At 42.7% G+C, this 144,179-nt stretch overlaps 1 protein-coding gene and 1 long non-coding RNA gene across 3 annotated transcripts; one reads left to right on the top strand and one right to left on the bottom strand.

Annotated features, from left to right (window-relative positions):
- The first annotated feature begins 40,396 nt into the window (after window positions 1-40,396).
- LOC123799778 (uncharacterized) lies at window positions 40,397-57,804 on the top strand. Its single transcript, XR_006781696.2, has 5 exons — window positions 40,397-40,562; window positions 43,346-43,413; window positions 50,573-50,863; window positions 52,924-53,063; window positions 57,650-57,804. It is a non-coding gene; the product is annotated as an uncharacterized LOC123799778 (long non-coding RNA).
- Window positions 43,462-130,391, bottom strand: SNAP25 (synaptosome associated protein 25). 2 transcript variants are annotated; one of them, XM_045808963.2, is made up of 8 exons: window positions 130,251-130,391; window positions 73,587-73,722; window positions 71,609-71,650; window positions 64,867-64,915; window positions 57,796-57,913; window positions 53,729-53,854; window positions 50,625-50,769; window positions 43,462-44,755 (listed from the first exon to the last, which is right to left on the bottom strand). In XM_045808963.2, exons 2-8 carry the CDS (start codon window positions 73,656-73,658, stop codon window positions 44,687-44,689), a joined length of 621 nt encoding a protein of 206 aa, XP_045664919.1. In that variant the 5' UTR covers window positions 73,659-73,722; window positions 130,251-130,391; the 3' UTR covers window positions 43,462-44,686. The 2 variants fall into 2 exon arrangements, with proteins under 2 accessions (XP_045664919.1, XP_045664911.1); XM_045808955.2 differs by lacking the exon at window positions 57,796-57,913 and adding an exon at window positions 57,501-57,618 and having other exon boundaries at window positions 130,251-130,390.
- Window positions 130,392-144,179: the final 13,788 nt, after the last annotated feature.

Here is a 144,179-nt window from a genome sequence, read left to right as displayed (position 1 = left end):
ATGCAATTAACTATTTCCTTTAGGGTATGTTTTTTCTCATTAGCAGACGGGTGTGTGGGGGGGAGGGGGGAGGGCAGGTCCTCACCAAGGAAACCCCAAGTGGGTGGGTGTTCAGGCACCTTGGGACTCTCCCATTAGGTTCCATTCCCATTGGCTCAATTCACTTTTGTGATTTCAAGAATATAAAAAATTCACACTTTTCTCATTTTTACTTCTCCACAAAGTCCTGGTGACCTGAATACACCCCCTGAATTCTGACTTCATACATTCCATTTCTTTAACTGACCTCAATAGTCTTCCCTCCTTTGATAAACTCCCTAACAGATCTATACAGGCTCCTCCTAGTGAAAAGTTCATGAATAAACATGAGACCCTTTATATGCCTGATGTGGCTATTGTTAGATTGTGCTGCTTGTTTCCAACCTGAAACACCAGCAAGGGTATGCTAATTGTCCGAACAATAGTTAGGACTACATTTTGTCTTTCTTGTCTCTAGGTTTTTGCTACTGCTCTTTTGCCTCTCTCAATACCCTCCTCTCTTCCCCAAAAAGGTTGAAAATTTACCAGCCCTGGTATTGAAACTTGCGTGTAAACACTTCTTCAATCTCTTAAACCTGGACTCATTATTCACCGGCATTTATTGTTTGTGAATTACATTTATTAATTTGCTCAAGAACTACTCTGCAATATTACTTTGCTTGCTCTTTACCCTGTATCTATCTTTCAGTTTAGTTTCATGTTAATGTCACTTCTCCCCCACGTAGAATTTTAACTCCTTGACTGCAAGCAGGGTTAACTTCTAAGTTATCCCACCCTATTCTATCCGCTGTCTCCATTTAGGAGGCCCAACCAAGAAGGACTGGTTGTATTTGATGCTTTGAACATATGCTTCGTACATTTTGCCAAAGGAAATTAAATTGAGTTGGTCGTTCTTTAACTATTTGCGCCTCTTTTACCCTGGAATTTTTTTTTTAAAGATTTACTTGATTTGAAAAGCTAACAGAGGGGCGCCTGGGTGGCACAGTGGTTAAGCGTCTGCCTTTGGCTCAGGGCGTGATCCCGGCGTTATGGGATCAAGCCCCACATCAGGCTCCTCTGCTAGGAGCCTGCTTCTTCCTCTCCCACTCCCCCTGCTTGTGTTCCCTCTCTCGCTGGCTGTCTCCCTCTGTCACATAAATAAATAAAATCTTTAAAAAAAAATGAAAAGCGAACAGAGGGGCGCCTGGGTGGCTCAGTCATTAAGTGTCTGCCTTCGGCTCAGGGCGTGATCCCGGTGTTCTGGGATCGAGCCCCACATCGGGCTCCTCTGCTGGGAGCCTGCCTCTTCCTCTCCCACTCTCCCTGCTTGTGTTCCCTCTCTTGCTGGCTGTCTCTCTCTCTGTGTCAAATAAATAAATAAAATCTTTAAAAAAAAAAAAAGAAAGAAAGAAAAGCTAACAGAGAAGAGTTTTTACGGGGGATTAGAGAGCTTCAGGGTGAGGGGCTGGTGACCTGAAAAACTAACCATGTGATTGGATGGTTGAAACTTTCAGCCCCACCCCCCAACCACTGAGGTCAGGAGAGGAGCTGGAGACTTTAGTTCAATCCCGTGACCTGCTGATTCAATCAACCATACACACAAAATGAAACCTCCATAAGAACTGAACACTAGGCGCAGGGAGCTTCCTGTCGGGAACACGATGTACTGGCAGAGTAGTGGGACCTGACTCCATGGGAACGGCAGCTCCTATGCTCAGAAGCCTTCCACACCTTCCATCCTATGCATCTCTTCATCTAGCTGTTCTTTTGTGTCCTTTCTCATAAAACGGCATTGTATGTATAGTGTTTTCCTGAGTTCTGTGAATTGTTCTAGAGAATTATCGAACTTGGGGGAGTGTGAGAAGCCCTGGATTTGTCGCTTGCCAGCCAGAAGTGGGTGGCTTGAGTTCACCCAGGACTCGCAGCTGGCATCTGAGGTGAGGGGCAGTCTTGTGGGACTGAGCAGCAGACCCGTGGAGTCAGTGCTAACTCCAGGTAATTAGTGTCAGAATTGAGTTGAACTGAAGGACACCAGGATGGTATCAGAAAGCTAAGCATTTTCTATAGATTATCTCATCTCATCCTCAGTAAACCCTGGAGGTAAGAGTGGCTATCATTATCCTTTATGCAGATTAGAAGGTTGAAGCACACGGAGAATGATTTCTCCAAGATCAGAAGCCTGGTATTTGGATGTCAAAATCCAATGATGTGACTTATTATGCTATACTGCCCCCAAGCCTGCCAAATCTCATAAGCCAAAGATAACACTGTTGGCAGTGCGGGAGTGAGGGTATCCTGGGCACCTCTTTTGCTCATCTTCAGATCTTTCTGGCACCTCCTCTTACTGCACCTACTTACCATGGTGACTGGTTCAGGACATGCCTTGAACAGCTTCGTGGGAATACATCTCATTCAGACTAGCCATGTCCCTTTTGTGCAAACACCCTTGGTTTCGCTCAGCCTCTACAAATGTGCGCCCAGATGAGAGGCAGTGTGGACTCTTGACCAATGGGGAATGGGAGCCAATGGGTGGTAAACACTTCCCTCTTTTGTCTCTGAGACATGTGTTATAAAACTCTTCAAAAAGTGTTTTGGGTTCAAACATCAGTTGCCACAGAGTAGAGGCTCATTCGGCAACATACTCCTGTACTGTTTCTCTCTCTCTCTTTTTTTTTTTATAATAATTTTTTATTATGTTATGATAGTCATATACAGTACATCCCAAGTTTTTGATGTAAAGTTCCATGATTCATTACTTGCATATGACACCCAGTGCACCATGCAATACGTGCCCTCCTTACTACCCATCACTGGCCTATCCCGTTCCCCCACCCCCTCCCCTCTAAAGCCCTCAGTTTGTTTCCCAGAGTCCATAGTCTCTCATGGTTCTGTTTCTCTCTCTTGCACTGATGCCCTCCCCCAGTCTTACATTCCTGCTTCCTGGCATTATCTCCCAAATAAACTACGGACATTTTCACAGGCTTGCTTTCTGTGGAACCAGGTGAAGACAAAATACAGTTAACTTCAGCCAAAGGTATGTTGATGATACCTTAATGACAAAATGACACAGATAAATAGGCTCTCCCTGAATTTAATGCTCCCGCACAACTGATTTGTGGCGAAACAGAATATGTTGAAACTAATCAAAAGTGTTTCACATCATGGAATTTTTTGAAAGGGATGACTTTGAACTAATAACATCTGAAATGGTGACTAGTATGTTAAATGAAAAATTAACATCAATGAAGAGTGTTCATTAGAATTTATGGAAAAATTAACATGAAGAGATTTCAGAGTAGATACCTATTTACATGAGTTTAAAGTTTATTCTATTTTAAATAAAATTTCAATTTTATTTTGAATCTGAGGGATTTAGAATAAAAACCCTGGATAAGTTATTATCTGCCTCAGAAACTGAGTGGTCATAGCATACCGTTCGCATCCTCACTGTTTAGTGTCAGGCACATAATAAAGACTTAGTAAACGTGTGTTGAATGAACAGAATCTGGAAACAGAATCAGAGGTTGTAGTGGGTTGAACTGTGGCCACTAAGAACGTATGTCCTCATTCTAACCCTGGTATCCATAAATGTTAACTTATTTGGAAAAAGGGTCTTTGTGGATGTTATTAAGTGAAGGATCTTGAGATGAGCTCATCCTGGATTGACAGGGTAGGCCCTAAGTCCAGTGATATATGTGCTTAGAAGAAGAGAAGAAGAAACAGACATGGGGGAGGCCATGTGAATACGGAGGCAGAGACTGGAGTGACGCTGCCGCCAACCAAGGAAGACTTGGAGCCATCAGAAACTCAAAGAGGCAAGGAGGCATTCTCTCCCAGAGCCTTTGGAGCGACTGCAGCCCTGCCAACACCTTGATTTCAGAATTCTGGCCTCCAGAACTGTGAGGGGATATATTTCTGCTGTTTTAAGCCACCCAGTTTGTAGTAATTTGTTACAGCAGCCCTAGGACACTATAATGCAGAGGTATTCAAATGAGACATGACAAAAGCTAAGGAACATAAACTGTTCCACAAATACTAACTGGACATTACTACATGCAAGGCATTTCCCCAGGAAAACATCAGTAAGCAAAACAGAGGCTGCTGTGCTCATGCTGCTTACATTCTAGCAATATTCTGATCAGAGATGCCAGTTCATTCAACATTCCTTTACCCTTAACCAAGATGTGTTTGTGCCTGTACCTGTATCAGAACGAATTATTAAACACAGCTAGTGGTAAAGACATCACTCAGAGAATGAAGATTGTATAATGAGGTGGGAAGAACTTACTCTCCCCAGAGAATTCAAGCTCTCAATTTCCAGATAGGAATATTAGGGTTTAACAAGCATAATAGAAGGAACACATTCAAGACTTTTATGACCTTCATATTTCTATTCAGCTAATGGGACAGACTGGGATTGTCTTCTCAGTGGCAATACAACACTGACCTTCTGTGAGCAAGCACAAGGGGTTCTGCTAAAATGGAACAGTATTACAGTTCAGAAAAAATAATAATAAATCAAGGAAATTCTTATCAAATGTGATTGTCTACAATACTTTAAAAACGTGCTTCTTAAACTTTTGACAGGTGCCATTGATTATCTTCCAGGGAGGACTAGCCACTCACCAGACAAACGCGCGTTCAACAAACCAATGTTAAAGAATATGTTTGGGGATATGAGGGCGATCTGACTGTGACATCTGTCACCCCATTGATCGCCAGAGTTGATTTGGTTGATCTGGCTGACTAGGCAGGTGTCCCCATCTTCCCTTACTGTTCCGTGTGCATCCCTCCCAAAGCTGTGTGCTCAGTGGTGGAGGACGACCTTCCCCCATAGAGGAGGACAGAGGAGGACGTTTCTTTGGTCAAGGGTATAAGAGTACCTGAGCTCCCCTGCTAACAAACTCTCAAGATCCATTTGTAGGAGATCTTCCAAGACTCCAGACACATCCAAATGAGGCATGGCATGTGGCCGTCGGCCTCTCTTAAAAAAAGAGAAAGAACAAAAAAAGAAGAACAACAAAAGAATAGGTTTGGCTCATACGTTTGTCTCCGTGTGTCTAGGACTGGATTGGTATCTTGTGATTCTGATAGTATCTTGTGATTCTGATAGAATGGCTTTAATATTGTTTAATTTAATTATCTCAATCAATATAAAAGTAAGATAACCAACATAGAATTTTGTCCTCAAGTATTATTTATATGATTAGAATAAAACACACTAATACTTCATCATATTCTGCAAAATGCACTCGTGAGAGATCCTGAGCTAGAACGCCCCAGCTAAACTACTTCTGGACCAATCTGAGAAAATAAATGTTTGCTGTCCTAAGCTGCTAAATTTCAGGATAATTTGTTATGCAGCAATAGATTACTAATACAATAGGCATCATACACTTGTAGAAGAAAATGCAGAGCCGTTGCTCTTGACTATTTTGGAATTGGAGCAGGTCACTAGTGAGCTAAATGATATCCAGCAGCAAAAATGGGACGTCACATACCAGATCACTAGGGGACTACAGATACTCTAGTAGACCAAGAAGTCTCCGCCCCCAACAAAAAAGTTCCCTCCTTGAAGCCCAAGGCAATGAAAGGAAGAATGGGGGGGCGGGGAGGGAAGCTGACTTTTATCAGTGATGCCCTGTGTACTTTATATAAAGGATCTTATTCAGTCTTCACGCCGATTGTATGAGGTAGGTATACTTTTTTTCATCTTACAGGTGGGCACCTAAGGCCCGGTAAGCGGTGGAGCTGGAACGTGAACACATGGGCTGCTGGCTCTGAAAGCTTATTTTTGTTCTACTGCATCGGACGGTTCTCCCTCACCCCTCAAGTTCTTGTGATGCCCGGGGAATATCAAAGCATAGAAAACCTTTCTTTTTGGCGTATTCCACAGCATTTGGCAACGTTGATCACGAAGGCTAGGCTGAATGTCGGGCTCTCTGGCCTGTAGTAGACGGTGCTCTGAATCTCCTTACTGGCCAACTGCCATCAGACCTCAGAATTTCACACGGTTTGGGCAGATAGTTCAGGAAGCGGGAGAATTAAGCAGTGAGTAAAAGTAACCTAACCTAAGATACATTATCTTCTCCTCAGTTCCCTAACTTTATAGACAAATACTATTTTCTAATCTTTTTAAAAAGATTGTATTTATTTGAGAGAGAGAAAGACAGAGAGAGAGAAGAGTGTGCGTGCATGAGCAAGGTGGGGGAGGCGCAGAGAGAAAAGCAGACCCTGAGATCAAGACCTGAGCTGAAAGCAAACGCTTAACCACCTGAGCCACCCAGGTACCCCACTACTTTCTAATCTTATTTAACTTTCCCAAAATACTTCAAATGGAAATGTTCACCGAATTTCATTTTACCTTGAGAGTTATGACTATGTCTAAATTTTATAGTCTTTTGAGTAATCAAAAATAAGCACGAGACATCTCTCTTCCAAGAAAACCAAACTGACGGCTGAGATTTCTTTAATATAAACTTCAGCATCATTCTTACTGCTAATGATCTATAATCCTAAAATCAGATTTGTAAAACTGAGCTGGAATGAAAATGGTTATTACTAAATGAGGCATGGTTAGAAGTTGACCCAGATAGTTGTCTGGCCAAGTGGAGAGCCATCTACCTCTGTGTCTGGAGAGGTGACGAAAAGGTTACCCTGCCAGCGATTCTTTTATTGTTTTGTTACAACACCTACAATTCCTGTGACTAGCGTCACTCCTTTTGTGTTTCTGCAAAGCTTAATAAATGTGCATGGGTAAGGGTTATAGGATCAGAAAAAAAAAACAAGACCCAGACCCAGGGACCTCCAGTATAAACAAACCTGTATAAATCAGCCTCTCTTCAACTCCTGAAAACTATTCCAAATCTTCAAGGAGAATGAAAAAGCACCTTCCCACGGATTCCATCTATGTGAAAGCAGGAGGCAAATATGATTCATAGACTGTAAAATAAATAAAGCAGCGGAGCGGGGCAGCAGCCTCAAAAAGAAAGGGAAGGAAAAAAGCAAGAGACTCGTGAAAGAACCCGGGAGAAAAACAGATCTCAGAAAGCACTGTAAGAACGCACTTGCTGAAGGTGATGCACTGGCCCTGAAGTGACCATGGACAATATAGAAATGTCACAACTTACACACGGGAGTGAAGAAAGCAGGAGTTAGAAAACATGTTGATGATCTCATCTATAATAACTCTGATTTAAATGACATCATTATAAGCTGACTAATCAAGTAGGAGACATACACATAATCTTAATAGTAAAAAGACAACATTAAGAAAGGTGATATTAACGATCTAAATTGGGTGGTGGAGAAAAAAGGAATGGGGAAGAAAGAGGAAACATTATTTTTATTATTTCTCGCAGGGAAGGACTGTAATGCACGGACTAAATGCATTGATAAGGGTAATCACCAGGATGGAACTACAAAGCTTCCTAAGAGTCAGAGCAAAATATAGAAAGCAAACCAAAGGAAACAGACCACATAGAAAAAGGCCTTAAAGGGCGCCTCGGTAGCACAGTCGTTAAGTGTCTGCCTTCGGCTCAGGGCGTGATCCCAGCGTTCTGGGATCAAGCCCCACATCAGGCTCCTCCGCTGGGAGCCTGCTTCTTCCTCTCCCACTCCCCTGCTGTGTTCCCTCTCTCGCTGGCTATCTCTCTGTCAAATAAATAAATAAAATCTTGAAAAAAAAAGAAAAGAAAAAGAAAAAGGCCTTAAAATACAGACAGAAAATGTGCAACAATATGACAGAACCAAGACCAAACATATATGTCATTTTAGTAAATATAAATGGGTTTAACCTACATATTAAAAGAATTTTAGATTAGACTGGATTATAAAGAAAATGAAAAACTATGCCCTATCTAAGGATCACACCAAAGTGACTGAGGATAGTCAAAAATAGAAAGATGGGCAAAGTCTGCTAGCAAAAAGTACGTTTTGAAAAATATATATATTTTTTAGATTTTTTTTTTAAGTGATCTCTACTTGCAATGTGGGGCTTGAATTGACAATCCTGAGATCAAGAGTCGCATGCCCCACTGACTGAGCCAGCCAGGCTGTGTGGAAAAGGTACATTTCTAAACAACTAGGAATTATTAACATAATAGCCAAAAAGGTATAACTCAGCCTGAAGAGCAGTGGGCACTTTGTGTTTTTTAAGGGTGCAATGCACGCAATAATATATCCTTTATGAATATCTATGCATCAAATTACATAGCAACAACAATCAGAAAGCAGAAACTACAGAGGATAAACAAAACAAAACAAACCAAGCCAAAGAGAAGCCCTCTGGTAACAGAGGACTTCAAATCAACTCTTTTAGTCTGTGATAGTTTGAGTGGATGAAAAGTCAGAAAGCATATGAAAGGTCTAAATGACATAATTTAAAATAGAACTGATCAATATATATCCAACTGCACCCTGAAAATAGAGTATATGCATTCTTTCCAACTGCCCATGAAATGCTCATGAAAATTGACCACATTGAAAAAATCAGGGCACAAAAAAGCCTCAATAAATTTCAAAAAGTAGAACTACTTAAAGGCTTGGATGAGTAAATGGATGTTTCCTGAACACCTATTGTATTTTGCAGGGGTACTCCTAGGAAACAGATCCCGAGACAATGATTTGAGCGTAATTTGGGAGGTGCAGGAAACATACGGGGGGATTATCTAAGTGAGACAGGAGAAGGGAAAGGAGCCAGTGATAATGTGCCTTATTGAGCCGGCTACTGTTATGGATGACTGGAGCCCAATTTTGCTGGAAAACTCTGAAAGCTAGTGTAGAACATGTCAGGCTTATCCTACCTGAGGATCAAAGGAACTGGGACATTTTACACCAGCTAGAGAGGGTGTAAAGCCCATAGGGGGAAAAATGTAGAGGCTGGCTGCTGAAAGTGGGGCCACTGTACACTGAACTATAAAGAGGAATGGAGGGGTGCAGATGGGACACCAGCAGCATCTGATCTTCAGTGTGCAAGCACAGCTTTTAATAATCGGGGAGAGCTAAAACCAGAATGGAGGGGTTTTTCTGGGCACACAAGTTGGACTGAGCAAAAGTATGAAATCAGAGGTTTTTTCTAAAGCTCCCTTTTGTTGTTTTTCTAGTTTCTTTGTTATTTCCCTACAAGATCCTCCTGCCAATGGGTGTGTAAATGCCCCAGTTCTTTCCACTAGGCTAGGCTGTACAGTTCTTCCATACTCAGTCTTGTCTTGATTATGCCTAGAATGGTTTGCACAACCTTTCCTCATTCAGGTAACATTGATGTCCCATTCTAGATTTGTTCCTCCTGTTTTTCCTCATAGTTTTCCCCTGCTGTTTTTAAAGAGATTTGCAGTGATTTTTTGTGGTGGCTGGTGGATGCTGGTAGCAACTGGAAAGGGATTGTGAACAATTTGGTAAGATGGAAAACATTACATGGGGGGGGGGTGTGAAATGTAAAATGTTTAGCATACAATATGGTGAGGACAGCAGCCAACAGTCCTGAACTCTTGACTGAATGTTGGCTCTCTACTCTGTACCAGAGTGAACCCTTCAGTAGCTGGTTTATTCTAGGACTTCAAGGGGGAGAGGCTGGGATGACTGAGATAACCAGCGGATTATCTAAGGGTACTGGCTGAAACTCAGCCCTAAATGCAATCTAGGTAAAACTTTGTCAATATTTACTTTTTTTGAGTTAGATTTAAGATGGCATTTTCCCTCACCTGCTTTGCAGATGGGGACCAGGGAGTCTATAAAATCTCCCAAATGTCTGTAATTCACAATAGTGGTGGTCTAGTGATGTAAGAAGACCTCTGAAGAGGCCACATGAACTTGATTAATCTAGACACACATCTTAAAATCCTTGCTCCAATACCATTTCCAGGCAATAATCTATTATGTGAGTTTATTTATTTTTGTAAATAAGGTTACAAAGGTAAAATCAGAAGCTACTTTTTTTGAAAGTGCAGTCCCCTGATGTGGGCCACATATAGCAAATTTCTGAAGGAAAACCAGGATATGGATGAGCTTAATAGCAAGATCTGGGTTGATTTTTTTAATCAAAGAGAAATGAGTAATTTGAAATGCTGAGGACTTAAATGGGTCATGGCTTTCTTCTTAGAAATAAAGAACTTGGTATTTTTCTGTTCTCAATGTGTGTAATTGATTCTGAAGGAGTTTCTGCGAATCGATACTGCTGTCAAGCAGAATTCGTTGTGCAGTGTAGCTGCAATGCACACAATTTTCAGTCGTATGTACATGATCAGAAGGCACATACTTCTGATGTGACTTTGCCCTGAAGACGTTTTTCTGACTTTACTCTCATGCTTTCTTATTAACACTGTTGCAAAGAAAAATATCATCCAAAACTTAAAAGGGGAAAAAAAGGTTGTGCCCCTCTTGTTTCTGTTGTTAGACAATGCCCTGTTCCTAGTGTTCCCAGATCAAAGTTTGGCAAGTTGTTTTGTTTTGTTTTCTGTAAAGGGCTCGATGGCAAAGATTTTAGGTTGTCCGACCATCTCGTGTCTATTGCAACGGTTCAACTCTGCAGCAAAAGAAACCATTTACAATATGTAAGCAAGTGGCTGTGGCAGTGTTCCTATAAAACTTTATTTACAAAAACAGGTGGTAAGCTAGGCCCAACTATAATTTGTTGACTCCTGCTCTAGAGTCACACGATATACAAATCTGTTTGATTTACCACTACTGTTAGGGCTCATAGAATTTTCAACTCTGTAAAGCCGGATGTTCCTTTATTATAAACTGATGAGATCTAAATTATTTTTACCCAATATTATGCAAGTAATTTTTGTCCAGGAGCAGTGAAAATTATTTTTGTCTGATAGTAACACAATGATTTTTTCTTGTGTCAAAAAGTTAACTCCAAAGGCAATGGTCCCATTACTGATAGAATAATAGAACAATAACCAGTTTTGCATCTAACCTTGTGATTTATTGCTGCATTCTTCCTTTCTTTCACTGACAATGTAACCATTAATTACAGGTATTCTTTCTTGAACTAACTTCCTTCATTGATGAGTTTAATAAACTTTGGTTTCTGCTCATTATGATTTTAGATGAGAATTGCATGATGCTAAACATTTTGAAAATGATACTTTGGATGTCATTCTATTAAGATGTTTACCCAGAGTAGACCCCATGTTCTTGTCCTTTAACTCTATAAACAGGAAGGGAAAGGAAAAAGTGTTTCTTTTGACTTCAAAAACCAACTTGAGACTCTAAAAAAATCAAACCAAGAGCTGAAGATGAGTAAAAACTATCCGAATGTGATTCAGAAGCCATGGTTGCCTTGGACAGAGCAACCATTCAACCTAAATGCCAGGATGTGGCTTCAGGCTTGGCAACAGAAAGTGCAAGAGACCAGAATGTAGCAGCCCAAAATATGATGGTAGGAGACCAGAATATGCCACCCTCAAAAGCCTTTTCGGTATAAGTACTATTTAGAGTTGGTGGTTGTTGTTGTTGTTGTTGTTGTTATTTAGAGCTGATTATTTTAAGAAACAACAGATGCAGGAGAAGTTCTGAAAACAGAACAGAAGTTTCTCTTTTGTAAGATAAGTTTGTATTTATAAAGGAAATCTTCATTTGTAAAGGTGTCTCCCTCTTTGTACCAGAAAGTGAGGTATGACTCTAAATCCCGAGAGTCTCTTATCAGTAGAGAAAGCAGACTAAAATCTGCATAACAAACCGTACCCTTCTTTACTGTACTGTCTGTTCATCTTCCCATCCTTCTTCCTTTGTTTTAGCTGAAGACAGTATTTAGGCTCAAGTTCTAGCCACCTCTTAGAGTTACTCATCCCTGAGTTTCTCCCATGTATATGGAAGATATACATTTTAATAAACTTCTGTTTCTCTTGTTATTCTCTGTTGTTACAGAGGCCCCAGTGGAGAACCTAGAAGAGTAGAAGGAAATGATTTTTTCCTCCCCTACAAAAGTATGGCATGTTCTTCTAATTCTGATAGGATAATGTGCACAGGGTAGACCTCTTGCATCATTTTCTATTTTCTGGCAACACTTATCTGAAGATGGCAGATATTTTACCTACTGGAAGTTGTCAGCATACTTCTCTGATATAACTTTTACTTTCATACATAAAAATGAAGCAAAATTAAAGCAACATTTCAGTGTAATCTAAAACCATTCAGCAAATACATTCTCCCCCACCCACCCAAAAACAATCCTCAGGGGAATCTGAGAATTTTAACTCCTCTTCTCCCTTTGGCTCACAGCAATGACTCAACCTGTGTTCAAGAGGCTGAAACTTTGAAGGGCAGCTGAGTTCATGCCAATCAGCAGGCAGTGGCAAAATGAAACAGATTTTCTTTCACATTAGACTAGATGGTATAGTGGCAAGCTGAAAAATATTCTGTTTCATTTTGGATTCACGTTTTTTTCTTTCCTACTCTGTGATACTTTAAAGTCAAACTGAATGTCAGAGATAAAAATGTCATGCAGATCATGGCTCAGTTCCCCTGGGTTCACTGGAGATGTACGCAATGGAGACTTTTGACTGAGGTATAGAGAGGTCAGTTCAGCTACACTATTCCCCAGCCATCCCCTGCTATTCCTCACTCCAAAAGTGTAATTGAATATTGTGTCCAGTTGAAACTCAGTTAAGACTAATATTCAGCTGGGGTCCTAGAGGCTGAAAGACAGTCAACTTATGAAAGTATCAGAGGGTAATTTTTTAGAAAAGACAAATTCACATCTCTCATACATATATAAAATGGGCACATGTCAAAGATTTTACTTAATTCAGAAAACACATATTAGGAATGTTGCAATGAATTTGAATTTGCTTAATTTGTGCCATAATGGCTTCTTCCACAGAGAGGGAGGGAAATTAATCAAACCTCCTCCCAAATTCATTTGCATATTTTTGGATAAGAATCACTTGTATCGGGGCGCCTGGGTGGCACAGTGGTTAAGCGTCTGCCTTCGGCTCAGGGCGTGATCCCGGCGTTATGGGATTGAGCCCCACATCAGGCTCCTCTGCTGTGAGCCTGCTTCTTCCTCTCCCACTCCCCCTGCTTGTGTTCCCTCTCTCGCTGGCTGTCTCTATCTCTGTCAAATAAATAAGTAAAATCTTAAAAAAAAAAAAAAAAAAAGAATCACTTGTATCTCTTTGAGTTATCCACAACTTACAGATTTGTGAAAAACATCAATATAAGTGAAGTTGTAAAGATACCATAGAACCAGATAACCTGGAGGGGGATATTAGACAATGCCTAGTTTTCCTTTGAAAATGTCCAGTAATTTTTTTTAAATGTATTTCAGTACTTCAAAATTTTTCCCTACAAAAGAAAACCTGACTAACATTATGTTTTTATCTCTAGGGTTATATAAAACAGAAAAAGCAATAGTGTTCTCCTCCTGCATCTGTTTGCCAAAAACAATCAAAATAGGACAACAGATGGGCTGAGTAGCAGATACTTGAAAGCTGGAGAAATCAAATGGAAAGAAAAGTAAACTTTAAAATACTCTTTGCTTAATCATTGTCTTAACACATTACTTTGCATTTCATGTTGAGGAAAAAAAATTTTAAGAGAATCATACTAAACGGATGAGTTCTCTTTTAAGCTACCCTGTTTTCATTTCACAATCTTTTTAACATTTTGGAATGTCAAGAAAAGCACCATGAATTTGGGGGCCTTGAATCAAAAGCCCTGGAGAATAATGTGAAAGTCTTATGACAATTGTTCTTTGAAGAATGAGGAGACACTGCACTGCATTCTAGCCAGACCACCTACCTAAGAATGCTTCTTACACAGCTCTTCTCCCACCCAAAGCTCCTGACTCTCTTTCTCACTTACTCTTCCAGAGTCTCCAGTTGTACTAGGTTTTCTCCCTACCTCCCCTATCTTCTATATTTTGGTTTTTATGAAAAATGATTTCATCATCTCAACTCTTCAGGTCTTCTCTCCTTCCACCTCTCAGCTTAAAGTTCTGATAACCCAAGCACATACTATGTCCTTTATCCCTTGAAGGAAGTGGAGAGAGCTATCACAAAAGCATAATTTGATACATTCTTCCATGCCACAGCTTATTTTAAACTTAAAAGGAAAATATCTTTGCTATATATCTTAGAATATAAATACCTGCCACATCATAATTTTAAGTGTAGGTACACCATAAATGATAATAATTTCATCAGACTTTTGAGAAGAAGTATTTCGAAGCTTTTCTTAAATGTCATTCAGTTTCCTTCCAACACCTCAAATTGAGACAGGCAAAAGGATTATATTAGTTTGCTAGGGCTGCCATAAGAGAGTACTCTAGATTGGATAGCTTAAACAACAGAAACTTATTTTCTCACACTCTGGAGGCTGGAGTCCAAGACCAAGGTGTCAGTAAGGTTGGTTTCTTCTAAAGATTCTTTGACTTGCAGGCGGCCATCTTCTCCCTGTGACTCACATGGTCTTCCCTTTGTGTATGTTTATGTTCTAGTCTCCCCCCACTTTTTTTTTTTTTTTTAAATAAGGACAACAGTCACACTGGATTAGGATCCACTCTAATGACCTCTTTTTAACTTAATTACCTTCTTAAAGACCCTATCTCTAAATACAGTCACATTTTGAGGTACTAGGGGTTAAATTCAAACATATAAATTTGGGGGATGGATATAATTCATCTCATAACAAGGACCATTCTTTTCATTTTAGTAGCATAAAACTGTCAGGTATTCAGGGATTAAGTGATCTCTGAACAATCCATCAAGGAACACAGCCAGCACCTGTAATTGACAGCCTGTACTACTGATTTCTTTAAGTCATTCTTAGCAGAAAGAATTGTTAGAATGCAGATCTTGGGATGCCTGGGTGGCTCAGTCAGTTAAGCGTCTGCCTTTGGCTCAGGCTGTGATCCCAGGGTCCTGGGATCGAGCCCCATGTCAGGCTCCTTGCTCAGTAGGGAGCCTGCATCTCCCTCTGCCTGCTTCTCTCTCTCACACTCTCTCTTTGACCCCCCCCCCCAAAAATGCAGATCTTCTTGGAGTTTCAATCGGCACTATGGAACAGGCTTGAAGATAGTAAAGCTTGCTTGCTTGCTTGCTTTCTCTCTCTCTCTCTCTCTTTTTTTAAGATTTTATTTACTTATTTGAGAGAGAGAGCACAAGAGCGGGCTGAGGGGCAGAAGGAGCAGCAGACCCCCTGCTGAGCAGGGAGCCTGACATGGGGCTTGATCCCAGGACCCTGGGATCATGACCTGAGCTAAAGGCAGACGCCTAACTGAGCCATCCAGGCACTCTAAAAGTAAAGCTTTTGTTTTTGTGTTTAAAGATATAAATGATGGACACATGCCAACCTGATAAATCTTCATCAGGGTATCTAGGTTAACATTTCCATAGTTAAAATAAATATTCATACAAAAGCATCATAAGTGTGTTTTTCCCACATTATTGAGACTTACATACTATGAAGTTCACCAGTCGAAAGTGTACAATTATCAGCAACTCGTTCTGCCCATGGGTCCTGTCCTTGTGCTTTAGTAAAACCACCTTTTTTTTTTTGCACCAAAAATAAATAAAAATTTAAAAAAATAAACTGTACAATTATCATAAGTATCTATGTGTGCAATTATATGGCAAACTACTCTGCACTCTTTACTCAGATTAATTAGAATCTCTATGATAACTCTACAAAGTTGACAACATTGGCACTTATAGATGAAGACATAAGACTTAGAGATGTAAATAACTTTCTCAAATTCACCCAGCCAATAAGTACAAGTGCTAGTAATTCAAACCCAGGTCGATGTGAGTCTAAAACCCAGGCCCTATACACCATACCACCTCACCTCTCCTTCCCCATTTTTCCATAGGTAATCTGTTCTCATTGCACGGAAATTAAAGAGCACAGGTAAATAAAAAGAAAATAAGAATCACTTGTAATCTCATTACTCAAAATATACCACTTATCATTATTTTGGCATTTACTCTTTAGTTGTTTTCCCATTTACATGTATCAAAAATGTGTATGACTTCCTACACATAAACTGTTTTCTAAGAAATGTCACACTTCTCCATTTTCTTCCAATCAAATTAAATCTGTCTCTGACCTTTGTCCCACCAGGTTGTCAGAAGAGCCTTATAAGTACTGGGGCTTCTGATCTTTCTTGGGGTCGAAGAAAAATGGGAGGTTTATGCACTGCTAGGAAAGGGGCAATGCCTTTGATCTTCAACCCAACATGGCAGCCTTTATCACTGTCTAGTGTCTAGTGGTTCAAGAGGGAAAGGACTCCACTGCTTCAGGGCCCAGAGGAGAAGAGTCTTGCCCTGGATCGGAGGCTAAGTAGCAGACTGAGGTTCCCTCTCAGGCCTCCCCACCAGCTATGGGTACAGTGAGGCATGGGGCCTGGGGTCTCCAGCTCCTGTGCCACCCCCTCCTGAGCTTTAAGGAATGCTTTCTTCTCTCTGCCTGTCTGACTCTCCTGCAATTCCTTCTCCCACTGTATAATCCCTTTCGTTCAGTTAAAAAGACTGAGAGCTAAGGGAAATGTTTATAGTTAACAACTCCCTTTCCAAAAAAGGGAGAATAAAAGATGTGACTATTGAGGAATGATTTATTCATTTATTTTGATTATTGTTTACCAAATCAAAATCACATTCTACCTGCTGTTCTTATCTAATTTGACAATCTTTATAGTTTTCTTAGCTCAATTTTCTTATTATTGAGTTTTAAGAATTCTTTGTATATTTTGGGTACAAGTCCTTCATCAGATACATATTTTGCAATTAGTTCCTCCTGTTCTTTCATTTTCTTAAATGTCTTTTGCAGTGCAGAAGTTCGAAATTTTAATAAAACCCAACATATCAATTTTTTCCTTTTACAGATTGTGGTTTTGGTATTGCAAAAATTCATCTCTCAATCCAAGGTTATATAGATTTTCTCCTATATTTTCTTCTACAGCTTTTATAGTTTTGCCCTTTACATTTAGGTCTATAATTCATTTTGGGTCAATTTTTGTGAAAATGTAAGGTACGTATCCAGGGTCCAGCACCATTTATTGAAAAAACCTGTCTTTTCTCCACTGAATTGCCTTTGAGTCTTTGTCAAACTGACTATATTTATGTGGGTCTATTTCTAGGCTCTCTATTCTGTTCCACTGCTCCCCCCACTCCCCAATTCTAAGCTGTCTTGATTACTGCAGCTCTATAATAAATCTTGACATTGGGTAGTATAAGTCCCCCAACTCTGTTCTTCTTTTTAGTATTGTGCTAGGTATTCTAGGTCTTTTGCTCTTTGCTAGACACCTTAGAATCAGTTTGCTGACATCTACAAAATAATCGCTGGTGTTCTGACTGGGATTGCATTGAGTCCATAGAGGTAGTTGGAAAGAATGGACATCTCTCGTCAGGACTGTCAAGCAATGACGGATGGGAGTTGGTTGGTAAATACCCAAGCTTCCCAACCCTCAGGTAGACATGTCTGTGCATGTTCTGCAGTGTATCCCAGAGTTCTCAGCAGGATCAGGCACCAGTTGCCCACAGTGGCAACTTCTCATTAAAACAGATTTTATGGGCTCTTTTCTCTCCTCTGCTCACTTCCCCATCCTCTCACTGTAACCAGCTAGACCCTAAGACCTGACCTTTACTGCCCACCTGCCTGTACTCACTAACCTTTGCTTTACATTTTCTCCTTCAGCTCTTCTTTCCGGGGTATACCTTTTAACTCAGGCCAATGAACCCGAAACTACCCCTCAGGTGGTGGCCACAGCCCTTACAAGACCTCCTACTGGCCCAGACCACCCAGACCAGTTGAGCTAAAAGACTCGCACCTGCACAGATGGACTATGGTGTGATCCCCTGGAATGCCTGGTAATTGCCTTTAGCTCATTAAAATACTAAAATCTCCACCCAAAGAGGAGCCTCAGCCTCATTTACATAACATACAATTTATGTATAGGAGGTTTCCCTAAGGCGCATGCACGACCTTAGGCCCGCCTCCACATATGAAGACATAGCTTCTTCCCTATCTGAATATTCATCATAACCCTAAACAAAAGAAACCCATTTACCCTCTCTGGGGGAGTCATGGCTTCGGAAGCCATTTTCTGCGATCTCCTTGTTTGCTGCAAATAAAGTTTTCTTTGTGCAACTTACCTGGTGCAGATTCCGTGACTCACCAAGGGACAAACTGACGTTGGGTCGGTTACATTACCACTGTTTCCTATAATCACTTACCAAAGGAACTACTTTCCCTCAAAACCTCATGTTAGGGTTTGCTTCTGGGGGATCCAAGCTAACAGCTGGGACAACACAGGAATACTAAAAGGCAGGCTCAAGTAGGACAACTCCCATTTCCTAAATGTACCCAGGTTCCAAAGTGTACCAGGCTTATCCAATCTAGATAGAAAACTCACAGATAGGTAACTTAATACCTAGTCAGGGCACGCAAATTTAGTCTGTAATTTAAGATGCAGAAAGCAAGTGCCTCTTAAGCCTGCTATCTCTCCAGAAGGAAAAAAAGATACAAATGAAACACATTTAATTTCAACAAGCATGCCCGTGCATGAAAATCTACCTCAAAATAGCTAAAATGGTAAAAGATGTGTTGCTATTTTAAAGCCAGATTTGGATTTGCCTCAGGCAGCTTTTAGCTTCTAGAGTTTTATGGCTCACTAGTTTCAGGTTAGAAAATTAGAATTGCAAAGGCATGCTGTGGTTTGTCTCTGCCATTCTTTCATAATTTTGCAGCAGGAGGGTTTTTCCAGGAAGGGAGAGCAGAGTGGGGAGGAAAGGTAGGGAGGAAAGAGTGAAAGGTACCAAGAGAACTGATCCAACTATCTGTCTTTACTTGTAACAGTCTTCAAAGCAAGTCATGCAGGATGAACACTGCAGAAGCACCAGGCATTTGTTGTGGGGGAAAATTCTCTGGGGATGCACTCCCTGAGGGGAGAAAATGGCTTCATAAAGAAAGGATACAAATACTGTGCTCTCTTTATTTGCAACTGCAGAAGGAAAGAGCCACTACACCAGATCCTCTGTCAGCTGCAAAAACAATGTGTTGTAATCGGGTATTTATTTTTGCAGAATGGAGCCTCAGCTCTGCCATTCTAGACCCTGCAGCCTTGCAAAGCGCCCAGAGAGCCTTTGCTGACCTTGAGGGAGTACAGCCTAATGAAACATCCTCACTTTAGCAATTTAATTTTTCTTCAAGAACCCAGCCAGAGTTAGAGGAGTTTCTATCCAGCTTTTGGAGGAAAAAACAAATATGAATTAATTCATATTATCAGACGGCCTTTAGCAAATTAGTATCAGTCCTTTATTATGATACAGTATCAGCCACCACTTGCTTCATTTTTCCTGGGAGGAACTGGACTGGGGCTGCTGATCATGGAAGAGGCACTTCGTCTCAGCCCACACACTCAAGCGATTAAAATCTGGTCTCCAGGAGCCCTGACATCATAAAGGGAAATGGTGTCCAGGCCTTCGAATCTATGAAACATTACCTCAACACTGCTTGATTTCTGTCACTACCCCTGTTTCTCTCCCCGGCTCACCAAACTTCATGGGAGAGAAATTATTGCTCTATTACTTCACCATCTATTATTTCCTTAACTCTAAGATCTGCTACCATAGACTCTTGAATGATGCTGTTCTTGCCAAGGTCACCAAGGACTTGCCCCTCTCCAACCCCCATGAGCGTGTTTCAGTCCTCACGGACTGCACCATCAGACAACGCCTACCCACCCCTCCTTCCACTCCAGGCCTTGTGTTTCCTTGCCTTTTGTTGGCATGGCCCTTCCCTCTTCCCTGTGCCTCCTCCTGGCCCTTCCTTGGGGTCTTTCTCCAAGGTTCTTTCTTCCAGCCTCCTATTCTTTATATTTACTCTCTTAACAAGCACCCATTCCCATACTTTGAGCCATCACCTCTTTGATGGCTGGAACTTCAGCAGCAGTCTTGACTGATGAAGCACCTGGAAGATGGATTCCCCAGGGAGGATGCTCAGGCAGGACATTAGAAGGAGCTTGGCCCCCTGATGATTTTGCTAGAACCACCATATCTATCCTGCCCTGCCTACCTCCTGATTTCTTCTACATGCTAGAATAAACCCTATGTGTTTAAGCCATTGCTACTTTGGATTTTCTATTATATGCAACCGAATCTAATTTAAATAAAAATGGGTATAACAATGCCTTCTCATAAAGGTAGTATAAGCTTTACATGATATAAGTCATTTGCCTAGTTCATGTTCCTAGCAGGCATAACCTCTGTCGTCAAATATTATAGATATTATTATAAACTCCATGCTTGCATTCCCAGCTTCATGGTGCGTCGTATCACAGAATGTCAACTATACTCAAAACAAACCCCTCCCCCAAACCAACTCCTCCTCTGATTGTCTTCTTCTTTGGTTGATGACATGACTAAGCTTAAGCTCCTATTAGTCAAGGTTTTGATTCTCATTTTTTTTTTTTGCGCCAAATATTGCGTCAATTGCTGAATGCTGCTGATCTAGTCCTTCGAATTTACTCCAATTAATTCCCTCATATTTTCCCTGTAAACTCCCTAGTTGAAACTTTCATGATTACGTACCCAAACTATCGCAGTCGTAAACTCGATTGGCTCCCCACTTCCTGTGTATCTTCCTACTTCAAGTTATCCTACTGAAACCCTGAGATAAGTCTTCCTAAAGCACTGATCTAATTTTGTTATTCCTCCGATTAAAAACCTTTGTGGATTGTTACTGCCCACGGAGTGAGACACAACGCTCTTCAACTTGGTGCTTGAGACTTCAGCCTATATCTTCTGATCCTCATCTCGATCTCCTTCCATGCGCATCAATCTGGACTCTGATTTGCCTTCCGCTTTCTTAATTCTGTTGCTTGGCTTGCATTTCAATCCCCCAGAGTGTCCTCTTATTACTCCTCTCCCTACATTTCAGTATTTTAGCTAACTTTCAAAGCTTCATGGAAATACTATCACTCCGAGAAGGAAGTCCAACTTCCAAAACAAAAGTGATTTTCCCTTTACTCGAAGCACTTTGCATCTTTCCCATGGTGCTTGTGCTCAATTGCTTTATAGCAGCGATGCTCAAATTTTAGGGAGCGTCTTAATTATCTGGACGAACTGTGAAAATACAGATTGCTGACTTCCAGAGGTCCTGATTCAGAAGGTCTGTGGAGGGACCTGAGTGAGAGCTGTCTTCCTTCCTTCCTTCCTTCCTTCCTTCCTTCCTTCCTTCTTTCCTCCCTCCCTCCCTTCCTCTCTCTCTCTCTTTCTATCAAGATTTTTATTTATTTATTTGACAGAGAGTGAGAGAGCACAAGCAGGGGCAGTGGCACAGGGAGAGGGAAAAGCAGACTCCCCACTGAGCAGGGAGCCTGATGCGGAACTCAATCCCAGGACCCTGGGATCATGACCTGAGCTTAACTGACTGAGCCACCCAGGAGTCCCTGAGATCTGCATTTCTAAGAAAATACCTTGTGATGCTGATGCTGCTGGTCTGGGGATCACACACTGAAAACTTCTTTTTAGTTATCTGGAATTTATTCTCTCTCTACGCTGTAAACTTGAGATCAGACAACACGGCTTATTCCAATCTTTGTATTTCCTGATGATGCCAGCACCCAGTAGATGCTTAATAAGTATTTATTAAAATGGAACTGAATAGAACAAGAGGCCAAACAAAGTTGGCAAGGACCCTTTGAAGCTATTTTCAGTTGTTGATTTCCATCATACAGAAAGAACACATTTAAGTGCTTTTGCTGAGAACATAACCAAATTCTTCCTAGTCTTAGTAGTTGCTCTCGGTCTGGGGAGGTGAGCTCACAGCATGTGCCTGAAGGAGTGTTAGATATTAAAGGCAAGAACACGACATGCATTCAGGGAAAGCAGGAGTTGAAGGGCTCCCCCAAAGGAGTAGGATGACAAAAGTTCAAATTTGGGAAATTAAGTATGAAGGTTGCCATGGTAAGGTAACAACAGCTTTCAAATCTGTAATTGTACCTGGAGAGAGGAATGTTAGAGTCCCCTCCATATACTTTTGTTTCCTTCTTATGCTTTTAATGCTTCAGAAACAAGGCCCTCTGAATTCAAGTTGTGCTTCTAATTGCCCTTATTATTCTCAGAATGTTCTTTAGAACCAACATGATTTTGGGGAAAGAGAATTCATTGCAGCTTTTCTTGATTTGGAAACGCGGGCCACTGGGTACTCTGGCAGCTTCCTGTCCCGTTGTCCTTCTGTGTGCAGCTAACAGACTGATACTCACCTTCTGCCTGTCTACCCAGTTATCTCACCGGGGCATTTTTTTCAGGGGGTGAGAGGATATTTTGCATATGGGCAGTGTTTTTGAAATGACAAGAAAATGGAGAACAAGTCAGCGAAAGAAATAAAACACGCCACAGTCAGCGCCCAAAGACCTTTGTTCTTAGCTTTTCATATTTCATGTCATACTTCTCATGAAATAAATCCTACAGAAATAACAAAAGATAGATGGAGACCATTACAAGAAAGGATGTATATCAAATACGGATATTTTTTATTTTAAAGAGGCAGTTCAATTATACCCAGATGGAACATTAAAAAAGTCACATCTATGCATCATCATTTTTCAGCAGCAGCACAGATGGTACCTTTTCATTTGCATGGCGTGCCAGCATCGTCCGGGTGTTCAGCTGTCTGCCCCACCCCCATCACGATTCTAAGTTTACATGGAAGAGGACATGTTGCTTGAGTTAACTCAGAGACCCTTGGGAAATTGCTTTGCCTGGAGCCCTGACATTACTATTTTATAATATTTCCTTCTTCAAGGAAGCAGATGGACTTGCCAGACCGTGACTTTTATCTACTGTTCTTGGGTAAGGCGCCCTAAGGCTTCCTGCCCCTTCCCAGAGACAGGCCACAGATCTGCAGTGATGAGGAGAAGCAGGCAACATCTGCAGACCTTCTGTTAAAAGCTCTTATTTGTTTAAACATCCTGTTTCCTTGCTGTTTATGTTTCTAGAAATTTCTGGGAGATGCTTATCCCTTCTTGTCCCAATACGGTTAAAAATTACGACTGATGTCATCAAGGGCCCACAATTTATGTCCTGAGTGAAGAAACAAAACAAAACAAAAAAACCCAGAGAAACAAAAACAGAGTGAAAATACACTACCACCATCACCACTCCCGTCATCACCCCCACCTGACTGCTAGAATGGCTTGCCTGGGGACAGTAGCAGAATTTCTGCTTTCTCTAGGGATTTTACTATGGCCTTCCGGGGGCAACATACCAGCTCAGGTGTTACCGGGAGAAACCCACTCAGGGAAGGTCCTACATCACTAATGGCTGAGAAGAACCTAAGATTAACCTAAAGGAGAATGAAATTGTCTGTCAGTCTATCTCATGCTGTCCTGCAATGTCTGCTTCGCTGTGATAAAACAGAAGAGGCCAGAGAACAGAGAACCCCTCATCTGGGCATACGCAGAGGCCCTAGGGCATTTCGCAGTCTAGCCTTTATTTATCACTTTAATTCTTAGCTTCCTAAGCTCACTGATTTCACAGACGGTGATAGGTCCTTCTCATTTTCAATATTTCACAACTCTGTTAACTTCTGTTGTCTCTTGTCCCTGGCTGGCAATGGAGAGTGGCCAGTCCTTGGCAAAGCCCCATCTTCCCATTCTCCAGACCCTCCTGAATCCATGTCCTTTGCCACGTGGCCTTAGGGCGTCCCCCATAAGAGGTTGAGCCTATTTCCCCGCCTTTTGATTCTGATTTCATCCATGTGATTTGCTTGAGCCAGTGGCATATTAACACATGTGACTCAAGCAGAGGCCTGAGAAAAAGCTTCCTCACTTCCATTGCGGTTTGTGTCTCTGCTGTCTCCATGAGTGGGTGCCAGGGCTATCCTACTAGAGAATGAGAGACACGTGGAGCAAAGCCGAGCTGTTCCATTTGTCCCAGGTAAAGACAGTCTGGATCAACCAACGGCCAACTGACTCCTGTACCAATCTTCTACCTTCCAATCCACTGATGAATTCTGGTTTTGCCTCCAGGGTAATCGTCAAGTTTGCTCATCTCTCTCCACCTCCAGTGTCACTGGCCTAGTCGGCGTACGCCTACACCATATTTCACCTCGGTTCTGTAACAGCCGCTTAGGTGGGGCCCCGGCGTTCCCTCACGCTTCCCTGCAAGCCTGTTCCCACTCGACAGCCAAGGGACCTTTTAAAAACATAAATCAGATGGTATAAGTCTTCTGGATAAAGCCTGTGATGGGTTCTCCTTGCTCTTGGACTGCAATCCGGTATGTGGACATGGTTCTCAAGAGTTGCACACTGCGCTTCCTCACTGAAGCTTACGCAACTCTTCCCAGTCTCCTATTGTCCCATCTGCTCTTTCCTGTCCTCGAATAAGCCACGCCCATTCGCATCTTAGAGCCTTTGTCCCGGCTGCTCCCTCTGCCTGGGGTGCCCTTTCCCTAGCAATGCGAATCATCAGCTCTCTGTCCTCCGTCAGCTGCTGCTTCAGGACACCTCCTCCCGGAGCTCCTCTCTGTCCTCTCACTAATAGGCCTCTTCCAAGTTGCAATCCGAGCGTCTAGATGTTTCTTCCATAACATTAACCACAATCTATAATTATCCTATTTATTTATTTGCTTCTTTTGTTGGCTGCCTTCTTAGTTAGAATGTAAGTTTCTCATAGACAAGATCTTATTTTCTTATTTTCATTGATATTTCCAGTACCTCAGCTATAGTCGGTACTCTGTGCACGTGGATGAGAGAATAAAACTGGAGAATTCTTGCACAAACACACATTTTACATATGTATATATATAAAATATATATACACATATTTGTTTCCTATGGGAAACTCATACATTACACATATATATGTAATGAGTATTTGTGTATATATGTTAATGGGTCCTTTATCTTTAAGTTCACAGACATACTAATGCATATGTGGAACACACGTTTGCAAACTATTGTTTATGTATAAGGTACATATATATGTAATGAGTCCTTTATTTATTTATTTTTTTAAATATTTTATTTATTTATGTGACAGAGAGACAGCCAGCGAGAGAGGGAACACAGCAGGGGGAGTGGGAGAGGAAGAAGCAGGCTCCCAGCGGAGGAGCCCGATGTGGGACTCGATCCCGGAACGCCAGGATCATGCCCTGAGCCGAAGGCAGATGCTTAACGACTGCGCTACCCAGGCGCCCTCGAGTCCTTTATTTTTAACCTGACACACACATATGCAATTTACTCTTTGAATCCTGTATTAGATAAAGATATAACTTGAACATCTTTTTATAACAGCAGATACAAGCCTACCTCATTAAGTTTTCAGAGTATTCCTTTGTACGAATGTACCATAATTTACTTAGTCAAGATGAGCCAGTGCTAAGACTGTTCCCATTCTACAGATGAGGAAACAAAGGCTGAGGGAGAGAAATCCTTTGCGCAAGCCAGCCAGGGTTGGAGCTGGTGGTGGGATGGGGCAGTATGGGCCTGACCTGGCACTTGCAAGGCACACGCATGGATGGAGACAAGTCTGTGGGGGCTCAGTTCCTGTTGTTGTTGAATCTCTTTTTCTATGGCTTTCTGTTGACCATTCTCCCCCCAGTGAATCCATCTTTCAACAAGTTGAATGAGATGACATATGTTAGCGGTTTTCAAATGTTAGTGCCCATAAAATCACCCAGAGATCTTGTTAAAACACAAATTTCTGGGCCCTACCCCAGAGATTCTCACTCTGCAGATCTGGGCCGGGGGCTGAAATTCTGCATTTCTTTCTTTTCTTTTTTCTTTTCTTTTCTTTTCTTTTCTTTTCTTTTCTTTTCTTTTTCTTTTTCTCTTTCTTTCTTTCTTTGACAGAGAGAGAGAGGCAGTGAGAGAGGGAACATAAGCAGGGGGAGTGGGAGAGGAAGAAGCAGGCTCCCAGCAGAGGAGCCTGATGTGAGGCTTGATCCCAGAACTCCGGGATCATGTCCTGAGCTGAAGGCAGAGGCTTAATGACTGAGCCACCCAGGCACCCCTGAAATTCTGCATTTCTAACAAATTCTGAGATGATGCTGATGCACCCAGTCCGGGGAGCACACTGTGGATATGCAAAGTGCTCCATCAGCATTAAAGCCCCTGCAAACTCAGGCGAGTGTGAACTTGCCATTTCTATCAAGTCCCTACTGAATGCCAGCTATAGTGACAAGCATTTGGCGAAAAACCCCTGTAATGCGGGGCGCCATCCATGAAGATTTAAGAATTCAGTTGGTGAAAACAAAATATGTATCACAAAAACATACGTTTTCAGTGCCGTGGAGAGTGTGGTAAGTGACAAAGGAATAGTCTTTAATTAGAAACCAGTTCTGGGGGTACAAAGCACTCAGTGCAGACCACTGGGTTTGGGGCACGTACTTACTAAGTAGCTATTCTGTTGATGAACCTTCTTCCCTGATTTTAGTTGTGTGCCGAATTAGCTTCGTCCCAGAACTCATCAACGACTGCTTTGAACCTCTGCTTGCTGCCCCTTGCTTAGCTAGGACGGTCCTAAGAGCTGCAGCACCAGAAAGGGAGACTGAGTTAGGCTGCGTTCCCTGGAGCAAAGCCTGAGATGAGGGTTCTTGTGCGCACGATTTATTGAGGGAGGACTCTGGGGAAGACCCTGTGACTGGATGAAGCAGGGCAGGGCAGAACAAGGATGTGGTCTCATCTGCAGCCTCACCTCACTCCACACGGCACCCGACTCCAAGGCACTGAGAACTGTCTCACCTTCAGGGGCTGGCCTTTGTACCCCAATATTAGTCATTGCCAGTGGGCTGCCCTGGGGAGCTGTGACATCCTCTCCCATGTGAGGTCCCTCCCATCAGCCCTGGCACGTTCAGTAGGCCCTTGCAGGCCAAACGGTCCTTCTACTCTAGTTCACGGAACTCCTGCCTTTCCCCCATTTCCACACCGATGCCCATAATCCTTATAAAAATTCACTTTTCTTATTTTATTTAGCAAGCATGCATTCCCGCATATTCTAGGCACTAGGTATTTGTAAGGTCAGGGCCTTAACTGGCAGGGCCTGAACTTCTCTGTCTCGAAGCCCATAGGGATGTCATCTGATTCTGAAATCTGACCTCGTGGCTGTGGAGAGAGCTCGGGCACTCTCTCTCCAGGCTGCACCCAGGGAACTCACCCGGCATAAAAGGTAATGGCCTGCATCTAATCTAGCCCTCTTCCACCCTGCTTCATTCGGCAGCCCGGGGAGCCTCCAGTAAAGCTAGTCTATCTACTGCCCTCTCACAGAAAATCTTTAACGGGTGCCCTATTGCCCTCAGAGTAAAGTCCAAACTCCCTGTTCTGGTCCGTAGGATCCTTCATGCTCTCATGACGGCCTACGCCTCATCTCTCACCTCCCGTTAAACCTGAGGAATGCTGAAGTATCTGCTTACCAGGATCTCCACATGTCCAGGCCTTAGGTTGCTGTAGTACCCTGAGTAGTGGGATCCCGAAGATACTAGTTCCTAATCCCTGGAAACAAATCATCTTACTTTATATGGAGGGGCGCCTGGGTGGCTCAGTTGGTTAAGCGTCTGCCTTTGCCTCAGGTCATGGTCCCAGGGTCCTGGGATGGAGCCCCGCGTCGGGCTCCCTGCTCAGTGGGGAGTCCACTTCTCCATCTCCTCCCCACTCATGCTCTCTCTCTCTCAAATAAATAAATAAAATCTTTGAAAAAAAATCTTACTTTACATGGAAAAAGAGTCTTTATAGATACGATTGTTAAGAATCTTGAGAAGGAGAGATTACTCTAGATTAGCTAAATGGACCTTACATAAAATCAGAAGTATCTTTATAAGACAGAAGCAGAGGGAAATTTGACAGGGGAGAAGGTTCGTGAAGACAGAGGCAGAGACTGGAGTGATGTGGCCACACCAAAGCATGCCGGCAGCCGCCGAGGCTGGAAGTGGCAAGAAGACTCTCCCCTACAGCCTCCATAGGGAGAATGGCTCTGTCAGCGCCTCGATTTCATACTTCTAACTTCCAGAGCACTGACAGAACAAAACTCTGCTGTTTTAAGCCAAGTCACCTGGGGTACTTTGGGGTAGCAGCCCCAGGAAACGAGTACAATTACGATATCACCTGTTTCTGGAGTTACTTGGGCCCTACTCTCTCCCACAGCACGTACTGCATCTCGATGGTGCCTGTTTCTGCAGCTCACGCGCTGCCTCCCCACGCAGCCTCCTAGATCTTTCCTCCCACCACCTGCAGGCTCTGGTCTGCGTAGCCACCCCTCCGCTGTCTCCCACAGTTCTTGAACAATCCTGTCTCATTGCTTTTGCCTCTTTCTTTTATATGACCTTCCTACGTCGATCTCCCTGCGCAATCCTAAATCCCTCGGGCCTTACTCATTTTTATAATCCCCAGGCCCGGCACAGCGCTGGGTGCCAAGTGGCTTCTTGGTATTTGTTTCTTGACGCGAAGAGGGGGTGGATGCTGCTGTCCAGGGGCTGAAGGGGGAGACTCGGGGGTCCTCGAGGGCTCACATCACGGGCCGAAACTTGCTGCACGTGGGTGGGTCGTAGCTCCCCTGGTTGAGACGCCACGGACGGGCCTGTCCCCCGGGAACCTGCCAGCCCAGCCTGCTCTGCAGCTTTCTGAGGCCTCGGGCCTGGGTGCTCCCTTCGGCTTCGCGTCTGCAGAGCTCCAGCTTCTTTCCTTCTAACGGTCTCCTCGCCCTGCTCTCACTCTCCTGGCTCCCAGTCAGCCGTGACTCACAACCTCACACGCGGCTCCCTTTTGTCATGATTTTGAGGAGTCGCATGATTTCCCTCATTATCGCCTTCGGGCTAGAATGGGCGCCGGCCTGCAGCGTTTCATTTCTCAGGGCCAAGCTGGGGGGGCGTAAAGCAACGGACAAGTTCAGGAAGCTGGGGGGCACGTTAGCGTTCTAGTAACCCAGCTGCTCTGAGGGGGTGGCACCTAGACACGGAATTGGAATATTAGGGATTGGGCTTCAGTCACGGGGATGATGTTAGAGTCTTTTTAATTCTTCGTCTACAAATTTGCTTTCCAACTCAGACTTCCCGGATGACATTTACAGTCAAATGTAACGGTCTCTCCTAAAACCTGACAGTTTCCTATGAGCCTCCAAGGAAGGCAGATAATGATTTCGTCTTTTTTTTTTTTTTTTTTTAACATTACGTAGGGGGACTCCCAGGTGGGTGGGGGCTGTGGTTTTTTTTCTCTCCTTTATGCTGTTGAGAAGCCACTGGAATGTTGTAAGTAGGAGACCTGCGCTCTGGGGGAGGTTTCGATCATTTATGCACCAAGAGGCTGAGTGAGTGATTTACTGCGGCCTAACGAACTATCCCAAAACTCAGCGGCGCCACACAACCAGCATGTGGTAACTCACACAGCTTCTGCGAGCTAGGGTAAAGCCGCAGCCTGTTCTGGCTCAGGGTGGCTCATGGAGTTGCAGTCAAAACGTTGGTTGAGGCTCCTACAACGTTCAGAAGGGCCTGGAGTAGCTGCTTCCAGAAAGGCTTATTCATACGCCAGTTGGCTAGAAGCCTCCATTCCTTAGCATGCAGACCTCTCTGCAGGCCTGCTTGAGTGCCTTTATGACACCGTAGCTGGCTTCTCCGGGAGCAAGTGATCCAGGAGAAAGAAAGGCAGAAGCCACAAGGCCTTTGATTACCTAGTCTCAGAAGTTACACACTGTCATTTCTACCTTATTCTATTCCTTAGAAATGAGTCACTAGGCCCACACTTAAGAGGAAGAGAATTAGGCTTCACCTGCTGAAGGAAGTGTTGAAGGATCTGCAGATATATTTCAAACCACCGGAGTGCCTTTCCTTCTAACAGCTCCAGAGAATGCAAACAAATCATTGTTACCACCTGGTATTTGAATGTTTTGCTGGGAGGTTGCAAGAAACATAGGAGTCTTATAATCATTAGACTAGTGAAAAAATAATAGTATATGAAAAAATAATACTTCTGAGGATAGGTGAGAGGACACTGTACTGTCTTATCTTAGGTCTAGATAGGTGGGAGGATTTGGGAAGAGTAGAAGATACCACTGGCTTCGATCTCATACTTTCTGTTTAACATATACAATATTAACTAGCTATCTCATTGTGCTCTTTGATTCAACAATTCAACACGAGGTACCATGATAAATGAGACAAAAGCCCTGCTTTCAAGGCTGAGAGATAGATGGAAGAGAGCTATCCTAGAAAAAGCCAAGCCCAGCCCCGATATAGAACCCCACCTGACCATAGATGAGTGAGCCCAGCAGACACCGGGAGAACCCCCCAGGTCAGAAATGTTGAACCCTGCAGAGATGTGAGACATGAATATTTCTTGTGGTATACCTCTGAGCTCGTGTGATTGTTTGTTATACAGCAGTAGAAACTGATACAAATTTACAGTGTAGTGGAAAAGACAAAGAGAAAGGCAGATTTTGCAATGTAATATGATACATATCATACTCGAAGACCGAATAGGGTGCTTGGACAAGAGTGAGAGGGGAGGGCCTAAATCTACCTCAGGGTAGATCAGGGAAGCAGAAGACTTCTCATATGCCTGAATGAAGTCCTAAGGATGAGTGCCAGAGTGGGTTGGAAGTCTGAGGCTGGGGTGTGGGAAGCACATCCTTTTCAGGTAACTGCAAGGTCTTAGTAAGCTAGAAAGCAGTTGTAATGGATGGGTCCTAACTGCTGGCAGCCACTGGATCATGAATCACTTCATATGTCCTGCTAAAGAGTTTGCTCTTTGTCCTGGCGGTAACCACTCAAGGATTAAAGAGGCATAACATAATCAGACTGATGGCTTATTAAGCCCACCCTGGGAGTGGTGTGGCCCCAGGCATTGGGGTGGCTGGTCTTGAATCTGTGCTCCTCCAGATATGGCCATGGGAAAGAAGGGGGCAGAAGAGGGAAAGAGTAGGAGGTGGTTCAGACAAGGCTTGGCAACCGATATCATGAGGGGGTGGTACTCGGCTTCAGCTCCAAGGCAGGAAAGTTTGGAAGGGGGCGGTGGTAAGCTTTTCAATGTGGGTCATGATGAGTTTGAAGCGCCTGTGGGCGAGCTGAAAGGAGGTGTTTAGTCGGCGGGGGAAAGCAGTCCAGGCCTCAGAAGAGGAGCCTGCAGTAGGCATATACTCTGGGGCATCATCCACTGGAGGAGGTAGCCGAAGCTATCACAGGCGAGGCTGGGTTTATGTGGAATGAGAAGCAAACCAAATTTAGTACCTTAGGGAAACACCGACACCTAAATGATGGGCAGAGGAAGAGAAACCACAGGAAACTGAGAAAGAGAAGCCAGGGAGTGAGAGAAGACACAGAAGAAAGTGGTTTCACATAAAACAAAGGGTTTTGAAGTTGGAGGTTAACAGTACCACATATCACAGGGAGGTAGGAGCATGGAGGATTGAAAAGTGTTTTGTTTGTTTGTTTGTTTTGTACCCAGAAACTACGATGAGTTTCATGGTGACTTGAGCAAGGATTGAATCAAAGGTCAAGAGGGATGAGAGATGTATTGCAAAGAGTAGACAGGGACACGCAGGCAACAATGGATATTAACTACCGCTCAGTAGAAGAACCATCCGTGGTCTCTTGGCTACAGCTCTAACTTCGGCCATGGATAGGGAGAGAGTTCTGTGCAGGCTTTGACTCACTTCGAGCAGACAGCATCTTGCCTCTGGTATGTACTTTAATTTTCCTTTCTGTCCAGGGATTTTCCAATACCATGGGCACTAGTGAGAACTTGCACAGCCCTGTACATGTGAGCTTGGAAGTATGGGGAAATTAACACCTCTGGGGGAGAATTAATCATCCACACATGGGGATGCAAGCTAGTGAATAAATGCTTCTGCCCTGCATTTATTGACAACAGTCAAGATATGGAAATAACCTAAATGTCCCCTGACAGAGGAATGGATAAAGAAAATGTGGTATATATCTATATCTCTCTCTATATATATATGCAATGAAATATTATTCAGCCACAAAGAAGGAAATTCTGCCAATTGTGACAACACACAAGGAGCTTCAGAACATTATGTTAAGTGAAATAAATCAGAGGAAAGTAAATACTGTATGATCTCATTTATACGTGGAATCTGAAAAAAGCCGAACTCAGGGAGTAGAATGATGATTGCCAGGGTGTAGGGGAAATGGGGAGATTTGGTCAAATGTACGAATTTCCAGTTACAAAATGAGTAAGTTCTGGGGGACTAATACTCAGTATGGTACCTATAGTTAACCTCAATTCTGTATTTTATACTTGAAGGTTGCTAAAGAAAGAAATCTTAAACGTTCTAACTTTAACAGCACTCCAACCGGTCTCAAGGGTTAACTTGATTTAAGCTATGGACTCCTTGCACCAAGCCCCGAAGACCAAAATCTCTTGATCTATAGCAGAACTGGCCTTCTTTCCTCGAAGTTGGCCTAGAAGAGTGAAGAATCAAACTTACCCAGAAGATAAGGCCTGACCACATTCGAAAACTGCTGCCCCAGATGCCAGCAAGTCTGTTGAGGTTCCGATCAACGTACGACTAACCGCCTGGGCACCTGCTTCTCCTGCACTTAGCTCCCCTCCCTTTTCCTGTGCCTTCCCCTTTAAAACCCTCGGTTTTTGAGACGTTAGTCCACCGTGTTCCCAGGTGGCCGCCTTCCTGACTAAAGCAACCTCTCCTTTCCCACCCTTACTGATTTTTAAGCAGTGAGCAGCTGAACCTGAGTTTGGAACCGGTTCTCTGGTAACATTACCACACACACAAAAACCGTAATTATGTGACGGGACAATGTTAACTAACCTATTGTAATCATTTGACAATATAAATATGTACCAAATCATCCCCTTGTACACTTTAACACAATGTTATGTCAATTATAACTCAATAAAGCTGGGGGAGAATGCCTGCTTCTCATCTTTAGAGTGGGCAATTCTGAGAGGGCTTCTGAAACTTCTCACAGGTCACATGGAATTGAGCCCCATTACCCTGAGTGGTGCTATCGACAGCACACGCTCAGATTGGCCTTTTCTTCTTCAGCTCCCTCACTCGGGCTCCCTGGGATCACCGACCAAATAAACGACTTGGATCTAACTCCATAGCTCAGACTCTGTTTGGGGGAGAATCTAGATTAAAAAGAAAATGGTTTATACTAAAGATTTAAGATAAATAGATAGGTATCAACAGGTACTCACCCACTGCACTCCCTCTCCTTCGCTGCTTAGGTGGCCATGTTTTGCATCACATGACCTTACTCGCCTACAATAACTAATCAGACCAAGAGGGAGCACGTGACTGAGCTCAGCCAATCGAAACACGCTCTGGTCAGCAACCTATGATGCGGCTGCTGTGAACGTAGGGGAGGAGCTAATTGGATGTCCTTTTTTGGGAATTTGACTAAAAAAATATGGCCAGCATGAAGAAGTAAGCAATGAAAGCAGAAGCTGAAAGGTGGAGATGGATAGAGGGAGTGGAGAAAACATGGTAGTAACACTATGAGAGAACAAAAGCAGTGAGCTAGGGGCGCCTGGGTGGCTCAGTTGGTTAAGTGTCCAACTCTTGATTTTGACTCAGGTCAGGATCTCAGGGTACTGAGGTCAACCCTGCTCTGTGGGGAGTCTGCTTCTCTCCCTCTGCCCCTCCTCCACCTCTCTCTTGCGCTCCAGCACTGCACTCTCTCCCTCTATCTAAAATAAATAAATCTTAAAAAAAAAAAAAAAAAAACTACCTATCTATCTATATATAAAGAGACAGAAGTGAAGTTTCCACGGGGCTCATAAGAGAAAGAGAGGAGTCTTGTATTCTTGACTTCTTTTAAAAAAAGATTTATTTATGTATTTATTGAGACAGTGGTAGAGAAAGCATGCCCAAGTGGGGTGGAGGGGCAGAGGGAGAGGGAGAAACAGACTCTGCTGAGCAGACACAGGGCTTGATCCCAGGACCCCGAGACCATGACCTGAGCCAAGGCAGACGCTTAACTGACTGAGTCACCCCGGAACCCCTTGCTTCTTGACTTTTTAATTACAATTCCAGTCTTGTGACTCTTCGCTGTGAACCCCTTCCCCCCTCCTTTTGTCTGCACGACTGTTGATGAAACTGTTCCCTGCAGCCACAACAGCCTCTGTAGTCAGAGTGACCCGAGGGGAGGAATGTGCTGGTGCCTTCATTCACCCCTCCAAACCAATGCCCTTCCCTGCTCCGCCCTGTCTGCATCTGGCTGGCCAACTTGTGTTTTGTGGGTTTTTTTGGTACAAGGTGGTTTTATTAAAGCACAGGGACATGACCTGTGGGCAGAAAGAGCTGCCTGGCAGGCCAACTTGTGTGAATGCCACCATCACCTCTCCCCCCCACCCCCCTCTCCTGGTGGGGTTCAGCAGGTGGGAAGCATCAGAAAGGCCAGAGATCACAAGGGGGGAAGGGAGGGAAACTGCGATGTTCTATCGCCAGCTTCCTTCTACCATGTTGCTGTAAGTTAGCTCCATCTCTCTAGGTAAGGCCACGGCTTCAGCCAGGCCGTCCTCTCCATGAAATCCAGCCACCCTTTCCAGGTTCAGGGAACTGGTCCCTTCCCTCATGTCTTCAGAACTACGGATGGGAAGAGCCCCTCACTGATGCTAGTCCCAGGGGGCTGCACTCTCCCTCCTGGTTTCCCTAAACCTGCCCACACCTTCATAAATAGTCCCTATTACTAATAGTTCCTCTAGGAGCCTGACTGATGTGGGAAGACAGTACAATAGAGGAGGAGAGGGACAATCTTGAAACTGGAGGGACAGGAAATGCAAACAATTTGTGCCTGATAATTACAGCCTGCCACGCTGCACTGCTCCAGGAAGCCTTTCTCACATTGGGATGGAATTGTGTGAACTATGCTCCCCCTGACAACTGCACTTTTGCCTTAAAATATAAGGTAAAGTCATGCTAAGAGAGAGGGAGGTAAAAGGGTGGTGCAGGAGGGGTTCCTTTATATCTGAAAGACCCCAGCAGCTGAAGGGAGAGCCAGATGAAGTTGGGGACTGTAGCTTGTTGGTTTTACAACCGTTTCAAAACTTCTTGTTGAGGCGTGACGTATCTCCCATGAAGTGCACGCAACCCCTATTACATAGTTCAGTGCATTTTTGAAAACCGAGCACACTCGTGTAATCAGTACCCGTGTCAAGAAGCAGGACATTACCAATGCCCCAGAAACTTCCCTCGTGTCCTGGTTAACTCACTAACCCTTTACCCCACGGGTAACCACCATCCTGACTTTGAGCACTATGGATTAATTTATCCTGTCCTTAAATGTTATATACGCGGAATGAAATGTATTCTTTGTATTTGGTTTCTTTCATTCTACGTTGGATGTCTAAGGTTTATGCACGTCGCTGATGCAAGAGCACGTAGCTGTAGTTGGCTCACTCTTGTCGGTGTACGTACCACGCATGTCAACAACCATGCTAGATTTCTCCATTCTATCGTTAACAGGCATTTAGGTAAATTCCAGTTTGGAGCTATTATGAATATTTCTACTATGAACATCCTAGTATGTGTGCGTCTTTTGGTGAACAAAAGTACACATTTCTGTTAGGTAGATACCTAGGACTGGGATTGCTCAATCGTAGTGTATGTATACATTTAGCCTTTGTAGATACTGCCAGAGGGTTTTCCGGAGTGGTGCTACCAATTTATGCTGCCACCTGCTCGGCGTGAATGGTCCAGTGGGTCCATACATTTTTCTTGGCGTCAGTCCAGGTAATTGTGTGATTTTTTTAACCTGTGTTCCCAAGAATCCCAGGCACGGAGGTAATCAGGCAGAGGCTTACATTGGTCCAGAGTTTGAGGTTTGTAGTCCAAGGTTGAAGGGCAGAAAATTGAAGCTGCCAACATGAGAGCAGAAAGTGTCATGCCCCAGGGCTCCTGCCAACATTGGAAGCTAGAGTTATCGATAGATAGCTTAGAAGAAGGAACTAGAAGTTTAGATGAGTTTGAAGGGCATGAGGAGAGATGTAAGAACATGACAGAAGAGAGGTGTGAAATATTTTGTTCAGAGAACCAGTTTGGAGAAATGTTGGATGAATTGAGACTGAAGATGAGAACAGCTTGAATGAGAGTAGCTTCAAGCTGGAGAAACTTGTAATCAAGGTCACCTTGATGCTGGCCGTGAGAGAAGAGAGGAGGGCCAAGGAACACAGGTGGGGTTATTTAGAGATGAAAGAGAAGTGGTCTGCAAGTGGCTCGCCCCACGTCCTCTAGTCTTTCAGTCGCTATTTCTATTTAAAAGTTCCTTTTTATATTTCTTTCTTGTTCCCTTTTAACTAGTTATGTCACTCCCACCCCCATTTTCTTCTGTTATCACTTAGCCTGAATTGCTCAACCTTATCTTCTTTGGTGTCCTTTTTTCCTTTTCTTCCTTCTCATGCTGAATTTTCTGGCCCTCTGCCTCTGGGTCTTCAGGATTCAAAACGACAGCAGCAACAAAAAACGAGAACAAGTCTTCCTTATCACTTTTCTGCTATCATCTGAAACTTGGCTCCACCACCAATATTTAGAACTTTATTTTTGCCAGCTACTCTACAGTTTGCCTTTTCTATTTGTCCTCCAAGTTATTCTGGAACAGCTGCTTTTAAAGGTTTTATTTTATTTTTGTTTTGTTTTTGCATTTTCTTTTTTATCACTGGAAGCTCTTTCAAACAAAATCTCAGTTGAAACCCTATAGATGGAGCAGGGAAATGTGCAGCTGTTGTTATGATGTGAATGATGCCCCCTAGGGTTGAGCAGTATGCAACCTGCGCAACTGTATGCAGTGCATTTCAGGCGTTTCTTAAACATACCTTCAGATTCTCTTGTCCGTGTCTCTTAATCCAGTCACAGCAGTGGTAACCAGTTTTATACAGACTTCAACCAGCCTCATGCAAGTATGAACTGACAGTGCCTACCTCAGCCCCACCTCTCACTTCTGCCCTAGAATTTCTTCTTTCTCCTTGAGAAGAACCCTTTGACATACTCGTGCACAGCCCAGAGGTGCAGGGGAGTTAAGGCGCTGTCCCACGACTGCACTTGACCAAAGGGAGATGGAAGCAGCTGGGTAAATCTCCCTTTCTTGCCCCGGGAGGATGGTCCTGATATGCATTTCTTGAGATTTCTCAGCTGCCTCATGGGAATTAAACACCCAGGTGCCTATAGGGTCGGCTAATTCTATCATGCATTCCTGCATTAGCTTTCTCTCTTTCAGCATTTCCCTCTCCCACCACTCATTCCTGCTCCCTGCAGTCACACTCCCAGATTAACTACTTAGACTTTTGCATCTCTCTCAGGCTTGGTTTTCTGAGGAACCAGCTGGTAACACCTCCCAACTCAACCCCCTGGGGGTGGGGAAAAGCACTTCCAAGGCACTCCAGTGATTCTTCTTCGTTTGAAATGATTGTTCTGGAATAAAGTTATGTTGAGACAGTTAATAGGGATATCTTGCCTGAAGAACTGCTCATTATCCTTGGAGCTGAACATGTTATTTGCATTTCAGGTGCATACATGAAAGTTCACCGGGCAGAAATTGAAATGGGCCATTGTCATGGTCAAATCAATAGATGTGGAAAACAAAGTGGATTTTTAGTGGAGAGGTATAAAAGCTCTAGCCCCTTAGAGAATCTACTTGGCTTAGTTTGGAGTTTTGCCTTAATAACAGATGAGAATATGGGTTTAGGTCTCTAGGGCTTTCTATCGGCACAGCCTCTGAAAGTTTAAAAACACACACCATTAGCACTTGCCTCATCTTTCCCAAACTGGCGGTTGTCACAGTTCCTTTAAAGAAGTAAGACAGTGCCTTGGAAGACAGCAGTCACCTCCCACACCCCCACTCCCCCAGACACCCAGGATACATCTTGTGTATACTTAAGCTGTCTCTGACACAGATAATTTCTTTTTCATCCCTGAGTAATCAGTCTTTTTTATCCTCTTAGCAAAGAGAACAGTATATTTTTGTACAGAAAAGATTGGGAGGAAAAGAAAATAAAAGAAAGCCCTCTCCCCCAAGAAATATCAGTGTAAGTTCCCACAAAATAGCAACAAATAAAAGAAGGCAAGGAAAAGCCACAGAAGCTTCTAGAATGAAGGTATTTGTCAAGTGCTGGTTGAGGATCCAGTTCTATTTTGAACATTTTGAAAAAAAATTTTTTTTTTTCAAATTCTGTTGTTTAGGGGTTAATGACGGTGCTGAAACCCTATGGCTTTGAATAGGAGGGATTAGTTTCTCTATTTCAGGATTAAGGTCAGTCTTATCATCGACAGGCTGCCACATCCTCTCAGCAGTCCTCAGTCCTACAGTCATTCTGCTTACAGTTCTCAAATCCTCCTTTGGGCTGCTGGCCTCCTGAGCCCTACACTTTTTCTTTTGAATATTTGAATTCTTTTGAATATTACTAAAAGGGAAGATTATAGTATTACTCATTAGCATGAGTCCACTCTAAAACACATGGAGGGTTCACCCTAACCTTTTGTTTCCATGTGATTCTTTTTTTTTTTTTTTAAGATTTATTTATTATTTTATAGAGAGAGAGAAAAAAAGAGCACATGAGCGGGAGGGGTGGAGGGAGAGGGAGAGAGAATCTCAAGCCGACTCTGCACTGAATGCAGAAGCTGATGTGAGGCTCGATCTCACAACCTTGAGATCACAACTTGAGAGGAAACCAAGAGTCAGATGCTTAACCGACAGCCCCACTCAGGCGCCCCATTTCCACGAGATTCTAAAGACACAGAGGAGAGAAGGAGAACTCCACAGGCTTCTTTGAGGTTGTGGTAGGTTGATTGTAAAGAGAGCCATATTATTCACCCTTCTTTTTGCAGTATGACTTTGAAACTTTTCCCAGTAAGAAGTGGAGTATATTTCCCTATAACTTGAATTTGAGCTGGTCCTGTCACCAGCTTTGGCCAATAGAATATGGTAGAAGCAGTGAACCTGGAAGAGGTTTTGCATGCTTCCACTGTTCCTGACTTTGCCATGAGAAAAAGTCCTGGCTGAACTGGGGAATGCGATACTACACTGTCTGCCAACTCCCAGAGGCTAAGCTGCCCAGCTGACCTGTACTCGACCATAGTCTTGTGAGGAACCCAGCCAAGACCGGAAGAACTCCCAGCCAACCTAGCTCAAAATGCCAAACTGCAGAACTGTAAGCTAAATAAATATTTATTGCTTCAAGTCACCATGTTTTGGGGGCAGTTGTTTACAACGCAGTAGAAAACTATTATAGAGGTTCACAGCCTCCACCATACTCTTTGGAACTTTTGTCTAGTTTGCCTTATTATCATTAATAGTATTGGCAGCTGTGAAAACAATGTGTAATATTAGGAGTAGAACTGTAAAGTATACAACTCATTTGGGAATGATTCCTATTTTGGACAGGAGCAACGGCAAAAGCAGTATTAACGCTCTTGACTTTAACGACCTTCGGATAGATGTCAGAAAGACGGATTGAACCTCAGTGGTGAAAAATTTAGAGCACATTTCTCTACAGCAGCATTTTGGGGGAGATGCTCAGAAGCTGGCATGTATCTCATGAGAATGTATTCCCCAGAAGCAGACCCTGAGACAAGGATTTCAGGGCAAGTAGTTTATTGGAGAAGAGATTCCAGGAAACACAAATGGTGAGGTGGGAAAGAGACAGAGAAGAAAAGACAGCCAATAAATAGAGATAGTACCCGGCAAGGTATCATGTGAGGAACTGGAGACTGATTCTACTGTGGGAAGTCTGGCAGACGGTGTAGAACACATAGCTCGGGGCTACCCCAACCTGGGGCCAAGGGAACTGGGCATCTATCGACTCCCCAATCCCCATCCACCCTTGGTGAAGGACTGCCTCCCAGGGCGTTAAAACTTGAGCAGTTCTGGTGTTCTCTGTCCCAAGACAGAGAATTGCAATGTCCTTCACTGTGAACAGCCTTTTGTGAGTAGAGGTGAGTGCTCAAGAGGATACGGTCAGGGCACCAGCAGTGTCTAGTAGAAGGATGATGGGCCACATTTTTCTGAGTTGCTTGTGGAGGGAGGATCATGAACTTAAGGCAGGAAGCCCCCTGAACAAAATGGTCTTGAAGCTGTGTTATGGCAAGAGGCTGGAGGAGCTAGGGATGGTGCAATGGTGAGTGGGAAACATCAGCTGGTGGCACATCCCCTGGGATGGGGACTCTGGAATAGTTAGACACCCAGATGCTTTGGCAACTCATCCTGGAAATAGCTGTTGTCATTGGGGTAACTGACTTGTTAATGGTTTGCTTTTCTTTAGTTTCCTTGTTTCCCAAAGTCTCCTACACCCTAGGAGGTGGATTTGAGTTTCCAAATCCTAGATGGGGAACTTGAGATATATGACTAACTTGCTTGAAGGTAAACTAGTATGTTAATGATTGTACGAAGAGCACTCAGAGCAAGAATTCCTAAATCTTGGACCTTGAAGTCAACACTGTCTCCTCTCCTAAGACAATTTGACTTGATGTTCATTCCTTGCACACTGTTTGTTTCGTCCTCTGGACTTGCCTCCTTCCTCTCTGAGCTAAGGATTTTGCAAGTTTCTTCCGGACAATGTGGGAAATAGTTAAGACCAGTGTTGACTGAGTTGCAGAGAAGGAACTCCAGGATTACTAAATGACAAGATACAGGTTGTATGCTTGTTTCCTCACTCCCAACCCGGCTTCTCAAATGAGTTCGATCTGGACATATTACTTTGGTTACTCCAAACCTTGAAGAATTCTCTACTTAAACTTCACTTATCTGTGAGGTTCTCCCCAATCATTTCCATCTTAAAATAATACCCTCTCCACCTTCTACACTCTTTTTCCCCTTCACTGCTTACATTTCTGTGTGACATGTATCATCTGATATACTTCATGTTTGACTTGTTGGTTTATCTATCTCCCCCAGCTTGAATATAAATTCAGTGAATGTGGAGAATTTTCCCTGTTCCCTCTGCTGCCTCTTCTCCTCCCCCAACCCTGTGTACTCCCAATACTCAGAAAAGGGCCTGGCATAGAAGCTCAATAAATATTTCATGAATGAATGAAGGAATGAATCAAAGGTGTTCACTAAGACTTTCGGCTAAGAAATCCAGTACATTTATCTTTGCTGCTCTTTGTGAAGCCAAATATCTCCCAGAGTTTCCTGGCTGGTTGAATTGAGAGAGGCACAATCCTGGATTTATGTTCCAGGTTTCCCTATAGCTTTGGAAGTACACATCTGGTTTGAATTACACCTACATCACTTATTAGCTAAGAGGTCTTGTTCAAATAAAGTATTAGCATCTTCTTCCACACCATGGGCTAATAATCCCTACTTTGTAGCATTTTTAGGAGGGTTTAATTGAGTCAGCATAAATAAGGCACTTAACACAGTACCTGGCATGTAGCAGATGGTCACCAAGTATGAATCTTCTTCCCTTTCTCTTAATTTCAAGTGCAGTCATCAATTGGCAGGCCAATCAGTGACACAAAGATTGGGAATGTTGGTCGAAGAAGACGCTGGGGGAGGATGTGAAAGAAGGAAAACTGAAACTAGAAATGGAGAGGCAGGCAAGAGGAAAGGACTCTGCTCCTAGGACCTGGGACCACCTTTCACCTTCTGGTTGCTTGTAGAAGGGCCATGGATGAGGCAGGCAGAAGATTAAGCCTTTCCCCAATCATTGCATTTCTAATGTACTTCCTGAGTTGGTTCCTACCCTGAGCTGATTCATTCCCAGGGAGTATGTCCTCTTTTAGCCAAAAGGAACCGACTGCATAAGAGTTGAGGCTGGACAAACTCAATTATCCAAGGAAATGGGTTTCAGAATGAATTATGCGATGGGCCTTAGAGCAAAATGCTTGTATCTCCAATTTCACGTATCCAGCATGGGATCTTAATTACTCAAACAATGTGGAAACACACCTGACTGAAAGGAGACGGAATTTGGGACGGAATTTTCTAATATGACCCATACATTGACCCCTTAGCAACTTTGACATATGCAGAATATTTATCCACTTTCTCCATCTTCTAGCATCCTTCCAACTACTTTAACTTGTAAGAAGAAAAGTATTGTTACAGTTGTTCCTCAGAATAACTTCCCTGAGTATCTGGGTATGTCTAGAACTTATTCTGAGGCTTGGGAAGAGGGTGAAGAACTGCAAACAGTTATTGAGAATGATGAGCTTGTCATCCTTCTTTGCACTCCTTAACTTCTCTAGCAAACCTCCATAACTGCTCTCGGGGGTGAAATTGGTGGCCAACCCGGGCAACCTGGACAAATTCATCTGTGTCACTATCATGGGATAGAAGAGGGAGGCACAGGAGGAGGTGAAGGTGGTGATGGTGGTGATGGTGGTGTTGGTGAAGGTGGGGGAGGAGGTGGACGTGAGGGCATTGGAGGTAGTGGCAGGGGATGGAGGTGATGCTGGTGATTGGGAAGATGGCAGTGATAAAGATGGAGATGCTGAAGTTATTAGGTAAGAGGAGGGAGAGGTAGTGGAGGCAGAGGAGAGGGGAAGGTGGTGGGAATCAAGGCAGTAGTGGCAGTGGTGGAGGTAGGGCTGGTGCAGGTGCGTGGAGATGATGGCGGTGGACGTGTTGGCTTCAGTATTGACAAAGGCAGTGATGGCAAAAATGGTGATGTCAAAAGAATTGAAGACATGTCTGCACAAAAACTTGCACATGATGTTCACAGCAGCAAAACTCTTAATAGCCAAAGAGTGGAAAAAATCCAAACGTCCATCAATGGATGAATGAATAAACAAAATGTGGTATCCACACCATGGACATTATTTGGCCATAAAAGGGAATGAAGTTCTGTTACATGCTACAACATGGATGAACCTTGAAAACCTTATGTGAAGTAAAAGAAGCCAGACACAAAGCCAATACGTACTATATAATTCCATTTATATGAAATGTTCAAATAGGCAAATCTATAGAGATAGATGTAAATTAGTGATTGCCTATGGCTGGTGGAAGTAGGCTGGGAGTGACTACTAATTGGTATGGGGTTTCTTTTGGGGGCATTAGAAATATTCTAAAATTTAATTGCACAACTCTGTGAGTATACTAAAAACCACTGAATTACATACTTTAAACGGGTGAATTGTATGGCACGTCAATAAAGCTGTTAAAAAAAGTGGGGGCAGCAGTAGGGTGGTTGTGAAGGGTTCACTTTTGGTGGTGGGACTGGATTTTGGGGAGATGAAGGAAGAGTTGATTGATTCCTGATATACCTAAATCTGTGTAGGGTCAAGTCTGAGTACCACAGATTTTTTTCCATTGACGTTTTCTTCTATCTTCTGCAAAATTATATTTTCTCCCATAGCCATCACTGAATCCACACACAAATATTTTCTGAAACAGATGATAAAAATCAAGCCAAGTGTCACCTGCCATTGGAATCGTGTCTAAAAGGGACATCTTTGTTTTTTCCATACAGTGTTCTCAGCACACAGAACGGGCTTCTGAGGAGCAACGGGATGGAGTGGCCAGGCTTCCTCTTCTCACGTGAGTGCAAAACCAGACGGGATCCGTGAAGAAATGAAAGCAGACATCTGGGGTCTATAATTTTTAATAAGTTTAAACTAGCTACAAAATGTCAATCACTTCACAAACCGACAGAGGAGACAGGAGGAATTTAATATTACATGCTGTAATGATATTTATCTCACAGTTTCTCTATATTTCATTCATTTATATTATTTTTTAAAGATTTCTTTATCAGCTACTAAATATCTCAGCAATTTGGTGTGCATAGCTCTAGATTAAGCAACAGAGAATCGTACTGATAACAAACCACAGGGGGAAATGGTGATTAATAAGAGTCAGCCGTATAAAATTTACATCTCCACATTGTTTCACAGCAAGATTGCTTTCTCCAAAACATAGCCTTCAAAAGCAGCAAACAAATCCTATATTACATTCATTTGACATAGTTCGGCCAAACGTCTATTGTGCTGGAAATGATGAAATGGTGAGTGTGTCAAATCCATCTTTTTTTAAAATTCTTTTTTTTTTAAAAAAGGATGATCGTGATTAATAAGTCTATATATTGACAGAAAGAAAGTGACACTACTTCGGTTTTGCTGGTAGAACTTAATCTTGACAGTGTCTCAATACTGAGCATGCTTTGTTGTTGTTTTGTTGTTTCCGTTGGTGTGTGTGTGTGTGTTTTCTCATCAGTATGCTACTGTCATGGAAAGATTTCGTTTAATAGGAATCTAAAAATCTATTTAGTTCTCATGCATAAATGCATAACTCACATCACTTTTAGTGCAATGCCTGTAATGTAATTCCACATTGTCTAATCATGAAATCATAAAGACAGACGACAGCTATGAGGAACCAAAGACAGCAAATTTTGAGAGTTTCAGAGCCTGACACCCAAAGAAAGGACAGTGGCAGTAGCTCTGTGGAAGGTCACAGTTTTACAAGAACAATACTGTGCATTGAAAGAATCAACAGCACATTGAGCATTCCTAAATTGTTGTCATTCAGCAAACACCACTGAGGAGAGAAAAGGAAAAATGAAACCCAAGACATCTTATGTAGGGAGTTAGAGCCACCAAATGACTACTATATACAACCTTTGGAAAGAAAGAGACTCAGAACAAAAGACACATAATAGTTTGGGGAAGCTGATGAACGACACAAGACAACATTCACAATGGGGGTGGGCTGATGTGTGTATGTGTGCAGACCTACTAGGAAATACGATGAGAAAAGCATGAAGGAGCTATCTTGCCCGACAGCATTTGGAAGAGAACACAGGTGGGCACATTTAACCACTCCCCAGCATCTTTGTTGCACGTTGGTTGGCCTCATCAATTCTGGTTTTGTTGGAATCAGCCTAGAAAAAGGGAAAGAAAAGAGAACCCAGGTTACCTTTGGACATTTTGTTCTTCCCTCTGGGTCTGTTCAAATGCCCCTTTCTTGAGGAATGGCATCTTGAAACTTCTCCTGTCAGAATTGACCCTCTCTTCTTTCATGATCCCGGAACCATTGCTTGTGGTTCTACTTGGACATGATCATAGAAGCTTCATCTTGGTACTCATGACTGTTTCACCCTACCAGAGAGCATCCTTTTGAGGACAAGTTCACATCATTTATCTTTCTATCCTGGAATGACACCCAGTGATGTCTATGGAAGGCATTCATATCTGTTGGATTGAATTGAATTACCACCATTTATATAATTGGGTTGAAATCATGGCTAACTTATTAGTGTCACTTTGGGCCAATTACTTAACATCTTGGGGACTCAGCTTTCTTGTCTATAAGCAGGGACAAGAATGAATCCTGCTAATAAGCATGAGTGTCTATTATATCCCGTTCATTCAACCGTGACATAAAGATTGATATTAACTATGAGGTGTATATTATTATTAACTCCTTTTTCCACATGAGGAAACCAGGCAGTCTGGAGTCAGTGGCCACACTAGTAATCACTATGTTAATCATTATAGTACTTAGGTCTGCTGTGAAAATGAAATGGGTTTGTACCTATAATGTGCTTGGAATAATTTTTTGCAAAGATTAAGTGCTCAATATATTTTACCTTGCAATTATTCTTATTGGGTGAAAACGATTTGTTTTTGGAATGTTTAATAATTTTAAGCTCCATTTCTGAAGACTCACTCCTATGAGTTTGACAATTAGCTTGTTTATTTGTTTATTTATTTAAGTAGGCTCCACACCCAACTGGGGGCTTGAACTCACGACCCCAAGATCAAGAGTCACATGCTCTACTGACCGAGCCAGCCAGCCCCTTATCATTGGCTTGTTCTAACAAGAGCACTTTTACGACAATTGTGTGCCTTGACTGATCTCACTGCTTCAGTTACCTTTTGCTGTATATGCAGCATGAAACTTGGGGTTGCTACCAGGGGAGACTTTTAAACCCCAGAAAATAAACTATTCCCAGCACCACTGAGAAAGGTATGAGTGAGCAAGCAGAGGCAACGATGAAGATTCTGTTTAGGCCGTTGTTGTCTTATCATGATTGGTAATGGTGTCTGCCCCTGTCCATTCTGGAAAGAGGAACACAAAGCTGACAGGCAGTGTAGGGAAACGGAACTGCTTTTTTATAGACCAGTACTTGTTCAATGATTACTGATTTTGCATCTACTACGGTGCTTGGTGCTTTCCAATCTCCACCGAACTGGATCTTCTTTATTTAGTTTAATTGTGAATTCCCAGCACATTTAGAGTTATCTACATTCAACTAGAAATTTGCCAAGTTAAAATAGAAATATTGCTAGATTATTCATAATTCTGAATTATCTGGCAATGGTTTCCTACCATCTGTTTGGATAATCAAAATCTGACTTTCACGACAAGTTAAGAGAGAGCATTCATTTTCCTTGATTGTTTGATCTATAGATTCATATTTTGGACCTTAGGATCCTGATTTGGAAAATAGGCATTCTCTCAAATTTTACTTGGCTCTTAAATCTTCCCTCTTTAGTTACAAATTCTATCAGAAATAATAATACTTTGGTGCACAGGAAAGTTCTAGGCTCAGACCAATGTGAGATGTTTCTACAGATTGAATTATGCGATTTTTCCAGACTGAATACTAAGGAAAGCTCAAATGGGGAAAATCATTAATTTAAAAATGGATGGAATTTCTGGAAGCAAGTATTCTAGAAACTCTTGCATGAAGAATGCACTGGTGAGCATTCACCTGGTGGTGGAAGGGGATATTTTGAAGTAGAGCATGAGATTACTCTCTACACATCTTCAAAGGATCTAAAACAGACCTCTGTTCACTGACGATCTGTGATTTCCACTCTAATTTTCTCTGAAGCATATCAAAATTCAAGCCCATATACCTCATGCAAGAGGTACCACATCTTTATTTTATAAAAGAAATAGCATCTTTTAGGAAAAGATCCTGAGGTAATCTCCTTTTAGATGTCTCCCTGGTATTTGGAGAATGCCTCTGTGTTCATTCTTTTTATATGCTTTAGGACTGTACTTATGGAATTTAGCCCACCCCAGTTTTCATATTTCTATTTAGAGAACCTTAAGCTCACTGGCCTACCCAAGATATGCCACATGATTTGCCCTTGTGAGAAAGCAAGAATGATCCCCACAGAGCCAGTAAGAGAGTGAGAAGGAGATCATTAGCCCACCCTTCTGAACACTCTGGAAATCTCAACTTCAGACCATGGCAGGTAGCTTTTAGGCCCCTGCTCAGAATTCCAGAAGTGGATGCTTATTACCCTACATGGTAGCCCCATTCTCATCTGAGGTTTGAACTGTTCCCTTATTATCTTTCTGATGAAGAAATCAGGTCACGAAGCTGGTGAGCAGGAAATGCCATCGGAACCCAAGGTCTCAGTTTTCAAACAATGTGTTTCCTCATTGATAGGAGAATTCAAGGAACGCTAAAGCTTCAGCCTCACTGTATTTCAACGTGTGTGTGGCATCTGCCACTGACAACTTTCAATTGAAGTTTGAACATTACTACTTCTGAGCAACATAAAGCAGCTAATACAACTTGCCCCATTTTGGTTTTCTGAAAGAATTGTACCATTTCAACCTTAGAAGCTTAATTTAAAGCACTACACACACGCACACACACACACACACACACACACACACACACCTTAAAGCAGAAAGCATATATATACATATATAAAGTATATATATATATACATGTATATATACAAAGTATATGTGTGTATATATATATACATTATAGATGCTATAATGTTATAGATGCATCATAGCATATATATACATATATACATATATAGAGTATATGTGTGTGTGTGTATATATATATATATATATATATATATATATATATATATACCTTAAAGCAGAAAGCAAGATTTTTAAATAGACAAAGTAATTCTTTGACAGTCCATGGGAATGTATTAAAAATTACATTGTTTTGGGCTTTTTAAAACTTTACTGTCAATCCAAGTGGTGAGAGACGATCATGATTGATGGGGTAGGGTGAAGGTTGTTGTTGGGGGCCATGAGAGAATATGGGAGAAACATCAGAAGATTCCCTTTGTGTTGTCTTTTTTAAAGATTTTATTCATTTATTTATTTTAGAAAGAGAGAATGTGAGCAGGGGAAGGGGCAGAGAGGAAGAGAGAGAATCCCAAGCAGCCTCTGCACTGAGTGTGGAGCATGACGCGGGCTCGATCCCATGACCCTGAGCTGAACCCAAGAGTCGGATGCTTAACTGACTGAGCCACGCAGGCGCCCCCAAATTCTCTTTATTCTTAGACTGTGAGTTTAATTTACTCTTAGATATGCAAGAGACCTTTGAACACTGTTTCCAATTATCAGAAGGGAGAACTTAACATGAGAAGGTGGAAATCTATTAAAAAATTGGGCAGCTGATACAACATGTATCATTTGCAGCGATGCTGGGTTGAAATGGATTCTATCTAATCATGTTCAGATTGTGATTTTGGAGGTAAGACAAAGGCTAGTTATTCAAAGGCAACTAGACCCCTCTCTCACTTCTTAAACAATTCAGCACTCAAAGAATGATACAAACCATAACGGCTATTTCCCATCCACTTGCCTGACTTCGAATTACACATCATAGCTGCATATGTCTTTGCCCTTATCGTAAATTGGGCCCCAAGTGAAAGGTTTTCCCTTGAGAAGAGAACTAGAAATGCAAAGTGGCAGAATTAAGATGCCACTTGCCTTTCCAGGAACACTTTCCCGTGCTGCGAGTCCAACTCTATCAATAAAGATTTGACCCCTCTCTCTTAGTAAAAGTACTCCTTCTGGAACTCTAATTGAGTTAGAGGTTCATTATCTTCCTACATCTGTGAGTAAATTGGGTCCATTGACAGAAAATGAGTACTTCTTGTGTTTTCAAATCATTTTCGTGATGGAAGGTGGTTCGGCAATTGTTTCTTAGTTCATTTCTCGGGGCCATAATGGGTTAGGTCAGCATGTGTTGGCTCCGGCGCTTTTTGAAACTCTCAATATTGTTCTAAAATCTATTGATTTGTGCAGCTTTAAAAGCTTTAGCATATCAAAGGCTCTTAACAATGGTAAGTATGTCATGACTTGTAAAAGGAAGCAAAGCACAAGCTTTTTGCCAACCGACACTGACATTTGTGTAACTCAGTATCGATCAGGCAAAATATTATGCGATCAGATATTTTTAATAGGGAACACATAGAGCACAATAGGGCAAAGCGTTCCCTTCACGTCTACTCTTTCCTTTTTCAAGTCAGTGGAGGATGCTTGGGTACCAAGAAACTCAGTGTTTAGCCTGAAGATTCAAAGCATCCTTCTCTGCTCACTAAAGTGGAATGAGTTGTTAAAAAGAAAGTCAGGATTTCAGGCTCAAAACTTCACTATCTCCCAGGGAATAAACTCATACAATGTAAGATTAGCCAACTAGAATTGGTTATAGATGCTACATTATAGATGCTATAATGTTACAGATGCCTCATAGCATCTATAATGTACCATCTATACATTATATACATTATATATGATTATACATTACATTAAAGCTATGATGTATCTATTCCTTCCTGTTGGCATTTTGACATCTTAAGAGATTATAAGCAATATTCAGTACTCTATTGATGGGAGAGGGGGCAGAATACAAGATCATAGATAATATGTCAGATTCGTATATTGTGGGATATCAGGTTCTGGTGCCCCAAATCTTTTTATAAAAGCTGTCCAGGGTTTCTTTCTGTTCCCTTCCAATCTCAAGCCCTTAAACCCATCCCTTCCTATTCCGTTCTCTTCACTTCTCCTTAACGCCTCTTGTTGACACTACGGGGTTTTGTCTTAGAGCCACATCTGGTGTCCTTGTGTGAACTCAACTTCATCAGATTATGTTTTCTATTTTGAGATCTGGACACGTGAACTGTTGAACTGGAAATGGAATCTGGCCCTTTCTGAACTATCCTGAAAGCTTTGGCATTTATAAAATCAAAGCTCATATTCATCTTCTGGTTAAACTGTAATAAGTATTCTTTCCCTTATTTCCCGATTCTATTCCTACATCATCTCTTGACAAGCTCCTAACCAACTTTCAAGACTCAGTTTGACTTTTTTTGGAGATTTTCCCATCCCTTAACTCTTGCAATCTTTCCTCACGTAACCCTACTTAGCATTTTAGGTGTGCCTCTCTTGGCAAATTATATTTTGTGTGGTAGTAAATTCATCTGGAGGCTCACGCCTCCCATAGGCTGTGAGTTTCTTTTTCCTTTTTTTTTTTTTTTTAAAGATTTTATTTATTTATTCGACAGGATAGAGACAGCCAGCGAGAGAGGGAACACAAGCAGGGGGAGTGGGAGAGGAAGAAGCAGGCTCATAGTGGAGGAGCCTGATGTGGGGCTCGATCCCATAATGCCGGGATCACGCCCTGAGCCGAAGGCAGATGCTTAACCGCTGTGCCACCCAGGCGCCCCAGGCTGTGAGTTTCTTAGCAGTGGGGATGATGTCTTTCTCATCTTTATGTCCTTCGGTGCCTAGCACAATTCCTGAAACAGGTGTCCCTGAGGAATATCTGTTAGATTAAATTTTACCCTCTGATTTACTTATATGTTGGTGAATTTTTGTCTTGGAAAATTGAGGGGGAAATTTCCATCTATCAGTATGTGTGAATCCCATGGCACGGTTTGAGGGGCTTATTATACCGTTCATCCTTTCTCAGCAGTATTTCAGAAGAAGTAATGAACAATGGAAGCGTCTGACGGCCATAAGCTCACCTTCTCCATGATCCTGTCAATCTGGCGATTCTGTGTATCGATCTCATTGCCCATATCCAGGGCCATGTGACGGAGGTTTCCAATGATACCGCTCACCTGCTCCAGGTTTTCATCCATTTCATTTTCTCGGGCATCGTTTGTTACCCTGGGAGTCAAGAGGCAATTTTTAGAAGCAAGAAAGTGTGAAAAAACTCAAATACCAAGGACCCAGCGCTCAGGGAAAGTCTGGAGACCCATAGGTATCAATCCCATGCATCTTTAGTCTCTGTTCGATATAAGTACATTTTAGCTTTTATACATTAGAAAATATTTATTTATTTATTTGTTTGTTTGTTTATTTATTTATTTAAAGTAGGCTCCACACACAGCATGGATCCCAACGCGGGGCCCAAGCTGAAATCGAGTCAAACCCTTAACTGACTGAGCGGCCCAGGTGTCCCTAGAAAATAATTTTTAAATTTCATTTTTGAACCCGAGTTTCTTTTTTAAAGAAGGCATATTAAATAGATTACTTCTACTGACTTCTTTCATTTCCACCAGCACGTCATTTCCTCCCTATGTTCATCTGTTTATCCCAATTTTCATTTTTTAAGAATAAAATCATTTTAGTTGAGAGGACTGGGTCAGAGAATGAAGATGGAACTAGTTAGAAACTGTATTTTTCTTTCTGAAATGTCAACCAAAGTCTCCAAGAGTTAAATTGAAAATGAAAGAAAAATCTTATTGTGTTAAGTCAGAGAATTTCTCTGCTCATCTTCTTCCCCATTTGGGACCAAAATCCATGGGAAGAGTAACGATCATTACAGTCTGCTCCTTAATCCTGCTTGCTCCCAAGAACCCCAAAGGGAGCTACTTATTCAAGATGATTTCTATTTGCTCAGATTTCATTGCAATGGGGGTGGGAGTTGGTGGCATTGTGGATGATTTCAGGGGAAAAAATGTGATAAAAGATTATTGTTCCAGTTTGGGAAGGAAGGAGTTGGCTCTCGAAGTGCCTTACCACCTTGCCATTTTTTTTTCACAGCTCAGCTTGAAAGTTAAGAAGGTAGGAACTTGAGGCTCCTGGGTGGCTTTGTCGGTTAAGTGTCTGCCTTCAGCTCAGGTCATGATCCCAGGATCCTGGGATTGAATCCTGCATGGGCTCCCTGCTCAGTGGGGAGTCTGCTTCTCCCTTTCCCTCTGCCCCTCCCCACCGCTTGTGCTCTCTCTCAAATAAATAAATAAATAAAATCTTAAAAAAAAAAAAAAAGAAGAAGGTAGTAACTCTTTATTGCAAACGGTAAGTACTCATTCTAGGATGTTCTGGCTAATTAACATTTTCCCACTGCAGATGGTGATGGGCTAAAAATGTTCAGAGGGATTAAAACCCATCCCCCATGGTAACTCCCAGTGTAGACTGGCCCACAAAGGTTTTTAAAGCAGCCTAGGCTGGGAGAAATTAAAGGGCAACTTCCTAGCTTTCTTACATAAAAAAGAAGCGTATTTAAATGATTATCACCAGCTAAGGCATCCTTCTGATTCCATGATTCTCGATGCTGATTGTATGTTAGAATCACCTGAGAAGCTTTAAGCACCACAGATGCCTGGGTCTCACTTTTTTTTTTTAAGATTTAATTTATTTGAGAGAGAGAGAAAGAGAGCAAGCACGTGAGCAGGAGGAGGAAGAGGGAGAAGCAGACTTCTCACTGAGCAGGAAGCCCAGTGCGGGGCTGCACCCCAGGGCCCCCAGACCCCAGGATCATGACTGAGCCAAAGGTAGACATTTAGCCGACTGAGCCACCCAGTACTCAGTACTGATGTTTTTAAAAAACAGCCTCAGTTCATTCTAACGTGCAGTGAGGATTGAGAACCCCTGGTCTAGTTTCCCTGGGAGCAGATAGAAACAAGAATAGAATTGTCATTCGTGAGGCTTTATGCAGCTATCTACACCTTATACCTAAGTGACAGTGACCTGTCACTTGAATCTGTGTTATTGGTTGGTAACATCAGCTACAACGGGCCGGGAATTGGTGACTATACAGCTGTCTCTACACTACCCTCGTCACTAGGTACCCTAGTCACTGCTGAGTCCTAGTAGTAGCCTGTAAAAAGGGATAGGTTTTTTTGTTTCCTTTTCTTTTTAACAACAGGAATATTTGTCATTATTTACTCTGTTTTCTGGTCTCCTGAGAGCTGATTTCTGGATAGGCAGATCTGTGTAATTTGAGATTTTTAAATAGGTCTTTCAGTTGGCATTTGCTTGGGTCTCAAAGGAAATCCGAAGCCAGGTGTGCTTGTTATTCTCCATTTGTCCCCCCAGATCCATTCTCGGACCTGTTTTGCTCTCTGCTCAGAGGGGCTGACCTCTCTAGGACTGCATCACCCAGATTCTCTGAGCCTCCGGCTTCCAGTAGGCTTTGGCAGACAGCCAGTGAGATACTGAAGGGCAAGAGGAAAGAGGTATGGGGGGGGGGGCATTTATTTCTCTTTCTCATTTCCTGTTAGTTTTGCAACAGCTGCATTTCTCTGTAGCCCCTCCCCCACGGTGGTAACTACTGTCAGGTTCTGGTAACAGAAACTTCAGGACTCTTCCTGCTACTGCCAGCCCACAAATGCTTTACCATTGTCTGTTGTTAACCTGGCCCACACCTCTGTAAACAATCTCTTGAATAAGTTCTGTTCAATTCCATTTATGGAATGAGACACCTGTCTATTGCCCCATGGACACTGGATGCGCTCATGTGACTTGCTTTGTCTGATGAAACTGGCAAACCCGACAAGGCTTGATAAGCGCTTGTGCATTGGAGCCTAACCCCCTTGGAATGCTGCCACCACCATGTAAGAAGCCGGGGCTCTTCGCTGGAGGGACCACACCGGGGAGAGCGGAGGCGCCCTGCCCAACCACGAGATGAGTGACTGAGACCATCTAGGATCATCGTGCACCCGCCTGCATGGAATGACGGAGCCCAGGCGGGGCTCTTGGCAGAACTGCCCAGCCAAAATACACACTCATAAGTAACCGGTAAAATGGTTGTTGCTTTAAGAACTTTAAGAACAAATCAGCTTGGGGTGATTTGTGACTTAACAATGGACAACTGCTACAGGGCTGGCTGCACGTGGCTCACCTCCGAATGAAGCCGCCGCTGATGGCCATCTGCTCCCGTTCGTCTACCACACGAGCAGGCTGGCTGGCCACCACGCCGTCCTGATTATTGCCCCAGGCTTTTTTGTAAGCATCGCTTGATTTAAGCCTATGCAAGAAAGAGGGTGAGTGACAAGGCAAGGGGGCGGAGCATCAAAGTCACAACAATGGTCACCTCTTCAAGCGAAGAACCGAACCAAGCAAATGGGTTTTAATTCGAGGCATTAGAGAATACCGATATATCATGATCTGGACCCAAACAGTTGGCCACCACCATGCCTCAGCTACTCAGCATTTCATTTCCAATCGAGCCAATTGGAATTGTCAAGACTGCAACCTTTGCCCAAAGGTTGTTCTTGTTTTGGTTTGTTTTTGCAGCTTAATTGGATCGAAGACAAGGATTAAGGTAGCTGGAGGACATTCAGTTCTATTTCAGTGACATGGTTATATTCTGAGACACAAAACACACAGAAAAACATACTGGCAGACAGACACATAACAAGACTGCCAAGTAGACTGTGTACATCACACCACAGCAACACACTGTCACCAAGAAAAACACACTCGACCAAGTTTTTACACACCATCATGCAAAGATTCCCTGCTTTAATTCCCCCCCCAACGTATGGGTGGAACTAACTCTTCCAATTCTGCATGAAGGACATAAAGGATCGGCGGTTGGCCAAGGGTGGTGGTCTCTGAGTTGCCTCGAGAGTGATTTGAATTAGATAATATATCGGTACTTCCAAACAGTCACCATACATCTAGTCGATGTACAAACCTTTGTCCACAGAGACAAAAAGTAAAAGAGGCATAGTGAAATGAATGCAGGAAAACAGAAGAGAGAACAAGCCATCTAGCACCAGAAAAGGAAATCCCTCTACGTCTTCTTCATGCACCAGCTACAGGCATGAGTAGAAAGTGAAGCATTCTCATTTAAGCCAAACTACTCCAGAAGTTGACCATTCTCGAAAAAGGCACTAGCAGGACAGTAATAGCCTTCATGAGGATTTGAAACGCAGGTTCAATAGCTTCTTTGTCGGGCTGGGGGGGCAGGGTGGGAGTGATTACAAACTCCTACTTCAAGCTATCCTGGGATGTGGCTGGGGAGAGTGGTCTGGAACTGGTGTGGTCTCCATGGGCCGTATTTCACTGAGCTGCCTTGGAGAGAAACTTAAAATCCAGGCATACCTGTTGTGCCCAATAGAAACACGTGCAGCACAGTTTGGTGGGTGTGTTGTAATTTAAGGCAATCAAAGATGTTTTTAGGTTCTTTGCATAGTAGAAACCACATGCTTTTTAGTCCAAAAACAAGAGAACTTCCTTTGGTCCCATTTTCATATTTTCTCTCATAAGACACCAGAATTTACACCCCCCCCCTTTTTTTTCTTGCACTGGAGAATCGCAGCCATCTATTAAAACTGGCTCTAATACTAATATTTGCAGACTGGGGACCAAGCAACCCTGAACAAGCTGGAAAATTGTACAAATGGGACTGCAGCAACTCCCACAATCTAGTGTATAATGCCACAGCCCTCGGAGCTGTCAGAACTTACTGCACTAGACAGCCATGAGCCCACTCTGTGGGACGAGATCCAAAAACTAATTTAATAGTGCTTAGACTCTGGCTTCGTTTTTTTCCCCGACTCCCCGTTCCCTCCCTCCTCACATTACAAGAAGTTATATGGACCTCGTGAGGTTTTCTGCTATGTAAAATATCTGGTATACCATCTTTGGCAAAGTCAAGGGGGCGGGAAAGGTTGCGTTTCTGCAAGAAGGCGAATCACTGCACCCACAAGGCTGCACATAGACTCACAGAACTGTCGTACATCTACCATCGTCCTTTGAAACATGCCGAGACAGGGCGAAGCCCTCAGAGAGTCCGGGGCACCACCAGCCACTGCGTTGTGACACATGGTTTTTAAAGCATTATTTACACACAACAGGGAACACTTCGCTCAAGCTTTGAAGCTCAGTTAGGGTCTCTTGTGCCGACTACTATGTGGAATTCGTAGGGGCCATCGTTTCATCTGAACGTTAGAATCCATCTGGGGGCGGGGCCTGCCTCCACGCCTTCTCCATACAGGTGATGAATGGGGAAATTGTTATCTGTTGGAATTCGACACAGAACAGGTGGAAATCTCACCTGCGGGGCAAGTGGCCACGGAAAAGGATATACAGTTAAGTCTTGACAAACTGGAATGCGTAGCCATGAGTCATTTTGGTGAATGACACGACTTTCTTAATTAACAGTGGGCCAGGGAGGAAAATTTTGTTTCAGGGGTGATTGCTGAATATCTGTTCGATTCTCAAGACACTCTCCTGCCTTAGAGTCTTAGGGGTGTGAACATGACCGAATTTTTCCTTGGTTATGGTTTCACTTGACGTGCCGGATGGCCTTTCCTCTGAAGATCAACTCTTACTGTTTGGTCCCCTCAGGTGTGGAAATTATAGGACGTAGACTGAGTGATAGAATGTGAACTGCCTAGATTGCCCTTCAAGAAAAACCATTTCAAGTCCCTGATGTGATCACCACCCCTTTGTCCAACTGTCTCTTTTTACTAAAAGTGGAAGGAAGCAAAAGTATAAATACATTTGAGAGTTCCAGTTAGCTAGATTCCAGTTAATCAGGCTTTACTGTAGATCATTCTTTTAAAACGGTTTTAAATTGATTTGTAAATCGAGCCCCTCCCCCTCCTAAACAGGAAGTGGGATATTTTAAATCAGCCTCAAAGTTTAAAGGATGTGAATGGTCGTATAATCAGCTAGAAATGACATCAATTGCTGTTCTAAAAGCTAGGATCAGGAGAGCTTTTAGGAAAAAGGCTTCTGTTCAAAGGGAAGTTGGGAGGGGTGAGGGAGATCGGGTAACGGGTTTAATTTTGCAAATGCATGTTGGACAATCCACTCATGCATTTTTTTTTTCCACTGCTAGTCAAATAAGACTATCTTCCAGAACCCTCATTTTCAGGTTCCTTCTGTTGCAAACCTTTATAACCACATGTCACATTTCTGCTACATTCCAAAAAAGCGTTGCAGAACCTTGAGAACAGTTGAATGTTTTGTGATGTCGTGCATGCAAGACCTACACATTTCAACATTTTGGTCAGTGTACGGGTAGATCTTCCAAGAGGAAGAGGTTCAGAGGGATGGGTCCAATTTGCATGAGGCTTAAGCACCTCCTGCCGAAGGGCTCATGGCCTCTGCGGTGGGTGCAGCTGGGGCTTCTATAGTCTAAGCGCTGGGCAGATTTGGCAACTGGCAGGGCAATCTCTGTCATACTCTCTGTCTTAGGGATGCTTGCTTAGGCCAAATTACCTGTCTCTCTTGCTTCTCGAAAATCAAACCTTGACATACGTGTTTCTCAACTTCCAAACTTACCCCCACCCCCACCCCAAATCTTTTCTAGCTCTGCAAATTTTGGCTTGGGGTTGTGGGGAAAATAAAATTTCCTGGGTGCCTCTTTCTTGAGGCTCGTCTCTGTCTCAAGGTACACTTTCTGGAAAATGTTGAAACGTTCATCAGTAAAAGTGCTGACAGTGAAGCTTTCACTGTAGTATGCCTGATTTTTAATGCATCAACAGTAACTCCCACTAATATCATCTATGCTATGAGATGAATGCGTTGGAGACGGTATTGATCTGTTCTGCATGCCACATGCTCATCCCGCCTTTGTGCTTGGCAGGAATGAGCTTGTCAAGGCTTGGAGATGGGCCTTGGGAAACCAAAGCTTCAGACAGGCAGGCAGCACCTACTTGTTACAGGGACACACACAAAGCCCGCAGAACTTTCCTAGGTCCGTCAAATTCTTTTCTGCTTCTTTCATGTCCTTATTGATTTGGTCCATCCCTTCCTCAATGCGTTCCAGTTGTTCTGATTAAACACAAGTATTTTATCCCCACAGAATGAAGCAGATGGAAAAGGACAAAGAAAAAAAAGACAAAACTTCAGACATTCACTTTGACATTGAAAAAGAAAAAAAAAATCAAAAGAAAGAAGAAAAGAAAGAAAACTGGACGCCACAGATTAGAGCTGGTACCCAGTACCTACTTGTTACAAGGACATATGAAAAGGCCACAGCATTTCCCTAAATCTTTTAAATTTTTCTCGGCCTCCTTCATGTCTTGGTTGATATGGTTCATGCCTTCTTCGACACGATCGAGTTGTTCTGGTTAGGACAAAGGGATGACAGTGTGGAATGAATTTTTTGGGGGTTTCCAACAGAACGTGAGAAATGACTATGTGGAGCGGAATTTGGAAGAGAAAGATACTACAACGCATGGTCCCAGAGGATGCATTGCCGGAGACTGCTGCCGCCCTACACGGGCACAGGTGCAAGGAAATGAACAAAAACGATGCTGGAAATAGTTCGTCACTCAGACACGATGGGGTGGGGTATGTGGGCCTGTTGGATTCTGAGGGTCCGGGAAAACGGCACAGCAGATTCACTTACTTAGACACCAGTGAAACCCGAGAGAAACAAAAACAGGATGTTAATGTTTTCATGCTAATGTTACTGTTTCAGATTTCATGCTACTCGAGGAGGTACCTGCTTCAACTTTAAATAGCTCTATCTTTTGGTTTTAAGCATCCTGGACCAGGTAAGGGGAGCAAATAGAATCAATCTTCTCTGGGGAAAACAACAACAATTAAAGCGATAATTAGCGATGGGTACCAGATCTTTCTTTTCCCCTAGCAGTAGGCTGTTCCTAGCCCAGGGGCAGTTCTTGGTTTTGAATACTTAACTCATAGACACTGTTAAGAAAAAGCAATATCAGCAGACTCATGTTCCAAGCGCTGGGACATTTATAGTCCTCTCTTCATCCTGTGACTTACTTGCTATGAAAGTTCTGGAAGGCGTTTCACTTCTCTGTCCCCTGATTTCCCAGTCTCTACAACAGGGGGCATGTTAGGAAAACAAACAGCTGAGTCTCTTGGGGGGGGGGGCTGGAACATAGACCGGTTACTGAGTCATCTCTGCCCGCAGAGCGGACCTGAGTGCATCTGAGACGTAGATCGATAGCCATAAAACCAGCTTGAGCTTCTAGGTTGCCCGGGTTACATTCACTAACTTGATTAATTTTTCAAAAGTTACGGCACCACATTGAGTAAATTACAAGTTCAATGAATGGGTTTTTAAAACAGCTTTTAAGGCCCTTAAAGGAAAGCAATGTGCTGTCTTGGCTGACGAGTTACAAAACCTAATTACACTTCCATTCCTCTTTTCATCTACATTTCTATGCACACCTGCCTGTGCCTCTGGGAATAAAGGCTTGATTAGAATAACACTGATAAATCCATTTCCAGTGTAAGGGCAGACAGAATCACTTACAAAGAATTTCACGTTAAATCGTCCAGTGGAAAGTATCATTCCAAAAAACTAAGATAGGTTCCTTATTGACCCAAACTGGGGAGACTGTCCATTTGGAAAACAAGAGCTCACTGTCTTCTCTTCAATGGGGCTAAAGAATAGAACCCAGCTTATTAGGAATGTGCTACCTGTGCCGTACTCTTCAAAATGATAGATGAAGGCAAAATTTAAGTGTCTCTCCAGCACTGAATAGCTGGGGAGAAAAACAGTGCTGTGCTGGTGAACTTCTGCTGGGTAAGCATAGGTCTAGTAATGTCTTTAAGAAAATCTTTAAAAGGACTAAAAGAAAAAAAAAAAGATAGCAAGTCTTTACATTCCAGAAGACTTTGTACCTTTATGAAGACTTCTTTCCGTTCCCTTTAAAGCATGTAATAAATTAGCCTGCAGATAAAATTAACTATTGAGTAGGGGGATTGGTAGAGAGAGAAGGAGATCAACATTATCAAAAGGAAGAAGCATGTTAAGTGCAGACAGAAATCCCAATGGAGGGGCGCCTGGGTGGCATAGCGGTTAAGCGTCTGCCTTCGACTCAGGGAGTGATCCCAGCGTTATGGGATCGAGCCCCACATCAGGCTCCTCCGCTAGGAGCCTGCTTCTTCCTCTCTCACTCCCCCTGCTTGTGTTCCCTCTCTCGCTGGCTGTCTCTATCTCTGTCAAATAAATAAATAAAATCTTAAAAAAAAAAAAAAGAAATCCCAATGGAATAACTGCTAATAGCTTCCTGGAGGGCCGGGTTGAGATGGGGTTGAAGGAGCATCTGGACTCAGGGAAAACAAGCCACACTCCACTAACGACAGTGAAATACACACAGATTAGGGCATGGGGATACATATTCAGGCATTTGTCCTTTCTGAGGAGTTTCTCTGACACCACTTCGGGAGCCCCACCCGCTGTGCCCCAGGGATTAGGAGGTTATAAAAATAAAATGTAATAAAATAAAAACGTGAATTGGTCCATGTGTGTTGTGTCTCTGAACCAAGAATTCAAATTAAAATATAAAAACAAACAAGCTGGTCCCAGTCGGTATTCCTGCGAGCGGGGTTCTATCGCGGATCGCCAGCCTGTTAGGCAAAGGTCATGGCTAAGAGAGGGATGCTGAAGCTCTTTCAGAAAAGTTGATTCCGAAAACGATTTTATAGCTACCAATATTGGTTCAATGTATCGTTTCACACAATTATAAGCCAAACCCTTAATTAAAAAAAATACTGTAGAACCATTTTGTCATCGGTATTCTAACTATTCATCTTCAGAGGGAACCGTGTTGGGTTTGTGGGTGTTTGGCATATTGAGACATCATGGCTTTTCGATGGATTTCCATGAGGACATCTCTCAGGAAATGCTTGAAAATAACCAGTATCTTCATTCCATCCTGGGGTGGCCAGCAGCATGTCACCGGCTGATGCAATGTACTGTCCAGAGTTGACTGCTCCTCACCTCCCTAAGCTTGCTATCTGGCTGTCTTCTGTCTATTCTTGGAGATTTGGGAGGACAATAACATTTTGAGTTAGAAGACGTATTCCAGTAGATGACACTATATGTTGGGGCAGGAGATTGTACTTTCTTTTGCCATGTTTGGATGACGGGTTATTTATGATAGATCCGCCAATGGCAGAATACTCAGGGATCTAAGTTTAGACATTGTTTCCGACTAATCTTACTTAAGCAAGGCAACATGAGGCCCTTAGAATTCCCAACCTGGTTAAAAAACAAACCGTAGAAGAATAGCAAGATATCAAAGCTATTGACCCAGGGTACAAGCCTTCGTGAGTCTAGTCAGTTACCAGATGCTGCCTACGTGATTCTCATTATCCTTAGCATTGATGAACACATGGAAATCCATTACTTAAATTTAAACAGTCCCATGTGGCTAGTGGCTATCACACTGGACAGCAGCATTAGTCATTCATAACAGATATTGGTGTGCAGACTTTAGCAAGAGGAATGTTTTCTCAAATGCTACCTTGTAGTGCCACGAACCTTTTAAGAAAGTCAGCAGGCACTCTGGAAGAGGCCTTACTTTGTCCTTCCTCTGTCAGGCAGAGGTCAAAGATGTCACTGTTTAGTTTGGAGTTGATCCCATGGGATTTTCCCAAGGGCTGCATCTTCAGCATTGGAACAAACACAAAACCCAGAAAAGACCAACAGAAGGAACAAGAGATATGGAGATGAAAGGTTAAATCATCCCACATTAGTGATAAGGTGGTTTCATGGGGATTTCACTTCGAGACAAGTGTTCTAGAGGAATAAAAGTCCCAGGACTCAGTACACTTCCAGGGCCGTCTGTCATGTTCAGTGCTCCTTGGTGTCTCCTGATACCTGGGTATAAAACAAGAATCCCGTAAAGAATTTCCGAGGGCAACCATTTAGCTGGACAACCTGGAATGGCTCTTTAGAAGGAGGTCTGTTTCTTGAAACTCCTGTACAGCTGCAGGATAGAAGCAATCAACATTTTTGGTGTTGAGGCATAGACAAAATGAGGAGAGCATAACTGGAGAGAAATTGTAAAGCAGTTACTGATCTAAACAGCTAAACACAGCATATGCAGAATGAAAATGCATTCACCACAGCAACGAAGATAGTCGTTGACTTAAGCTCAGCTGTCATTTTAAAAGGTCCTAATCACCTTAAAGTCTAAATGGAACATGTACCACTTAAGACCAGGCAGAAGCCACTTACTTTGGGGGGTTTTACAGTTGTGTGTTTTTTCTCAATATCCTTGTGATCACCACACATCCGGTAAAACCAAGGCTAGCCTAGGAAATAGGTTTAACCGAGGGATTCAGCATTACTGTGGTGTGGCCACAAATGAAATGTTTTAGCTGAGAACATGAACTATCTTGTGGGGGAAATCTGCTCTTCTGCTTCCTTTCTCAAAGAATAATATTTAGATGTTCCTGGGACTCATTTGTGCTTAGGAAGGATATATTTTTGTATGGAGATTCTAGCAAATTTTATCTCGAGATTTTCTTCCTCAAAGCGCAATGAAATTTGCAAGTCAAGTAGGCACATTATTCACTTTCTCTCATTTTGATTGCAGATTTGTATATGTTATTTTCCAAGTCTTTATGTCAATGCTTTATAGTATCGGGAAGAAAGCATTACCTTGAATCTTTCTCAAAACTTCCTTCCAATTATCATTCTCTCATTTTGTCCCCTTCACATGCAAATTACTAGAGAGGTAATAAGGTGGAACTCCTAATTACTTGAGTGTGTATGTATCAAACGGACTCTGGAAATGAGATACTACTCTTCCACATGGGCACCTGTGGGTTAATTTTTAAAAATGATTTGCTATGTCTAGAGTTTCAAAATCTGGGACGTTGTTACACAGATGAAGCCAGCAACTCTTGCCACGATAGCAAATTTATTTGGGGAGTTCTGAAGACTGCCACAGCGATCGTAATTCCTTCAAAACACAACTATGTCACTAGACTCAGTTATTTGTGTCTAAATTTCTGACAATTCGTATTTTAAAAATTGTGGGGAAGGGTTGGGGGTTGATGTTCAATTGTTTTTTAAAAATTTTTTCTCTTGATTTTTTAATTGGTTGGTACATATTTATTGGCAAAGCTCAATACAAATTAATAATAAAAAATACAAAAGTCTTTATATGACAGCCAGGCAGATGTGCCCCTCAGATCTCCCTTCAAGAGGGAATCTGTAGATAGCTTACATGTCCAGTTGCTATACCTATGGGATCCACCAAAGCATTTCCATGGAGACCACGCTGTCGCTGGGATGCTTCTAGCTCTGGCTGAGCACAGTGGAATCACCAGAGCTGAGGCATTGCTGCCTATAGTGGGGCTGCTCCATTGGGTTTTCTTAGCTCCTGGGCTCCCCATCAGCCTGGCTGACACTTTCTCGGACTCAGCATTGGAGTCTGAGACTCTTCCTCTTCGCTCCTCTTCTCTTAACAAGTGTCAGATCTGCATCAGTTGACAGCTTTCCCTGCCTACTCTTGCTTCTCTTCCCTTGACCCATCACAGGCGTGCATAATAGATTTTGTACACTTCTGACTCTTAGCATTTGCTTCCCAGAGGATCCCAACTGATACCTTTCTCTAGTCCCTCCCTGCCCCTGCCCTAACTCATGAGAAGTTGGTACAGATTTATCTCATTTAGTGTAATGGTTGAAGAAAATTTCTTTTATGGCCAGTCCGTAATGCATTTGGTTAGTCTCCCCACTGACAGATATTTAGGCTGTTTCCAGTTTTACACTATTAAAGATAAGGTATGTATATGTCTCTTCATATAGCTGTCAATGTATTTCTGCAGCATAGAATTCTGGGAGTAGCATGTCTTGGTCAAAGATGGGTGTACTTCATAGTTTGAAAATATTATCAAATTAATCTTCAAACATATATATCAGTCTACAGTGCTTATCTGTATGTTGAAGATCTGTTTTCCCAAAATACTCACAGCACTGGTGATTATCAATTTAAAAAACTTGTCGCAGTCTGCTAAAGAGTGGTATCTCATTATCGTTGTTGGTTGAAGCATGGCTTCATACGTCTATTTATAAACTGATGATTTATATCTTACATCAGTTTGCTGGTGGGTTGTTGCCCTTTTCTATGATTATATGCAAGGTCTCTCTACATTTTAGGAAAATGCCTTATCTCTGTTATCTGTATGGCAATTCCCACCCCCAATCCCATTTGAGGTTTATTTGTTTTTGAAGTTTGTTTGTGGTCTCCCATGTTGTGAATACATTTTACATTTTATCTTAAAAAATTTCTCACGATTCCTAAGAATTTTCTGATGTTTTCAAAAATATAAATAAAAATTTCTCCACAATTTGCTTGTTATGATAAGAATTCAGAGTAGAATCAGGTAGCTAACTTGTGGCTAGAATTATTATTATTATTATTTTTCTCTTTATTTTTTTTAAATTCATTTAATTAATATATAATGCATTATTGATTTCAGAGGTACAGGTCTGTGATTCATCAGTCTTATATAATACCTAGGGCTCATTACATCACATGCCCTCCTTAATGTCCATTACCCAGTCACCCAGTGGCTAGAATTAAATAAGCATTGCCATATGACTAGATGTACTGAGAGAAAAAAAATATCCTTCTAGATTCCACTTTAGAGTACAGAGATGATTTTCATTGATTGTCTGATTTTCACTGCTTCTAGCATTTCCGAAATAATCAAAAAGCAATTTAAATATTTTAAATGGTTCAATTTCCCATTTTCCAATGATCTCCCTCAGCTTACATCCTGTTAAAGACCTAACAGGACCTAGTTACTGAAGGAATCCTCACGATGACTTGGAAATCAAAACTGCCAGATCCTGAATTAGGATGGTCACAAGAAATGGACACGATATACCATTCTCTCATTCTATCTAGGGATTATTACAAGAAAACTAAGTTTATGGGAAAAATTGGGGGATCAGAAAAAAGAGGATCAGAGAATTCTCAAACTGCCCAAAATACTACCATTAAAAGAAAATCCAAAAAAATGACTTTTGCCTTCAAAATTCTGTTACTCCAAATATATATAACAGGGAGACTAGTGACATTCAACCAGTCACGAAGGCCTCAACATTCCCATATATTTACCAATCTTCTCAACAGCGAAAGGGAAAAAAGCAAGATGATGGAAACTCTAGAAACTTCATACTCAAATACGCATATAAATAGGTTGAAAGGACCACCTGTGTATGCACAAATAATTTTTTTGAAAAAATGCACTTTATTCAGATGACGAATTGTTCTTACTTAAGAAATCTCAACTTACCTCCTTGTTCATCCAACATAACCAAAGTCCTGATACCAGCATCTTTACTCTACATTCCAATAATGGTAGCAAAGTTGAAAAAGAGTTAGAGAGAGAAAAGAGAGAAAGAGAAATCAGTAAGGGGACAATTAGCCCTAGAAATGGAAAATGAAGAAGGACCAAAGGAAAAAGAGGGAGGAAATAGGGGAAGAGTACTAAGGGCTGGGGAGGGACTCAGAGGAAGGGGTCACCTGTGGACTTGCTTTATCAGTGAATCTCAGGGTAAATGAGGGGGCTGTAGCTTAGTCTCCATGGGGGTAGGGCTGGGGATGGGGCTTGGCATGGAATTGGAATACACAACTTAATATTATACTGTGGATTTATATTTGCAAAACAAAAATGCCTTATACAACACCAACCATAGGAAGCAAATCTTTCAAAATCTTCTAGACTAAATCTTCTCTGGCACGATACATCAGGAAGTTTCCCTCAGTGAATTGGGAAGGGATGCTCCACTGGAAAGTAAGAAACTTTGGGGCTGAGATTTTCAGGTTTATCTAAAGAGATGACTGCTTCACAAAGGTTGAGAAATGCAGCCCCAAACAGAACTCACCCTCCCATTTTTTTCTCTACATGGAAAAGTTCTGTGGGATTTAGAAAACCAATGGACAGACAAGAAATAAAGGCTCTTTATTCTGAAATCTAAAATTCTGCACAATAATAGAATGTGAGAAAATAACTCATCCACAAGCTTTTCCACAGTTCTTTTGTGCAGAAGTCTGGAAAAGGCACTCCTCATCTCACTCTACATGATCTAAACAAACCGAACGGCCCCTGAACTATTTGGTGCAGGGGAGTGGGAGGTGGTGGGTAGGGGAAAAAGAACACAGGTATTCGTATGGTTTAACCTTAGAAATCATCATTGATGGGAATTCAAACTATTTAAGGAAAGAATTTTCATTTTATAGGGTGATTATTAGTAAGTATAAAATGGCATTATTAATGGTTTGGATTAATTGCTTTTTCAAGGAATGCTCATGGTGGCCCCTAGAATAAACTCAAAAGGAAGACATCTCTCATGGCACCATTTATTTTCCACTGACTTATTTATTTATTTATTTATTTATTTATTTATTTATTTATTTATATAGATTTTATTTATTTATTTGACAGAGAGAGAGGCAGCCAGCGAGAGAAGAAACACAAGCAGGGGGAGTGGGAGAGGAAGAAGCAGGCTCCCAGTGGAGGAGCCCGATGTGGGACTGGATCCCAGGACTCCGGGATCACGCCCTGAGCCGAAGGCAGACGCCTAACGACTGAGCCACCCAGGCACCCCAGCCACTGACTTATTTTAAACTAAGAAAGAGAGAAATGTTAGTGGAGGTCAACAGAGGGTTTTTGGGGTTTTTTTGTTTCGTTTTGAAACAGTATTTTAACAACTCAATAAGGCTTCTAAAAAATAGAGCACTGAAAATGTTTTCTGTGAGTTTTATAAACTCACCATTTCAGAGAATGTGTGTAGTTGGCTCTCGTAGACAGGAAAAGCCAAGTTGCTGCTTTTTTTTTTTTTAAAGATTTTATTTATTTATTTGACAGAGAGAGAGACAGCCAGGGAGAGAGGGAGCACAAGCAGGGGGAATGGGAGAGGAAGAAGCAGGCTCCCAGAGGAGGAGCCTGATGTGGGGCTTGATCCCAGAACGCCGGGATCACGCCCTGAGCCGAAGGCAGACGCTTAAGGACTGCGCCACCCAGGCGCCCCCAGCCAAGTTGCTTCTGAACACATTTTGGTGGGCTTTAGTTGTGAGGTTAGGAATTCGTTTGGAGGAGAGCTTAGGTTGACTTTGGGAGTCATCAACAGAACAGACTGTGGAGACAGACTCTGCCCTGGGGTCCTGGTGATTTCATTTCCCAGCTGTGGAACCTCGGGTAAATGTCTTAATTACTCTGTGCCTCAGTTCCCTCATTTATAAGACAGCAAGAATAATAGTTGACACGTCATTGAGTTGTCATGGGAATTAAATGAATTAGTATGCGGCACATGCTAGAATGGTACTGGCTTAGAGTTAGCATGACATAAGTGTTTGTAAAATAAATTACCTTCAGAAAATGCATCTCTACAGGATATTTGGCAAATGAAAAATACTGTCATTGCCAACTACCATCAGAAGCTTCCAGACCACTACCTCCCAAACGTTAATGTGCATACGAATCCCCTGCATAGGAAACATCTTATTAAAATGCGGATCCTGATTCAGTAGGACTGAGATAGAGCCTGAAATTTTGCATTCTGAATAAGCTCTACCACCTAGTGCTACTGCTCGTGCCAGGATACCTATGGAGCAGCAAGATTCCAGAGCCCAGGACACATTTCAATATCTTTTACGTAAGTGTGTTGTAAATGGACATTTGTCTACACTGGCCTGTGTTTTAACCATTTCTGTGCCCAGATAGGGACAGAAACATCTCCCTCACTTCCCAGAGTACTTTTAAGGATAAAATGAGCTACAGAATGTGAAGGCTTCTAAAAGTTCAACTCTATGGGAGTCTATGGTTCCAAAAAGCAATTAAGATAAAGGATTTAATTTGTATAAAATCTTGATCCGTTTAGAATGGGCTTCTGTGTTTGTCTTCTCAGATCCTTCTGCTTTTTGCAGAATTCTCAAAGGAAAAAGGAAATATGGTAGAAGTTGGTGGTGGAAGGGAAGTGCTATGCATAAGAATTCACACTCTGGGATCAGGTAGACCTGGGTTTTAATTTCATCTCTGCCATTTGTAGCTGGGTGTCTCAAGCAAGTTACTTAATCACTGCGTACTTCAATTTCCTCCTTGGTAAGACAGAGATTGGCATCGTAGTAAAAGGTGGCTACCTAAAGAGTCAAGTTAGATTATATACATTTGATGATGATACCTCTGGGTATAGTACCCAGCACATAGTAGGTTCTCAATAAATGTTAGAACTTACATTTGACGCCACTATTTTGCTGACAGTTTTTATCAAAATAACTGGATTATTCTTTGGGGAAACTAGAAATGCAAGGGAGGAGAAGGGCAGGGATGAAGACAATATTTCAGGGAAGGCAGAATATTACTTTCTCTTATTCTTAACAAGTATTATATTTTAATAGCTAGGAATGAGAGGAGGTGGTTCCATTTTTGTCTTAGCTCGATTGTGGTTTCTGTTTGAGATTGCTGGGAAAATTGTCTACCTAAAAACCATAAAGTTGGAGATATGAGGGATTTTTTTTTCATTTCTTTCTTTTTTCTTTTTATTTCTTTTTATTTTTCCTTTCTTAGATGAACTAAGACCTTTTCTAGAACATTTTTAAGTCTTTCTTTTGTCATTCTGAGATGCTTTCCCCAAAGTCCAACACATCTGAGCTAAAACCAGGACTCTCCAGGCACTTTCTTAACTGCTAGAATTCCAAAAGACCCCATATCTACCTCTGATCCAGAAAAGAACTGCCCCGCCTCAATCTTCCAGTTTTAGTAGAAAGTCTGGCATAACAAAGACATGGCTTTAGAATGCTTATTCTCTTCTCATTGCCAAGATGTCTTGAAAGGTAAGTTGGGATGAAAAGAAAAGATGCTTAAAACATCCATGCAATGTGGAAGAGCCTCAGTACCTACCACTCCGTGAAAGCTCTAGGTGGTACTTCTGAACTGGCCTGTCCTGAGCCAGTGAGGCTTTTCTGGGGTGACTTTTCATAGCCCAAGGTCATTCATGTGTAGACTTCATTTCTGGCACGTAGTGTCAACAAAGTCAACTTTTTTGCCTGGAACCATATATTCTCCTCTTGAAGAGACATTCATGACTCTGTTACCAGAATTAATTCCATGCTCCAAAGGCAGGTAAGGCCTTGACTTTGGAGCTATTTTCATACCTGTTTTCCTGCATGATGCCAATTTATATCTTCCCTCCCGCCCCCAAAGTTAGGCCTTCCATGCATGTTTGTTGGCGTGCAGCCATCAAAAGAGCCAGTTTGCAACTCTAGCCTGGGAACCAAGTGCTATATGATTTCTCATCTTTTTACCTGTGTATGGTATCCAACTTTTCTGAACTTTCCCAACTGACTTCTATGTAACTTTACTTTGTCCTTGAGATGCCAATAATGGCTTCTATTAAAAAGGAAGTTTCTATATCTGGCATTCTGTTACACCCTAAAGTCTGTGAGGGCTGGCAGAAAGTCCTATATTGAACCGAAAGTGGGGTTGTCTGCCTTAGGGAGACTTCACAAGCTTAGTAACCTTTCCCATCTTTGAGACTAAATTGCAATAAGAATTCAGCTCAATTCAAATTACATAGCACTGATGCACTTTGGGATCCTGGGCAAGATCCTGGTATTTCAGTGCTCATTTTTGCCAAATGATTTCTGGCCTTGATGAATATTTAATGCTGATTCTCTTTAAAGAGAATTTCTTTTTTGATTGAAAAGCAGACTACCATCTGAATAGCCAATGCCCTAGACATAAGGGGTATTTGACCATCAATATAAATTAACCCAGGAGGAAGTAAGAGCAATCAATTTACACTAATAATGCCTTACTCATAATTTCCTAAGGATAGAAAGTCTAACAGCCTCCTCTCATTTATGAGAGGTAGGAACTAGCTTCCATCTGTTTCACCCCTAGTTCTAAGATGCAACCTCAAGCCTGATCAAGAAATCATTCAGGTGGGGCGCCTGGGTGGCTCAGTAATTAAGCATCTGCCTTCGGCTCAGGTCATGATACCAGGGTTCTGGGATCGAGCCCCGCATTGGGCTCCCCGCTCAGCGGGAAGCCTGCTTCTCCCTCCCCAACTCTCCTTGCTTGTGTTCCCTCTCTGGCTGTGTCTCTCTCTGTCAAATAAATTAAAAAATCTTTAAAAAAAAAAAAAGAAATCGTTCAGGAGAAACAAAAATGTATGATTCAAGTATCCTACTTCAATCAATAGAACTTTTGAGACTTTCTCCCCCCTAGAATAAATGAGAGCAGACACTCCTTACTCAAGACTGGTCAACACTGCTTGCAATTTAAGAAGAGGCAAAAAAAAAAAAGAAGTATTCATTGGCCCAAAGACTCCGATGGCTGAGGAGCCAGTTCAGGTGATGCATTCTGACGCGTATACTCCACCATGTCCCACGTTCTAGGCAGGCTTTCAACACTGCACGGGTGGACCGATGGGTGATAGTCCTGGTATTTTAGAAATTTACTTCACGTGTGCACACACGTAAATGAAAATGAAAAACGAGCCTGGAGGCTATGGTTGAAGGTCATAAAGAGGTATAACATAATTATGTCAGCTGACATGTCGGTTCCCTTCAGGTCAACATGAGAAGTCACGTGGGACTGTTAAGAAGATTTGTTCCTTTCGCTTGTTCTCCTGATGGATTGAGGGACAATAAGTCAACTCTGAAAGCCTCGCCAGCACTCAGATTTAGAATGCCTGCCTCCTTCTTGGTCCTCGAGTATTTCTGCATGAGTGGTGTTCCCAGGATAGAGCAAAGACAACATTTCTCTTCATTTAGAGAGGGAAAGCTGCCTTCTGTGCTCCTTTGTTGGCCTGCCTTCTGGGGTGGGGAGGTGCAGTTTGTGCCACACTGCAGGCTAAAAAGCTCACTTTTCGTGAGAACAGATTTCATTAAGTGTACCTCCCACCCTTCCCCAGTGCCCTGGGGAGCTCATGGTGCCCCCTTCTCCCCACACCTCCTGTAGCAATTCACGTTTAGCTAATATTTTATTTCTCGGTAAGAAACTCAAGCTGCAGAAATAAAGGAAGATGTTGGCTTCTGGAGTGTGAGAGGCGGCCGAACTTCCTTTTAGCCTTATAACATTGATCTTTCTTTCCTTTCATGTCATCGCATAAGCAATTTACAGTAGCGTGAGGCAAGTAGACTCATTTAATCATTCTGCTCGAGAACACGTGAGATCTCTAAAAATGATAACCACACATGAATTGATAAGCAGTTTCAAAGCATAGCTAAAACAGCATTTCACTGAATAAAAACTATTAGGCTTGTTTTATTCAGTTAAGATAAATATAGCCCATCCCATTCTTTTTCCACTTCATCTCTCCCAATGGGCAAGTTCAATTAATCCACTTATTCTTCCTGGTTGACTGCTGCTCTCCCCAACTGGAGTGAGCAAGGTTTATTGTAAATGCCCTTTTGATTCCATTATTGCTATCTGCCCTATTTTACCCATTTAAAAATAGTTTGGGATTCATTAACCATGCCTCCCAAATGGATGTTCAGTCCAGAGTCGGGAATATAAAAGAGCTTCTATATTTGCATTATGGATTTGAAGTTCCTTTGATCAAAGAATTTTCCTATTACTTCATGACTTTTAGTGCCTGACTCTTCAATATTACAATTTCTGAAAATGTTGTATCTATGGGGATATATATTTTTAAAAGTCATGTGTGGCTAAATCAAAACAGAATATCAAGTTTAGAGGCGACTTAGAGGCATCAAAATCATTACAAGTGAAGTTTTTATGTAGGTAATATCTTTATATTTGCTTAAAGTGTTTCAATCTTCTGTGATTTCTTAGGAGCGTTTACTTGGAAATACCATCCTTCTCTACTTCCTAGACTATAAAGGTAGCCAGGGCTGGGAGGGAAAGGGGATCCTTTGATGGCTACCTGACATCTCCCTCATTAATGTGGATTCCAGGTAGGCTACAAGGGAATCTGCGGGATCATGGCCTAAGAAAAGGCAGTAGGGTCTAGGAAAAGAATATGCCGGCAAAAGGGATTAGTTTATCTTAAAATATGGCCACTCCTTACCTCTTCAACCAGTTGGAGCATACGACGGGTGCTTTCCAGTGACTAAGATAAAAAAAAAAAAATTATGAATGCAGGATCCAGAGGTCTTGGAAAATCTGAACTACTCTCTTCACTTGAGAAACACAAACAGTTACTATCACATATTCTTTCGAGTTTGTAACGGAACACATTTTCAATCTCTCTCCTATCAGTCTTTCTACATAATAAGATTCCCTAAAGCAATTACATTAAAGCTTATCTTCTAAAATCAAAACCATATGAAGCTGATCTTGATATCAAAGACAAAGTAATCTGGAAAAGATAATTTTGCATATGCAGGATGCATGAAAAATTATCTCAAATACTCAGAGGATTAATTTGGCCTCCCTGGACCAGGAATATTGAATTTTAAACACAAACACAATTTCTCATGAATTGAGATGAATCCAACATCAAGTTTCTTATAAAGCTTCTAGAAACACAATAGCAAGTTCTTATCAATACAAATTAAGCTGTCGCCTTGGGGTGAAAAAAAAAATCAAGCATGTTTGAAATAACTAGCCTATAGGAGACAGCTATAATAATTATCTTCATCCTTAGATTAGACAAAGTGAGATGGAAAGTCTGAAGTCAGCACTGGTCCCTCAGGCACATAATTGTCACTTTTTTCTCAGTTCCTTTGAAACTACTAGACTCCAGCAACCAGTGTGATTTCTCAAGGCTTTGCTTTTAAGTGACAAACTTATTTTGGACAAGATTCTGCAGGAGCGGGAAGAACATTAACTTTCTTGGAAGAGCTGTTAGGAGGCTGCTAAGCAGTTGAAATAGAACGGCTGTAAGCAGTGGTATGCTCGTAAATGCTAATAGATATGAATACATGAATATGAATCAGATATGAATATACATATATGTATAGGCGTATTTAAGTTTGTTATTTTCCTGATATAAGGGATAGAGAGCACAGAATTTACAGATAATCAAATATACAAAGCCCTTGATTATAAATTCCATCCACGTAGCCAACTCATTCACACAGAAAGCTTTTGTTAAGTTTTGCTGAACTCTTGGGTCCTTGCTAAGCATGCAATGGACAAGTGTAGTGCTGACATGAATGTTGGTTGATATTTTCATTTGCATTAATGAGTAAGAGGAAAGTGAAACAATGGAGAAATGTTGGGACTTTGCTAGTTTGTCAAGACGCAAGTGACTTCTTTGCTGAAGAGAATAAAAATTCTCAAATACTAGAATATTCTCTCCATGTTTGGGGTGTTATTTAAAGAGTAACGGCTAGAGACATGCACACTTTTAAGTTTAATCTATGTTATTAATATTTTCTCCACTTTCTTAAGTCTAGACAGTCAACAAAACAGTAAGTCAAACCCTGATTCCTGGATATAAATGCCCTTAACCTGTCTGATTTTTAACTACAGCAAGGCATCCCTGAAGGTCAACTTGGGAAGATGTATAGTAACACAGTGTTATATGGTATTCCTACACTATACATTTAACACAAGTCAAGAACTTCAAGAGCATAGGTAATACAGGAAATACAGCAAATAATTAAGGAAATACAGGAAATAATTAAGGAATACAGGAAAATAATTAAGAAGTGATGAGTTTTGAGTATTTATTGTCTTTTATTTTTAATATAATCTATTTAATTATCAATTTATATAATTTAATTTTAATACCAGCTTGCAAGAGTCTGGAAAATGTAACAATCAGCTCTCAGAATTAGGCAGCTCCGGACACCCAAAGACATTGCTTTTCTTAGAGGATCTTGACTTCTCTAGATTGCTAGGAATTGGGTGTTTAGGCTAAGACATTAGTCGTATGTAGGTTTATCAACCCATTCCTGTCTGTAGAGGTGCTAGGTGTAGAGAAAATCAGTCATACTCCTCCATTTTAAAAATGGAGATCTTAGAAGACATTTTCCGCCTGAACCTGAAGAAGACAAACTACTCAGCTCCCCAAGTTTTGCTCAGGTCCCATCCCTCACCTCATCAGCCAGCTGGTCAGCCCTTCGCTGCATCTCTTCCAGCTCATTGCGCATGTCCGCGTCTTCGGCCATGGTAGCGGTGGGGGGGTGGCTGGGTGCTTGGGCTGGGGGTCAGTGATGGCTTTGGACACAGAACCTGGAAAAAGCAGATGGAAACATGTGAGAGTTTACGTAAGTGCATGTAGTATGTGCAAATAGGAGATCTAAATAGCCCACTCTGTTTCCATGACTCAGTCATCTTCTGAAAGAGAGAAGCCATACTCAGACAAGGCTCAACAGAATTTTGCTGTTTCTTCAAAAGGTGCATTATGAATGCATACTTACCAGCTTTACAGTGGAGACAGATACCTGTCTACCTATGAAGCATTTTTAAGACACAAACCACCCAAGAGTTTGGAATGGTGGTGTGGAGGGATGTGGTTCTGGGTTAGTACACTTTTAATTTCACATTTATTTTCTATTTTTATTTTATTTTTAAGAGCTTTATTGAGGTATGATTGACATATAATAAATCCCACATTTTTGAAGTGTATAGTTTGAAAAGTTTTGACATATGTATACACACAGGAAACCATGACTACAATTAGGAAAACATATCCATCACCCCCCAAAGTTTTTTCATGCTCTTTGTAATCCTACACACCCACTCATCCCATCTCACCTACCCCTGTGCTGAGACAACTGCTTATCTGCTTTCTGTTACTATAAAGTAGTTTGCATTTCTTAGACTTATATGTAAATGGATGATACAGTATGTACTATTTTTTGTCTCTTTTTTCACTTAGCATAATGATTTTGAGATTTATTATGTTGTAGCATGTTTTAATAGTTTGTTCCTTTTTGATGTTGAGTTGTATTCCACTGCATTTAGAAGCACTGAGAATGTAGGGGCTCAGAGCAGGCCACCTCAAGACGTGCCCCTTTGGCATGCAGATTATTTCGAGCTGAAAACAATCAAGGCCCAAAAGACTCAGGAAGAAATTTTGACCTTCCCCCTAACTACCTACAAGAATTTAGATAGACCTCCTCCGGGAAAGGAGCAATCACCATTGATAACCACAGTATAACAAGAATCAGGGCTGGCAGACACAGAAGGATTTAGCAAGGTCTGATTATTACAATTCCTCCCTATGTCCCATTGTTTCGGTATGGCCCAGCAAACATTTGTTTACCAAGCATTTACTCTTTCTTATCTTCCTGTGAATTTTTTCCTTTCCTTTGAAGTTCCATCCTTAGTTCAGGATGACATATATGCCTCACTTTGCCTGACTGTCTTTGGAACACATATCTATGTGGAATCCCCATACATATATAATTAAATTTGATTTTCTCCTATTAATGTCTCATGTCAGCTGAATTCTTAGACCAGCTAAAAGAATCTTAAAGGATAGAGGTAAAATTTTCCTCTCCAGCAGGAAGCTAAAGGCAGAAAATCTTTAGTTTCCTTCGGTTGCTTTCAGAGGTTGCCAAGAAGGCTTATTTGAGTATGCACAGCTATTTTTCCTAAAGGGATGGATCCTTGTCCCTGAAATGTGACCGGTCCTTTCATGGTTACACTCTTGAAATCCCATATGATGCAAATTACAGGTAGCCAAACTGAGCTCCCTCCAGAACCAACCAGCCCCATCCCCCCCTTCGATTTTCTTTCTCCCTTTCTTTCTCTCTCTCTCTCTTTCTTTCTTTCTTTCTTTCTTTCTTTCTTTCTTTCTTTTCTTTTCTTTCTTTCTTTCTCCTGATTTCCCTTCCTTCTCAAATATTTATTATTTGTAAGATGCCAGGACAGTGTTAGGCACTAAGGATATAGTGATGAATGAGACAGGTTAAATTCATTGCTGTCACAGAGCGACAGCCTCATTAGGAAGATGGGAGCAAAATAAGGAAATTATTCAGTGTGAAACTAATTATTTGGGGTCATACCATAGCTGCCCACAGGTCACAGCAGGCCTCCCTGAGGAAGTCATGTACCCAGGAAAGGCCATCAAAGGTAGTGGGCTAAAGGGCCCAAGGAAGGGTTTGAGATGATAAATATTTGATATGCTAAAACCTTCTCTGTGAGTAACACAACTGTGGAAGGCATGGGCTCTTGCTTTGTGGCTGAGATGGTCACGTGTGCACTGGAATTTTTCCTCCCTCTTCCACGGTAGAGCACGGTGTTTGGGAAGTGGCTGCTCGGTTGGGAACTACATTGCCTGTTCCCACTGCAAGGAGGTGGTGCGTGTGGTTAGAGATGGCTCATGAGTTACAGTGGAAATGATGTGCCTCCCACCCTAAGGCCATTCAGAAGCAGCCATTCCTTCTATGTCCTCTCTTTCCCTCTCTGCCAAACAAACCCCCAGGGCCCTAGAGGATGGCCAGGCCATGAGACAGCAAGAACTTGGGCCCTTGGGATCCTGCATGGAGGCGAGCTGACAGTTAACTACAAAGACCTGAACCTTCGTATGAAATCACAGTACACTCCAGCTGTACTGCAGTACTGAAAATGTGAGCATTTTGTTTTATTATAGCAGTGGGCATTACAATAACAAAGGCAGGCCTGAAGAAACTTAAAATGGAATGAAAATATTGCATAGGAGCACGATTTCCCAACCGAAACACGTATCTGTGTTTGTCCTTTTATTGAAAATTGAAGATGGGAAAGGAACTTAGATTAATGACCTTGGAGCGATGCTATGTTTAATTATTACTCATTTTTTAAAGACTTTGTTTATTTGAAAGTGAGAGACAGCATGAGAGCGAGCAAGCAGGGGGAGCAACAGAGGGAGAGGGAGAAGCAGATATCTCACTGGGCAGGGAGCCCGACATGGGGCTCGATCCCAGGACACCAGCCAGGATCATGCCCTGAACTGAAGACAGACATTTAACGGACTGAGCCACCCGGGCATCCCCACGTTTAACTATTATTCTAATAATTATTGTTATTGTTACTTGTATGAGAGGCATTTTGTTACAAAAATAAAATGAAAACTCTTCATCAAAAATAATCAGGTTTGGGGCGCCTGGGTAGTGCAGTGGTTAAGCATCTGCCTTCGGCTCAGGGCGTGATCCCGGCATTCCGGGATGGAGTCCCACATCGGGCTCCTCTGCTGGGAGCCTGCTTCTTCCTCTCCCACTCCCCTGCTGTGTTCCCTCTCTCGCTGGCTGTCTCTCTGTCACATAAATAAATAAAATCTTAAAAAAAAACAAAAAAAAAACAAAAATAATCAGGTTCGCAGAGGCAGGCCCTCAATGACCTCATCTCCCAGGCCCACTGCTATACTGCTTTCCCAGCAGCTAAGGTTGAACTCCTCTGGGATTTTAATTTAGCACATATTATTAGACTCTCCCACACGTGTTACTCTTGTGAAGTAACTCAGACTATTCAGGGTTCCTCAATAGGAGGAGTCCGAAAGTGAATCTTCTTTGGAGATAATAGATTTCACAATTCTTTTATACCCAGTGGTTCTTGGGCAAAGTGACAAATGTGGAATCACAGTAAAAAAGAAGGAAGAAAGCTTCAGAACTACTTCCTACTTACCAGCATTTTTTAAAAAGGTAGTAAGCTTAGGTTAGGTTAGTTCTATGCACAGCCATTGAAAATGTCGACAAAGCATCATACCATGAGCCTGCTGATTTTTTAAAAAGATTTATTTATTTGAGAGAGAGAGAGAGAGAGGGTGTGAGTGGGGGGAGGGGGAGTCGGAGGGAGAGAATCTCAAGCAGACCTCCCGCAGAGTGCGGAGCCTGACGCAGGGCTCAATCCCACCACCCTGAGATCATGACCTGAGCTGAAATCAAGAGTTGGACACTTAACCAACTGAGCCACCCAGGCGCCCTGAGCCTGCTAATTTTTGAACACCAGTTCTGGCCACCATAATATGTACTCATGATATAGAGCTTTATATGCTTTGTGTTTTACTTAAATACACATCTCCACCTTGGAAATTAGGGATCTAGCAAGCAGAAACCGGAAGGAATTTACACTAAGCCACTTTCAGTGTTCCAAAATTCTAGTGTTCTTCTGGGTGGCTGGGATCTAACCCTCCAGAATAAAATGGTGCGTCCGTGGAAATGTGGAGTAGACGGTGAGCTCTAGCCTAGTGGAGCGGACAAGAGCTTGCATGAACGGTTGACTCTGGCACTCAGTTGCTGGGCAACCCTGGGCAAGTTTATCACTGTCTCTGAGCCTCAGCTTTTTTTCAACAGGGCACAAAATACCAGTCTCATAGGCTTTCTGAGGGGAATATATTATAGAAAGTTCTGACCAACCTTGTTTCTAACGATGTGGGAGCTTCGTATTCGGAAAGCCTTGCTCATTCAGGATAAGCCTGTACCCTTTGCAAAGAGTGGAACAAATCCAGGATTTGTTCATTAGCTTTCCTTCCTAACGGCTGGGCAGGAGGCCCGCAGCTGTGGCGCTGAGCACCCGCAGAAGCCCGAAACCGGGGAAACCAGCAGAGCGCCCGAGCCCGCAGTCTCGAAGCGGCACCTCTCACAGGACTGCCACGTGGAGACAAATAAGAGCATCTTCTCTCCGTGGTCTCTATCTTTGCATTTTGCGGCTGGGTTCCTGGGGGAACATCTTCCTTCACTCTAAGCAAGCCGCTGAACTTTCCTCCTGGTAGGCTGGTTTATGAGAAGCCAGGTCCTGTTCCAACCTAGACCATGATTGCTAGCTCTCTCTTCCAGGTCTATTTGCTGACGGTGCTCTCTCTCGCTCTCTGTCTCTTTGTCTCTGTCTCTGTCTGTCTCTCTCTCTCTCACACACACACACATACACACACATGCACATTCAGTTCTCATGGGTTTCCTTGGCAATCTCTTCCCAAAGTTGCTATTCTCAGCACCTGAAAAACAGCTGGAGGGCTCCCTCTGGCTTCAAGCTGACGACAGCCGACAAGGATCTGGCTGACGGGCAGTTGGTTTGATGGCAGATAAGCCATGTGGTGGATATCTTTGTTTTCATCACGTCCACGGCCTCCCCAGGAGCTCCCACACCTTAGTCCTGCTCTGAAATGTGGGGGCTGTCTGATTTGGGAGAAGGGCAGATGCATTTAACAGATCTCAAATGCACAGCATTTCCAAGCTGAAAGAGCAATGTCCACTCTCCTAAAAAGACTAAAGGGAGAGCAGGCGTGGCGCATGCCTCCGGATCCTCTGTTGGGATATGTAATGCTAGTAGTGTGTGATAAATTCTCCCCACAAACCCCAAACCCCAGCACACTAACCTTCTAAGAGATAGCACCTGAAGAGACATACTGATGTTGATTGGCAATCTGAGCAGCTGAAAGGATGGTCGGAGTGAAATGGCATCTATTACCCAGGTGGCATTGCACATTCACTCATTAGCACATTGACCCTCCATCCTCTGTCGCTTGAGCTATAGTATGGTCCCGGCCAGCAAAGCCTGCTCAGTTAAGTGAAGAAATCAGGAGCAGAGCCACTCCAAACTACTCCCCGGGGCTCTGCTGTAAGATAATCTCCCATTCTATGAAGGGTCCAACAGTATCCTATTAATTATCTCAAATCACCAGTGTTTAGTAAAGGATCTGGCCCCTAGTAGGTGTTCAATTCATGTTAATTGATTTGTCCAGTGAATGAAAGCACTGTTCTGAGCCCTACCCCCACCCCCCAGGAGCCATTTAATGTTTCCAAGTCAGCAGTTTTCCAAGTGTGGTCTAGGGCACTGCTTCTAAAACTTTGGCGGGCATCACAATCCCCAGGAACCTGGTTAAAACAGATTGCTGGGTCCCACACTCAGAGATTATGAGTCAGTTGGTCCGAGATGGGATCCCAGATTCTGCATTTCCAACAAGCCCCAGGTGCTGCTGCTGCCATTGGCCTACAGACAGCACTTTTGCATAGCTCTGGTATCTAGAACCCTGTCTCCTGGAGTGTTAGTAAGTGCCACCGGGTGGGCAGGGAGAGGGGAGCGGGGAGGTTCTGCGGTTAGCCAGACCATGGAAACGGTAGGCTCAGCCTGGGGCTTCAGGGAATTATGGCCAAATCCAGTTCACTGCCTATTTTTGTATTGGTGGTATGCAAAGGATGATTTTATAGTTCAAATGGTTAAAGAGACTCAAAGAAGAAGCATACCTTATACATGTAAAAAGAGTACGAAATTCAAGTTTCAGAATCTATAAATACAGTTTTACTGGCACACCCCATGGGCATTGGCTTCCCTGTTGTCAATGGTCGTTTCAGGCTACGAAGGCAGGGCTGGGTGGTTGCAAGAGACCACATGACTCTCAACACTGAACATGTTTATTCCCTGGTCCTATACAGAAAACATGTGCCGATCCCTGGGTTAAATCAAGTTAAACAAAAACCCTTACAGCATTCTTTATCGGTCTTTCCTACCCACGAGCACTGTACATTTCCCATAGAAAGACACGCTGTCTATATTGGTCTGAAGAAGCCCCTTCTCATGGAGCCTCCTGCAATGGATTTGTATTTCCTGCACCATTTTTTATTTTTTTATTTCTTTCTTTATTTTTTAAAGATTTATTTATTTATTTGGGAGAGAGAGAGAGAGGGAGACAAAGAGAGTGCGCAGGGGCAGAGGGAGAGGGAGAGAGAATTCCAGGCAGACTCTGCACCAAGTGCAGAACTGGATCCCAAGACCCTGAGAACATGACCTGAGCCGAAACCAAGACTTGGATGCTTAACCGACTGTGCCACCAGGCACCCCTGGACCATTTTTTAATTTAATATGTAATATGAATTTGCTTTTGATTGACGATTTCTATAGAGTTTTAGGACTACAAATCAGATTTAATCCATGTCCTGGGATGCCTGCACAGCCCTCACAGAGGTTCCTAATTTCCACGACCAACTGCAGGCCAAGGTTCCCAGCCCCAGCAGCAGCACTGGACTGCATTAGAGACAGAGATATCGGAGAAGCTGTTGCTGTCGCTGTACGTGGTACAAAGTAGGCAGGCTGCCGCTACTCCCTGATGTCAAGTATGATTTGCAAAGCTCTTCATTTTCTAATGTGGCACCCAAGTCTATGTGAGACTCACGTCAGACATGGGGCAAGTAAGATACAGAGACCACCCTTCCTTCCTTGTCAAGGGGCTTACTTATTTTCACGCATTAGGCTAAGACTGTTCTTTCAATGTAGAGTCTGGACTCAAATATGGGGTTAGGACCCAGGAAAAGAGGTGAGCATGGAAATAAGGGATGTGTGTTTTTAACAGACAATGTCAAGAGACAAGGAGAGCTATTATTCTGGGGACACTGGCCATGAGCCTAAGCACCAAAGGGCAGGAACATCTTGGAACAGATGTAAGGAGAGTATGCCCTGAGCTAACATCTATTTCTCTTCATGCTTTATCTTTTAATTAATAGGACAAATCAACAAACCCACATACATCAACACCTGTCGGCTGAATTATCACAGAGCTGAAACCTACAACTTGGTATCTTCTCAACTGCTGTTCATTCGAACAAAGCCTCTTCAGAGCAATCTCTCTTTTCTCCTACAGAACCTGCCTGCTTTCTGGAGGAAATACACTTTAAAATTCAACAAGTGTATTGAAGACTCACTGTATTCAACCAAGCCCGAAGAAGAACAAAGGGACTCTATAAACCAAGTAAGACAACTCTTCTTAATTATTAATAAAATCGCACTGACACTTACCGAGGTCTTAGTCTTTGCTGGGCCCTGTTTTAAGTGCTTTTCATATAATTTACGTGACCCTTCAATGCCATATGGCGTGCACACTATTACTATCCCCACTTTGCAGATTAGGGAACAGGTTTAGAGGTAATTCTCTATTAACCACACAGGTAAATTTGAGATCAGGAACCTGGGTCATTTTTAAAAGCATAATTTCAGGGGCGCCTGGGTGGCACAGCGGTTAAGCGTCTGCCTTCGGCTCAGGGCGTGATCCCGGCGTTGTGGGATCGAGCCCCACGTCAGGGTCCTCTGCTATGAGCCTGCTTCTTCCTCTCCCACTCCCCCTGCTTGTGTTCCCTCTCTCGCTGGCTGTCTCTATCTCTGTCTAATAAATAAATAAAATCTTAAAAAATAAATAAATAAAAGCATAATTTCAAAGCATATTTATTCTCAAAGTACATTGTGTGGCTATTTTCGTCTTTTAATCAAAAACTGAAAACTATTTTATTTTTAGTTTCATTTACATATTGGAAAATAACATAGAGTGGTTTGACAGTTACATCTCAGGATACCCCAGCTTTTGATATCATTCATCATCTCTACCAATGCTTTTAATCTCTAGTTCTTTTTTGCCCCATTTTTTGCTTATTTTAATTCTCTTTTCCTCCTAGAATGTGATCTCTTTATATCTTCTTAAATTGACAAAAGATTCATTTATGTCTCATTTTTCTTGTTTTTGGTACAGCATACTTATTGCTGTAAAATTGTCCTCTTTGTGTTATTGTGGCTCTATCCTAAAAATGTGGGCATACAGTATAGCCTTTGTTAGTTATTTTTAAATAGCATTAAATTTCAGTTTAATTTCCTCTATTCTCATTTCTTCTGTTTCTTTCTTTTTTTTTTTAAAGATTTTATTTATTTATTTGACAGAGATAGAGACAGCCAGCGAGAGAGGGAACACAAGCAAGGGGAGCGGGAGAGGAAGAAGCAGGCTCATAGCGGAGGAGCCTGATGTAGGGCTCGATCCCATAACACCGGGATCACGCCCTGAGCCGAAGGCAGATGCTTAACCACTGTGCCACCCAGGCGCCCCTCATTTCTTCTGTTTCAATTTTAATTTCAAATTTCAAGAGTTATTTGAAAGTATGGCTTTAAAATGTAAATAATAGAAAAAAATGTTAAATAATAGAGGTTTATTTTGCTTGTCATTTCTTTATTTTTTTTTAAAGATTTTATTTATTTATTTATTTGACAGAGAGAGAGAGAGAGACAGCCAGCGAGAAAGGGAACACAAGTAGGGGGAGTGGGAGAGGAAGAAGCAGGCTCCCAGAGGAGTAGGGAGCCCGATGCGGGGCTGGATCCCAGCACCCTGGGATCACGCCCTGAGCCGAAGGCAGATGCTTAATGTCTGAGCCACCCAGGTGCCCCTTGCTTGTCATTTCTAATTTTATTTTCATCATGGTCAGTGAAGGTGGCCCGTATGATTTGGTTCTTAAAATTAGGTAAGATTTTCTTTGTACCCCAATGCCTGGTCAATTTCTGGGAATGTCTGATTCGTGTTTAAAAAGAAAGTCTAGGGGTGCCTGGGTGGCTCAGTCAGTTAAGCGCCTGCCTTGGGCTCAGATCATGATCCCAGGGTCCTGGGATCGAGCCCCGCATCAGGCTCCCTGCTCAGTGGGAAGCCTGCTTCTCCCTCTTCCACTCCCAGTGCTGCTCCCCCTACTTGTGCTTGCTTCCTCTCTCTTCTCTCTCTCTGTCAAATAAATGGATAAAATCTTTAAAAAAATAAAATAAATAAAAAGAAAGTCTATTCTATATTCTACTCTGTCTTGCTGCCTATCTACATCAAATCAAGCTGAAAAGGAAGATCGGTTATTCAAACGCCCTGAAATCTTCAGTCAACTTGACCTATTGATTTCCATGTGTTCAAGTCCCTGGCAGTACTGTAGCTTTATCTTCTTACATTTCAGCCCATTTCTTGCTTTTTATATTTTGCAGCTGCATTGTCACGTAAGAGTCCCACGATCGCTACTTCTCCATAGTATATTGTAGTTTTTATTGATATTAAGTAATAGAATTGTACCCATTCACCCCATTTCACTGTTTTATTATTTGTTTATTTGTTTATTTATTTACTGCAGTATAGTTGACACATAATGTTACATTAGTTTCAGGTGTACAACATAGTAACTTGGCAAGTCTGTCAGTTATGCTACGCTCACCACAAGTCTAGCTACCATCTGACACCACACAGCACTATAACAATACCATTGACTATACACCCTATGCTGCACCTTTCATCCCCATGACTTACTCATTCCACGACTGAAAGCCTGTGTCTCCTATTCCCCTCCTCTATGTTATTTATGCTGCAGAGCTTTGGTCAGAATGAAGGGTTAGGAATATATGTCGTAGTCCTATTCCTTTCATCTTCTAAAACAAACCCAAACGACAGCAGTAACAAACGAGTTATCACCCATCTAAATGTGGGAGCTCTCATGTGGCTCGTGATTCAGAATCAAACAATGGAGCAGTCACCTGTTTTCTTTGGGTTTTTATTCTCACTCTCGAGAAGGAGCTGGTACTTGGCTGTGTCTGGAGACAGGATCTCTTTCCTCAACATATTTATAAGGCTTGGATCTCTTTCCCCAACTACAATGATACGAGAATGTGACCAAGGATGGGCCTACTGCCGTTATTTTCACTGGATGGAATTTCTCCTTGAAGATAATGCAAGTGTAAGACCCAAAGTGCCCATTCTAAGGGAACAGTGAAGTACAGTTACTGCTGGTACTCTCTGTCCCTCTGCCCCTGCCACCCCTGCCCCCTGCTGGTGCTCTCTCTCTCTCAAATAAATAAAATCTTAAAAAAAAGGAAAGGAAAAAGAAATGCAGAATTGTAGTCTCCACCCTAGACCTCCTGAATGAGGTCACCTACTGAACAAGGTCATCAAGCATCAGAACTTTGAGAAGTGCTGTCCCAAATCATGTTATCTCCATATTAACCAAGAAAAGATGAAGTACAAGTTGACTCAATAAGCAGCCGAGATCAGAAGGTCAGTGGGAGAGGCTGAGAGTCTCCACTGGGGGAGCCAGACTCTGGGCCTGCCTGTGTTTCTACCACGGCACCAAATGCCATGATTCCACTTTGCCCCACTCTACCCAACCTGCAGAGACTTCCAGCAGCATTTGCTTCCCAGCAGACAGAGAAAGCTCCATGGGCCATGGAATCCAAATGTCCCACAACAGTGTCCTGTACTCAAAGGACGGACATAACTGGCTAATTTCCATGAGACAGTCTTTCATTCAGAGAACAAAGGTTAGATGCTTATCAGAAAAAGCACACAGAGACTTTCCTTCTCCAAATAACAGAGTCCGTGAAGGCTAAGACTCATTTAAGATGATTAGAGCTGGACAGTCCTGATAAACGCTTCCTCTGAAAATGATAATAATTAAATTACGTGTCTTTTTTTTTTAAGACTCTTTTTTTTTTTTTAAAGATTTTATTTATTTATTCGACAGAGACAGAGACAGCCAGCGAGAGAGGGAACACAAGCAGGGGGAGTGGGAGAGGAAGAAGCAGGCTCATAGAGGAAGAGCCTGATGTGGGGCTTGATCCCATAATGCCCGGATCACGCCCTGAGCCAAAGGCAGACGCTTAACCGCTGTGCCACCCAGGCGCCCCTAAATTACGTGTCTTAATGCCAAACTAAGGATCAGAGCAAATCATAATTTTTAGCAAAGTAGCAAGGTTCTGTTTATATTTCTGTTGTTAAAAATGGCCAGTTCTTAAATCTGCTGTGTTCGTGGTTGTGTAAGTTGTTCAAAGTGTGGACTGGACTTGGCTCCCTGTTCTATGTTGGATATTCTTGTGCTGGAAATTCAACTTCCCTTTCTTTTCATAGGGTTACCCCTGGTTTTAACAGATTGCTTAGTTGAATAAAAAAATATGTCTTTTTTTTTTTTTTAAGATTTTATTTATTTATTTGACAGGGAGAGAGCGAGTGCGCACAAGCAGGGGGAGCAGCAGAAGAGAGAGAGAAGCAGGCTCTCTGCTGAGCAGGGAGCCCGATACGGGGCTCAAACCCAGGACCCTGGGATCATGACCTGAGCCGAAGGCAGACACTTAACAACTGAACCATCCAGATGCCTCCAAAATACATCTTTCAAATATGAAGAACAAGTGGTTCCTGAATAAATGGATTTACCGCCTTCCTTCCGTTTCATGCCCATATCTGGCTCACTGGTAAGTCACAGTGCTCACGACAGCTCTTCTCCGTAGCACGGTCTAAGGTCTCCTTGCATCTCAACCTTTTTGGTTGCTTGTAAAAATGCAGACTGCCAGTCATACCACCTATGGAAGGAGACTGATGAAGGCAGGGCTAGAATTTGCATTTTCTACAACCACAGGTCCTTCTTATGCCCCTAGAATGGGAGGATTCATGTATAGCTTTGGGTAGTGTGAAGGGCTTTGCAAGTATCCCATGGGAAACTCTGACAATCCTATGATATAACCATCTAGAAACGCAAATAGGTGGCTATTGTGATCTGAGAAAAGGCAGCCTCCTTTTCTCCCCACCAAGTTTTCTCAATATTGGATGCCATAGAATGGGCTACGTTAAACACTAAGAATGCATTCCTTACAGGAAAATTTGCTTTAAGAACCATCTTAAGTGGATAGATATTTCAGCCAGCTCACAGATAGGTCACTGTTTTCCCAGTCTCTCTGGGGGAAGCCACTGACCACCATTATAGCCCAGTGCCTTTCAAGCTCGGTTTCCTTATTTTCCAAACCATTGCACCCCACCCCGTTCCTACACGGGGTTCTGTGTCTGTACATCTCGATATATAAGCAAATACAGTCCAGATCTGGTTTCTTTTGAAAAGAAAGTCTGACCTCCCTGATGAGCTCCTTCCCTGGGCTATTCTGGGCATAATGACAGCATGGCGGATGGATAGACAGCTTCAGCTTGGTTTTTGTTTTTTAGGGTCCTGGTCTGGGACCCTAAAGCAGCCAGCTCCCATGTAGCCAGCTTTGGCATCTCTTACTTGCGACCGGGGCTGCCAGCCACAACCAACACTGATTATGCCTAAATCTTTTTCAAAAGTGCCAATGTTTCCTTTGTTTTGCAAATGCAGCCAAATGGGTATTTAGCACTGAGGTTTGTATTATGCCATGGTTTCTGATTGTTTACTCGGGATCCAAGCACAGAGGGCTCACTGAATGGGTGGGGGGGTGGGCGGGGGGGGGGGGGAAGGAAGGGCTGAAGGGGACTTCATCTCATTTACCCTGATCCTAGTCAAAGCAAACCACAGTAATTGGTTCAGCCATCTAACCAATGTTTACTGAGTGCTACGCAAGTGCCTCATTCCGCATGCAGCTGGAGTGGAATGGCCACCTCTCAGGGTTGGCTCTAGGAGCCCTAGCTAGAAGCCTTTTGCTTCCAGGTCTCTTCCTCCATCTTGCCTAGGAGGGAACTGATGGAGATGTTTGTATTCCAAGGAACCTGGCTGGTTCCTGGGAGAACAGTGATACCCTACGCAGGACTAAACAGATAAAATCCAGGACCAAGTACAAAGACCTTCATTCTAATCAAAACAAACTATGTCTGTGCCCCCAGGACCAAATCCACAGTTGTTAGCCTCTGCGTGTTCCTGGGATCTCCCTCACTTGTTCCATATGGGCATCCCGTAGTTTTGGCATATTTCCCTCCTGGGACCCTTTTTGTAAGACACCCCCCCCCCCCCAGGCTGCTTCACCTGACTCACTGAGAGCTATACGTGCCCGGGTCTCGCCAGGGCAGACCCAGAGCTGGTGACCCACAGGCTCAGCAGAACAGAAGCCCAGCTGTTTTTGCCTTAAAGGGTGACATACCATGAAGTATAAGGGACCATCCAAAGGTTCTCTCGGGGCCCTTCCACATCTAAGACCTCTCCTGCAACTGCTCCAGAGCCTGCTTCCTCTCCATCTCGCTGTCCTGCTTCCCCCTCTCCTTTCTCGTTTCTCCTGTTGGCACTTCCTTAATGAATCACTGCACACACATCCTTGTCTAAGGGTCTGCTTCTGAGGAGCCCAGCCTAAGACAACTTCCATCGGCTTGGGAGTTACATTTCACAAAGTATGGCTGATTGTAGACCAGGTACTGAAAAGAATGAACACATCATTGCATCAGGAAAGGGGAGGGGGCAAGGGGAGAACAGAAACTGTATTCCCAGCCATGCCAAAGAATATGGTAAGTCCCGGCTAGACTGACTTGGATTTGAAGACTCTACAAACAAAACATCACAGAGTGGCTACAACTTGAGGGTTACTGAAGCATCATCGTCACAGGAGGAAGGAAAGCTCAGAGAGGTAGCGTAGTTGGTTGGCGGTCACATCACATCTGGAACCCAAATCTTCTAACTCCCCATCTAGGGCTCATCTTAAGGTACTACTGAAACCGCAACCTTCAGAAAACTTGGAAGGGGGACGCCTGGGTGGCTCAGTTGGTTAAGTGTCTACCTTCACCTCAGGTCATGATCCCAGGGTCCGGGGATCAAGCCCCGCATCAGGCTCCCTACTCGGCAAGGAGCCTGCTTCTCCCTCTGCCTGCCTCTCCCCCTGCGTGTGCTCTCTCTCTCTCCGACAAATAAAAAAAATCTTAAAAAAAAAAGAAAGGAAAGAAAACTTGGAAGGAAGGGACTAGTCTTGTCTGGGCTCATTGAAGATTTTCAGAACGTATAAAAATACCATGACTAATGCCCATGTGGCCTGTGCTCTTTTCCTACTGTGAAGTTGAGGCAATTGCTCTTTTTATCTGCCATCATATCATCTCTCTACTAACAAAACCCAAACTGTGGCTTCTTCTAGCTTAGATCTCTTCTGGGAGGTACTGATCTTGGTATAGAATGTCTTCTCTATCGAATGAAAAGGAGGCATATGAGCTATATGGGATTTATCAAAGAATCAGTAGTATTTGTGTTGCTAAACTAATTGAATTTTAGTATTTTCCTTCTGGAGACATAAACAGCTTGACAGGTGAATGATGTCAATTACCATGATCTGTTTTCCTAGGAAAGGAACTCAGGGTGAAGACATCCAAAGCCACGTCCTCCACATTCTAGATCTGTTATTCATGTGAATAGCTTGTTCAAAACCCTAGGCCTCCTGTGTTTTCTACACAATTAAAGCATAAATGCACATTATTAACTTAATCCTTTTTAAAAATAGGTTTTAATGGACTCATATTTCAAATTTAACCTCATGTTAAGTAATAATACCTATACAACCAGAAGTTTTATGTCTTAATTATGTTCTCCTAATATATACTGAGATAGACACACAACTATTCAAATTTTTAAAAACAAACTTTATCAGACTCTTTTGGAAGCCATCCTGTGTGTGGGGGTGGGGGAGATATTTGGGAGTTCATTGCTCTACAGACGTGGGGAAAGGACACCCACCCATATTCCTGCCTGCATTTGCACCTGTCTGATTCATGTAGAAAGGGCAAAGATAGGCAAAAGAAGCTTGGCAAACAGGGACTCTGAGTTGGAGAAAATCTAGGGTTTGGTGGTCAGGGCATGGTAGGGGAACATTTGTGTGTGTGTGTGTGTGTGTGTGTGTGTAGTTGGTCTGGATCTATGCTTTTGGCTCAAAGTCTAAATTTGGTCCTTTATTCTGTTTTGATTAAGCAATTCTCTTGCTCACTGGCTCTCCCACCTGGAGAGGTTGTTAAAGCTGAAATTGCTGATAAAGTAAGTGATTCGTCATGGTGTCCGATAATTTGCACTTCTAAAAAATTCTCAAGTGATACCACTGTGGATGGTACAGGAAACACACTTTAAGAACCTTCGTTCTTACCTGATCTGACTACGAGGTTACCTGAATCCTGTTACTAGACTATCCTTGCATCTTCCCTGGATAAGCCTTTCATGCAAGGTGCTTACGGGAGTGCCCAAAGGAAAGCTGGGGCACTGTGTTGGTAGAGTAGGTTGTCCAACTAGGATTGTGTCTTCCTTCTAATAAATATATGCATGGAGGGAAGAAATCATCCCAAGGCTTGTTTTCTTTGAACATGTTACCTAGTCTCAAAGTCATGGGAGAGGAGACCTACAAATGTCACCTACTCTAACTACGAAAGGTTGCAGATATCTATTAATTAACTACTGACAAATACCAAATTGGCAGGGATCAATTTTCTACAGACTCTAAGAAACGAAAAACATCAGCACTGGGAAAAAGTTATAGGAGAATAGAGTTTGTCTAATAAAGAATGCTGAAGAGATCCGTCCAAAGTCTAGGTTGGCAGCCTTCAGTGAAGTGAATTCCTGCTTCTTGGAAATATGCGAGGCAAGCTTAGTGGCCCGTGCTGGTGAAGATTCAGTTAAGAGAAGGGACACTGGATTCCCTTGGCAACCTGAGGTCGCTGGCTCTATTAAAGAAGTTCAGGTGTAGTTATGGTGTTGATGCCACAAGCATGGACCCCCATCCCCATAAGAGTGGGTTCTTTTTAGCCAGGGCAATTGGGATTTGCTGATTAGTCAGAGCAAAATCCATTAACATGACTCTTAGTATCTACTTCTTCCACAGGCATTCATGGAGATGAGAACTTAGACGGACCCAATTCTACCCTCTTGTCCCTTTTGGAAAAGGTTTGCCATGCAGGAAGGGACACGATCCACTTCTCGGTATTAAAGGATCCACTGTGGTTGTAAACAAGGAAGACGTTTCCTAAGTGGACAAATCCCAGGGAGGAGCTCGCTCACTTGCAAAGTGGCTTCATGGAGAGGAGAGGACCAAAAAATGCCAACCTAATGATTATTTCCCAGATTAATCTGACAATATCATAACCAAGAATATAGGCATTTGCCCTGGACTTTATCATTTTTACCTTTGATGAAGATAATTATCATCACTTTTTTGCCTTAGGTAATAGTTCTGCTATGTCTTCCCTTGAAGCAACCAGGACCTACAAACACACTCCGACTCCAAAAACACCTCATCATTCACCAACCTACCAAGTGGTTAAGCTAAGAGACTCATGAAAATTATTTGCTCTAAAAATGAATTCACAGCAGAGTTTCTTTAAAATAGCAAAGCTCCTGGCTTGCATTCTAGCATGTTACAGACTGTTAAGTACTTGACAGAAAGAATGGGACCAAAAAAAAAAAAAAAAAAAAGTCCAACCAAAGTGTCAGGAGTCCCAGCTGATGTCAGAAGAGCTCCAATTGATGATAAAGTGTCTCTGAAGTGATTGTGTAAGTCACTGGGAAAAGAAGACTGATTTATAAAATTAGATTTACCCACATCTCCAGTTGCTTAAGATAAGTAACTAATGTGACTGTAACTACCCCGGTATACACATTTGCCTTCTTCAGTTACTCTATTTGGCACTCACTATCATTAATATGGAGTGGATTTAAGAAGCACTTTGGGCGTGCCTGGGTGACGCAGTCCTTAAGCGTCTGCCTTTGGCTCAGGGCGTGATCCCGGCGTTCTGGGTTCGAGCCCCGCATCAGGCTCCTCGGCTGGTAGCCTGCTTCTTCCTCTCCCACTCCCCCTGCTTGTGTTCCCTCTCTCTCTCTGCCAAATAAACAAATAAAATCTTAAAAAAAAAAAATAAGAAGCACTTTGGACAAGACCTTGTGGGCAGAGGGCCTGGGGATTTTTTTTTTTTTTTTCATGAACCAAGGATATCAGAGGGCAGGAAGATTTCTGTGGTCCAATGATAAGACTTTCATGCTGGATAAATCTCTACTCAGTGAGTGTCCCATGTTCACTTCTATCACTGAATGTGTGATTATTGCTAGTTTCAAGATACAATTTCAACAAGCTAAAAACGTGATTCTCATAAAAATATAGAATGAATACATGTCGAAGATTTACTTAACGAATTAATGAGGGAACCAATCGATGGTAAACTGGACTCAAGGATAATCATAAATAATAATGATGGAATGAGGCTGCTAAATTAGATACGAAGCTAGATGACATCTTCTAGGGCAATAAAACTAATTTTTATCTTTTCTACCAGACAGAATTGCTTAAATTCTTTTTTTTTTTTAAAGATTTTATTTATTTATTTGACAGAGACAGCCAGCGAGAGAGGGAACACAAGCAGGGGGAGTGGGAGAGGAAGAAGCAGGCTCCCAGCGGAAGAGCCTGATGTGGGGCTCGATCCCAGAACGCTGGGATCACGCCCTGAGCCGAAGGCAGACGCTTAACGACTGTGCCACCCAGGCGCCCCAGAATCGTTTAAATTCTTAGCACACACAAAAAAGTTGAGGAACATGTAACTTCACTGAGTACGGAGCCTGATCAAAAGTTAATAGTAAATTAAACAAAAAGAGTTACATAATCTGTGAATGGGTCCCTTAGGTCTCCATCCTTTGCCTTATTTCCTAGTTTAGGAAAATTTTTCTTAATAATAGAAATGGGTGAGTCTTCCCTTGGGCACGATGCCATTTTATTTGGTGGCAGCCACCAGATGAACTTTCTGCTTTGGAAGGCTGACTGGTTACTCATGCTCTCTCCCAGTGCACTTAGTGAAGAATCTTAAGTATCTATGGCCAAGGTTCTCAAATCTGGTGGGGGAGGGGTGGGCACATTAAAATCTCTTGAGGAGCTTAAAAAACTACAGATGCCCAGCCAACACCCCAGACCAATTCAGTGAGAATCTCTGAGAATGGGTCACAAGCAGCAGTATATTTTAAAGCTCTTCTGGTGATTCTTTATTATTTTTTTTTATTTTTACTTAACTATTACTTATTTATTTATTTTTTAGTTAACATATAACATATTATTTGTTTCAGGGGTACAGGTCTGCGATTCATTAGTCTTATACAATACCCAGTGCTCATTACAACATAGGCCCTCCCCAATGCTCATCACCCAGTTACCCCATCCCCTCACCCCCCTCCCCTCTAGCAACCCTCAGTTTGTCTCCTAAGATTAAGAGTCTCTTATGGTCTTCTGGTGATTCTAATATACACCAACACTGAGAACCACTGTATTACTTAGAATCAATATGTATGTGTACATGTGTATACATAAATTTATTTCAAAATCAGGATCATACTAACATATAATTTATACTGTTTTTATTTTTTTAAAAGATTTTATTTATTTCCTTGACAGAGAGAGACAGCGAGAGAGGGAACACAAGCAAGGGGAGTTGGAGAGGTAGAAGCAGGCTTCCTGCCAAGCAGGGAGCGCAATGTAGGGCTCGATCCCAGGACCCTGGAATCATGACCTGAGCCGAAGGCAGACGCTTGACTGCTGAGCCACCCAGGCACCCCAATTTATACTGTTTTTAAATCAGTAATTGTATTTTGAAAATTTTCATGAATCATTAAACATTGCTCAAATGTCACTTTATTACTTTATTTTTTCAAATGCCATTTTAAAAGACTGTATTGTGTTTCATTGTATAAGTGTGTTATGATTTATTTGGCTATCTCTTATTCCTGGACATATAATGGAATTTTTTCTTTTCTGTCTCTCTCTTTTCTTTTTTTGCTATTATAAATTAGACTGCCATGAACATATTTATATAAAAACTTTATCTACATCTTGGATTATTTCCTTACAATGGACTTCTGGGAGTGGATTTATAGGTCAAAGACAATAAATGTTTAAAGACTTCTGAGGGGCACCTGGGTGGCTCAGTTGGTTAAGCAGCTGCCTTCGGCTCAGGTCATGATCCCAGGGTCCTGGGATTGAGCCCCACATCGTGCTCCCTACTCAGTGGGGAACCTGCTTCTCCTTCTCCCCCTGCCTGCGATTTCCTGCTCTTTCTCTATCAAATAAATAAAAAAATAATAAAATCTTTAAAAAAAAAATAAAGACATCTGAGACATATCACCAAAATGCTTTCTACAAAGGCTTATTAATGTATACTTTTAAACTGATGATTTCCTCCAATATTTATTTAGAAAATATTTGCATATTCCAAGAAGCGTTAAAAATTCATTTTTTAAAGTATTTCTCAATGGACATTTTTAAAAAAGATTTTATTTATTTATTTGCTAGAGAGAGAGCAAGAGACAGTACAAGCAGGGGGACTGGCAAGCAGAGAGAGAAGCAAGCTCCCTGCTGAGCAAGGTGTCCAATGTGGGACTCAATCCCAGCACCCTGGGACCATGACCTGAGCCGAAGGCAGACACTTAACCGACTGAGACACTCAGGCGGCCCCTCAATGGACATTTTTAAGTTTAATTTAATTCAGCTAAAATTTATTTTAGTGTGTATATGGAAAGAGTTAAAACCATAATTTGATATTTTCTCCAAACAGCTCCTTTTCTCAATGTCATTTGTGGAATAATTCATTCTTTCTCCATTAGTTTATGTAATATAACATATGTATGTTAGTACTCTTAACCACAGAGAACAAACTGATGGTTACCAGAGGGGAGGTAGGTGAGGGGATGGGGGAAATAGGTGAAGGGGATGAAGAGTTCACTTATCATGATTGTTGAATCACTATATTGTACCCCTGAAACTAACACTCTATGTTAACTATACTGGAATTAAAATTTTTAAAACTATGTAGGTTAGTTAACTGTACTTTGTAATAGTGGATAGACTTACAGATGCACGTGAAAAAGACTGACACTAGTAACAAAACTATTTTGAGTATATTCTTGTCTCAATTTTAACCATTAGTATTTCTTGGAGTGATCTAGTTGTGGTTTTAACTCTCACTCCCTTACAGAACTCTTAGGTGTTGAAAAACAACTTGAAAGCTCATCCTCCCTAAGATGGCTTTAATCTGTCTGCAAGCAGCTTGTCGCGTTGCCAATAACAGACCTGCCTAAATCCATCCGTTCTACTTTAAGTATTCTCCCTCTGTAATATTGGTTATACCCTTGCATTGTCTCTGAAGAAAGGTTTTTCTATGTGAGGTCCCAGATCGACAGATTACCAATTCTGAATTGAATGGGATCCATTTTTATGTATTTTTGTTTGTACTTATTTATTTTTAATATTATTTCTATAATCATCATTGTCCTATGCTTAATAGCCCCACTGAAAATCAACAAATGCAGCCCCAAGCCATCAAAGACAGATTACACAGAGGAAAAGGAAGCCAGAATTATGCTCAAGAAAGCAGAAACATTTTCAATCAATTCAGGACACAAATCTCCCTCACCCACAAGATTCCTCTGTTAGATCGTAGGAAAGGTAGACTTGTCTACTAAGCTTTTTAATAAGTGTACTGCATTAGCGATTGCTCTTTTTAAAGACTTGTTGTGTCTGAGAAAACTTGACTGTGCCTCTCCTACTGCCAGGCATTATACAGACCACTACTGATTGCATATTACAAAGAGGAACAGCTGACTTCAGTAAACTTCCACCCACAAGCCTCTGAAGGCAGAGGAAGGGGGTGTGTGTGTTGCTTTTCCAGAAACTGGGAGGAGCTTATGCTGACCCATTCACCCTCACCCACCCAGCCTCTGTCTTGATCAAGAAGTTCTCTGCTCAAGGCAGGTAGCCACTGAAAAGTGAAATAGGAAAGGGAGTGAATTCTTTCTGGAGTGTCTGGAAGGATCACGGTCCTGCAAACCTCTTAATTTTAGCCCAATGAGACGCATTTCAGGCTTGTGATCTTCTGAAAACTTAGGATAAATCATTGTTTTAAGCCTCTCATGTGGTCATTTGTTACAGCAGGAATTGAATACAGACATTTGTTCATAGAGGTGCCTGGGTGGCGCAGTCGTTAAGCATCTGCCTTCGGCTCAGGGCGTGATCCCAGCGTTCTGGGATCGAGTCCCACATCAGGCTCCTCCGCTGGGAGCCTGCTTCTTCCTCTCCTACCCCCCTGCTTGTGTTCCCTCTCTCGCTGGCTGTCTCTATCTCTGTCAAATAAATAAATAAAATCTTAAAAAAAAAAAAAAAGAAAAGAAAAATACTGTTTGTCGGAGTTTGAGCCTTTCAACTCATTTAGTGAACTTCTCTTGGGTAAAGGCATTTGGTATTGAAATCCCACCTTAACTGGAAGGAGAAAATCGGTTTCAGTTTGGAGATACTCTGCCCCATTACCTGGACAGTGATTTCCCACTACAGACATGTAAATGTGGTTTTGACTCTGAGGCTCTTGAAGATTACAGATAAAAAACAATTCCTTATTAAAATTAAGCTCACCCATTGTACTTTAAATGTTTGTGTCAAAATTCTACACTTTTCCTAGTTTATGTTGATTCAAATGTTTATTCTTTGGATTTGTATCCCATCCCTTTCTTAGATTTTCTTTCAACGCAATAGATGAGATTTAAATAATTCTCCACTTGTCAAAAAAAAAAAAAGAAGTTCTCTGCTCATTGGAAGGATACACTGCCAGATGGTGGACAAGAATTAAGGGTGTCATCTGCGGCCAGGGGAGCAGGCATCACTTGCTGAACCTTTATTTATTTATTTATTTTTATAATTTTTATTTATTTTTTTATTATATTAGTCACCATACAGTACATCCCCAGTTTTTGATGCAATGTTCCATGATTCATTAGTTGCGTATAACACCCAGTGCACCATGCAATACGTGCCCTCCTTACTACCCATCACCAGTCTATCCCATTCCCCCACCCTCCTCCCCTCTGAGGCCCTCAGTTTGTTTCCCAGAGTCCATAGTCTCTCATGGTTCATTCCCCCTTCTGTTTACCCCCCCCTTTCTTCTTCCCTTTCTTCTCCTATCGATATTCCTACTTCTTATGTTCCATAAATGAGTGAAACCATATAATTGTCTTTCTCTGCTTGACTTATTTCACTTAGCGTTATCTCCTCCAGTCCCGTCCATGTTGCTGCAAATGTTGTGAAATCCTTCTTTTTGATGGCTGAGTAATATTCCATTGTATATATGGACCACATCTTCTTAATCCAGTCATCTGTTGAAGGGCATCTCGGCTCCTTCCACAATTTAGCTATTATGGACAATGCTGCTATGAACATTGGGGTGCATATGGCCCTTCTCTTCACTATGTCTGTATCTTTGGGGTAAATACCCAGTAGTGCAATTGCTGGATCATAGGGTAGCTCAATTTTTAACTTTTTAAGGGACCTCCCTACGTTTTCCTTTTTTTTTTTTTTGGTGATGGGTATTAAGGAGGGCACGTATTGCATGGTGCACTGGGTGTTATGCGCAAGTAATGACTCATGGAACTTTACATCAAAAACTGGGGATGTACTGTATGGTGACTAACTTGCTGAACCTTTAAGTGGTTAAACTTTGAAGTGCTTTCCAGCACTAGAGTCCATGTCAGACCATCTTGACTTTTGGAAACCTGGCAGGTTGGTGGCTACGGTCATTACACTCACGCCAGGGCCCACTTGGACTCCATAACCGGACCAACTTGAATAGGAAAACCTTCAGATCTTTCTCTTATCGAAGGCCTGGCTATGGCCTGCCCTGACACCTTCTAGGGAAGGGATTCCTCGATGTCACTTCAAGTACCTTTGGCTAGCAGGTAGCTGTGCTGCAGAGTTCCGAGGTGCCTCAGAAACTTTTTTTACCTCAAGTGAAGAGACAGAAGCCTCAGACCCCCTGTTGTGGCTGAGCTGAAGGAGGAAGCTGAGGGAACTTTCCTGAGGTCAGTGAGGCACAGAGCCAGCTGTTCTTTTTCAGGAGAAGTTTCTGAGGTTCTGGGACTGCCCAGAGCATGGGAACATCTTCCAGTAAGGCAGGCCTGACTAGCCCACACCTTGCCTTGGGAACATGAGTTTTTCTTTGGAGGATTCTGAACGGCTGCTTTCCCCCACCCACTGCAAGCCCCATGCCTTCCTTTCCTGCTTCCCCTCCAGCCGTCAGAGCACTTACAGAACAAGTAGCTCAGGATGGGGCCAATGGCTCAAAACAAGCCTTAGCTTCATAGAAACTTCCACAAGTTCTTTCAAAGACACTACTCTACTGACAGTGAGAGTAAGGGGGGAGGTGGTCCTAGTCTGGCTTCTTCCAGGAGTCAACACTGAGCCAAGAATCTGTGTCTAAGAAGTTTTACTAGGGAGGCCCCTGCTGCTGCCCTGGGACCAGGGAGGGAGTAGAGGAAGTAAACCTAGAATGGAATAGAAGCCAAGCAAGACAAGGTCATCCTGTGAGGAGCTCTGATGTGTAAAACGTACCTTAGAGTATGTCCCACCTCAAGGCCAAGGTGCTGGGCTTTTGGAGTTGTTGGTGAAAGTCACTGGACGGGGCAGGGAAACAAATATTCCCAAGCATTTCTGGAACTCTGTGAGGATGAGGCAATGCTCGTGGGGTTATACGCAGGCAATCCCTTGCATGGGGAAAGTCATAGGTTGCCTTTAGCAGCAAAGCCTGCAGAAACTGTGCAGTGGGGTGGTAAGAAGGATCCAAGGTGATCTTATGGGGGGCTACAGTGTCTACTGTAGGAACCCTCTGGGGATAGATCTTGCAGCTCTGGGCTGAGCAGTACCCCGGGACTAGAGAGAAGCTATCTTGCCAAAAGCAGGTGGTAAGCCATCTGTGGGCTCTGTGGGAACATGAGGGCACATCCTGCTTAGGGAACCTTGCCAGCCAGCAGGGCGGAAGGCCTGGCCAGGTCACCCTGAAACCTGCCTGGCCAGCCCCTTCGTGGGTGTCAATACCTTTTTTCCAGTCCCAGGGTGTGAGTGATACCCTGTGAGTGGATCACAGAAGGCTTTTGTGTCATTAAACTGTGTATGCTGCCACCAGACAACCCCAAATATACCTTTGGAGTTATTACTGAATGACAACCCAAAGGGGAATTGCCCTGCATATAAAAATTACATTTTCAACCCTCACCACTTTGAGAAGTTCAACAGCACTCCTCGGTCTTGATTTGTGTCCTGAACCCACGGCTACTCACTGCTCATCCAAAAGCCTTTCTAAAAGGCAATGATCACTGAGGGCTTAGTGTCTGCCAAGCCCTGTTTAGATCCTTGGATGTGAAAACTCAGTGTGCAAGTCCCCGTAACTCTGGGTGAGATGGGTGCCTTTACTGTCTCCACTTTACAGACAGGAAACCAAGGCACAGAGGGGTTAAGTAGGTGAGCTAGGGTTCCACAGCTAGTGAACGGCAGAGTTGGGATTTGAAGCCAGAGAGCCTGAATCCAGAGTCCTTGACATTGACCACTGAGTTATATAGTATGGTGAACGTCCAGCCCTAAGTGCTTATGAATAGATTCTGGATGGGAAGAAGCCAGAATTCCATCGGGATCAGGATTTCATTCAAGGCCTGATGAGTGAATTCCAGTTCAAAAGTTAGATCCCACTTCGACCCTTGTTTACTCTTCTTACATTGTAATTGGTGAGAAATGAGAGATAAGGGAAAGGGAGGGGACTTGGTCAAGGTCATGCAGTTCTTAGTATCCACAGAGCCTCAGTCTTGTCTACGGTCTTTCTATCCACCATATTGCCTCATTCAGATTCTTCATTGAGCGACCTCCTTCCTTGGAAACAATAACTAAGAACAGTTAACGTTTACTAAGTCTTTGATGTAATATATACCAGGTGCTTTGCTAAGTACTCCACATATGTCATTTTATTTAATCCTAGTTATATGCCTATGACATAGGCATGTATTATTATCTTGATTTTTTTCAGATGGAAAAATCTGAGCCTTATGCAGGTTTAAATATTTTGCCCAAGGTTATATATAATTAGCAAGTAACCAAAACCTAAATCATTTTTATTATAAAATCAATTGCTTTAATTAGTGTCATGAAAAATTATCCAAAACTTGGAAATAAAGCAAAAGGATGATAGCATCCTTTTCTATCATTCTGAGACATTGTCTAACAGGCTCACCCAAGGATCACCTATTTTCCTAAGGGAATGTATTTCTGTTTTGCTTACTGTTTTTTTCTCTCTCTCTTAACTGCTTTATTGGGATAGAATTGAAGTACAATAAATGCACATATTTAAAGACTATAATGTGATACATTTTGTCATATGTACATTGCCATGAACCCATCACCATGATCAAGGTAATAAATAAATCCATCACTCCCAAGAGTTTCTACTATTTGCTCTCAATGGGAGAACAGACTACAAGTTAGATGTTACTTTACAGTCTTCTGACTGGGCAAATGACTTTTGTCCAGTAGACATGCAAATGATTTCTCTTTGGTAGAAAAAATAATCCCAAGTGTTACAGTTTTATTGCCCTATAGGACTTCAACCAGTCTCATACCTCGCTGAGAAATTCGTTTTAACATGCCTTTCCTGACCTGTCTATATAAATCTTTGTTTCTCAAACGCTCTGTGAATGAACTTTACAGCCTCCTGGTACACCAATGATATGAATGAACCTTTGCCATGTATTCACTATGTGTTGGTAGGAAAGTCATATTTTAACTCTGAAAACTGTATTTTGCCTCTGAGCTTGCATGTATGCATCTCAAAATCAGTTGATGTATTCTTGTGTCCATGGGCCCTTCCAGACAGCAAATCAGGGCACATGTTCTTATCTACCTAATGATGGTAGAGCTCTAGATGGTTCTAGAAGATGATGGCTGCCATGCTGGAAAGCAAGTTTGCGATTCTCACTCATTCTTATTTGGTATATACTGGTGGAGTGACTTGGCAAACACAGTGTCCACAGAATTTGTGCCTTGAGTCTCTCTGAGTTCCTGTTCTTTCCATTCCACCAGATTTGAGATTTCTTTTTCCGTAGCTACACAAATATCTAAAATTTCCATAAATTTGCTTTCTAGGAGGCAGGTATCACAGACGGACAGGCTTTTCGGGGCCTGCAATCCACGTAGCTAGAACCTCAGAGGGATGGGAAGAAAACAGAAGATTTCATGAATAACAAAATGTGAAGACGAAAGCCTCCAGGAAAGGTTAGTCTGCTTTAATCACAAGTGCAAACACTGCTTCCTTCAAATAGATTCATGTGTTTCTTTTTGGAGCTAGCAGCTGGTTTGTTTAACATTTTCTAAGGAATCGGATCTCAGGCTTATAAATCATTTGCTCCTCAGGGAGCAAACCTGATGAAAATGCTTACCTAGTTAACTTTGACTGTAATCCTCCAAACCTCTGTCATTTTGTTTGCCATAACATCACCCCTTCAACCTTGCCCTGCCTTCTCTATCTGCCTAACTTCCACCGGCCTTCAAAATTCAGCACAAACGGCATCCTCTGGAGGAGGCTGGAGGCCTGGGCCAAGGCCCCTCTGGACTGCCATGCGCTCTCAGGAGTCTTGTCCTGGTATCGTTTACCTTGTGCTACGGCGGTCTCTTCATGTTATCTCCACCTCCCACTACCCTAGGACAGGTTCTCAAAGGGTATCCTTTTAGTGCCAGTGGCTAGCACACAGAAATCATGGAGTAAATATTTTTGAGGACAACACTCATAGCTCACACTTCATAACATTTTTATTTGACACGATGCTGCGTCTCAAAGTTGAGTAGGCACTCACATATACGTTGCTTAGTTATTTCCTGCAACTTCCTGGCACCAATCTTTCTTTGACCATTTAAGGCAATATGTTCTCAACTATTTTGAACGTGTTAATATTTATGAGAGATCCCAATAAGCAACTTAAGAAATTATACATACCTCCCCACACACATTCATTCACCAGCCTCAGTATCATAGAAGGGGAAGTACTGAGGGCTTAGAGGAGAACCAAGTGTTAGAGAAATACATTAAGGTTTCTTTTCCAGAAAATTTAGAGACCACTCTTGGCCATTTGGATGTTATTTTTGTGGGGCCTGATTAATGCACCCAGAAAATGTAGCCTCATGCAATGTTTATCAGTGGCTCTGGGTCCAAGCAGAGGGAAGTTTATCGAAGTCTCCCACACATGAAGTCATGAAGCTATATCTTACCCTCTTCCACTTATTTAGACCCGACCAGCTCCTGTAGAAATGCCCTGGACACCAGACCCGGCACTATTTAAAAAACAGTTTGTGGGCTTTGGTTGAGAAATAAATTTTAGAAGTAAACAGTTTTCTGAAGAAAATGAGTTCCCTAACTAAGAAAATAGCATTTTTATTTTATTTTAAAGATTTTATTTATTTATTTGATGGGGTGGGGGGAAGCACAAGCAGGGGGAGCAGCAGGCAGAGGCAGAGGGAGAAGCAGGCTTCCTGCTGAGCAGGGAGCCCGATGTGGGGCTCAATCCAGGACTCTGGGATCGTGACCTGAGCCGAAGGCAGATACTTAACTGACTGAGTGACCCAGGCACCCCAAGAAAATAGCATTTCTAAATGTAAGTATAGAATCAGAGATCTTAAAAAGGTTTTGAAAGTTAACGTTAGGGGCGCCTGGGTGGCGCAGTCATTAAGCGTCTGCCTTCAGCTCAGGGCGTGATCCCAGCGTTCTGGGATGGAGCCCCACATCAGGCTTCTCTGCTAGGAGCCTGCTTCTTCCTCTCCCACTCCCCCTGCTTGTGTTCCCTCTCTCGCTGGCTGTCTCTCTCTTTAAATAAATAAATAAATAAATAAATAAATAAATAAATAAAATCTTTAAAAAAAAAAAGAAAGTTAAAGTCAGGTTATTTTTTTTTTTCTTTATGAAGAATGTTGGCTGAAGGACTGCTAGCTGGCATATGGCTCAGGACTGGCAGCATCCATCAGTGTCCCTGGGGAACTTGCTAGAAGTTCACTCACAAATTCATGAGCCCCATTCTAGATCTGCTGAATTCGAGTCTGAGGATACTGCCCCAAATTTGTTTTAACAATCTCTCCATGTGATCCTGGTGGTCACTGGTTTGTGACATACAGAATTAAGTTTCCAGAAAAGGTCAGCTGTCCTCCTTGGGAAGCAAAATGATTAGTTCTGCAGGGTTCTCCATAGAGCAGAGCTTCTAAAAATTTAGCAGCATAAAAATCACCAGGAGAGCTTGTTAAAAGACAGATTCTTGGGCTCCTCCTACCTCAGTGATTCTAATCCAGCAGGTCTGGAGCGGGGCTTATGCTTTTGCATTTCTAGCAAGTTGCATAGTGATTCTGCTTGTCCCTGGACCACATTTTGAGTAGTGAGGACGGCCACCCAGAAAGCCATGAGCTCATCCCACACAGCTACAAAAGCTATACTCCATCGAGCTGGAACATCGTGAAGGCTTGGTGATCACAGGGAGGGTTTTTTTTTTTTTTTTTTTTTTCCTTTCTTGTAAGAAACCCGGCAAATATTACCAGGCTCTTTGCTATTTAAAAATAGCACAGAAGCCTTTGGAGCAGGTTTCTTTCTGCAGCTTCAAAAGGCAACATCTTTGTGCATTTTTTTCCCTTTCAGATCTTTTTTGATCAGGATGGTCCGTTAAATATCAGGACGTGGAGGATGCTGGGGGCAGAGCTCATAGCACTACCCATCCCAGGGCTTCCCAGGGGGAGCCCCTCACCAAGGAAATGAATGAACCAAGGCAGAATGACTGCAATGTCTGCATCTCACAGTAATGCCCAGCTGTCACAGAGGCTGCAGCTAAGTTCTGAACCATCTCCTTGAGTCTATCGCCTCAACAGACGAAAAGCAAGGGCCATGCAATGAAGTGAAAATTGCCCATTCGTTGTTTTCCATGAGAGTAAACCGGACATAGGAAATAACATCGAGTTAACCAGCTGTGTGTCCATAGGCTATTTACTGAACCTCTCTGAACTTCTGTCCTTCCAGCTGAAGGACAGTACATACCTAAATGCTGCTGTGAACAGAACTACGCAGTGTGGTTCGTGGACCAGCAGCACCGGCATCACCAGGGAGTCTGTTAGAAATGCAGAATCTGGACACCTGGGTGGCTCAGTCAGTTAAGCACCTGCCTTTGGCTTGGGTCATGATCCCGGGGTCCTGGGATCGAGTCCCACATTGGGCTCCTTGTTCAGTGAGGAGCCTACTTCTGCCTCTGCCTGCCACTCCCCCGGCTTGTGCTGTCTCTCCCTCTCTGACAAATAAATAAATACAATCTTAAAAAAAAAAGAAAAAATGTAGCATCTCAGGCCCCGCCCCAGACCACCTGAGTCAAAACATCTGGGGGCGCGGCTCAGCAATCTGTTTTAACAAGCCCTCTGGGGACTCTGATGCACACTAAGTTTGAGTAACAGTGAATATGGTGACTGACAGTAGATTAAGAATGGTTTAAGGAGTGAGGTTGCAGTGTTTCAAATGCTGACTCCACTACTTACTTGCTGTGTGGTCTCAGGCAAGATGTTTAACCTCTCTGAGCCTTATTTTCCTCATGACAGAAATGATTACTATTGTAAGAATTAAATGAGTTAATACATGTAAAACAGCAGAAAGCCTGAAACATAGGGCTCAACAAATGGTATCACGGATACATAAATACATAACAGAACAAAGCCAGTGTTATACCACATATATAATATAATAATTATGTAAACATATTGCCTCTGAACTACGGGATCATGGTTGAACATTTTTTTCTTTTTTCTTATATTTCTCTTTACACATTTTTTTTCTGAAATTGCCATGAATTGCTTTCATAACCAGAAGAAACACCATAAAAATGATTCGTGTTGAAGGAGGGCAAACGTTAACAACTGAAGTAGATGAGGTGTTGGGTTTGGCTAGGGAATATTTCATGGGTTGTCGTGGGTCTCTGCTCCACCCATGCCCTTATCCGTACAGCCAAGCAGTCCTTTTATTGGCTTCTGAACATACACGTGAGAGTTTGATCATTCCCACACAATCAGTCAGGAAGAGCTCAAGATAGATTAGATTGAGGTGACCTCCATCCCTCCTTGCATGCATGCAACCATTAGGCGAACAAACCAGGCTAGCCTAGTGGATCATGAGACAGACCATCATGTGATAAGTCACCTTCCACTCTAGACCAGCCAGTTCCTAGCTGACCCACCCACTGACCACTGAGTGAGCTCAACCAAGACTAAAAAAAGGGGCCTAATTGAACTCAGCCCAAATTGCTGACTTGTAGAATCATGAGCTAAAGAAATGAATGTGGTTTGAAGCTACTACATTTGGGGGGGTTATTTGTTACCCAGTGAAAGCTAACTGATATACGGGGTATACCTCAAGAGTTTGCTATAGTGTCATCATCCTGTTCTGCCTTCCATACCTGGCAGTCAAACTTCTTTCCGGTCTTTTATGTTAGAAGTTTTACAGACAGCTGAACTATCAGTATGAGTAAGTAGCAGGCAGGAAGTAGAGCAGAAATAAAGCATGCTTGGAAGGCAAGTCAGTAATGGAAGGTGCTGTCTTCATGTCCTTTAATAAAAGAAAATAGGCCAAGAGGAAAAAAAAAGAAGACTGACTTAATATAAATTTTTCATATGGTGTATCAGGAACAACCGGTAATTCTATTCTTAGCCTTTTCCTCTACTGAAGCTGAAATTTATTTTCAGGTTAATGTCTATCTTGGTCTGAAAAGGAATACTGAAGTGGTGGGCCAGGACAGGAAGAATGTAGTTGGTAAAATAAAATGTTGTCATCCCATTTCATCGCAGGAGGCTAAAAAGAAGTCAATGGAGGGCTGGACCCAGATGTCACCACCAACCTGCCCAAGTGACTGCTGGTGGCACATCTTCACTGATCTGATGATGGCTATCAATTAATGAATCATCAGGTGCAGCAACCTGGGCAGAATTAGGGTGTTCTCTGCAGCTTTAAGGAGAAAGAAGTCCTTGCCTTAGCTGTTGAGATATTGCCTATTCTTTTCTAGCTGTTTGGTCATACGGATTAAAATTAGATGAATTAATCCATCTTGAGTACCTGAAAGCACCATAGTTGACACACAGTTGACTCACTGTGTGCCGGGCAGTGTCTACCCTCTTCGGTGTGTGCTAATCTTTACAACCATCCTATTATCATCACCCCTATTTTACACATAAAGAAACAGGAGCAGAAAGATTAAATAGCTTCCCCCTTCATCTGAGGTCAGAGTGCCCACCATCAAGCAGATCAGGACCAGATGCCAGCACAGTGCAGGGACATGGCAGATGTTCAATAAATACTGTGTCTGACTTACCGTAGAAGCCCTAGCAGGGATGCTGTGCCTGGGGGGCTATGAGCACTCCCAGAGAATAAATATTAGTGATGAGTATTGAATAAATCAATACTGATCACTAATATTTATTCTCCTCTTGTATCTCTATCTTTCCACTTAAAGGACCACTCTTAGCACATCTACGCTTTCTGGATTTCCAAGGGACCATGAAATTCTTTATAGTTTAAAAGGTGGCAATGTAGTAGACTTGTCTGGAAAGTGACTTATCCCCACAAGCAAGCAGTTTTCACTTGGGTTCTGTGTGTAGATGACGACAGAAGTACTCCCTACACACACCTGTCATGGTCAAGGTAGCTTGCCTCTATTCTTTCTTCTCCGTAAGATGTTTTAGCCAAACGACAACATTTCTTGGGCTCAGCCTCTTTCAGTCTTTATTGGTAAGAAGAATTTTGCAAGTGCAATTTGCTCTCCCTCTCAATAAATAGGCCAGTTCCTTTTATCTCTTTCCTACCATCTTCTACTCCCAGCCCACGAACCCATACAGAGATGCACAGAACGTGCACGCCTACCATTCTTTCTTTTGCTCCCAACCAGGAAAATTCAATGTGAGACTGCTCTTCAAAATATAATGGCTCGGAATCAGTTCAGAATCAATATGTCTCCAGCAAAACCACTGGAATTCTGAGTATTCCCAGCAGGCTTCAGACAGAAATGGAATCAACATATTCAAGCATAAAATGAATTCCAATGAGCTCTACTAAATAACACCAACGCTTGAGAATACTCTTTCCCTGGGCTGAAGGACATGCTACTTTGAAGTCTCAGATGTCAGTAAAGGTACGTTTAAAATTTCAATCATGATGTGAATGAACGTTCTTTTATTCCTTGCCAATTTTGGAAGCAGAAAGTCGATTTTACATGGGGACAAGATGGGACAAAGGAACGGGCATAGCTTGTGATTTACACGTGCTCCTCAGATTTTAAGTATAGATACAGTTTCAAATATGGAAAAAATAAGCAAGTCACAGCACCCTGTCATGAGTTTAATTATAAATCCATTTAAAGACACATATTGAGGGGCATGTGGGTGGCTCCATCGGTAAAGTGTCTGTCTGACTCTTGACGCTTCAGCTCAGGTCATGATCTCAGGGTCTTGAGTTCAAGCCCCACATGGGGCTCTGTGCTCAGCAGGGAGTCTGCTTGAGATTCTCTCTGTCCCTATCCCTCTGCCTCTCTGCCCCATCTCCCCACTCCGCACTCAAGGGTGCACACTTTTTCTCTCTTAAAAAAAAAAAAAAAAGACCAAAACACTGTGTGGAATTTTTAGTGTGTGTATGTGTAAAAGATTGGTAGGATGGCATCCCTGTCACCATTTTGGGTGCAAGAATATGGATCTGGGTACATACCCAGGGTGAGGATCTAAATGCGATATTTTGAAATTCAGAAAAACAGTATTTTTTTAGACTCACAAATTCAAATGAATACTTGTCTTCCCGAAACACATTTTGATAGCTAATCTAAGTTCTCACGATCAGGAATTTCCTTTGCATTACTAAACTCCTGACATAAAAATGAAGGCGGGCGGGCTGATTTTCTTAAGCGTAGAAGACAAAGCATGAGGATGTGTTTAGAATGGTCCAGATTCTTTTATGCCAACCATCAGTTCCAGGTACTGAAAGAGGTGTCCTATGCACTCTGATCTCCCTAAAATCAAAGACATGCTGAATTTCGCCAAGTGCACATAAAAGAATTAAGAAAGCAAGAGAAGTGAGACAGAGGAAACTTCTCAGGGAAAGGATGCCTCCCGTCAGCTGGCTTTTGGGGGGAACCAGAATGTTCTTTAATCTTTCCAGACACCTCCACTCTCCTTCCCTGACCCTACCCCACACTTGCCTGGAATATCCTGATCAAAGATTTCATAGATAGGGCTCCCTTCCCTAACAGAGCCAAGGCCCCTTATAAACAGCATCACAACACTCCACACGACTTATTGGTAGCCTCTGGCATAGTGTCGTGGGTACCAACATGGACATGAGAGTGGGACTGCCTCGCTTCAAAACCTGGCTCTGCCACTCCCTGGCTGTGTGCCTCAGTTAGCCAAGCTCCTTCACCTCACTGGACCTCAGTTTCCTTATGGGTAAAAGGGGGATAATAATGGTGGCTACCTCATAGGCTTTTTATGAAGACTAAGTGAGGCAATATTTATGAAAATGATTAGAACAGCGCCCGGCATATGGTAAATACTAAAGAAGTGTTCATTTAAGAGGTAAACATTCTAAATGAGTTTTCAATATGTCCCTCCCAAATGTTAGTTCCGACTCCCTGTTTCCTAGACATCTGATACACAAGGTTGGAGTAGGGAAGGCATCACTAGCATTCTTACTGCTGTCAATAGTTAACATTTATGGAATGCTTGCTCTATGTCCGGCACTACAGTCAAAACTATATTCATTGTCTAATTCATCTTTGCAATAACTCTTAGAAATACTCTATTGACACCTGTTTGTCAGATGAGGAAACTGAGGCTCCCCAGGGACTAATTACCTGACCAAAGCAACACGGCCAGGAAGTACTGGTTTATTCGTAGGGGATTGGAGGATTATGTCAGGTCCTAGATCATTAGAGAAAGTCTGCACAGTAATGACTGGGAACCGAGTCAAGAGATCAGGACAGTATGGTGGCTATGAAAATGTGCCCTTCAGATTTTTGCTTGTAGGTCGGGCTTGATTACCACCTACACACACACACGCGTGCGCGTGCACACACACACACACACACACACACACATACACACACACACACCCCTTGATGCTGGACTAGACTCGGTGACAGGTTTCCAAAGATTAGAGTAAGAGAAGGGAAAAACAGCAACTTCACAGAGGAGACACCTGGAAAATGCTATCTCCGAGTAGTGTTGGGCGAGTAGTGAAGTCTAACATCACAGTGATGTCATAGGGATTTGCTAGCCGCCCTGATATGAGGTAATGGGTAGGGCACTTCACTTCTGCCATATTCTTTCCCCAAACCCACAACCCCAGTCTAATGATAAGAACAGACAAATCCAGATTGGATGACATTCTGTAGGTACCTGACCATTGCTCCTCAAGATGATCAAGGTCATGAAAAACAAAAGAAAGATGGAGAAACTATTACAGAAAGGAAACAGAGGAGACACAATGCAATGTGGTACCTGGATTGGACCCCAGAATAGGAAGAGAACATTAACAGAAGAGCTGGTGGAATCCATCTAAAATCTGGAGTTTGATTAATAGCCATGGACTAGTGTCAATTTCCTAGTTGTGACAAAGGTACCATGATAACGTAAGGTGTTAACAGTGGGAGAATTTGGATAAGGAGTATACATTCTTCAGGGGAGAGGTATGCTATCTTCACAACTTTCTTGCAAATCTAAAATTATTCCCAAATAAGGGGTTTATTAAAGCTGCCCCCCCCCCCAGAAATTGTGGTTTGATTGGTTTAGGAGATGGCCTGGGCTTTGGAAATTTTCATAAGATCCTAAGCAATTCTGATGTGCAGACAAGTTTTAGAAACCACTGGTTACGCAGTTGAGCGGTAAAGCCAGTTTTTAAGTCAAGTCACCAGGGGCAGCCGTGTTAAGGTGGTCCTACTCCTGGGCTACAGGCTCCTTCTCTGCGATCATAGTGCAGTGGTTCTTCCTAGAACTATACTCCTTGCGAACAGGCCACATCTACTCTCATATTTACTCTCAGATCTCTCTGGTGGGAGACTCTAAGGCACTGTGTAGGTGGGCCGACCCCTCATCTTCTTTAATGTTAGCTAAATGGATATTCAGATGTAACCTTTGTAGAACCAAACTAAAATGGAGTTACTTATGCCAAGGACAAAATGGAGATGGGTAACACAGGTGCAGTAAGGAAACGTAACCTACCCTTACAGGAATTCATAGTTCTTCTCAGAAATCAGCAGAGGACCCAGCCAATCCCCCAAACTCCAAGTCCATTCATGCCATCTCTGGACTCGTTGTTTCCCTGACTCAGCTACCCTGATTGAGGTAAACTAGACCGCTAGGCAACCTATCAGCTGAAAAAGCCCAACAGCTTCTGTATTTATTCCATAAAAATCCCTTAGTCTGTGGGGAACTTGGAACTCACTGCTCCCACGGTCTTGGGTCTCCTGGCTTGCAGGTCAAAAAGCCTCGCAATGCGCTCATCTCTCTGTTTAGTTTTATTCAGTATGCAGCTTGGTTTCTGACACTTTCCAGCATGCACTGAATTTATTGCTGAGAAGCTGGGTGAGTGGAACACCAGTAAATCAATTCCTATTTTTAAGTGCATAGTGGGAACTGACTGTTTAAAGGTTTTTTGAAGAGAACCTGTGGGTAATGAGAGCTTCCTCCTATAACAGGCCTCCCGTGTTAGTTCATTTCATTTACTTTGAAAATTTAGGGTCTAATGTTTTCTTGCAGCAGAGTGTTTCACAGCCTGGGCATCCCCCCTCCCCCTCCCCGCCCTCCACCAGGAAAGTCATGGCTGCAATCCTGGCTGCTGGGGTGCCCTGCCCAGATCCTTGTTATTCCTTACTGGCAGGGGCACCTGTTCCCCAGACGTGCAAACACACCAGCCTGGCTCCTGCCTCAGGGCTTTGCACCAACCTTCTGGAATACTCTCCCTACCGTGACGGGTCCCTCCTCACCCGGAGCTTAACTGCCATCTCCTTGGAGGGGCCTTCCCTGCCTGTTTTGCTACCTCCTCACCGGATCTGAACCTCCTGCTTAGCACGTGATAGATGCTCCGTAAATATGTGGTGGATGACGGAGGAAGAAGGGAGAATTGACAGGTGCTAATAAGGATCCACAGGGTTCAATCCACCGGCTGCCTTGAGGCTCAGGAGACATTGCCAGGCTGTCTGTAGGTCACTGAACAAAGAGGCCCCCCTTGCCCTGATTGCACCCCCTCTGCCAGCCTGCCCCTTGAGGTCTGTCTCAGTCCCTGTCTTTCTGGTCAAGGCCTCTGCTGCTCTCTCTGGCTCAAAGCAGCCCAGCTTTGGCAGGGTTCAGAATGCCGAGGACCCCACAGCCACACTGACTTCCCATGAATGGGGGGGGGGGCAGCCCCAGACCTCTTGTTTGGCTCTGTGGCAGCTCAGCAAGGCTGCAGGACGTCCCTATTACCCCAGCAGCTGCTTCCCGGCGGCGTTTCCATAGCTCATGCCAGGGACCCCCCCACCCCCCGGCCCCCTGCAAGCCTGCCATGATTGCTGGCTCCACAGAGTGATCCAAGCCATTGGCATCACTCTCCAGGACGCTGACGGCAAACACTGAAAGTCGAATCCTCTAGAGCCCCCCTGCCTGCTTTTCCGGGGCTCTGCGAGCCTCGCCTCTTCTGGAACGATGATTGTGGATTGAGGCAATCAAGGTCAGGAAAACGCACGCAGGCCCCAACTCAGGCCAGCAGGCAGGTCTGCAAACATCAAAATTACCCAGTTCAGAACGAAGCCTGGCCGCTGAGAAACGGTCATTTGGGAGGCCCCTGACCGTGGGATGTGCACCCAGGTGCTCTCTGGAGTAGGAGCGTGCGGCTGGCTGACGGGAGAAGAACGGGGCTTCCCCTGGTGTGGGAGGCAGAATTCTAAGACGGCTGTCACGATTCCCACTCCTGGCTCACAGGCTCTGCGTGGCATCTCCTCCCATCGAGTGGGGGTGGCTTCTCTGAATATGACAGGATACCGCTCTGTAATTAGGTTAGGTAATATGGATTAAGGTAAAGGGATTCTGCATGTGTAATTAAGGTCCCCAATCAGTTGACTTTGAGATCATCGAAAGGGAGATTATCTGGGCCTAGGCCTGGCTTGCTCAGGTGAAGAGCCTTTCCAAGAAGGACCTGGTCCCTCCTGACGAAATCCTGCGGCTGGCCTTGAAGAGGTAACCTGCAATGTGGTGAGAGGGCCTGCGAGCGGCCAGGTGGTGAGGACCCCAGAAGGGTTCCGGCTTGACAGCCGGCCAGGAAACCGGGCCCTCGGTCCTACCGGGCAAGGAATCATCCGCCAACAACCTGAATGAGCTTGGAAGTGGACCTCAGGCTCCAGAAGAGAATGCAGCTCCAGCAGCTTGTGAGACCCTGAGCAGAGAGCCCCGCCACGCCGTGCCCACACTCAGGACCCATGGAAACTGAGATCATAAATGTGTCCTGCTCGAAGCCTCTGGGTCTGCTGTCATATTATTACACAGCAATAAGCAGCAAATGCATCTGGGTTCCAGAAAGGCCTCTGTGCATTCCTGGTGCAGCCTCCTGAAGTCAGAGGGCATCGACCCTCTCCTGTCTCCCTCCGCCCCTCCACTTAGGGAAGCCATGTGGGTACTGTGGTGTTGGGTGGGGGCTCTAGTTAACAGATGCTAATTTAACAAAGTCACAACACTTTCTTTACTTGTGAGTGAGGGTTTTGGGTTGGAGGCTTCCCCACATTTCTTCCAGCTCAGCCTTCCCTGATTCTATGATGTAACCCACACATGGGGGCGCAGGGCTGTCACGGCACGCTGCCTGCTTCCAAAGCGCCTAGAGAGCTGGGGTCCAAGATGGGGTTCAAAACTAGTCTAAATGCCAAAGGCCCTTACTCTTCCTTCTCTGGTGAAACACTTTGGATTTTAAGTCACTGGGTGGCTCAGTCAGTTAAATGTCTGACTCTTGATTTCGGCTCAGGTCATGATCTCAGGGTGGTGAGATCGAGCCCCACATCAGGCTCTGCGCTGAGCATGGAGCCTGCTTGGGATTCTCTCTCTCCCTCTCCCTCTGTCCACCTGTTCACACATACTCTCTTTCTCTAAAAATACATAAAAAAAGAAAAGAAAATGGTCTGTTTGGATCCATGGTATAACATTTGCACTCACTGATCTACAACAAGCCATTTTCCATCACAGACCGCAGCCCCATGCTTTTGCTTCTTGCAGTCCCAACTATCTTCTGGTTTGTTCTGGGAGAGGTGGAGAGAACGGGCTGCTCCCCAGTACTGGCTCCAAAGCACCAGAGTGGCATGGGCGCCGATGCTCTCGGATACTGTCTTTCAGAATGATAGTATGCGTTTCACGACGTCAGACATATGATCGCTAAGACGGTACCGGGCAGCATTGTTTTGCACCCCACCTGCCCCTCTTTAAGTTTCTTTGCCTGGAAGCTGAAGCTCTGTGTTTACTGGGGGGTGTCCTCCCCAAGACGGCGAGAGCTGCCTTCCTCCCACTCGCCTGCTGGCAGCCTGGAATTAATTATTCCCTCTCCTGGTCCTCACCTCATGCCATTTTATTTTAAAATATTAACAACAGTAAATTGGGACTTGCATTTTGGTCCGATGCTCAGCAACAAACCATTTGCTGCCCGTTTGCCTGGGGCCCATGGGTGAAAAGTGCAATCAGCCCTAAAGTCACAAGATGTCGGCAAGAGATGGTTCCCTGATTCCTTCGGCAGGATACCAGAAGCAGCAGGACCCTGCCAAAGTGCCTGACAGATGCTGGTTGGAGGAGCACAGATCACGGGTGGGTGTAAGTCGGAGGGTGTTTCAGGACCTGAAGAGTCAAAGATGTAACGAGGTGGGAGAAAGAGGTCACAGTGCCCGGGGCCAGGGGGCCTGGAGGATGGGAGGGCCAGCCCACTGCCCTGAGAGAGGGTTTGGGACACCAAAGGGACAGGAGGTAATTCCCTGGAGCCAGTTTGAGAACAAGAGATAAAAGAACAGGACAGACAAAGAAGGGAGAGGGGAAAGATTCTGGAAAATGGTGGCACAGGGGCTGGGCGTGGTAGAGGCTTCTCTTGAATGAGCAGAATTGTATCCTGACCTACGTGGGCGGTGGCTGCCATGGATGGAGCTGGCACTTGAAGGTGGACCAGGAGGGGAATCTCAGCTCTGCCATCTTCAGGCCGAGGGACTTGAGGTAATTTATCAACCTCCCTGAACCTCACTTTCCTCATCTGCAAAATGAAACTAACAATACCTCCTTCCAGGTTGTCATAGGAAGAGATGAGATGATGGTCACAAAAACCTTAGCTTACTGCCTAGCGCCTGGGTGCTGAGTAGATGGCACCCAGCAGGAGCCCAGGGAATACGAGCTGAATAAACACAGGACTAAACCATCCGTGCGTCAAAGCTCGAGGCAGGTGTGGTGGTGCTGGGGGTGTCGAGAGGGGACAGTGTGCACAACCGTCGCAGCCATTCTCAATTCCCCACCTGCATCTCCTTGGCACCCACCTTTCCTGTACATTCTGAGGGCCGCTCAAGCTCTGACCACTGCCGTGGGGATTTCTCCTGGTCTCGGGAGTAGGCTTGGCTTCCCAGGGCTGGAGGCAAGTTTATACCCCTGGGAACAGCCTTAGCCAATGAAGGATGGGAGCTGCTTCACAAATACTCCAGATTCCTTGCCTTTCAGATGAAGCCTTCTGGGACGGCGCCCCGGCAGGTGCACTGGCTTCTTCCTCATTCCCTTGCTTCCCTACTCACCCACCAGTGCTCCCTAGGATCACCTGTCAAATATGATATGTGTACTCACATCCCTCCCTCAGGGTCTGCTTCTGGGAGGACCCAACCTAAGAGAGCACTCTGACTAGAGAATTTAGAAACCTTTCAGTTGTGTGTGTGTGTGGTGGGGGAGCTCAGTAAAGACACTGGTGCAGGATCTGAAAGAGTGAACAGTTCCTCTGCTCAGGGTCTGATCGTCAGGCGCCTGCCATCTGATAGCTGAAGTGAGCTGAGAAAATGGAAGGCAGGACTCAGAATGCTCTGTGAAGTGCCGGACTAGACAGCTGGGTGAGTCCGACGTCCCCGCTCCTCTACGGAATAACGAAGACGAAGGCTCTGGTGGGACCTGCTGGGAGGCACCAGGGCAGCCGCCTGGCTCGTTTTCCATGACGCAGCAGTGCAGTTGAAAAGCCTTCAGGGTTTTTTCCACTGCCTCCTCCCTTGGGTTCCCATTTCCAAAGTGCTCATTGGGCAGAGGGCTGGCTGAGAATTGTTTCTGCCATTACAGGGAGCTCTTGAAATTAGAGCAGAAAGAAGGGTTTGCTTAGACAGGGGAGGGCTTCTGGAAGGAAAGAAAAAAAAAAAAAAACTTCAAATACAACTGCCCTCACCAAGGCTAGCCCAGGTGAAATTTCAGATAAAGAAACATCATCATGAAACAATAAGAAGGTGATTTTTTTTTTTTTTTCAGTTTGAATCCAGAAAGGCTTACTCACCCTTAATGTTCGGAGGAGAAAATTTTCCTTTTGCCTACCCCCTGAATTTACCGGACGTCTGGGTCTGTGGTTGTTTAGTTAACTTGGTGAGATGTAGCAAGATGTTCCAGGCCTTCTTACCCAAGGATATCTAAAACTTAAACCAGGGGCTCTAAGTTTGACAGGGTAATAATAAGCCATGCCTAAGTTTCCTGGTTTGTGGAATTTAGTGGGAGTTCTGTAGCCCCAGGGTGGACAGGCAAAGCCTGGTGCCTAGCCCTTGGCAGATGGAAGGGCTTTCTCTGACTGATGCTCCCAAGGTCGGTGGGGGCCACGGTAGATAATTTTGCAAAAGTGGCTGGAGTAATTCCCCTCTCAGTATCCATACTTTTGGGGGGCCCCCTCCCATGCTGCCTCTGTACTTGGCCGTGAGACTTACTTTGGCCAATGGGACTACAGCAAATGGGGCCTAAACAGACTTGAAAAGTGCTCCCACGCTGGTGCTCGCCCTTCCGTGCTGTTTTTGGATGATGAGAGATATGCGGTCTAGTCACCGGCCACCCTAACCCACAGCCAGAACCGGCCACCATTCGTGGAAGCGAGGATGTTACAGACCAACAAGACCTACCAACAAGATCTACCAGCTGACTGAAGAACCATCTAGTTAACCCAGAGGCCCATGAGCAATAAGAAATTGCTGTTTTAAGTTTTGGGGTAGTTTGTTACACAACAAAAAATAACTGCTTCTGGGAACCCCAAGTGCTGCTTGTGCCCACATGACACATAGGTCTACCTTTTCTTTCTCTCCACTGGCTTACTCCCACCCCCACACTGGGAGCACTGGAGGGGGCCCCGAACCCCGATGCAGCACCAGTAGAAATCTGAGCTGTCTTCCATGATCACTTCATGGTTGTTACAGATATCTCAAAATATACATTCTCATCATCGCTTGAAATTGTGGTCGTTGTTAGACTCTCCACCAAATATTGCTACTCCATGCTGTACTTTTTAAAAGCTCATATATTACCAGATCACAGATCGTAAAAAGATTTTGATAACTGTATTTCCATACAATTTGTTTCCTATGAAATCTTATGTATTCTATTTGAGACATTAAAAAATGTCACTCTGCAAAGGGATTCATAGATGTCACCAGACTGCCAGCAGGGTCAGGGGAAAAACAAAAAGCTAATTCTATTCAGATTTTTAAAAAGTAAAAATCGGTTGGTCTATTTAGTACAACTTTTTTGCCCCATCTTGTCTCTCAGAATATTGACGTAATTTATGAAGATACCTCGAGGGAAGAATTGTGGCAAAACAACCCAAGACACTTCTACTTGTATTTGATTCTGGCAGATCACAGACCCACCATGACGCCATAACTTTGGCAGGCAGCAGAAGAACCTGAAATGTCTATAGGGGCCAGGAAGATAATAGAACTGTGTGGGTTGAACCTGGTATTCAAAGACATGTAGCGTTAGACTCTATGGCAAACTGGAGGGGACATACACTGCCTTAAGGTATTCATTCATATTTAAGGTATCTGCAAATCCAGCACTGGCCAAATAAAGTAAGTTTGTGGATAAGATTAAGCCTAGGGGCCACCAGTTTGCTATCCATGAATTAGGAGCAGAACTGGACATCCGGCCACCCTTCATCCTTGAGCTGGCTCTGCCTTTGATTAATTTGACTGCCTTTCTCAGGGCAGTCAAATTCTTAGGCCCCAGTTTTTAGATTTGAAAAAACATTTTATTTTCCTTTTACCAACTTTCCTGCCAGAACTGTTATGAAGTTTTAAAAATTAGGTCATAGCAGGGGAAACAATTTGGAAAAAAGAAACAAGTGTCATTAAACACTTCCAGGGTGAATTAATACAAGTGTGTGGTAAGTGACCTGATAAAAATTATGTCTGTGTATATAGGATACATAATACAGCTTATTACATCTGCCAAGAAACTGGTTCTTCCCCCAGTCACATCATGGGGTTCCAGCCTATAAGTCATACTCTTCCATAACACTTCACATTCACAGCTGATGGGTGTAAGCTGGGCACCTGGCCCAAGCTGGACCGATCCGAGCCTTTCCCTGAGATTTCTGAACACGGGCTACAGACAACAAATGGCAGTACCTTTTCCACAGTGGGTGCGTAGAAAGAACAAATTGGGTGCCATGTTTGTGGTATGTGGAAGGAGGAACTGGCTTTTTCCCAAGAGAAAGTAGAGTCAGTGTATAGAAGGAATCAGGGACAGGAGGCAAAGCGAGAGCCTCCACAGTATTTGAACACTTCTCTGCTCTTCCCGTGGTTTGGCTGTTCAACATTTACTTGCATTCTCTGAGCCAATTAATCTCCATTTTTGCCTAAACACCTTACATATGGGTTTTTGTCATGTGCAAAACCATAAGCCATACAGCCAACCTTTTCAGGAAGTTCTGGTTGGCAGCTGAGAATCATAGGAATGTTCCTACCTTGCTTTTACAGATGTTGGGTCACCATCCGAGGCCAAAGACCTCTGAGGGTAACAACAGACTGAGGGATTTCCGGCCTGCAGTGTGGACCTGTGCTGGAGAGAAAATGCGAAAGAGGTGGAGGCAAGAGTGGCAAGGCAGCCCAGGGCAGTGGGAGCAGCGTTCAACTGTGAGCTGAGAGCCCCGGCTGCAACACTCACCCTGCGACTCTGGTAAGTCATTTATCTCTGGGCCTGGTCATTTGTCATTTTTTAAAACAATTTTAAGGTCTGCCCCAGCAACTCAAATGCGTGATTCTACAGGAGAGGAGGGCAGGAAAGAAGAGCGATGTGAGCCATCAAGATCCTTTCTTTCCCCAAGGGCAGTTGAAATAAGAAATTGCAGGGATGCGTGAAAAGGGGCCAGGTCCCCTCCTTGTACCCATGACAGTTTATGGAGGGGCCCAAAAGAGGAGCAATGGGAATAGCTGTATCGTTTGCACAGTGGGGACATTTTCCTCTCTGGTATCCTTCAGAGGCTGCAGACTGCAGACTGGCACAGCAGAAAGAAGAAAGGGGCTGTCCTGTCATCTGGTGACATTTTACATTTTGATAAGTTCTGGGGGGAAGATTCTAGAAGCCAGAGATTGAGCTACTGTTGCAGGGGAAGAAAAATATAAAAAGGAGCCCTGTGGCCCCCACCCAAGACCCCTGTCCTCACGCCGTGGACACTCATCTTCCTCATCCCTCAAATTCATTCTCATGAGTAACTGCATCTTTATTACTAAGTCAGAGGGCGAGTAGAGACTTCTACCCAGTGGCCCAGGATAGCTCTTCTCTAAGTTCCTAGTCACAGCTTTTGTGACCACAGAGAACAGTGGAAACACCTTGTCCTTGTTAGACCCAGTTTAAGATGACTGTAAACACTTAAAGGAGCTACTAAGATCTCTAGGACATTGGTTCTCAAACTTGAGCCTGCCTCGGAATCACCTGGAAGTGATGAAAACACAGACTCCGCCCCTCCCCACTGCACTGGAGTTTCAGATTCTATAGGTGGGGGGTACAGCCTGAGAACGGCATTTCCAAGAAACTCTCAGGTGATGCTGTTACTGCTGGTCCAAAGACCCTCGCCTAAGAACCGATGTCCTGTAGTAATGGGTCATTGATTGTGGAGGCTCAGTAATATTGCACTTAGGATCTTAAGTTCAAACTCAAGTTTTCTCTCTTATTAGCTGTGTGGAAGAAGGAGGACCTATTTTCTGATGTTCAAAGACTCATCGATTCCTACCTTGTCCCTTGAAATGGGAACCTCCACTCTTTGGAAAGACCAGTAGTGGGAAGATAGCTTCTACGATCCCCTCCAAACCTTTCTTTATTTGCCTCAGCTTAAGTACTCTGTGAGATAGGAAATAGGCAGTGAGCAATCATAGCTCATCAACGCTCCCAACCCCCCCCCCCAACTTGGTTTTTTTTCTCAGCCTGCTCCAAGCTGCAAACTTCCTGAGAAAGATTCTGTGCTTTGGGAGGGATGGGTGGAGGAGGGAGGTAGGACCTTAGTTCTCCAGCTGTTCTGTCTGATTACACATTACCTCTGCAGCCCTTTCTCCCTTGGTGGGTCCCAATGTCTAGACTTGGAGCAGAACTAGTCTGGTTCTGGCTGCTGGTCCTAACCATTTTTACCCCAGTCCGGCTAAAACAAAAAGCCTGATATTTTCATCACTAACCCCTGCTTATGTGTCCACTGGTTCATGGAGGGGAGGGGCAGCACTTAGCACCTTGATAGGACCTTGATCAAACAGTATCTTCTCTAAGTAAAGAAAATAACACCCACCACTTAGAAGGTCGCTATGCAAATTAAGGATAATACTAGTTACAGTAGGGAGCACCTGGGTGGCTCAGTCAGTTAACTGTAAGGCTCTTGATTTCAGCTGGGTTCATGATCTCAGGGTCCTGGGACTGAGCCCCTTGTGGGGCTCCATGCTCAGCGCTGAGTCTGCCTGAGATTCTCTCTCTCCTTCTGCCCCTCCCCCTGCTTGCGCGTGCATTCTCTCTCTCTAAAATAAATAAAATCTAAAAAAAAAAAAAATACTAGCTACAGTAAACCACAACATAATAACTAGTACATAGTAGATGCTCAAAAGATAATGTGAGTTTCAAAAACTTTCCCCAAAGAACTCTCTTATCGTCTAGGCCTAGATTCACAGGACTTCTCCCAAAAGCAGAATCTGAGGTCATGGCCAGAAGCAGGGTTGTTTTGGGGGCCCGTTCCAACTCTGAAGAGGAATCATTCTGTGAATGCAACCTAGGAGCAACCACTCTGCAGCTCAGGTAGTCCCCGCGCGTTTCATATTTACTGGTTTACGAACAAAACTCAGGGTTTTGACAATGAGGCGAGACATGCAGGAATCTTGCACTAAGGCCGGCCGCAAGGAAGCACCTGTGTTTGCACCTCTCTGGCTGCGTATTGTGAGCACGTACAAAACACACACGCACACACACGATATTTAATAAGGAATCCAACCCTCCCCGACAAAAAAACCTACCACAAAGCTGAATACAAAATGAAGCCAACAGATGTAGCTTCAATGATGATTCACTAAATAGCTTACAGCAAATTTCCTTTTCTCAAGCTAAAGAATAGCAGGGAATTTTACATACCATCTCTTTTTAACTCCTTAAGGGCCTTACGTCCCCAGGCACCAAGCAAGAAGGGACCAGCGTTTAAAACAGAACTGAGCCTCTTGGGTCTTCAGACGCTATGCAATCCAGAGACTCAGGAGGGCACCCTAGGCAGAGATGCTATTCAAAGGCTTTTTGTCCCGGGAAACAAGCTGAGGGCTTGGGGCGGGGCTGGGGGATGGGTTGGCCCTGTGGTGGGTATTAAGGAGGGCACGTATTGCATGGAGCACTGGGTGTTATACGCAAATAATGAATCATGGAACACTACCTCAAAAACGAATGAAGTACTGTATGGCGACTAACATAACATAATAAACAAACAAACAAACAGCAACAACAACAACAAAACCAAAGGCATTTTTAAAAATCCTCCCCCAAATAGAAAAACCAAAGACCGTTGACACATTTTCCCATTTTATCATGCATGCTACACAAGCTAAAAAATAATGGGATACCAAGATCTGTGTCTTTAAGCAAACTCAACATTATAAAGACGAAAACAAGCCTATGGCTTTCACATAACCCGCAATAAAGAACACTGGAAATCTGGCATGGCAAACGACAGCTACCGGAACACGGTAACAACAGTTTTTTCCCCGGCTCCCAGAGTGGTGGAGGGAATAGCACTTGACAAGCATTAGCTCCTCTAAGTCTCATGACAACCACGTGACGTATGCAAGGCAGCTACTGCTTGCTTTTTACAGATGTGAAAACTGAGGCTCAGTTCAGGTTACGTCAATGGGTCAGGGTCATATAATTGCAGTCGCAGAAATGGGCCAAGCACGCAGCTACGTCTCTCAATCCAGTGCTCAATGAGCTTGTCTGGATACTTTGTTTCTCCTAGTTCCTCATACCACCATATCTCACCTGCCTTTTTAGCCCAGAGGACTGAGTTCTTTGGATTTTGCTGACTCGAGCATGCTTTCAGTGAGAAGATCTCAATGGATTGTATGCAACTGATGGGAAAACTCATGGGGTGGCAGGAAAAAAACAGACTTCGCAGTCAGAGACCAGAATTTTAAGCTCTTTTACGGCTGCCATAGAGATTCCATGAGATAATGTATGCCAGGGGTCTAGTGCACCATACCACAGTCATTCCATAAGTTAGTTATTTTTTCCTTATGGGCATCAAGTGGTATCCTTGTTCTCAGCTGGAGAAAGTAGGGTGCAGAGTAACTGACCTGTGGTTTTAGACTTGTTTCATGAGAAGGGTTGGGGAAAAAGAAATGCAAAATTCAGTCCTTAGTTGGTAACAGCTTTTTTTTTTTTTTAAAGATAAGTGGGACTGATTTAACACATCATGCCTCAGTTTACTTTTCTCTCCTAGGCAAGAGAACACTGGATGTTTGAAAGCAAAAGTTAGAAGCTGACGTGTTTGACGACATTTTCTGGGAAGCCAACTCAACCATGCCACCCTTCTAACAGAGAAGCAGCAAATATGTGACCCAGAAAATGAGAGTTAGCGGAAGCCACCAAGCTATCCTCCAGTGACTAGGATATGTGTGGACAGCAGCTTCAAAAATATCTTTTTCATCTTCATGAAAAGTAAAGACTTTTAGCCATAAATTATATAGGTCAAATAGCCTGGCTCTGTATGTAAATTGACTTAAATCACTCACAGCCAATGACTTTTCATCTCTGAATATAAACCTGCTTTTGGCAACGCTTTCCTTGAGAATCACCTGACTCTTCATTTGCATTTTAACCCCTGACTCATCGGCGATAAAAGAGCAGGTCAGAAAAAGAAATTATTTGCCAAAGTTTAGCAGCTAGTTGGGGCGAACATATGCGCTTCCTTGGGACAAAACTTCATTCCCACATTTAGGGTAAATCTGCATTCCTGAATTGTTCTGATTGTAACATTTGGTCAATAAAAGGAGGAATTACTTACAGTAATTTACAGTAGTAGAATTCTTTTTTTTTGCAAAGGGGTAGTTGGTATTCCCATTCACTCATTCGTTTCCTGTATACCTGGTGTGTGACAGGCACTGTTACCAAGGATTCAAAGACTGTTAACATATTGCCCTCACTCTCAAAAACTTTTATAGGCTGTTAAGGAAGAAAAATGCATATGTAATTACAGAACAATGTGAGAAATCATATAAGAGAGATGGGAGCATTGCTCATTGGTAGGAAGAGATAAATTTCTAAAGGCAAGAGATAAAGGACTAACACATACTTCTACTTGACCCTGAATCTTTGAACCTTGTTTCACGACATGGAGTCCTCAGAGGAGGGAAGTGGATTGGCTTGGGAAGTCCTATCTTTAAAAAGATGCTGCTCTTTCTCTCAGTCACCCTGTTCTTGCATTGTTCCATGACCTTTATAGTTGGGCTAGGTTTTCTGGCCTAGGAGGTACCACGTTCCTCGAAGCTTGACCTGTTTTCCCCAGGGGTGGTGGGAAGAATCCATATAGGGAGAGGTCCTAATAGACTGGGATACAGAAATGCAGACATGTACTTAAGGGAAATGTTAGTGATATCCTAGTTGATTGCCATGTCCATAGAGATAAATTTACATAAGGGCATATCTTAGACATTTACTGAATTCCTTGGTGGCCGAGGTGTTATTTATATTCTGTTTATGATGTAGCAATCTCTCTATGGATACTGACCACTCAGTAGAAACCTTCAATCAATTGCACATTTTGAACACAGAGCCAAGTTCTTTTCTAAGTTGCGTTAATATCTTAGATTCCAAAAGGGATCCTATGTGAAACATGTGTTCTAAAATAATTATACCTCAAAAGGGGATATGCCCAGAAAAACACCCTGAGGGCAGAAACAGGCATGCTTTATTTACTGCTCTATCTTCAGTAACCAGTACAGTGTTTTCCTGGTACATGACAGATGCTCAATAAATATTTGTTGAATTAATTAATTAACGAAGAGTGCTATAATGACAGTTGATTTATGTTTGAGGAATACAGGGAGAGTCATCTTGGAATAGGAAAAAGTGGGTATATCTGGTGATTTCTCTGGCCTAAATCAGGAATACATCTTGATTTCTAATGTTACAGCGAAGTTACATGAGGCTTTCCAATTAAAATAAAAAATTCAGGGGCGCCTGGGTGGCACAGCGGTTAGGCGTCTGCCTTCGGCTCAGGGCGTGATCCCGGCGTTATGGGATCGAGCCCCACATCAGGCTCCTCTGCTATGAGCCTGCTTCTTCCTCTCCCACTCCCCCTGCTTGTGTTCCCTCTCTCGCTGGCTGTCTCTATCTCTGTCGAATAAATAAATAAAATCTTTAAAAAAAATAAATAAAAAATAAAAAATTCACTCAACAGGACTATTGCATAGGCTTCCTAGCAGACTCACAGGCATGTATGTCCCTCTACTTTCTGTTTATCGATGGAGAAGTCGCAGTGTGAGTTCCTTAGAGCTGTCAGACCGATCTCGGACTAACTGCAGAGAAATTCAAGAAATACACTGCTTTGCAATTTGTCTGTCATTATTTTTTTGAAACTGTACAAAGATGAATATGAGGAAAGGAAATCAGCAATTTGGTCTGAGATTCTCCATAGGAAAGGAATTCTGTCCAACTTGGAGAATTCTCAGAGCTATAGGAAGGGATTTTATCTGAAATAGGAGCGAGGCCAGAGTGCAGGGCGACTCTGGCCTCAGGGGGGCACCTCCGAGGCTTTCATTTTCTCCAGTGCTGCCGTCAGTAAAGAATAGAAGACACTCGCCGAAGCCTGCAGGCATGAAAAGTCATCTCCGGAGTTCACAATCTGTGACTGGTGGTATTTGGATATAGGAAGCGATGGGAAGTGATGAGACCAGATGGTCATTGCGTAGAACCCACCATTTTAGCAGGAATAGAACCTTGCTTTTCAAGTGTAAAATGGACCATTTTGGAGGACGGACGAGGTGAGTCAGCAGAAAGTGCAAACAGTCTCAAGTTAAGACGGGAGAGAATTCGCCATCTCTGGGTAATAGGAACCAAACCAGGTCAACAACAACAACAAAAACCCAAAAGCAGAAGAAAAGATGAGTGAGTTGTTTTAGTTCCCCCTTCACATGAAACAGAATTTGGCTCCCTTTACTAGCTAAGAGGATCCTGTATATTTTTCCATGACCCCAGGAAGCAATCCATAAGGCTAGTGCAGCTGTCATGCAGCGTCAATCCGTGTTGACATTGCCATTCCCTCCGAATTTCTCGAGAGCGATCGTTAAGCGTTTCAAAGGAAACACGAACCCTTCAACAGGATTGTCCCCCATCTCTTTTAGGGGATACAGATTTGTTCTTATCGGTTTCTCACTCCCGAGGCTAACCTCTGAGAGTCAGCAGTAAGAAAATCAGTTAGGATCTCCTCTTGTAATACCATGCGTTACTCTAGTAAAAAGCTGTTCAAATGCTGCAGTAGGAACGGGATTGTAGCAACAAGGAGAACATGGCGTTTCGGGAACACGGGACTTGAATTCACACGTGATACTGAGTTTAATTAATAAACATTGTACTGCCAGCCACTGGCCTCTGAACTGTAAATCTCAGAAGCTCTAAGGCTTCCCCTTCTCCTTGTCCCTTGACCTTAAAGCTTCTTTTGAAATGCTATTTTATCTCCCCACCCCTAGCCCATCCATCAAACTCGATTAGTTTTTGAGCTAGCTACTAACATCATGTGATTCAGATCAGAAGGAACTGTTACATTTTAAGTACTTAAGAGCTCACATATTCTATGGAAGTGTTTTCGTTTTTCCAAGTGGCAGAAGAAGAAACAGGAGAAATGAAGAAATAGTAGCTAATAAATTGCTTTACGCCGGACACAGGAGATCATCAAGAGGGGTCTAGAAAGAATAAAAAACAACCACCAGTTAATAAGGTTGGAAAAAGAAATATAAGAAGTTTAGGCAGGTTGTAGGAAATAGTCTGTGCCAGACAGCAATACATCTGATTGAGAAGGATCCCCAAACCGCTGAGGGCTCAGCTCAGGGCTTTAAGGAACAAGCCAGGATTTCTTAAGTCTGACCATAAAGACTTCAGAAAGATGATGTCAAAGAAATTACTGGGAGGGGGGAAAGGGAAAGAGAGAGAGGGAGAGAGAGACTGAAGAGGAGGGAGGCTGTGTATATAAATTAATCTTATAATAGGGGAGGGAATCAGCTGAGATCAATAGATTACTGAACCCAGACCTATTACCCAGAGTTTTCAGCACCGATTTCATTAACTTCTGAATGGTAGGGATATTGGAAAGTATTAGTCCAGTTCTGTCATTCTACAGATGGACAAACTGAGTTCAGTGGTGGTTGAGAGACTTATTTAAAGATACTGTGATTCCCAAACAGGAAATTACAAGCAGATGCTTCAGGGCTAGACCCAGGTCTCCTGGCTCCTGATCGGCAGCATCCTTGCCGTCATGCCCTGCAGCCCAACTGAGGGAGGAAAGATATTGGAAAATAAATCATGTACATTCCCTGTGCCTGACTTGACCAATACGAAGCATGTGGATGATGCAAGAGGTTGCATAATAGACAGTTAATAGCTTATTCTGTGGACTCAGTGATCAAATTTATTTTTTTAAAGATTTTATTTATTTATTTGACAGAGAGAGAGACAGCCAGTGAGAGAGGGAACACAAGCAGGGGGAGTGGGAGAGGAAGAAGCAGGCTCCCAGTGGAGCAGGGAGCCTGACACGGGGCTCGATCCCAGAACGCCAGGATCACGCCCCAAGCTGAAGGCAGGCACTTAAGGACTGAGCCACCCAGGCACCCCAGAGTGATTGAATTTAAATCCTGGCTCTGCTCTGTGAGCTTAAGCAAGTTGCTTAGCCTTTCCTTGCCTCAGTTTGCTCATCTGTAGAATGGAAATAATAATAGTACCCTAATTATAGGGTTTTTATGAAGATTCAGTGAACTAACACAGGTAAAAGCTTTTACAATTAGTGGCTCACTCTTCTCCCCCCTAGGCCTATTCTGATTAATCATGGCTTTAGGTATCTCTGTTCTTCTACATCAGACCTATGGCTTATGAAATGTTGCCTAATATCATATATGAACTCATCCTATAACTGTGGTTTGCGTTATTCATTTAGAAATCAGAAACTGGTTGTTCTTTTATATTGGGTGAAATGCTTTGAAATCCTTGTGAAGAAAATTATGTAGAAATGAGTAGCTATTACCATTATAGCAGTGACAGTAATTCTGACACTGCAGCTCGAGTTCTCTGGAAATTTCTCTGAAATCTCTTTCCCCTTTTACAACTGTTTTTTAAAACTCTTTCTCCACTCACCATGTCCTGCTACACGTCAGTGCTATGCAGTGTCTCCTCCTTCCTTCTTGATACTTGCAAGGCCCTTTGCAATCAGTTTAAGAACCACCAGTTTGACCTCCTCTGAAACGTCACGATTTCCAAATTTCCCCCAGGGGATCATCTTGGAAATCAACATGTTATCCTAAGGATGTCTCACCTGCCAGTGTTTTGGTGAAGAACAGATGAGGATAGTCCCTTGACACTTCCAAGAGAGAACTGAAATAGCAACAAGATCTATGTCTGGAACTGCCACTTATTCCTCCACATGGAGCCACTGACTATTTCCGTTCAGCAGTTCTGACAGCATTTGGAATTCTGAAGCTCTGCTGAGACAGTAGTAACCACAAGATTAAAAATGAAATAGGTATAGTTCAGACCTCGAGCGAGTCCTGGAGTGAGGGTACTCAGCAAAGTCAGCGAGGGTGGTAGGGAAAGAAATACAATATTCTGTCCACCTCACTTCAGTTTTCCAAAATTTTACTATAGCTTTCCCCCCGCCCCCCCCCCCCCAGTTTTAGCTACTTGGGGCTGGCTGTATGTGTCATGTTGCCTGAAACACGCACAGAAAAGCTGGCCTCTGTTTTCATCCATCCATCCAGTGCATGTGACAAGGCAGACTACTCTGAGGGTGCGAGACAGTGTTCTGCACGTGTATCATGCAAGTGTACCTTCTGGGTACCTCTCATCCCTGGCTTCTTGACCCGCTTTGCAATCTTTCTGGTAGGTGCTCATCTTGAATAATTTGTTCTAGTCAATAATGAAAATTTGAAACTTACAATTAACTTCTGGGCAGGATTCGTAAGTCCGTGTGTATCCTGAGAAGGGATCTTAAAAGATGCCTAAATGAGGACTGATTTTTTTTTCTTCTAATTAATCATCCTTTATACCAATTTACTCCCCTCTCTTTCTGAAAGAAGGCAAATGTAATCCATTCCGGGAACAGGAGTTCTCAGTTGTTAAAAAGGACCTGGTTACTTTATTATATCAGCTTTTACTCTGAAATCAACTGTAGAAAATAATGCATGAAACCATCAACTTGGTATTCAAGGCCTTCCATGGAAGGCTTCAAGTCTCTGTTCTAGCATATTCCCCAGCATAAGCTTCTCACTACCCAAATGGATGGATATTTGCTGTCCATAACCTGGGCTTACTTGTAGTTCTGCCTATGCTGTAACTTTTACTCAGCAGATCTCCCCCATTTCTCCAACCTCCAAAAACTAGCTGATGTACTGCCTCCTTGCTCAGATCATTCTAGTCCAATGCAATAGTGTCCTCCTTAGAGTTTACCTTCCTTATTTCTGGTCACATTCACTGGGCAAATTATTATATATTCCCTTCGTGATTTTTCTTCCACCATTTTATTGTATTTCATTCTGGTATTATTTATTAATTTTTGTTGTTGATTGTTCTTACTAAGATTACTACTTGCTAAACTTATTGAGGTCAAAGACCACATAAGCATGAGACTTTACATCCTCCATGGGGTTCATTTATGTATCTGGTGCTCACCGATTGGTCAATATCTTCCTATCACGTTGGTCCCTGGTGACGAGGGATGACATTGCAGAAATGTATCTACGCTGAGGCTGACAACACCAATTCTCTTACCTTTATAGAATTGAAAAGCAATTCCATAATGTGAGAAAGATTGTTTATTCATAGTATATCATATAAAAAGCAGATTTATCTATTTTTATCCTTCACGTCTCCTGTCTCAATCTCCTTCTCAAGTTATCTCGCATTTCTACTGATCATCAAAACCTACATGTTCTGCTGAAGGCTGGCTGCTATGGGAAGAGGTGCCACTGGCAGAAATATCAGTTATCAGGGTGATAACCATCACTCTGGGGTAAACACTTAGAGTTTAGGAATGTCTTTAGATAAGCTAATTAAGGGGCAGTTTATTGTGTTTATGCACACGTGGTTGTGCATGTTTAACAAAGTAGGAATAAAATTGTAAATTCTTGGGAGATTTTACCATGGAGAGGTTAAGAAGATTATAAATTGTTTCATATTCTGAATGCCAAGGTGATAATGCAGAAAATGCCAATGAACAAACAAGCAGGTACCATCAGAGGGTCTGCATGAATGTTTCCTGGCACATCCTGATGTCCATCTGCTCCGGCTTCTTCTTGCCGTATTGCCCTAGATGTTTAAAATTTGAAATAAAAAATCTCTTCATTTTTTTGCCTGCAGCTTATCAATAATATAAATGTTAAATTCATGCTTCAATTATGTTTTTCTTTAATTTCTCAGTAAGCTGTTTTAGAATTAGCTCCATAATTGTGCACATCGCCACTTTTTTCCAGATCTTTGCCCTTTGCCAGCTTCGCTGCGGTCTTCTACCTCCACCCCCCATTCCCTCCAGTCTTCCACTAGCAAACAAACCCAGCAGTAATTACTAATGTCCAAGCACGTAATTCCGGCAGCGTTAGGCTTTTTCATTTGACGCAACTACGCAGAGCTGTCTGGACATGCAGCATGAAGTCAAAGCATTTTTAAAGACCTACCCATCTCTTCTCCCCTCCTCCCATCACTAAAACACAGTTGTTTATTTCGTTTGCGGATTGCAGAGTTATAAAATTTTTCCATGCAGTTATGTACCCCTGAATATTAATTTTACATCCATATACAGTAACAGATCAATATATACTCATATGGAAACACATGGTTATCCATGAAATTGAAAAAAAATTAGGAAATAAATAAGTGGGAATGAAAGTACCTCCTCTATATGGACAGGGCATTTTAGCAGCTCTAGTATAGAAACGATTGGAGTTATGACTTACAAAAACAATCCAAGATCTTATTGTGAGGATTTTCAAGGATCATGACAGTGTTTCTTTTAATGCGTTGCATAGATTCCTACATATGACGCTGTTACTCTTATTTAACAACTATTCAAATAGTACAGTTTTGCTCCTGGTCATTTTATGCCAATTTTAGTTATATCAAACAGCAGGAAATATCCTTGTGGTAATTTTTGTTCACTCAGAGGCCCCAAGCCTCAGAGTAGAAAATGGTTAAAGTACTTATCACTGTCTCAGCAAAATCCCGCAGTGCCGTAATAGAAATCGCAGCAGATCTTTAGGTCAGAGTCCGGTTTCAGTCTAACACCTGCATTACCCTGAAGGACACAGTTGGATTTTCCTGAGCAAAACCAGTCTTAATGATGTCCAAATCAGAAACTATTCAGCCTGAGATAACTAATGTCTATAGGAAATACGTCCACTCACCCTGAAACCATGGCCAAAGAGATTAAATCTATACCCTGTAGGACCTGTAATATTTCTCAGAGATGTATTTTTGTGAGTGTGTGCTTATGTTCATGCCTAATTACAAGGATGAGGAAGAAGGGAAAAGAAGAGGGATTCATTCTTAAAGTTGATTCTGCTTAGTTCACCTACCCCCATATTTTTTTTTATCAACTAGAAATACATATAGAAATATATTACTCCTGTAAACAGATCATGTTGGTATCTTCATATAGACCTCATTCATGCCCACCCAAGGTCTGCAGACAAATATACTCTGTGTTAAAAACAAAACCAAACAAAACCCTTGATATCCAACTGGAGAATGAATGCAGATTTTTTAAAAAATAAAAATGTGCTTATTTTCTAACTAAAGAAGGGGAAGAGGGTAACATGAAAATTTCCACAAGTAGACTTATTTTTTTGAAGCTATGAAGGAGCTGAGGGCCTGCAAAGGAGTCCTATAGGCAGGATTTATTTTTTTCTTTTTTAAAATTGTTAACCTACTATGCCTTCTCTTTTAGGGAGTCTCTGTGAGACCCGGTTCTCAGAGAGGCAATTTGTCCTCCAGCCCTGAATACCCAGCTCTGGCCAGGCATCTCTGCCTCAGGTAGCTGCGGCGCTGCTGCCGGACCTCTGTCCGCGGTGCTGAAAGGTCGAGAGCGCCCGCGAGGTCCCTCGGTATTGCTGTCCAGGGTGCTGACTGCGGGCCGCCGCAGTCCCCCAGGCGAGCCCACCCCCGCCTGCCCTCCGCAGAGCCCTCCCACACAGCACAGTCCGCCCGCCTCCCGCCAGCCTGCAGTTGACGTGGAGCAGGCGGCATAAATCAAGTCCGCGGGGCATGGAGGCTGCTGTCGCTGCTGCAGCTTGGCTTGCCCGGGGCGGGAACTCCCCCTTCTGCTTTCGCCTCCCCAGCGCCCACAACCTGCCTTCTCCCTAATTCTTCCCTGGATAATAGCGTCTTAAAGACAATAGTCAAAATAACAGGATCAGAACGACAAGGTTTGTTTGTTTTGGTCTACAGAAAAAAAAAAACAAAACAAAACCAAAACAGCAGCCTAAACATCTCTGAAAACTGCATCGCAAAATGGAAGAGAGAGTGCCACTACTGTTTCGAAAGAGTAAGTTATTATTCGGTTCATATCCTTGCGCTTCCACCCCATCGCTCCATCTGCAGTGTCCCCATTCCTCCCTTCCCCAAGCAGCTCACCTCGAAAATACTTTATAAAGCCCCAGACCGGAGCTATCCCAACGCGCACACACGGAATACCGCACCCTAGGTGCACAAATACTTGTATTTGCCCAAGCTCACTTGGTCTTCCTGGCTGTGGTCCCCTCTGGGTATGCAGCCATCCAAAGCCAGAACCACGACCCGAGGTGGAGGCTCCTTACCTTGGCTTCTTCAGAGGGTGGTGTTCGCCCGGCCCCTTGCAGGTTGCAAGTGTGGAGGAGCCGCCAAGCAGGGAGGGAAGGAGAGACAGCGCCTGACCTCCCCGAGGTTTCGTCTTCAATGCAACGTGAGCTCTGCCCTCATCAAAGATGGCCGTCCCTTTTGACGTCAGCAGCTTTTAATAGCCCTCTCCAGGAGGGGCGGGGAGGAAGTGTGTTGAGGGGAGGGCGGAGGGAGGATGGAGGCTGGCGGTGGGAGGGGAGGAGCCGAGTTGTGCGGAGCGCTTGACTCAGCTCCCTGTGCGCTTTACTGCAAACCTTTGTATTTTAGTCTTTTATAAACACCTCAACGGGACGATTCTTATGACTCCATTTTAACACCCGGTGTTAGGCAAATACATTTATCTCGCGACTGGTTTTCTGATATTCTTTATGTGTGTATGTATATGTATATATGTGTGTGTGTGTGTATTGTTATATATGAGACATATATGCGATTATATATAGTCCCCCCCCCCCCCGTTGAGTTGTCTTTGGTTGAGTCATAGAAGGGGAGGGGAAGGAAGAGGAGTAGAAGAGGGGGAGGGAGTCGAGGAGATTTCAGCGGCAATTTGTTTTTTCTAAAGAAGCGGCTCCGAAGGGGCATCCCTGTCAACCCTCACCAGCTCCATATATGGCCAGGCTACGTGGGCTGCTATTTTTATGAGTGATTTCTTCATTTTATCAAAGCAGCATCCAGCGCTTGGAGTTTGCATTAATGTGGTCAGTTGGGGAGACAGACTCGTACACGTTATTTTAAAGTACGTCAGAGCAATTATCTCTGAGAGAGATAAAATGAATTGGGCGAAGGGGGAGGGAAGGGTAGTTAATCCGACCAGCGTGGGTTTCCTGGAATTCAAGGCTTGAAGTTGAGAGTTGTTTGCTGAGGGCAAAATAGATGACGCTGTTTCTGGTTGAATATGCAACCGGAGCCTGGGGTTTTATGTTGGGTTTCTTAGGAATAGTTCACGGAAGCGCGTACACACCTAATAGAACTGTCCAGACTTTCAAGGGGAGAGTGGGGGGCTGAGAATTCAAGGATCCTGGGATCCTTCAAAATTCTGGTGGTTCATTCAGTGCGCAAACCTGGGTACCAGTCGAGGCTTTGGGCGGGGGGGGGGGGGAGGGAGGGGGCGGGACAGGGGGTGATACTTAACACAGCGTGGGCGAGAAAGGCTACTTGTGCTGGTCATATGAGAGATTAAAAATAATAACCATGAAGAAATAATCCTAACTGTCCTCCTTTGTTGTGCATTAAGCGCCGAGGGAGGGCGGGTGGTGGGGTATGCAAATGGTTCCGCGGTGGCAGCCTCTCGGATGATTCACAGGTGTTGGGGAGGCTGTCGCGGGGCTCTCCGCGGGGAGGGCGAGCTGGAGAGCGCGTGGGAGGTGGGGGACCTCAGCTGAGGAACTGTTTGTACTTTTCCGGGAAGGATGCGATTAGAAGTCGTGCCTTGCCGTGCTAAAACTTGATGGCCTCTTTCAGGCGATGGAAAATCCTTGTCTCGAATCCGAAAAAACAACGCACAATAGCCAACCCTGCCACCACATCCACACACCCACACACGCACCCCGAGCTCTGGCCTGAGAGCCAAGCTCAAGTTTTTAACTGCAAACTATTGGAGAGAGAATCCCAGGAAAGGAAAGGAGGAAAGCAGAGTTGTAAAGGGGGCGTTTAGAGCTAGCAGAGCTGTAAGAATTTAATAAAGGATGCTTTTCATTAAAATAAGTAGAAGTCATTGTTTTCTAAAAATTCCCTGACCCAAAGGGTATTTTGAAATATTAATGTTTTTAATAATAATTAACAAATAGTGTTTGAGTTTTTATTAAAGCAGGATTCCTGAAGAAAGGAATGTTGTTGAAATTTGTTTACTTAAATGTTCATTAAACATTTAAGATTCTTATACAATAAAGAAGATCTGTATGGTCCTTAGATCCTTAACTGCCAATAAAACTCCTAGTTATGGTTCTTGCTTTCTTTATAAAGCAAGCTGGAACGGGCTGGAGAAGCGGTGACAAATGCAAAGTCACTACAAAATCCTTTATAGTCAGGATTTTTTCCCCCCAAAATTTGACACTTATTTAGTATGTGGAAGTTTCTTGGAGAAAAGCCTGCAGTGGAGAGAAACGAAATATGTGTACAGCTCTCAGACCGAAAGTCATTCATGCAGAAAGTTTTGTGAAAGCATGGAAGAGGTGGGGGGTCTTCCACATTAATAAAGAAAGGAAGGAAGGAAGGAAGGAAGGAAGGAAGGAAGGAAGGAAGGAAGGAAGTTAGTTTGGCACTGATGTAGGCTCACCCTGCAGCCAAAAGTTATGTGATAGTCACAGGGGAGGATTGGCTGGGTATTTGGAATTTTCAACTGCTGATACCCCACACTGACACCTTTAAATATTACACACTTGAGAGAGTCAGATTGATTTCAGAGCTTCACAGAAAATGCCACAGGCCCACAGGATTCTCTTGCGGTGGTGGCAGCATTTCCCACTCTCCTGTGCTTATGCTGAAAATGGTACTGTTTAGGAGTTTCTTCCTCTTGCTCTGGGAAAGGTAACAGAATCTAATTTGGAAACAAACACTGGATAAATATAAATCTATTAAGGATGACCAGATAGCCCTCAATTTATTTTTAATATGATAATGAGATTTTTCCCCTAGGATTTACTCATTGCTTGATTAAAAAAAAAAAAAAAGTCCATAGTCATCCTTGCCAGTAGGGAGCCAGGAGATTCAAGTTATTCGGGGTCTAAAAGGCCTAAACCACACAGAGAAGGAAGGTGATGGAAAATTTGCTTTGAAATGATTCAGCTGCCTGTGAGTTATTTCCACAAAAAACCAACATGTAGAGTAACTAAGGCTTAGGAACTCATTTGATGAGTAATGAGAAAATTACCTGCTCTGCTTAATGGGTATTTACTCTATGTTAATTCAGTCTCTGAAAGCTTTTTCTGGTACACCATGCCCCGGAGTATTCTAGTTTGTAATACCTCCAGACCTAAGTAGTTAGCTTATAATTCCTAGGTAAGGTGCAAGATGCATGATTGACTAAAAAATGACAACTTCAAAGAGTATAATAATAAAAGTTTCTTTTTAAAGATTTATTTTTATTTACTTAAGGTGGGGAGGGGCAGAGGGAGAGGAAGAGAGAAACCCAAGCAGGCTCTGAACTCCGTGAGGAGCCCCACATGTGGGCTCCATCTCCCGACCCTGAGATCATAACCTGAGCCCAAACCGAGAGTTGGTTGCTTAACCGACTGTACCACCGAGGTGCCCCAATAATAAAAGTTTTTATAAAACTCTCTATCATATGAGCTTTCCAAAGTCAATTTGCTAGTAGGTTAGCTACTTGCTCATCTCAGAAACCCCCTCTCCAAGGTCCACCTTTGGGATATACCTGGCACCCTGTGACAATATTTCAAAACACCATGAGGGCGTAAGACCTGGGCACAGGAATATACAATTTGACAGAGCAACTGTTTTGATTCCTTGGTTTGCTTTCCACATGGCTTGTTTACTGCTTTTTCTTTACATGTTCTTCCAGCCCTTACCCCAGCCCCCATCCCATTTATAGGTGGTGAATGAATAATACCTAGTGAAAGCTTAAATGTTCTCAATCTAAACTCCCCAGGTTTTCCTTGTTCCTGAAGCCACTGAGGTAGGGACATATCTTGTGAGAGGTACAAAAAGAACCAGGAATATTGGTTTCTGTTTCTGGTTTGCCATGTAGAAGAAATAAGGCTGTACACCCAGAGTTTTAAATTGCATTTTGGTTTTTACTAAGAACAACATTGTAGGGAAGGAGGACAGTGCTCATGAGCCAGAGGCTAGGTGCTTCCACACTCCTATTCCTTAATGCATCAAAATTATAGGCACTCTTTTCTACACGAATACATCCTAGAACCCTCTCTAATGCCAACACATGCCTGTGGCCAAGTAGGAAGAAAGAACCCTGTGTCAATTAGGGACAGAAAGAAGGAGAACATAGTAGTCAAAATAATGAAACCTTAAAAAGGCTATTCGAAAGGGATCACTGTATTCCGTCAGTGAATCTTTTAAAAATCTTCTTGTTCTGTCAGCTCTCTGCACCTCAGTTATCTCATAGGTAAAACGGGGACAATAATTATAACCAACTCATAAGGAAATTGTGAAGCACTTAGAATCATCATGTCTGACACCATGAAGCATTAGTTAAATAAAATAAATTGATCGATTTGATGAGACTTTTAATTTTCTCTAAGTAATGACACATAACTCTGATGTTTTAATATGGAAGGTTTTTTTTTATTAGCTACTAACTAGATATGTATAATTTAATTCCTCTGGGCCTTGGTTTCTTCATCTTATTCAGTCATTCATTTACTCAACACCTTAAATCTTCCACAGGCTTGGCACTGGAATATACTGGGGTTTTGGTAAAACAAAGGAAGGAATTGAGGATTAGAGAGGTTGAATAACCTGACTAAGGGCACAGCTAATGAATGGTACAGCTGGAATTTGAACCTCATGGCCCAAGTTCATAATCTTCATGCTTTAGTACAAACTCATCCAGCCCCATCAGAGTCATCCCCTCTGTGTTCTTCAGGGTTCTCCAGAGAAAGAGAAACAGAACCAATAGAATGTATACACACACATACACACGTGTATGCTCTCTCCCCTGCCCCTCTCCGTATATATGTGCAAAAAGACTTATTATAAGCTCATAAGATTATGGAGGCTGATAAGCCTCAAGATTTGCAGGGTGAGTTGCAGGCTGGAGATCCCGTAGAGCCAATGGTGTAGTACCAGTCCAAAGGCCAGCAAGCTTGAGACCCAGGAAGAGCTGTTGTTTCAGTTTGAATCTGAAGGCAAGAAAAAGCCAGTGTCCCAGTTTAAAGGCATTCAGGCAGAATGAACTCTGTTACTCAGGGGAGATTCAGACTTTTTATTCAGTTTAGGCCTTTAGCTGATTGGAAGAGAGCCACCATATTAGGGAGGGTAATCTGCTTTAGTCAGTCTACTGATTTAAATGTTAACCTCACAGAAACACCTAGAATAATGTTTGACCAAATATCTGGTCACCTTGTGGCCCAGTCATACTGCCCCATAAAATTAACTACCACATCCTCCCTTTACAGCTAACCTCTCTGCCTCAACATATTGTGGCTTGTGTATGACATTTTTCATTAGTAGCCTCAGGGTTCCATTTGCGGATGGGATGAGTCTATGCATCACTGAGCACAGGCTTGGTTGGGGTGAATTCCAAGAAAGGGTTCTAGGCTGGCAAGATGATTACTTGGAGTAAACAGAAACAACAGAGTCAAAGGAAAAGAGTGCCAAGTACAATCAAGGAAGAAATTCAGAGATCAATACCAAGTAGGGAGCATAAATAAGAATTGGGTCAAGATGATGCACTCAAAATATATTTGAAAGAGTCAGCCAGGGAGGTCAGAACAGAACAGCAAGGTTGATCACCTGTTTTGAGGGAATGATAAGAGGTCTTAAATAGGAACTTATTCCAGGATGCAGGAACTCTGGCAGTGAAAATCAGGTTGAGATGGGGTGAGGTGAATAATTCAGGATATGTCCGGGAAGGGACAAAGGATATCTGGAACTCTTCTGTCAGTCTTGGCATGAAAGGCAATGAAATTCTGCCAGCTAACAGGCACCAGAGCATTTCCTCCACTTTAATATCTCAGCAGACAGCATCAATGATCTCCTGGTCATATCCTATGGACTTCCCATGTTTCTTAACCTCTGGCTTCACCTGACACTCTTTACCACTCATTTCATTTCAGAAAGTGCTTTATGAAGTGGCTTCGCCTCTGGTTCTCTCCCTTGTCCTCATTTTCCATAGCAGATGAGTTAAAGCAGCACAATTGTGATGCCCAGCAGGTTAAGCTGTACGTTTCCCTGAGCTCCACACAAGCCCTCTGGGAGCTCCATTTGTCCATGGAATGTGTCCTGACTCTCAACCATGAAAACTTCTGTACTCTAAACCAAAGAGTAGAAAATTTAGCAGCTCACATTTGTACAGCCCGGTACAAATGATAAAGCACTATCGCACACATGATCTCATTGTATTCTCACAATTCTCTGAGATGTGTATAAAAGCAATTATTATTTTATTTTATTTTTTATTTTTATATTTTTTAAGATTTTATTTATTTATTCATTCGACAGAGATAGAGACAGCCAGCGAGAGAGGGAACACAAGCAGGGGGAGTGGGAGAGGAAGAAGCAGGCTCATAGCGGAGGAGCCTGATGTGGGGCTCGATCCCATAACGCCAGGATCACTCCCTGAGCCGAAGGCAGACGCTTAACGACTGTGCCACCCAGGCGCCCCGCAATTATTATTTTAATTCTAAATTAATACGTGAGAATTCTGATTGATTTTTTTCCAGATTCCTATACTTTTCATGGTACATCAAGAGAACCCAATGTCCTATTTCTTCCTTCACATCTTGTCTTAAAAGAATGTGATTTTTTCCCCTGAGTTTAACCATTGTTTATATATGTATGACTGTTAATTTTATATTACCAGTCCCATCTTTTCTCATGAGCTTCAGAGTCACTTTCTTATTTAATTTAATTAATTAATTAATTTGACAGAGAGAGCGAGAGAGCATAAGCCGGGGGAACAGGGAGAACAGTGGAGAACAGTGGAGGGAGAGGGAGAAGCAGGCCCCCCGCTGAGAAGGGAACCTGCTGCAGGGCTCGATCCCAGGACCCTGAGATCATGACCTGAGCTGAAGGCAGATGCTTAACCATGTGAGCCACCCAGGCACCCATTTTCCTGGCTTCTTACTGAATACTCTCATCTGCAGGACCAAGGCATCCTCAGACTAAACGGATATGTGCATCAGTTGATTTCCTCCCCTCGTCTTCATCTCTTACAGTGTTAATTCACAATCTCAGCAGGTGTCCTGTTTGTTAAATTAGCACTCAGAAGCATCTTCATTCATTCTCCTTTTCTGGCTTTTCTTCATCTCCCCAACTCTGGACTCAGTCATGCACCTTCTCTCCTCTCTAAGCACTCATATCTTGGTGATTTTATCCAGTTCTAGAACCTCAACTAGCATCTATGTGTTAATGCTCTTATATTTACATATTTAGCCCTGATTTATCTCTTAAACTCAGTTTGTCTATCCAACTTCCTACTCAATACCTGCACTTAAATATAAAGCAAATATGGATATAAAATCTAGCATGTATCAAGTGGAACTTGTGGTTTTTAACTCCAAAATGGGTCCTTTCCCCTATCGTTTTCCTCTATTTGTAAATGGCAACTACATTCACCTATTACCTCAGGATGAAAATCTTGTTTCACCGATCTCTTTCCCATGGACATCTCACCTATGAGCAAATTTTGCTCTATTTTCATACATTTTCTAAATCCAACCACTTCTCAATTTCCACAGTTGAAGACACCATCATCTTTCACTTGGGCTATTACAGTAGCCTCCTGACTTGCTCTCTAGTCGTGATTTCTTCACATAGCTATCGCAATAGCACTTTAAAAAAATAAATCTTTCCAAAAAATGTTTAATGGCTCCTATCACATTTAAAAGTCCTTCTCCAGGGGCGCCTAGGTGGCACAGTGGTTAAGCGTCTGCCTTCGGCTCAGGGCGTGATCCCGGCGTTCTGGGATCGAGCCCCACATCAGGCTCTTCCACTATGAGCCTGCTTCTTTCTCTCCCACTCCCCCTGCTTGTGTTCCCTCTCTCACTGGCTGTCTCTTTCTCTGTCGAATAAATAAATAAAATCTTTAAAAAAAAATAAAATAAAATAAAAGTCCTTCTCCTAACCTACAAGATCAGGCTCCTGGCCACCTCTCCAAATTCACTTCCCAAAACTCTCCCTCCACTTACTCTATTACAGTCATACTGACCTTCTCGTTCATTGTGCAAACACACTTCCACCTCAGGAACTTTGCACTTACTATTATCTTTACCTGAAACACGCTTCCCCTAGATCTTCTCATATCTAACTTCCTCAAACATTACTTTTTTCAAAGGAGTCTTCTCTGACAATCCAAAACTAGCTAACCTTGTTATCCTCCAATTCACTATAATTTCTCTTACCTTGAATTATTTTTCTTCATAGCATTTTTCTCTCCTTGACATTATACACACACACACACACACACACACACACACACACACACACACACACACATATATATATATGTAACAATTTTCAATGACGTTAGCTTTTCCTTTGGGTAAAGTATTTTTTGTTTCTAAATAGTATGCAGACATTGCTAATTTTTGATTCATATAATAGACTATCATTTGACTTATCATTATGACCAATGATAATGAGGCTCTCTTACATTGCCCCTTTTCCTTCTCTCCATCTTCTCAATACCATGACTTTTAATTAAATAATCATTCAGTTATTAATATGAATAGGTTAGCATTGTTCACTGATACATTAATCCCCCACAGTGAGTATGCTTCTTCTTTTGCATAATTTCCCACTTTACTTGGAGAAGATTTTAAGAACTTCCATAGAGGAGAAAGAGATAGTTGCTTGCAAGGAAACGTAAATCACGTCAACGTCCAACCGCTCATCAGCACATGTAGATGATAGGGATCAATGGAATAAATCTTGAAGTGTTAGAAAAAAAAATAAGTGGCAATCTATAAATCTGTATTAAGTCAAAGTGTTGTTAAAGAATTAAGGGCAAAATAAAGACATTTCCAGACATACACAGATTCAGGAAGTTTACTTCCTACGCACTCCGTCTACAAATAAAAATATTTTCGGAGGATTGTACCCTAGCAAAACAACAATCCACAAAAAAATCCACAAAACACAGGAAGCCTAGGGGTTTAGTAAATGTTAGAACTAATGTAGGATTTCTTTCCTAAGATCAAAGCTACGGAGAAAGTATAGAAATAAATCAGTAAAAATTAGATCATTTAACAAATAGTGTAATTTAAAAGGTGTATTAGTCTGACAACAACATCGATCTCTTTGAATAGCAATAAAAATAAAACTGCCTTATAACTGCCAGGGAAAACAAGCTATCCCATACATTTTGGGTCCAAATCTGACACAATTTTGAGCAATGTTTGGTGGAGCCTAAGGAAGGAGCTTCCATCTATCTCTTTTGTTTGATTATTTTCTTTGTGTGAAGATTTGGTGTCATAGGAATATTTAAAGACTCATTGCTTGGTTCTGCGGTGAATCGTATTCATATACTCATGATGCCATAAATGCTATTTATTGATTTTTAAAGTTTATAAACAAGCTGTAGATCAAGCACAAGAGACTTCCCTATGTTTTCCTAACAAAATATAAATGTTATGAGCCCTGACCTATAAAAGTGGTGGTAGAACTGTCAGAATGTGGTAGTTAAAGGAGGGAGCTGAGGAGGAGACAAGGTAGAGAGGTGTCATTTAATAGATAAGCCCCAATTTACTCATTTTCTGAGGTAAAGTGTTAAGAGAATTAGTACAAAGTTGATAGCAGAAAGAAATAAGTTTAATCATATTATATAATTATATATAGAATTATATATAATTATAAAAGTAACCGACAGAAAACCCAAATTTAATAAAAGAAACAAGGTTTGGGTGTTTGAATAAGAGCCAATTAGATCATGTGCTAATATTTAATAAAAGAGTTAATACATATTATTCAAAGTTCATAAATCAAGAAATAGAAGTATATAATTTAAAATTAAGATTATAAACACCAAGAAGAACTTAAAACTGAAATACTTTAAGTTGGTTCCTTTGGGGAAGAATAAAAACTAAGATATGCAGTTTTATTTATTTTTTCATTTTTCATTTTTTAAATGTGACTGTATTACTCTTCTTTAAAAGAATAGAGACAACAAAATTACAAAATTATTTCAAAATGCTTTTTTAAAAGATTTTATTTATTTGAGAGAGAGAGAGCACAAGAGAGGGGAGGGGCAGTGGGAGAGGGAGAAGCAGTCTCCCCACTGAGCAGGAAACCAGACAGACATGGGGCCTGATAACTGGACCATAACCTGAGCCGAAGGAAGATGCTTAACCAACTGAGCTACCCAGGTGCCCCTTTTACGATGCTTTTAAGGAGGCACTTGGTTTGGGTGGCTGCAATGTTCTACCTACAAGGACTATCTTATAATGCCTTGGCAATTTAAAAAACTTGTCTGCTCAGTCTGTTAAAATGGTATCTGCTTTTGTAGTGGAGAACAAAAAAGAACACTGAAATGTATTTTTAACCCTTTGGCTCTTCTGGGTAATGCTAGTGAAAGCGTCTCTATTAAAATTGAAAGGTGAGATGTGAGAGCTAACATCTGGGCAGGAGGCCGGGTGGAATCAACATCTCAATAATATAATTGTGTTTATTGGAGAGCCACTTTTGTGATGGTGGAGTAAGGACCTCAAAATCTGTTTCTCCATGAAAGCAATGAACCCACCGTCAAAAATTGTCAAAAGCAAATCTTTTTAGAACTCTGGAAATTAACTAAAGGTTTGCAACAACTTGAGAGCATTTATTTGAGAAAAATGGCTAGATCTAGGTAAGAACAGCAAATTTTGTACCAATTAACTTTCTCTATTCCCACTTTCCTCCTTCAGTTCTGTGGTAGCCTTGAAAACCTAGAAGCCTAGAAGACATGGAGGGGGGTATAACTGGTTTGGAGCTTCCCAGAAGCCCCATCCAAAGAGAATTGTCACTACTTTACCTGTGTGTTAAGTTCCCTGGAATTTACCACTCTCAGTGCTTGTCTTTGATATGACTCAGAACCCAGTGTGAACAGTGTTTTCCCCATGGCACTTGTCAAAAACAATCAGCAGCAAATGTTTAACACAGCAGCTGCCTGAGGCAGTGATGATAGTTGGGGCAAACAAGGTGCTGACAAAAACACTTAAAAGGAAATCCTGAGAAATGAGATGTACATAGGGGCTTTGAAAAACTCCAATATATTCCTGGGAATCTAGAAATTCATACAGATGCAGAGGGCTCTGTGCATATGCCCAGGAAAGATCTGAGAAGGCCCTATTCTCTACATGACCTTGAGATTCTGCAAAAGCAGGAAGTAAAGACTAAGGCAGTGTTGTAAGCTGCCTGCTGGAGTGTTGAAACACTACCCTAGCACACAGACAGAGCTTCTCTGCAAAGATTGTGAGATGTTTTGTTTCCAGGCATTTGCGGAATTCTGTCCATTCATTAGCTGATCATTAAGTTAGCTGAGCAAAGACTTCAGGCCACACACAACAAAGAATACACACCTTACACAAGTAGTTTAGGAAAATCACCAAACTAACAAACAAACAGTAGTTGTAATAAATGCTGGGGGTAGTAGTGGTGGCAGAATCTGATTTCCAGAGTTTCCAGATTATACTATTTTAAATGTACAGTGTTTAACTAAATATTGAAACATGCAAAGAACTATGGCCCATAAGCAGAGGAAAAACCATCAATAGAAACTTCCCATGAGGACACCTAGACATTGGACTAACTCGACAAAAAATTTAAATGAGTGATTATCAATATGTCAAGAACTAAAAGAACTTATATCTAAGGAACTAAAGTGAAGTAGTAGGAAAATGACTCAATCAAATATAGAGTATCAAGAAAGAGATAGATATTATTTTTAAAAAGAACCAAATAGAAATTCCACAGCTTACAAGTATAATAACTGAAATGAAAAATTCACTAGAGAAGGACAAGAGTAGATTTGAGCTGGCTGAAGAAAGAACTAGCAAATTTAAAGGTAGGTAAATTAAAATTATTTAGTCTGAGAAACAGATAGAAAAAAGACTTTAAAAAATCAACAGAAGGGTGCCTGGGTGGCTCAGTTGGTTAAATGTCTGCCTTCAGCTCAGGTCATGATCCCAGGGTCCTGGGATGGAGCTCCATGTCAGCCTCCCTGCTCAGTGGGGAGTCTGTTTATCCCTGCCCCTCCCCACACCCCCACTGGTGGTCTCTCTTTCTCTCTCTCAAATGGATAAACAACAACAAAAAATCTTTAAAAAAGTTAACAGAACCTGAGAGACACGTGGGACACCATCAAGCATACCAAATATGCATAAAGGGAGTACAAGAAAGTGAGGAGAGAAAGGGGTAGAAAGAATATTTGAAGGAATAATGGTCAAAACTTGCCAAATTTGTGAAATTGCATTTATCTAAATATTAAAGCAACCTAATAAACTCCAACTAGGAAAACTCAAGGAGATCCATGCCTCCATACAGCATGATCAAACTATCAAAAGGCACAAAGAAAAAATCTTGAAAACAGTAAGACAGAAGTGATTCATCACGTGGAAGGGATCCTGAATAAGATTAACAGCTGATTTTTCATCACAAACCATAGAGGCAATGATATGATATATTCAAAGTGATGGAAAAAAAAAAAGACTTGCAACCAAGAATTCTATATTAGCAAGACTATCTCTCAAAAAGAAGACATTCCTAGATGATAACAACAGCAACAACAGAGAAAATCTGTTGCTACCAGAACTACCTTACATGAAATACTTAACCACAGGGCAACCACTAAGAAAATAACTAGAAAACAACACTAAAACACACGAGGTCCTGACAGACTTCTATATAACATTCCACTCGACAACAGCAGAATTCTCCTTAAGTGCATATCGTTTTCTCTTCTGTGCACATAATGTCCAAATCTTTCTCTGTCTCACTTTTATAGGGATACATGAACCCTGATTTCATTTAAGGCTCACCCCAGATAACTAGGATAATCTCATCTCAAAGCCTTTAACTTAATCACATCTGCAGGACCCCTTTTCTAAGTAAAATCATATTTACAGGCTCCAGAAATTAGAACCTGATATCATTGGGAGATATCATTCAGCCTACTAGAGGAAGCTTTTTAAAAACACACATGCTTGGGTACCATTTCTAGAAATTCTGATTTCATTGGGTTGAAGGGAGCCCTGGACATCCATAATGTTTTTAAAGCTTTCCAAATGTATCCAGTCTTTCAAACTGTTGCTGTGGGTAAGTCATAGATAAACTGATAAATAAGAGTTACCGTGTTTATTTCTTTTTGGTTCATTCTATCCACTCAGTCCTTTAATAAAATCTCCTTCTCCTTTCAACATGGCAGTGGAGTTAACCTGTTGCCTTGGTAGCTTCTACTAAGAATGGATTGTCAGGTAACTAATTAATATTAAACTCATATTAAGTTAATTCACATTCACCATGCTAAAAAAATCAAAGTAATTTAGAAAAGAACTAAGGTGGGGTTTCAGACACATTGCCTGGTGGTTAAAGAAATCTTCTGGGAAAAGAGGGGACATTTCTGGTATAGGAGAGTTGCAGTGTACCATGGAAATCACTCCAGACAAAGATCAGGGCTTATTTTTATTTATTTAACAGACATATATAAAATGTTCTATGTTGCTGGCATAATTTAAACACTTTACAAATTTAATTTCCTACAACATCATGAAGTTTGTACTATTATAATATTTATTGAACAAATGAATAAACGGAGACACAGAACAGTTGAGGATCTTCCCAAGGACATGCAGTAATAAGTGTCTGGGCAGCCCAGCTCCAGAGCAACTGTGTCCAAACACTACCCACTGCTCTTTTGTGCCTTTTCAGCTCTACTGTATCTTCTCATGTCTGCTCTGCTATACCTGCACTGTGTGGTTTTTTGAAGACGTGTTAACCTCTCTGGGCTTGTTTTCTCATTTTTAAAATAAAAATTGTTTACAGCTGGGGGTGGATATCATTTTACACACAGGGTCCAACCAACTGCTTTCTGATTGATAAAGGAATTCTTTTATTTCTGCCCCCTGCTTTTTCTATTAATCTGTATGCTAGGCTCTCACAGTCTGTTTGAGCCAAGGATGTAAAAACATGAGTATCTTAGGAAGTCCAGGCTGAAGTAAATCTCTGAGATAGTCTCATCTTTTCATTTCACAGGTGAAAAAATT

The sequence above is a fragment of the Ursus americanus genome, chromosome 22 (genome assembly GCF_024610735.1).
Source record: "Ursus americanus isolate L20-20 chromosome 22, mUrsAme1.1.p, whole genome shotgun sequence".
Classification (NCBI taxonomy): Eukaryota; Metazoa; Chordata; class Mammalia; order Carnivora; family Ursidae; genus Ursus; species Ursus americanus.
Note: the sequence above shows the minus strand (reverse complement) of the source record. Positions and strands in the feature narration are given on the sequence as shown.

What these genes read in the sequence shown, in the direction of transcription:
- SNAP25 (XM_045808963.2), bottom strand. Translation starts at nt 73,658, where the DNA reads ATGGCCGAAGACGCGGACATGCGCAATGAGCTGGAAGAGATGCAGCGA. An exon ending in TATGTTGGATGAACAAGGAG is followed by an intron (nt 57,914 to 64,866) that starts GTAAGTTGAGAT and finishes TGTCCTAACCAG; the next exon opens with AACAACTCGATCGTGTCGAA. An exon ending in TTCATATGTCCTTGTAACAA is followed by an intron (nt 53,855 to 57,795) that starts GTAGGTACTGGG and finishes TTTCTTGCATAG; the next exon opens with GCTTAAATCAAGCGATGCTT.